At 37.2% G+C, this 117,372-nt stretch overlaps 2 protein-coding genes across 2 annotated transcripts; both read right to left on the bottom strand.

Annotated features, from left to right (window-relative positions):
• Nucleotides 1-27,235: 27,235 nt before the first annotated feature.
• Nucleotides 27,236-87,766, bottom strand: LOC121381587 (catenin beta-like). The gene is given in 17 exon segments (XM_041510921.1): nucleotides 27,236-27,435; nucleotides 28,896-29,028; nucleotides 31,007-31,131; nucleotides 34,714-34,864; nucleotides 43,095-43,256; nucleotides 43,663-43,917; nucleotides 49,394-49,641; nucleotides 50,503-50,552; nucleotides 59,266-59,426; nucleotides 60,208-60,412; nucleotides 61,967-62,271; nucleotides 66,344-66,531; nucleotides 79,185-79,197; nucleotides 79,199-79,319; nucleotides 80,245-80,280; nucleotides 86,939-87,091; nucleotides 87,762-87,766. Coding segments are annotated over 17 exon segments (2,511 nt in total).
• Nucleotides 87,767-95,103: 7,337 nt separating this feature from the next.
• LOC121381586 (uncharacterized protein K02A2.6-like) lies at nucleotides 95,104-96,951 on the bottom strand. The gene is made up of 2 exons (XM_041510920.1): nucleotides 96,004-96,951; nucleotides 95,104-95,451 (listed from the first exon to the last, which is right to left on the bottom strand). The coding sequence occupies exons 1-2, from the start codon at nucleotides 96,949-96,951 to the stop codon at nucleotides 95,104-95,106; spliced, it is 1,296 nt and encodes a 431-aa protein (XP_041366854.1).
• Nucleotides 96,952-117,372: the final 20,421 nt, after the last annotated feature.

Genomic DNA, 117,372 nt, shown 5'->3' with positions numbered 1-117,372 from the left:
GATGATGTTAGTTGAGCCAAGGCATCTCATAAATTATATTATGCTGTTGCCAAGAAAGTTGATGTGTTTGTGCAACTCATGTGTATTTGATGGTCCTCTATTGCTACTGAGTCAAGTTGTCAGATTTTGTGGATTTGCTGATTTCATTATATATATACTGAACACCACTGAAAACGCACCATGGTATTGTATTCAATGTTATACGTTTTAAATGAAAATGCACACAAATTGTTAACTGTAAATTCTGTAACTTATTAAAATAATGAACTTTTACAACAATGCACTTTTCAATAAATCATAAAACCGTACAATCTGGAGATAGTCACCAAAATGCAACACATGTCGCACTTCTGAAAAATAACGTGCAACAAGTGACTGTGCGTGCAAATTGTGATAGCTTAGATCACGGCCTATAAAAGCCACTGTAATTTTGTACTGTTAATTTATGTGACAAAACGTTATTACAATGCCCGTATTGACACCACACGAACACAAAAGAGCAGTTGGGATGTTATACTTACGTTATATAATAAAGAGTAAAGGTAGGACACTTCCAATTGAACCGATTTTTGAAATCTTCTCCAAAAATAAATAACATATTTAACAAAGAAGAGTTACACAATACTGTAATCGTAAATGATTATGTTTTCATTAAAACTTAGTATTTATGTAATTAACTTACATGTATTCGTTCAACAGAGACCGGCCTCGGTGGCGTCGTGCTAGGACATCGGTCTACAGGCTGGTAGGTACTGGGTTCGGATCCCAGTCGAGGCATGGGATTTTTAATCCAGATACCGACTCCAAACCCCGAGTGAGTGCTCCGCAAGGCTCAGTGGGTAGGTGTAAACCACTTGCACCGACCAGTGATCCATAACTGGTTCAACAAAGGCCATGGTTTGTGCTATCCTGCCTGTGGGAAGCGCAGATAAAAGATCCCTTGCTGCTAATCGGAAAGAGTAGCCCATGTAGTGGCGACAGCGGGTTTCCTCTAAAAATCTGTGTGGTCCTTAACCATATGTCTGACGCCATAGAACCGTAAATAAAATGTGTTGAGTGCGTCGTTAAATAAAACATTTCTTTCTTTCGACCACGACCTGGCCAACAGAGGGTTACAACACCAAGACAAGATCTTTACATCATCCGCACATATTTACGTGATCGCACACAACCAGCTGCCCGCACAGCACCTACGATTCAAGGGAGACGTGGTCCAGTTAGCGCAAATGCTGTACGACGACGCTTACTTGCAGCAGGATTGCACGCTAGATGCCCCTACGTTGGCCCAATTCTTACTCAACGTCACAGACAGGTACGTTTAAACTGGTGTAATCGTCATCGATACTGGAATAGACGGCAGTGGGAAGGTGTCTTGTTTTCAGACGAATCTCGATTTCATCTTAGACATGCTGATGGACGACTACGTGTTTGGCGTCATCGTGGAGAACGATATCAAGATGAGTGCGTTGTCCAAACTGACCGATGGGGATGCGGAAGTGTTATGATTTGGGGCAGAATCAGTTATCACCATAGAACACCTTTACATGTCTGCCATGGAAGTGTGACAGCCCAGTATTACATCGATAACGTCTTGAGAAGAATTGTCGCACCCCAGTTTGCTGCTCACCCAGAACTGCACACCTTTCAACAGGACAAAGCAAGAGTGCACACTGCGAGATTAACCATGCAGTTTTTAGCTAATGCAAACATCCCTGTCCTGGAATGGCCTGCACTATCCCCTGACCTTTCTCCAATCGAGCATTTGTGGGATGAGATGGGACGACGTCTCCACCAACGTCAGTTTCACAACGTTCGGCATCTTGAGCAGGCACTCTAAGATGAATGGCAGAGGTTACCCCAGAACCTCATCCAGAGGCTGATTCTGTCCATGCGTCGACGCTGCTTAGTGTGTGTGAATGCTAGAGGTGGCCACACAAATTACTGACTTTTCGTTTTTGACAGTCACTCTAGTTTTCATTACTGAATAAAATTCTACGAACTTTGATGTCGGCGTCTGTTGTTAATTAAACAGATAAACCCCTTTCGTTAAAAAAAAACCCCGAATAACCAAATAATTATAGTGCATTAATATACCAAAATATAAGTGTATTATCCCTGGTGCGTTTTCAGTGGTGTTCAGTATATATAATATTATGATGGTATAAGAAGGAAACTACTCATATTGGATGTGGGTTTTTTATACAAGGAGCAAGCAGATTGCAATTACAATATTCACAAGTTATTTATGCACAGATTGTGTGTGAGACTAAGAAATAAATAACTACATGTAAATAGTGAAATATGGCACCTGTACTGGACCTAATTTAATACTAATTAATATAATATACTAAAATGTTTTCAGGTAATTTTGTTGTGTGTGTATATGTGGGTGTGAGTTTGAAGTTTAAGAACATTAAGACAATACGATGAATTAAATAAACAATAAAAAAACAATTTAAAAAAACAAAACTTTAAAAGATAAAAATCATTATTTTCAAATAATGTATAAAGAAACAAATAACAAACAGTTGTATATGTAATTTATTGTTTGACAGTATAAATTACATTCATTACATGGTGAAAATACATGTTTATTTTTTAATATTTAACAAATACTTGCATAGGCCTTGAAAATTATTATCGCTTCTTTTAAATTTTTTTAATTTGTTTCATTATTCATAACATTACTTGCATTTTTGTAGGTTTAATTTAATTTTTGGTTGTTATTATAATTTTAATAGTCACTCGACAATCCTTTTGTTACGTTAATAATGCAATGTACTTCTCAGAATATTTTCACCAATAAAAATGTGAAAACAATTTATGCAACATAAATGAGGATGAAAAGGTAATGTGTTTACAACAAATGCATTTCACTTCACTGAACACCATAACTAAACTACTCTGTTAACTTACAATGATGAAAACATATTTACTGTCCGTGATTTCACAACAGTTCAAAAGCTCCACTTTCCTGTTGGTCATTTTGTTGGAATACATAAACAGCATTATCACCATCGTACACCATTTTGGAAACCCTGAAACCTGAAACAGCCCGTTTATATTTTCAGCACTGTATATGGTTTTATTCATTCAAAATTCAAATGAACTGCATTATATTGAATGCTGAGTATAAACTTTAAAGTTTATTTTTATCAACTTGGAGTTTGATTGAATGGGCTATCTTTAGCCTATTAGATAATTGTGGCTTTTTTTTCAGACACACACCCACACACACACACACACACAAAATTATATTAATTTCTTATATGAATATCTAATTATGATATGAATAAATTAATTAATTTGATTAAAAACTGTTTTAGGAAGTAAAAATAAATGGTAACAGTTACACACCACGATTAATTGCAGTTAATATAATTTTTATGTCAGAATATATTCTGTGAAAAATATAACACTGTCGAGAGTGCTCTCAACTGACATGTACCGTGTAAAAAATCAACATAGATTGACCACAAAATTGTTCAATTAATGGCCCCTATGCCCGACCACCATCTCGTGTTGCTGTTATATACAAGTAGCACCATACCACTTGCACAGCTGTTGTTAGTTAGTGCTATATATAACAAGTTACTTCAAACCAATGAGTTATTTAAATACTACTAGAGGTCAACCTAAGAGTAATCATCAAAGAAAGATTTCAAAAAGCATATAAGAATTTTGAAGTATTCTGTTTTTATGAGGAACTATTTCCTAAACCGGACTATTTTAAACTGCTACAGCAAGCAATGACACGGCAAATGGTGGTGTCTTGCCTAAATAAGATATGTTATTTATGATATTGACATTATAACATTAAAGATTATGTGTACTTAAAATGTTTAAGTTAGCTATACACATGTATTTGTTGTACCTGTGATATTATTTTTTCCAGAAAGCCACATTATTTTTTCCAGAAAGCCACATTTCAGTGCATGTATAATGTTCATCATCACTTATGTTAACCATGAATCTTATTCGAAATCTTCTTCCCATGTTGCTGATATTGTCCTTGTTTGATATGTGGCTAACAAGTGTCTTTAAATTATTTGATGATTCATCAATTTGTAATGGTCGCTTGTTGTTAGAAAAGCAGAACACATTTTTGTCTGTGGCTTCTTGGTGTAAGACTTCTTTTCTAAACCTAATTTGAGCCTTTAAGGCCTTCTCTTTTTAAAAATTTTTGTTTCCAAAGTTGCTAACATGTTTTCAATTTCTTGTACAGTTTGACATAATCCATAATAATTGATATCAGTTGTGTATTTCTCAAGAGATTGACGTTTTTTTTAGCTTTTGACTCTTCGCATTTTTTAATTTTGTCAGCGACTGCTTTTTGTCTAAGTTCCATTATATTTTCATGGCGTAACCTAAATTGTTTCTGTACATGTTTTCTTTCTTTCCTAGCTTCTGCTAGAAGTTTGCTCAAGTCATCGTCATCTTTGTTCTGAAGCCAGTTCAAAGTTTTGTTGTTTGAGAATGCGATATAAGCTTCACATGCTAATATGGATATGCTTGGTTTTGTTTTCATTAAGTGGTCAACATATACAAGTACACTTTCAGAGAATTTGTTATGTTTTGGAACTGAACAAGTTTTGTCAACAGCACTTTTTTCAGGACTGTAATATTTCCCACCAGGTAAATGGGGAGAGAGATGTTTCTGAAACAGTTTTGCTAAAGCAGGAATAATGACACCAAGGATGGTTTCAACTTTATCATCATGCACAAATTGAGCCAGTAATGAATTCAAAATCGCATCAACTTTTATAACTGTTTTTGTGCCAAACACATGCACATGGCCTTTCATGAAATCAGAAATATTCTTTGAAGCATAAGTTAAATTCATTAAAAATTTCTGGTACATTGATCCAGCATCCATGATGTGGATTTCTCAGTTTTCAATCGTTCTCCACAGAGGTGTTATATATTTTGAAACAAGTCCAAGGGCTTTTAACCCAGCTACAAATACATCTGTTTTTAAGTCAAATAAGACTGCGTTAAGAAGCCTGTTGCCGTTTCGATTTAAAAAAACTTACCATGTGTTCTCTCAAGAAGAAGATGTGTCCTGTATTTGAAAATAGTATGTTGAAGCGATTGTCTCTGAATGGAGTAAGTGGCAGACTATGCAAATTATTTTCTTTTAAAAAAGGCATTACATATGTTTTAAATCTACCATGGCACCCATTTTTCTCATCTGCACCTCTTGCAAATGCTTTGCATGTAGTTCTTACTAACCTCATTTTACCAGCTTCATTGGACTTTGACATCCGAGGATCAGCAGATGGCAGATCTGGACCAAAGAATCCCTTTTCTGCTTCACATATTGAGACAACTGCAGAAACTGCAACATGTACCAACATATGAAGTTCACATGCAAACTCCAACACCCCTGCTGCAGCATTCTGGTCATCAACATCCATGGCATCCCAACCCTCCATTGCCTGTGGTAAAATAGTTTTTCTTGTTTCTTCTAAAAGATCTCTAAATTTTAGCTCAGCCCTGTCTGACATTTGGGATGGAATATTTTTTTTTTTCGTGAAATAGCATTATCTGTCATCTTACCTCGTTCTTCTACATCTTTTAATACTTTCATAAATGTGTTCATTGTGTTCGTTGCAGATTTTGTTTCCAAACATTACCGTCAGAATCTGCAGCATGATAGTCTTCCATTGTTGCCCCATATTTATTTGTTTCATCACTTAAAAGACGTGTTGTGTTTGGCAGAAAATTCCTCATTGATTTGTTTCTGAGCTAAGATTAATCTTTGGATATTCATGTTATTGACAGTTGATGCAACTGGTACATGAGAAGGTCTTTTACCTGCCAAAAGTAAAACTGCATTAATGACATCGTGGATTTTTGCACAACTGACATGACATTCCAAAAGTTTGTAAATACATGTTTGCATGGCATTTGTGTAGAAACCATCCTTGGTTACAATGATATCAACCCCCTCCACCATTGCTCTTAAGGATTCATTTTGAGATAAATTATCTTTTGATTTATTTTCTGCATTTTCAAAGTCATTTTTAATTGTAGTTATTTCTGATTTCATTTGCACTTCATGTTTAATTAATGTCTGCATTTCATTAGTTAATTTTGAGTTTTGAGTTTTCTGTTTCAGTAATCTAAGTCTGTAATACTTTTCACTTACTCTTGCTCTTTTCAACTGACCGTTTTCCTTTTAAGTGTTTTCAATAAATGTTCTTTGTTTTTAACTACTGCTTTAGATAAATTTTTCAAATGTTGACACTGAGTTTGCATTCTTTTAATTTTTGCTGATAGCGTTTTTGAATTTTCTACTTACATTTCAATTGTCATGTTTGTTTCTGCATTAGCAATTCTCGACTTGTTTTTTATAAACTCAAAGTGGTAGCAGTTCTATATTCTATATTCTTGATGGTAGTGAATTAGTGGATGTCCTAGTATATATAGCCTGGAGTTGCCTCTTCAGGATCGACAGACTCCTTTCCCAAAAGCCACTAATGTGACGCATCCCCATCCTCCTACAGTAGAAGACATGTATGATTTATACTTCATCAGTCAAAGACTGCTGCAATCATAGAGCTGAATCATGAACCCTGTTCCAATTTTGTTTTTCAGTTCTGCAGTTGGAAATAAAAATAATTGTCTTTCTTTGAGCATTTGAAAAGCAAACTTCATTTTGATTACAAGTATTTTATCATTATTGGTTTCTTGAAAGAACACAAACTAGGTGACTTTCAGTGCATTTGCACTTAATGAATAAAATGTTGATGTATATGCTGAATTTTGGCAGGGTGCTTCACAATGAAAAAAACATGACAACCATTCTCTGCTGTTGCTATTGACCAGGAACATGAGGAGAATAATGCTTCTATGGAAGGTGGAAGTAGAGTTGGAGTCACCTATGAAGATTGGTCAAAAGTTGAAATACCTCAGGCACCATGAATAGACCAAATACATTCAGAAGGCATTTCTGAGAAATGTCAGATTGGGACATATGGAAAATATATTTAAAGAAAGCAGCAAATAGATGAGGCATTGAAGTACAAGCTTTCAATGATATGATGAACAGACTTATTAAGATGGGCAATGGTTTATTTATGAAGGAATGGCTTGTTTCTCGGATCGTTTCAAAATGAATAATCTTTTCTTCAAATGACTTATAGTTTATAATAAATCCAAAGAACAACAGTATCTGTCTTGAAGGAAGACTGTTCCAGGCTTTATTACATTTCTTGTCAAGTAAAGACATAGTTTGCTTTAAGTAGGTGATGCTGTCAGTAAAGGACATTCTAAAATCCACATACACACAATGGATAGTTTTCGTGGTTCTGCGTTGGAGTAACATAGAACTAGAAAGTTAAAGTTTGTTTTGTTCAATGACTGGCTAGTGGATGTCATACATTTGGTCATATAATCTAAGAGGAAACCGCTATAAGTTTTCGTTTTGGGTGCCAGGCGCGGGGCACTGGCTGAGGCAGGAAAACCCATTCGGAGCTTGGGTTCACCTAAGGGATCCTTCGACTCGAGCACCTCAGATGAACGCTCTACCGATTGAGTTAGATCCTGCCCCCAAGCAGAGATAGACGTCAGTGTGGACAATTCTACTGTAGGCCATTAATGCATGTCAAAAATTACATTTGTGTCGCAGCAAGAAATGGTGTTGAAATGTTTCAAGGCTTTTCTATTATGCAGAGACATTACACAAGCAGATCCTGGCAGTACAAGGGGTGTAACCACTTTTATGACATACTAGTATTTGCTGTGTTGTGACAGGCTGCATGGTCGAAAACTATTTGTTATTAACTCTTAAAAAAAAATATATATATATTTTGCCTTGCAACAATAGGGGCCATCTATAAAGTACATTTGCCCAGAAATAATGGGGATGGGGTACATACGCCAAAATGTATTATTTTATTGGTGTCGGATGGATGCAGTCCATGCTCCTAATTGTCTCTGATGTACTTTTCAGCGTCAGGGCTAAAAATTTGGCTTTTGTCACGAGAATCCATGTGGATTCCCGATTCTAAACATTTTCAGAGAAGAACTTTATCAACAGTGTTAGTTTATAGAATTCTGTCATATGCTACTAACTGTATATGGATTTAAAAAAACACACCAAAAAAACTTACTATTTACTGGAAAGAAAAACTAATTTGATAGTAACTGTCTATCCAATTTTAAAGTAAAAAACAAAAAACAACAACAAAAAACCCTGGGGTTTTTTGTTGTGTTTTTACAGGGGTTTTTAGTTGTTGGTTCCATTTTTTTCTTTATAGTCAAGTGGGTTTTTTTTCAATCTAATTAAAATTGGGTCCACTATTACATGTGGATCTAACAGCAGCCCGTTGCAGCTTATGTCCAGTTGACCTTTCATTCGACCAGTCAAAACCTTACTTGCAAAATCATGCCAGTGATTTGAAAAGAATTTGAAAACATTCGGGATTAGGCCGAGGGTATACGAAATGATACGAGTGAATTACGAAGTATGCCGGAAACTAATTGCAATATAAAATTTTATATAAAATTAGTTTCAAGACGAAAAAAAAACCCGTGATGGTATAGCCATAACATATATTTATGGGCAGTTTCACGGGAAAGGTTGCACTGCTCGTTGATTGTAATAAAATTTTCATAACTTTAAAATTTAAAGCTCTGTTCTGCTGAAATTTTATATGTACCTGTGTGAATGGTATAGCAACCTACAAAACAAATTTTATTGACAAACTTGATTTTTCATCAAGTAGTGCAGTTTTTGGCTTTTGAAAATTATAGACGAATGGAAAATCGCACACCTCAATATGCTAAGGCGAGTGAAAAATCACTCTCTAAAATAAATAAAATAGGCAGTGTAGCTCTTATTGGATTTTGACTGGTACGTCTAGAAAATTGTCTATTAAACCAGTATTTCCCGATTTGTTCAACAAAGAGAAATACCAGTTTAACGACTGCACGGAAGCCACTGCCATGTTTTTAATTTTTATTGTTTTAATAAAAGGACCTTCCTATCAGCTAAATGAGCTATGAAAACAGTTGAAATAAATATACCCATCTATTTTACGTGCGCCGTTTGTTGAGTGTAACGTGCGCTGTTTTTCACACTCGTCAGATTGAAATTACGTGCGCTGTACGAGCGCGATCGCACCCGCGCACCTTAAAAAGCAAGGTCTGTAGTATTTATATATCAAAATAACACATTTACGAGTCTTATTTGCATTTTTGCATTATTCCATCACTATTTTAATAATAATGTAATGTGCAATAGATACTTTCATCTTCATTTATTTGAATACCAGACTACTGTTAAAAAATGTTTACCAACCATATCAAAACTGGATGTTGTGTTATAAATTTACAGTATTTTAAAGAACTAATTCTGTTTTCTATTAAACAAATTTTGAAGATGTCCTGTCATGAACATTGACTTATAAATAATTCAAATAACATTTTACAACAATTATTTTGTATTACTATAATCTCAATAGACACCTACAGTTTTGTCAAAAACAAAAATCGATGTAACTTTGTAATTTACTTTGAGATATTTATTGTAACATAGAGCCTAAAAATTTCCGTTAAAAATGTCCCCTCCTAAACATGGGTCAAATAAATATATGCAGGCTGGTTACAAACTTTAATCATATAGTACATGCATAATAGCCTGCAAAAACTAATCTGTATAATTATTGTGTTTGTGTGAATTGTAGTTCTGTAAATACACAAGATTTTGCATGTTAAACAAAATGTCCCCATAACACAATTTTAACACGGATAATTAAACATCTTTTTGCAAAGTGCATTTATTACATTATCAATATATTTACTCGAATGAATACAAAATACAATTCTATAGCCTACCAATTTCATAATATACTAGTATATGAAGTTTGATAGATTTTTTGTAAAAGGGTTGTGAGATATGATGCATTATTGAGAATTACTGTATGTCTGAAATAAAACAAACATGCTTATATGTATGATTTAAATTCAATTAAAATTAACTATCCATTCACTGATGCAGCAGTAATTTTATGTCACAATGTTCAAGTTCCGGAAAGGATATTTTACAACATTAAAGTTGAGCAGATTTTATATTGACATGTCTGGGTGTTGCTATGTACGGTACATGTGACTTGTATGGAAGTCTGAGACATTTGTTGACAATCTGCAGGTGTTAGTGGGGTTTGACTGAGAGATGTCAGCTTTGTTTATTATTCTGTCACACTTGGAAAGTTGTCCAGTGATCAATTTTGGTTCTTTATTCTGCCATGTGTATATACAGTCAAACTGTGTTAAACATTCACCATAAGGAGGACATGTATGAAATTGGCCTTTAAAGGAAGGGACAATTAAGGCATTTGGCCTGGTATGCATAGTCAACGATATATAATGTACATTATTGCTTAATATCAACAAGTATAATCGTATAGTTAATTAATAAAACGGTTAAATATGACGGCTATTATAGATAACGGGCGCACCATTTTGTACCATCCCAGTGAATACACCCTCTGGCGAGCTGGTGGTTACGTAATACCTAACGTGTCACGTCAGGAATTAATCTTCGAACTGAAGAAACAAAACATAACTGATTTTTGCGGATGCATCGCAATGTTCTGTAGTAATATCCATCCCAGTAAGCCAGCAGCAAGTATATATTATTTTTCAATACAAAATAAAGCACCATAGTCAAAGTGTTGAAATAAATGTATTATGTTTTGCACATAAATTAACCGACGTACTGAAATAATAATCGGAGTGTTTTCTTGGTTAATTGGGTTTTTTTTGTTTGTTTCCGTGGCCTGTACCTGTGGTTCCTGATTGGCAGGTGTATCTTTAGACGGTCCCCAGACACTGTCTAGACACACTAAAAAGACGTGCCTCTTTTATTAAGATTACAGGGTATTGTGTGATAACCGCGCCGACACCCCTCAAATCGTAATTGTCATTATCAGCAGTCCTGCTTTATTACTTAAGTAATTCTGTAACACCCTTGATTAAGTAGACTTTCTCATCTAAAATCACAAAACTGACCAATTACGTAGTCCCAAAGAAAAGAAAATTATCACTAGGGCATCGTGAGTAGTCGTTTTTGCTCGAAAGTCCCCTATCAATAGGTCTAATAATATGCATTTTTTCTTTGCATCTTTTAAAAGAGAAAATTACTGTAACTCCATTTCGTTCTATTGATGCAAATTGAAATATATTTAGTTAAATAGTTTATTATACTATCAAGTCATTTATGTTGTTTTACAAGTCAGGCTGATGAAAGCGAAGCGCCTTGTCGTAAATTAGAGCGTTTGTTTACACTGTGCATAGAGGAGTTGGATGGAACTGACGTCACTTCGCCCCCACGCTATACCACCGGACATCGCAAAAACGAAACAAAATGGCTGCCCTCAGCAGGAATAAACATGGTTTTGTTTATGAACTCTTAAATTTACGCGTTTTTTCATTTTTTAAAGTGTCAGTATGTACATAAGGCTCTTTATTGAGTTGACTGTCCCTTTAACAGGTAGCTGTTTAATACAGGTGACTGCTTAATGCAGGTCAGTTCATATTACTACAGAATCTGATGTTTTTTAAGAATACTGTTTACTATGACGAGGGTTATTACATTGGACGAATAACCAATACACAATGCAAGTGTAAAGTGCTTGAAGGTGATCATATTTGTATGAAATTCCTTCATCGTGTAAGGTGACATCAACATTTAAATGGCCACGGTCAAGGTCCTCCCAGACTGTCGGAGTGAAGTGTTTAGAAAGTCGTTTCATCCTTCTTGGGCCTTTAAAGGCATATTGTCACAGACCACTGACCTATTTAATGGTCTAACAAAGTATTACCTGAACAAAAATAATTTGATTTGTCCCTAAATATACTTTATTCAATCATCTTCATAACCACCATACTCCATTTAGTAATGATATTTTGTAAAAAAAACAAACAAAAAACAAACAAACAAAAAAGTGAATTATGGCAATGGTCCATAATTCAAAAATTAAAATTGTTGAGAGGGATGACGTGAATCTCACTCTATCATGGTTCAGTTACGGTGGTGTGATAGCTAGATTTGGTTTCCAACGATTAGTGTAATTTTTATTTATTATCCTTTTTTTAGAGAAATAAGGTCCTTAAATCCGTGACAGTATGCTTTTAACGGTTGAAGGACATGAGCCTTTTATTCTGCCACAGTTGCAGGACGTAAAATCCAAATATTACAAAATAAAGTTGGCAAATAAGGACATTGCAAGCTAAGTAGATTGTGTGTCTTGTATGCAGCAGTGTACATATGAATGACAGGTAATCTTTCAAGGCTAATTATTTAATTACACCATTACATGCAGATTCATATTATTATTATTATTTTTTTTTTTTAAATTAAGAACAGTCTCAGTTTATTTAACTGAAATCAACATGTTAAAAAAAAAATGTCCCCTCCTAAACGAAATTGCCATTTTCACACTGCATTGTTTGAAAGCTTATATCACTGCTAATACTAATGCAATCAACATTAATATTTAACTAATATTCTAAAAAAAAAACATATTAAAATTTCATTTCTAATTCATTTATAAACATTCTGTTTGTAAGATTAGTATTTGATGGTTTCTGTTTAAAATCATTTTTAAATAGAAGAATATTGCTAAAATATTACCAAAAATCATCAGAAACCTCAACCACCTCAAACCTTTTGGAACTCTCGCAACAATTAAATCTCACTTGGCTCCCACACTATATAGTAAGCTGGCTCTGTATACTAGCATGGCGCACATACCAGTATGAATGCATTTTACTGTAGGGAATATAATTACTTGGTGTCATGACTACACTAATGTAGTAGTGTTGGTAGAAAGTGCTCCTACTAATTCTCTTGTAGTTGTTTTTTATGATATGTGCATGGAAACAAATAAAATATTGCAGTAAATTGTAACTTCATTATAGTGACCACAATGAATATTTTTCATAGAAGTTGTTAACATTTTAAGATACTAGTATTTTTAAGGTTTTATATTTTTAAAGGCCGTCCACTTACCCTTGAAACCCATAAAAAAAATTCTCACAATTTCCAGTTATACAGTACATGTTCCTTTAACAATTGGAACATCTCCCTTATGAACCTTGAAAATCTATAACACAATACTTTCAAAACTGGAGCAGACTTTTCATTCGCTGGAACATGACAGTGTGTTTAATACTGGAATATGTGTCTCTTTAAAACTTGGAATGCTGCCTGTTAGAAACCTGAGTCATGCCACGACCAGAAGAGGTCAGGCCCTTTCTAAAGGGCCCTACTGGCAACCTAGGGAGACACCACAGCATCTTAGAGGTCTAATTAACGAGCTACTCTCGATTCACTAATGTCAAAACCTATACTAGCTCTGCCATTTACTTTTTGACCGACCGTTCAAAATTGCGCCAAATTTCCTCAATCAAAATTGCGCACCTTTTCTCTTTGGCATATAATTGCTCCATTCAAAATTCCTTTCCAAAATTCTATTTCTTGTTCCAGCCAGTGCTCCACAAATGGTGTAATAAAGGTCATGGTATGTACTATCCTGTCTGTGGGATGGTGCATATGAAAAAAAACCTTGCTGCTAATCAAAAATAGTAACCCATAAAATGGCGACAGCAGGTTTCCTCTCTCAATATCTGTGTGGACCATAACCATATGTCCGATGCCATATAACAGTAGATAAAATGTGTTGAGTGCGTCGTTAAATAAACCATTTCCTTCCTTACTTTGTTCTCTGACTGGGTTTTCCCCATCCCAACCAGTGTCTCACAGCTGATATATCAAAGTGCATATAAAAGATCCCTTGCTGCTAATGGAAAATATAACCGGTTTTCTCTAGATATCTCTTTAGACTAGATGTCACAGGGACCACAAGTTTGACAGCCAACTGTCATTTAATCAATGTGTTGTAGTTAACGTTGTTTCTTTGATGAAAACTACACAAAATACTCCAGTTATTTAAAGGACCCTGCAAATTTTTCTTCCTTTTTTGGTCAATGTTAATTTTTGTCTCTGTCTAAAGACCATGATGTGTACTGTCCTTTGTGTGTAGAAAGAGTATATAAAAGATCACCTGCTGCTAATCAGAAGGAAAGAACAGAAAGAAATGTTTAGCGACGCTCTTTACACATTTTAATGGCATTAATTAATTATCACAGAGATAATTAGAACATCTGATTACCAAGAAGGGATCTTTTATATGCACCAACCCACAGGCAAGATAGTACATACCACAGCCTTTGTTACACCAGTTGCAGAGCACTGGCTGGAACAAGAAACAACCAAATCTAATGAGAAGGAATAACTTGTGTGCTGGTAGTGGTATATCAATGGCTGTTATAGTTGTTACTAACGTGTCTTGTGAGTTGGTGCATATAAAAGAACCCTTGCAGCTAATTGAAGAGTTGTGTATGAACTACATGTATGTATTTTTGCCCACTGGACTGATTTAGGCAGCTTTTACACAGTTTTAGATAACTGTTCAGCCCTCAACACACGCACACACACACACACACACACACACACACACACACACACACACACCGCCCCCCGAGGCCAGACAATTTATAAATACACCTGACATCATAACTCAGATGTTACGATTGACTTGACGTCATAATTAATGTTTTTCATAATTCTGTTGAATCATTTATTCCACAAGTTGCCATTTCACGTTGGATCATTGTTTTAAAAATATTGAAACAAATTAATAGAATGCTGATAGTTTCTATTAGTCTGTGGGATGGTGCATATAAAAGATTCCTGCTATGATCGAAAAGAGTAACAAACTGCATGGCTTTCAGTGGGTTTCTTCTCTAACTATCTGTTGTCCTTAACCTTATGTCAGATGCCATAAAACCGTAATTAAAATGTGTTAAGTGGTGTGTCGTTAAATAAAAAATTCTTCTTTCTTCCTTTCAACGGATTAGTGTAAAATGTTATTCGCCAAGTAAGCCTACGTTTCCTAACATGTTAGCCAGATTGTTTTTGAGTTAATTGTTCACCAAAGTGAGGCCATGATGTCATGTACTGTGGTTGAATGAAAACTGAAATTTAGAGATGAATATGAACAGAGGAGATGCAGTCTGTGTGTGTATGTGTGTGTGTGTGTGTGTGTGTGTGTGTGTGTGTGTGTGTGTGGTGTGTGTCACTGTGCACATCATTTATTTGTGGATGTGCACATTGGTATGAGTGCTTTAACTTTACTGTGGTAATGCAAGTTTACATTAATCGTTAATGTGGGAAGCTGCAGGATGTTTATAAGAAGGCGTCATTAGATTCCTTTTTAAACATTTTGAGCATAAATAAAATCACTCTTCTGGATGTTGGTTTAAACAATATTTATTAGCAAATCAAATTTGGGATTGGCCAACAGGCAAGTGCCTATATTAAGGTCTCTCGCTACATTTAACAAATATACATGTTATACATCAAGATGGCTAGAACAATATTACAATAAAGATAACACGGATAGTTGGGGGAATAGAAGAGAGGAGTGTAGAAGAAACAAAGAATAAATAGCAAACCGTTCGAATGGTTAAATGGTTAAGTGATCTCGAAACGCTTACTATTAATAAGAAAATTCTGAACAGATTTAAATATAGAGATATTTTCTTGGACACTTAAATTTGAATCTCCAAATAGCAAAGTATGACACTTGAGATTATAATAGTTTAGTAAATGGGTATTGCGAGCTGCAACATATATTGGGCAAAAACATGAAAAAAATTCTGCATCTTCAACTGGATGGCCACAAATACAAGAAGGGGTATCTGTTACATGTCGTACAAATTTGTGACCATTCAAATCACTGGTACCCAAACGGAGTTGGCTATGTAGAATCTGTTGCCATCTATCACCTTCATAAAAATAGGATGGAACAGCAGGGTCGTGTTTGTTCATTTGTATTTTAAACAATTTTAATGAAGAAGAATTTCTAATATCAGGCAACAGATTATTCCATAATTTTACTGCTGAAGGAAAGGAGTTTGAAAACAATTTTGTTCGACAAAAATATGTTTGTAGATTCTCCGCATTACGCATATAGTATTCATTACGCTCTGCAGCAGAGCGAGGTAGGTGTACGGTTAAACAAGTTGGTAACGTGTTATTTGAAAGTTTATATATCATACAAAGTTTATGTCGCTTCCTCCTTTCTAGTAAAGGTATGAAACCGGTTTCTCTATATAACAATTGGTGAGATGTTCCTCTTACAGTACCACAAATTGTACGAAGAGCATCTAATTGGAGATTGTCAAGGGTGTTTGCCTGATATATAGTACAGTTGTCCTAAATTATATCTGCATAGTCAAATATGGGAAGAATAAACGATCTATATATTTTTTCTAATGCCTTTCTAGATAATCTGAATTTGAATGAACGAAGACAATTTATCATTTTACTGGCCTTATCCACAATATCTTTTATATGACAGTCCCATTCTCCAGATTTTTAAAACGTTAAACCCAAATGTTTATGAATCTCAACCTCAGATATCTGAACATTGTCTAAGAATAACCTAGGATTATTAGTGTTTACATTTTTACGACTAAAAGTCATTGTTTTAGTTTTATTAGGACTAAATTTTACTAACCATTTTTTTGCCCATCTACTATTAAGACACTCTAAGTCTGTGTTTAAAACATGCATTAGGATTTTCAACAGTTATATATAGCGAAGTATCATCAGCAAACAGTCGTATATTTGAAGTGATATCACTTACAATATCATTTTTATATATCAAAAACAGAATAGGACTAAGGATGGAACCTTGTGGGACATCTGCAGGGACAGTCTTGATATGAGAAAAATAGTTATGCAACTACACGCTGTTCCCGACGGAATAGATAACTTTCGAACCATGCTAATAATTTTCCTTTTATACCAACATTTTCCAATTTGTGAATTAAACCCTTGTGCCAAACTCTATCAAAAGCTTTACTTATATAACAAAATACTGCTCTAACTTCCTTTCCTTCATCCACAAATAAAGTGATACAAATCCAAAATCTGGTTAACTTTTGAATCACCTGGAATAAACCCAGATTGAAATTTTGTTATAATATTGTTAGTTCTGAAGAAGTTAAAAATGTGTTTAAAAATGCATTTTTCAAAAAGTTTAGAAATATTACTTGTTAATGAAATTGGTCTATAATTTGAAAGTTCGTGAATACTACCTTTTTTTATGAATAGGATTTACATTAGCAAGTTTCCATACAGATGGAAAAAAAAGGAGTGGTACAATGATAAATTAAACAGTCGTGTAAGGGGATAGGAGAGTTCTTTAGCTAATAATGTCAGTAATCTATTGCTAATAAGGTCAGGACCCAATGATTTGGATACGTCAAGTGAATTTAGGATGTCCTCCACTTCAGTTTGCTCTAACACAATATCCGTAAGTGAATCATTAACCATACTAATTAGTATTGGAAGCTCTACTGGTGGAGAATCTAAAGTAGATTGTTTTATAAAAAAAAAACCCTCATTGAATGCATTAGCCAATTCTTTGGGGTCTTCAATGACAGTGCCATCAACAAACAAGGGTATCACTGAATTACTAGAACCACGATTTTTTAAGTACATATTAACAAGCTTCCACCAGTGTTTTGATCCAGTATCATCAGTGTTATTAATTGTGTTATCAAGTGTGTTAAAATAATCGGACTTGGATTTACGTACTTCCTTAATTACTAGATTTCTTATTTTCCTAAAGTTTGCCCAAGCTACTGGTGTGTTGAGAGTCTTAGCTTTATGGTGTAGCTTATGCCTTTGCCTGATTAATCTTCGAATGGTTCCATTCATAAAGGGTTTGTCATTTGGTCGTACTGTAACAGTTTTGTAAGGAATAAACGTTTTAGCTGCATTCAATAGAATGCTCGTTAAATTTGAAGTTATTGTATCAATCGACTCAGAATCAAAAATATTATCCCAGTCAAAGTCTAAAATAAATGTTTTTAGACGACAAATTTCGGCAGATGGGTAATCCCATAAAGTCCTCTGGAATGCCTTTCTTTCTTTTTTTTGTAATTTGGGACCAATATAAAGTGCAACTGGGGAATGGTCGCTACAGAAAGGAGTTAGAACTTCGACAGTTTCAACATATAATGGACAAGAGACAAATATTAAATCAAGAATACTTTTACTGTTTTGAGTAATTCGTGTAGGTTCTTTAATTAGTTGATACAACTGGAAGCGGGCACACAAATGATCAATTTTATGATGGTTGCGTTCGAAAATATTTGAATTAAAATCTCCGACAATAACAACCTTGTTTAATCGATCATCCATGCCACAACTAAATGATTCTTCAATTAGATTCCACGTGTGCATAGGACTAGATGGTGCACGTTAAAAGTTACCAATTAAAATTTTACAATTATTATGATTTAGTTCCACCCATAGAGCTTCGAGACCAGGGATATCCATATCATCCCTATGTTTTGATATGGATATTTTGTTTTACATAAATTGCTACACCGCCTCAAGTATTGTAAGTCCTGTCCTTACGGTATGGTTCTTTAAAGCCTTTAATTATAATTTCTTTCAAAATATTTGGGTTTAAGTGGGTTTCCGTAACAGCAATCGCGTCAAAATCACCCAATTCCATTTCAATAAGGTTCACTTTTGATACAAGACCATTTACATTCAGATGGACAACAGATAAACCAGCCAACACAGTAAGGCAAGGACCAGGATTTAGATGGACATCCCCTGACAAAAATATCAGCAAGAAAACCAATAGTACACCTCGTTGCCCCAGAAATATATAACTTAGGAAAAGGTACAAACACAAAAAGTCAATGATCTGTTTACCACATCTAGTACTGTAGTACAGTCCTACTCTTGTCCGATAAATCGCTAAGTCAGTCGACATCGAACACCAAAATATAAAACAATTTATTTGTGGGCAAGGTAGGAGGCACACAGAAACAAAATGGGGGAAATAAATATACAGTACAAAATACAACAGAATTAAACATATCAAAGATTTTGTTTGTTGTCCTATATCCAGCAGGTAAGCGACGCCCATTTTTTACCAATACATTTAAATTTGGAATGTTATTAAAGTCAGTATTGAACATGATTTTAAATTTTAACCATTCAGGTAAAGGAAAGACAGTAGAGTAGCAGATAGGACAGGAAAGAGAAACAATAAACAAAAGTAGAAAATCTAAGTGTGTAAACAAGGTCATGGAGAGGTACGGTTTGTAGCGTTTGATTATAATCGGAATAATAACAACAAAGCAGAACACATACAGGTATTACTCAAAACAACAGAAACAACAGCATATGCACACAAGTATTCAATTTCACCCAAGCAGCACCCACCCGCGCCCTCTCGGTCACATATGGGGACAAAGTTCAGGTATATAGGAGATACACTTTGAAAAAAAAAAAAAAACATTAGGAGATATACCAAAGCAGTATAACCATTACAAAATAATAGGTGGTGGGGTACTTAACTAAGTACTTAGTAGCGCACGCTTACGCTTTTTTTTTTGCTTTTTTTTTAAATACTACAAAAAAATTAGAAATACAAAAACAGTAGAGCTTTTAGTTTGCAATGTACCACAGTTTTTGTTTTGTCCCTGGTTAGACAGTCATTTCGTCAAAGACACTTTTAATTTCAGAAACTTTGTTAGAACGTTCAGTTCCCGGACTAGTTCGGGCTTTCCGTTCTCTTTTTCTTTTACAAAAACCTTCCCATCACTAGTCCAAACGAGAAACAGATTCCCGTCACGTTGTAATTTTAGACTTTCTAACAACAGGTGGTGTTTGAATTTTGTCATATCCTCGTTCACGTACACCTTCTTTCCATCGGGTGTGAGGTAGTTTTTCAAGGCTGACCGTGCTTCGTAGAACCGAACGATAATGGCGATCCGATCCGATGAGGAGGGGGGTCCCAATCGATGAGATCTATCTATTTCCCATTTGTCAAGTTCAATTTTAAGGGCGTTTTTTGCGAACTCAAGGACAAGTTCATCAGTGTTTTCAGTTGCACTTTCCTTAATGCCAGAAAGACGCAGGCTGTACCTACGGGTGTACTGCTCGAGGCCATCGATTCGAACTTTCAAGTTTTCATTTTCAGCGATTAATTCCGAATGTGCAGAAGACAGCTTTTCAAAATCTTCCTTCAGTGGCTTATGCATTTCCTCCAGTAAAGTACGGATATCAGGCATCAATATATTTCTTAGTTCTTTGGCAATACATATGATATCAGCTTTAGACAAAGTGGAAGTTTCTATGGCCTTGCTCTTCGAGGCAAGTCTAGATTCGTAGTCTGGATCCGACATAGTTACTGCCTTACGTTTTTCTTCCGATAAAACTTGTGTGGGACTAATATCTTTACGTTTTAATGGTCGATCAGGCGTGTCTTTTTCAGCCATAAAATAAACAAGATACTTTGACTAGATGTTGTAAACACCATGTCATTGCTATTGTTTAAAATGGGATGTGGTTCTTTTTTAATGAAATCCATAATTGATTACAAAATATAATGTTTTGTATGAATTCCAACATGAGTGTGATTACAATCAAACCTGTATTAAGAAGCCACCAAAGGGAGTATCAAAACATGGTCATTGTACACAGATGGCTGAATAACACAAGTCGGTTTGTATTACATTGGACGATCTTAACACGGGTGAGTGCTGTCTACAGGTGGATTCTGGAGTTTTGATTTTATTGTAATTTACCACTTTACATTGCAATGAATTTAAATTTACCAAGTCATATTTGTTTGTCTATGCTGTACAAGTGTTGAATTTTGGTTCTAAGAAGTAAACTGAAACAACAACCGTTTTCTATTTCTTTGTTTAGTGTTTTAATATTTACAGTAGTAAACAGAATGTAATAAATACTGAACTACATTTAACTTAAAACAAATTAAACATGAGAGATTATCAAAAAAGTGCAAAATATACATAAGGCCATAGGAAATATTAGGTGGGCACGACCCCAAGTTACTGTGAAAATATGTACTGAAAGGCAAATTAATACATAAATGCCCCACCCCCAAGTTGTCCGTTATAGAGAGGTAGAGAAGTGCCATAACAACCTTTGTTTTTGGAATAAGGGAAGTAATGTGTTCTCTATGGGACAATATCGTTTAAAACAGAAATATTTCAAATATTTTATGGCTTTAATTAAAAATTTAAAATGTACAACACATGTAACGACAAATAGAGATTCCTTTTCAATTATGGGTTATATGGAGTTGAATATTTAAACTTTTTTAGTACAGAGATAAATATCCATTGGTGCAACTATAAATCAAGTTTCATGGACCTAGAACTTAAGTTTGTGAGAAGCTGATTTATATGTGAAATGTTTACATTAAATTTACACAAGTTGTCACTGTCAATGCTTTTGGCAAAGTTAACACCTGTCTTACTTTTTCACTGCGTAAAGACGAGACGAAAAGAACACATGTACTGGATGCTACACATCACATACCCTAGCACAAACTCAAACAGATTTATTTTATGGGGAAATGGTGTATTTTAGTTCAGTAGAAGACTATTAGCTTGAGATGACAGGTCATACTGTGGATTTGGTACATTAAAGTTTGTTTTGTTTAACGACACCACTAGAGGACATTGATTAATTAATCATCGGCTATTGGATGTCGTACGTTTGATAATTCTGACAGTCATCAAGGAAAACCAACTACATTTTTCCTAATGCAGAAAGGGATCTTTTATATGCACTTTCCCAGACAAGAAAGCAGTTGAATGGATCCACAGAGGTGGTTCAATCCTGTTCAATCCTGTGATGCAAACACCTCAAGCAAGCACCCCAAGCAAGCACTCAACCGACTGAGCTAAATCCCATCCCTTGGTACATTAAATAGAGGATAATAAACGAGTTACCAGTTATCAAATGTATGTCCCTTGTGAAATAATTTTCAGTTGTCACGAGCTTTAGCGAGTGACAAATGAAAATTATTTCACGAGGGACATAACTTTTATAATAACTGGTAGTTTGTTATTCTATTTATTACCTCAGCTATTTTTTTTATCTAAAAACCTTTATGACGCACATGCACGATGGACAACCTGTATAGAAACGATGTAAACCACTTTATGCACTGTTCTGAGAATTGCAATAACTTTGTAATTTAATCACGTTCATGGATAATTTTCAAAAACAAAGTTCTTTTTATTCTGCTACAAAATCTATAATGAATTGCATTAAAATTAAACTTCCAAAAACTGAGGCATAAACGCAAACGTTTTAAACTACATGATGTTATTTTGTTTGCCAAATCGTGATGGCGTCATATTTAGTACCGACAAGGTCATTGGTTTGCAAGTGTCAAATTGTCCAATAGTATAGTTCATTAGACCAATGCAGAATATTTCTCACTGAGAAAATATTTTCCCTATTATGAGTGACCGCTTGGGTAATAAAGATGGTGGTATATACTGCCAGTCTTATGAGAAATTGCACATTAAAAAATTCCTCGTTTCAGTAGGAGTAGCCTGTGGTAACCGCGGTTTTCCCATCTTCCTCTAAACCAAGTTGAAATTACCATATGGTAGACATCAAACAGCTATGCTTTAACACATGTGGTTAAACAATTTTCCTTTCCCCATGTTCTCCCCTCAACTCCAAGAGTACTACAGCTGAGTTTTAGTTGTTTTTAAAAAGAACAACAAAGGGGCGGTAAATTCATCGATCCCAGTCAGTGGGTCCATTGAGCTGTTTCTCGTTTCTGCCTGTGCACCACAACTGGCATATCATAGGCCATGGTATGTGCTATCCTGTGTGGGCTGGTGCATATAAATTTCCCTTGATACTGATGGAAAAATGTAGCGGGTCATTAAAAAAAATAATTAAAAAATAACAACCATACACACCATTGGAATTTCTCTAAATTGTAAAACCGCACTGCACACTATGTTAGCAGAAATAACAATAAAAAAAACTCCAGTTCTTTATAAAACACCATCTTTTATTAACATTGAATGCATTACTACAAAACGTGGACTATATCTAGTGTTAACAGAGACAATACAAAATTACATACTTTATCAGTAGGAGGAAAGTGCTCTAAAATGGGTAAAACTATTTTTAAAAACCCAAAATACATCCAAAATATACTAATAGCCAGGTAAATGGTATACTGTCTTAAAGGTCCACAATCATGGCACATTATTAATAACAAACAAATACATAAACATTACAGTATTAAAAATAAAAAACAAAAATACCATCCTAGTTATTAATAAAGTGACTTTTTGTAAAACGCTTGGGGGAAAAACCCACTGCTCAGTCGATTTGACTCGCATCAGACCAGTAACGTAGCATCAGGTGTTCTGTTAGTAGGTCAACATGCCGACAGCAGAGAATGATTGTTCGAAAAACAGCTGATTCTTAACAGACGCTACTTTGGACATTTTGGTCTTAACACATTTGTACATCTACTCTAATGGTACCTCGATTGGTGAGGAAGTGGTATATAAGCATGTTGCCTACCTACCTGTGAAAAACAGGCCACAAGTTCAGTCCCGACTTTTGAAAGTGGGATGTTAACATTTGACTAACAAAAATATGTGTTCAGATCAGAACGCATTTAAAACAACAAGCAGAATAAATAACATTATTTTATTGATAAATATTACATAAAACAGGGATCTGATTTTGTCTTAGACAGATCGGTATGATGCAATGCAGGTATGAACACATACAAATAATAATACGATTTATCTTGCTACCTTCACCCGTTACTACAGGTGTTGTTCATTGTTTTCAAAGAGGCGCGATTATTTCACAACATTTTCTGTGGTGTCCTAAATACCGGGGACCTGCCGTCATTGTTAAAAGGTGATCACTGACAGACAGTAGGTATGATCATGGCCCGGGAAGTAGATAAACTTGTATAAATGGTCCTAAAATGAATTCCACGTCGCGGGACTTGTTGATGTGTACCAATTAGGATCCATCTACGTTCCGGTTCCCGGTACTCGTCAATTGCTTTCTTACCTGGTTGACGGTGTGTGCAGTCAAAAGGTAACAACGAACTAATCCTGTACCACAGTGCAGTTATTAGCACTAAGAATTCGTTTCAGTGGTTATGTTGTTGGTATTACAAATAAATAAAATTAAATTAAATTTTAAAATGATATACAACAATACCTAAGTTTTAACAGCTCTGGTGAAAATCTGTCTGTCCGTCCGTCGTCTGTCTGTGTGTCTGTCTCTCTGTATCTATGTCTGTCTGTTAATTTTTATATGTTAATACAACAAACTATCCAATTTAAAAGTAGCATAACATTTTTATTCAAACTTCAGTAATACATTAATTGTTTCCATAATTCAGTTCCACGATTCATTTTGAACGCAAAACATTTTCCCGTTGATTGATTGAAACATATTTTATTGCATATAATGTACAAGTGGATTGGGCACAAGTTATCCAACTTACGAGGCCCTCTCCTAATAACATACAATAATGACAATATGACAATAACGGCGACTACAACTATTACAAGATATACAAGAAATTAAATATTCAAAGAAAAATATATACACGAGAGAACAAAACACAACACAGAATAAATAAATAAATAAATAGATAACAAATAAATAAATAAATAAATAAATAAAACAAAATAGTAAATAAAAAAATAAAGAAAATTATACATGATGAAAAATTAAGAAGGAAAGCAAACGAAGAAAAAACAACACAAATATACCAAATTAGATTAAAATTGTTACTTCAACTGGTAGTAAAAAGCAATATTTAAAATAAATGCCAATTTTCCAATTGATTAATAAAAATATCTAGTTATTCACTTAGTGATTTTTTTTTTGTCGTCAAAGGAACTACTTCAATAATTTACCAAAACTCCTATGATTCTTCAACTGCTGTGATTTGACACCAATTTGCAGATGGCATAAACAAGAGGTCACGATTTGACTCCAATTAATAGCTGTGTATCACCCAAGATTATCATGAGCTGAGCTTTGCTTTTTACTAATTAAAAAAAAAAAATGAAAATATTTAGCACATTTGATTTTCATTTGGCAAAATAACTGCATATAATGATGCAACTAATCTTACTCATTGGTTGGAAATCTGATTGGTTACACATTCCCTAAATATTTCGACCCATATTATTACCTTGCCCTGTGCAGCAAACTTTATTGGCAAATTATTGTGTTTGTGCACTTTAAAAAATAAATACTACGAATAATGTTCTCTTCATCCAGAGCTAGCCGAGTTATTATTATTGTAAGGTTTGTTAGTGACAGGGACAAGGTAGAAAGCAGATGGTGTGTTAGAAAAATACACATATTTGTATACATACATGTATATTATGTGTTTGTCATCATTATTTTATACAGTAACACATGAAAGTGTAAGCAAATTGTTTCTAAGAAATGAATGAAAAGTTAAAGCTATTAAATTTAATTCCTAAATTATGTACACTGCCAAACGGCTTCTTCTTGAAGTATTGCTTATTTTGTTCTTTTTTGTTTCGCTACAATAAACTTGATTTAACTACACAATAAAATTATTCACAAAATACATTAACACCATTTTCTGGCCAGTTTCAACACTAATAACAAACAATAACTGCATCAGCCACAATTTTAATTGCACATGAAATGTAAATTAATCAGGCTACGAATTATAAAATTATTAAAATCTTTGAAGAAATGTTTAAAAATTGGAAGTTGAGATGAGTGGGACATTTCCATAATACAGACCCACAAACATTTTACTCAAATACATAGATAACGGAAAAACAACATCCATCATTGCAACCCTTCATCTTTCATGTCTGAACAAAACAAAATAAATTAAAAAACAAAAAAATATATATATATCATATTCAAGTAGCTGATTATGAAAATTAAAATAAAAATGTATTCAAGTAACTGTTTTTAACAAAGCAAAATTTTCAACTTCACTGTTTCATACTAAATACTGTTTAATGAAGTAACTACTTGGGTGCTTCAGTTTATCCCGTTTTTTCTTGAAATGTATAGTTTTTGTAAAGTATGACCCACGTCAATGGTCAAATGGGTATTGTGACCCTATGTGAAAACCTTTCTACAAGTCAGTTTCTCAGTCGGTGGGTCAACAACAACAGTAAACGAAGTGGTCTTTCAGCGACACTATGTTTGTTTACCACTATTTTCTTACGTGTGTGGTTGTTCTTTACCTAATCTTGATTGTCACTTGTTTATTTCAAGCTTGGGGTCTGATAATGGTGCGGTTAATTAAAACAAATCAATATTATAAATATATAGCGATACACAGCAACAGTTAAATTATAAATAAATTGCAACATTTCATAATAAATGACGAAATACCAACACAAAATCTGTACAGGCCACTTATGGGTCTTCGGGTAACTTCTGCTCAAATGTGACTCAAGACTTGAAAACAAAATGACTTTTTGCGAACATAATTAAACGATTTTCATGTTACATCTTCACGCGGTCAAGAATGGTGATGATACATACTGTAATGGCGATTGGAGTTCAATGAACGGATGAGTTAAGTGGTCCTATAAAATATATTCAGGGTTCGTACAGGTAGTCAGTTTATTTAGTCCAGAAACTTTACATTTCCCCCAAACACATTTTTAATGAAAGCAATGCAGAATATATATGGTTTGTAAAACATTCAAGTTGTTTATGAAGTATTTATATTTTAATAGATACCGGCAGCTTAGAATTATATATATATATATATATATATATATTTTTTTTTTTTTTTTTTTTTTTTTTTTTTAACATTAAGAACAGGAATATTGTTATAGTTTGTTTTAGGTTTTTTTGTTCATGTTCAAAAACACTTTAAAAAAAAATACATGGCAAATCTGATTAAACAATTAGTTTTTCATAACATTAAGGTGTAAATTATGAAGAAAATAAATTCAATTGTTTTTAATAATCATTTTAAAAATACAGAAACCTACATGCTCTTATTAGTCAAAACATGTCCCCCCCCCCCCCCCCCCCCCCCCCCCCCCCCCCCCCCCCCCCCCACCCCCCCCCCACCCCCCCCCAACCCCACCCCCACCCCCTACCCACACCCCCCCCCCCCCCCCCCCCCCCCCCCCCCCCCCATTGTTCCCCAAGCATAAACGTCTTTTTTCTGAAGTTTGGCAAGACAACAATCAATCAGATCTCGTCGCAATGTCAATTTGTTTTTAATACAGTACAACATGGGCACCTTCTTTAAAACCTCTCATCCAATCAATGAACAGCTTTTCAAAGGTCAGTGTCAAACCAGGTCATGCCTTGATTATCACCAGCACCACCTTGGTGCAGACTGGAATCGAGATTTTCAAAATTCAAATCACCTGACTCTGGACCCAAGTCCGGGATTGTTTAAATTGGTCCATAACCACTTCCTTGTTGGCTTCCAATCTCCAGGCCCTGCATCGAGTCGACTAGCACTTGGTCTAAATCTGCAAAATGACAAACCATTCTTGGTCAAGGTTTTTTTTATTCAATCAAAATGAAATATAATATTAAAAACAAATTCAGGCAGACGTGTCAAATGATCCACATTATTCTTTGTGTAAAGCAATCATTTTAATTTATTTTTAGGACGAAAGTGGTTTATTGTTATTTTGACTTTATTAGTTGATAGAGATTTGGGGGGGTGGGGCGGGGCTGGAGACAAGCCACTGCTACTTCTAAAAAGCACAAACAGGAAAGTACATACCTGGTCCTTTTATGAACTAGTTGTAAAGCCAATTTTACCAAATGTTATAAGCCTAGGTTTGTATGTAAATGTAAATCTACGACTAAACCAAAGTTTATATTAACAACAGTACAACTAATATAATTTGAAATACACATATTTTGTTTTTATTTTAAGAATTGACCTCAATTATTTTTTGGTTCATGCAAGTATGAACCGAAAAAACGATGTGCACATTGTATGACTCCGCATAGAACCGTTTAATTTTCGCCAACAGCTGCAGAACATCGCTTACAAGTAAGTTACAGGCGTGAAGTTTCCTACATGATTTCTTTGGCCACCGACCGGGTCTCATGTCATGATTACCGAAGATTTTTTTTTTTTTTTTTTTTATATATATAATCAATGCGTAAGAATCTACATGTCTACTCTGCTATAGCATTTTCCATTAATTTATCGTATACATTTTTTTTATTGCTTTTGTGGCTTTCAAGTGTGTTTTCTTCAAAATATCTAAATATGGTTGCTTGAATAATCCAGCTTGTTGCACAAAAGTAGTGCAAGTCAGTGAGGTGGGTGGGTAGGCGTCGCTTAAAATGTTTTGGTTCATCGAGATATGAACGAAAAAAGGTAAGCACCTCTGGACCAATCAGATTGCCGTAAAGTGTATAGATGCAAAGGAAATTTAATTATTTGTCCTTACAATGCTCCATCTTCCGAAATGATGTAATTTTCTTCGTCAAATACATCCCAAAAACATGTAAGCAGTATAAGTTCTGGTCGCAGAGGTAAACTTAGTGTTTTGTGAATGATTTGAGAAGAAAAATGCTGCCTTTGATAGAAAGTTTAAAGTTTGTTTTGTTTAACACCACCACTAGAGCACATTGATTTATTAATCATCGGCAATTAGATGTCAAACATTTGGTAATTTTGAGTCTTAGAGAGGAAACTCATTACATTTTTCCATTAGCAGCAAGGGATCTTTTATATGCACCATCCCTGACAGGATGCACCATCCCTGACAGGATGGCACATACCACAACCTTTGATATACCAGACATGGTGCACTGGCTGGAATGAAAAATAGCCCCACTGATGGCGATCGATCTGAAATTGACCACACATCAAGTGATCGCTTTACCACTGGGCTACATCCCGCCCCTACCTATGATAGAAGGGCTACAAGTTAAAGATTTTGTGACTGGATCAAGGCATACATACTGCCTGGAGTTGTCTGCATCTCATACCCGCCCATGTTGCCCTGACTACCGTGGTGAGGGGGAGGCTGGTACATCTGTTCTCGCGGCTCTTGTGTGGGAAGACTCATTGCACCGGCATCGTCAAACCCAGGAGGCTGTAAAAACAATCACATTCCATTTACAACAGATCAAAGTAAAGAAATGAAACTTGGCGTCGTCAAACCCGGGAGGCTGTAAGAAGAATCACATTTAATTTTTAACAGATTTAAATAGAGAAATAAAACCTGGCGTCGTCAAACCCGGGAGGCTGTAAGAAGAATCACATTTCATTGACAACAGATCAAAGTAGAGAAATAAAACCTGGCATCATCAAACCTAGAAGGCTGTAAAAACAATCACATTTCATTGACAACATGTAGAGCCATGTAGAGAAATAAAACCTGGCGTCGTCAAACCTAGAAGGCTGTAAAAACAATCACATTTCATTGAAGACAGATCAAAGTAGAGAAATAAAATCTGGCGTCGTCAAACCTAGAAGGCTGTAAAAACAATCACATTTCATTGACAACATGTAGAGCCATGTAGAGAAATAAAACCTGGCGTCGTCAAACCTAGAAGGCTGTAAAAACAATCACATTTCATTGAAGACAGATCAAAGTAGAGAAATAAAATCTGGCGTCGTCAAACCTAGAAGGCTGTAAAAACAATCACATTTCATTGACAACATGTAGAGCCATGTAGAGAAATAAAACTTGGCGTCGTCAAACCCGGGAGGCTGTAAGAAGAATCACATTTCATTGACAACAGATCAAAATAGAGAAATAAAACCTGGCGTCATCAAACCTAGAAGGCTGTAAAAAGAATCACATTTCATTGACAACATGTAGAGCCATGTAGAGAACTAAAACCTGGCGTCGTCAAACTCGGGAGGCTGTAAGAAGAATCACATTTCATTGACAACATGTAGAGCCATGTAGAGAAATAAAACCTGGCGTCGTCAAACCCGGGAGGCTGTAAGAAGAATCACATTTCATTGACAACATGTAGAGCCATGTAGAGAAATAAAACCTGGCGTCGTCAAACCCGGGAGGCTGTAAGAAGAATCACATTTCATTGACAACATGTAGAGCCATGTAGAGAAATAAAACCTGGCGTCGTCAAACACGGGAGGTTGTAAGAAGAATCGCATTTCATTGACAACATGTAGAGCCATGTAGAGAAATAAAACCTGGCGTCGTCAAACCCGGGAGGCTGTAAAAAGAATCACATTTCATTGACAACATGTAGTCATGTAGAGAAATAAAACCTGGCGTCGTCAAACCCGGGAGGTTGTAAAAAGAATCACATTTCATTTACAACAGATCAAACTAGAGAAATAAAACCTGGCGTCTTCAAACCCGGGAGGTTGTAAAAAGAATCACATTTCATTGACAACATGTAAAGCCATGTAGAGAAATAAAACCTGGCGTCGTCAAACCCGGGAGGCTGTAAAAAGAATCACATTTCATTGACAACATGTAGAGCCATGTAGAGAAATAAAACCTGGCGTCGTCAAACCCGGGAGGCTGTAAGAAGAATCACATTTCATTTACAACAGATAAAAGTAGAGAAATAAAACCTGGCGTCTTCAAACCCGGGAGGTTGTTAAGAAGAATCATATTTCATTTACAACAGATCAAAGTAGAGAAATAAAACCTGGCGTTGTCAAACCCGGGTAGACTGTAAGAAGAATCACATTTCATTTACAACAGATCAAAGTAGAGAAATAAAACCTCATATGATTTGAAAATCAATGGCCAACAATAAACGACTCATGAAATTATGTCGGTGGTGAGCAGTTGTTTTTGCTCAGGCAGAAATCGTTTTGCTATAGCAGGAGAAATAGCTTGTGTTAAACAATAAGGACTGAATAAATACATTCACTTTAAAGCTGCTAATCATAGCTTCTGAGGTATAAAACTGTAAGCTACAAAATAAAGCGACTAGAAACACCCTGGCATTAACAAATATTTAAGCAAATTAACTGCCTGATAAGTAAGGTTAAGGCTGTTACATAAATCTTGTACCACATCCAGAGTTCACTGATACAAAAATAGATAACCCTACCCACCAATTCGTCCCTTGAACACTAACCTCAGTCCAAGGCATGTTCTGGTCTCCACGATACAGAGAAGTGCTCGGCTTCATTGACAAGCGTTTCTTGTAGTCTTGTGGCTTGTCTTCCAACATTCGGAATAGAACCGCAGCAGCATACGTAGCTGTGAAATGAAACATGTTGCTAGTTAAAAGGGAACATATTTGGATTTGTTCAGTGTGGCACCCTCCTGATTAATGAACTACTGTAAAACACTGACTTACACCCTCCTTACTGGAGTGTAACAACTCTGTGAGGGGGGTGGTGGCACCATCCAACTTATAACTCATTGGCTGGTCGTGGGAGTGGCACCCTGCTATTTAAAGAACTACTGTATTATACTAACCTACCACTTGCTACAGGAATAACTCTGAGGGGGTGGTGGCACCCTCCTAACTTACAACTCTGTGGGGGTGGGTGGGGTGCCACCTTCTTGTTTAATGAACAACTGTATTATACTGACCTACACCCTCGTTACGGGAGTGTAAGAACTCGGTGAGGGGGGCAGTGGCACCCTCTTGTTCAGTAAACGACTGTCTTATACTGACCTACACCCTCGTTACGGGAGTGTAACAACTATGTGAAGGGGGCAGTGGCACGCCCTTGCTCAGTAAACTATTTATATCATTATCCGATTCATACAAAAAGCAAAACCTCTTTTGGGATATATACATGTACATGTACACGTATGTACCAGTCATGAGAAATAACTCAGTGGGCCCATCGACGGGGATTGACCCTAGACTGACCGCACATCAGACGAGCTCTTTACCACTGGACTACGGCCTGCCCTAAACATTAGCAGCATTTCACTATTTCATTAGTGAAACATACAAGACGTAAACTGAATAATTAGTACATTTTAAAAACAAAATCTTTTGACTGAAATGCCAAAATGTAATTGGCGAATACATGTATATTTAGATTGGTGAAAGAAATTGTCTTTTGTTCAGTAAACTACTGTAAAATACTGACCTACAACCTCGTTACGGGATTGTAACAATTCTGTGAGGGGGGCAGTGGCATCCTCTTGTTTAGTAAACTACTGTATTATACTGACCTACACCCTCGTTACGGGAGTGTAACAACTCTGTAGGGGGGAGTGGCACCCTCCTGTTTAGTAAACTACTGTATTATACTGACCTACACCTCATTACGGGAGTGTAACAACTCTGTGAGGGGGGAAGTGGCACCCTCTTGTTCAGTAAACTATTTATATCATTATCTGATTCATACAAAAAGTAAAACCTCTTTTGGGATATATACATGTACATGTACATGTACCAGTCATGAGAAATAACTCAATGGGCCCATCGACGGGGATTGACCCTAGACTGACCGCACATCAGACGAGCTCTTTACCACTGGACTATGGCCTTCCCTAAACATCAGCAGCATTTCACTATTTCATTAGTGAAACATACAAGACGTAAACTGAATATTAGTATATATTACCATATACTATATTATCATACAGAACAAGATTAAAAACAAAATCTTTTGACTGAAATGCCAAAATGTAATTGGCGAATATATATTTAGATTGACTAAAGAAATTGAAGATTGGCGAATTTTTGGGTGAATAAAAATAGCCACCCAGGGCTAGCTCTGCTCTTATTCAGTAAGCTACTGTAAAATACTGACCTACACCCTCATTACGGGAGTGTAACAACTCTGTGAGGTGGGCAGTGGCACCCTCCTGTTTAGTAAACAACTGTATTATACTGACCTACACCCTCGTTACGGGAGTGTAACAACTCTGTGAGGTGGGCAGTGGCACCCTCCTGTTTAGTAAACAACTGTATTATACTGACCTACACCCTCGTTACGGGAGTGTAACAACTCTGTGAGGTGGGCAGTGGCACCCTCCTGTTTTGTAAACAACTGCATTATACTGACCTACACCCTCGTTACGGGAGTGTAACAACTCTGTGAGGTGGGCAGTGGCACCCTCCTGTTTAGTAAACTACTGTATTATACTGACCTACACCCTCGTTATGGGAGTGTAACAACTGTGAGGTGGGCAGTGGCATCCTCCTGTTTAGCAAACAACTGTATTATACTGACCCACACCCTCGTTACGGGAGTGTAACAACTCTGTGGGGGGGGGGGGGCAGTGACACTCTCCTGTTTAGTAAACTACTGTAAAATACTGACCTACACCCTCGTTACGGGAGTGTAACAACTCTGAGGGGGGCAGTGACAGCCTCCTGTTTAGTAAACTACTGTATTATACTGATCTACACCCTTGTTTACGGGAGTGTAACAACTCTGTGAGGTGGGCAGTGGCACCCTCCTATTTAGTAAACTACTGTATTATACTGACCTACACCCTCGTTATGGGAGTGTAACAACTCTGTCAGGTGGGCAGTGGCACCCTCCTGTTTAGTAAACAACTGTATTATACTGACCTACACCCTCGTTACAGGAGTGTAACAACTCTGTGAGGTGGGCAGTGGCACCCTCCTGTTTTGTAAACAACTGTATTATACTGACCTACACCCTCGTTACGGGAGTGTAACAACTCTGTGAGGTGGGCAGTGGCACCCTCCTGTTTAGTAAACTACTGTATTATACTGACCTACACCCTCGTTATGGGAGTGTAACATCTCTGTGAGGTGGGCAGTGGCACCCTCCTGTTTAGCAAACAACTGTATTATACTGACCCACACCCTCGTTACGGGAGTGTAACAACTCTGTGTGTGGGGGGGGGGGGGGGCAGTGACACTCTCCTGTTTAGTAAACTACTGTAAAATACTGACCTACACCCTCATTACGGGAGTGTAACAACTCTGAGGGGGGCAGTGACAGCCTCCTGTTTAGTAAACTACTGTATTATACTGATCTACACCCTCGTTTACGGGAGTGTAACAACTCTGTGAGGGAGGCAGTGACATTCTCCTGTTTAGTAAACTACTGTATTATACTGACCTACACCCTCATTACGGGAGTGTAACAACTCTGTGAAGGGGACAGTGACACTCTCCTGTTTAGTAAACTACTGTATTATACTGACCTACACCCTCGTTACGGGAGTGTAACAACTCTGTGAGGGGGGCAGTGACACTCTCCTGTTTAGTAAACTACTGTAAAATACTTACCAACACTCTCGTTATGGGAGTGTAAGAACTCGGTTAGGGGGCAGTGGCACCCTCTTGTTCAGTAAACTACTGTATTATAGTGACCTACACTGTAGTTATGGGAGTGTAACAACTCTGTGGGGGGGGGGGGGGGCGGTGGCACCCTCTTGTTCAGTAAACTACTGTATTTTACTGACCTACACCCTCGTTATGGCAGTGTAAAAACTGTGTTAGGGGGGCGGTGGCACCCTCCTGTTTAGAAAACTACTGTATTATACTGACCTACACCCTCGTTACGGGAGTGTAACAACTCTGTGAGAGGGGCAGTGATACCCTCTTGTTCAGTAAACCACTGTATTATACTGACCTACACTGTAGTTATGGGAGTGTAACAACTCTGTGAGGGGGGGGGGGGCGGTGGCACCCTCTTGTTCAGTAAACTACTGTATTTTAGTGACCTACACCCTCGTTATGGCAGTGTAAAAACTGTGTTAGGGGGACGGTGGCACCCTCCTGTTTAGTAAACTACTGTATTATACTGACCTACCCCCTCGTTACGGGAATGTAACAACTGTGAGGGGGACAGTGGCACCCTCTTATTCAGTAAACTACTGTATTATACAGACCTACATCCTCGTTACGGCAGTGTAAAATCTCGGTGAGGGGGACAATGGCACCCTCATGTTCAATCATGTCTGCCCCTTCATTATCAGCAGCCAACTCGCACAAGACTCCGGCAGCCACTCGCTGGATGTTTTCAATGGGGGAATACAACAACTGTCAACAAAAGCAAAGATGTATTTCATACAACTGTCAACAAAAGCAAATATATGTATGTTAAAGTTTAAAAGGAAATTCTGAAGCTGCACTCTTTAAAAAAAAACGTTTGTTTAGCTATTGGATGTCTAACATTTGGTAATTTTGATACATGGTCTTTGAGGAAACCTGCAACATTTTTCCATTAGCAGTAAGGGATCTTTTATATATAGCCCAATGGCCTTTTATTTACGCACCATTCAAGACATGATAGCACATACCATCATGTCCTTTGAAATACCAGTCGTGGGGCATTGGTTGGAATGCAAAAATCCCTATCTGAGAATGCGTCAACTGAGGTGATTTGATCCTACGATGTAAGCACATCAGGAGTGCTTTTCCAACTGAGCTAGACACCCAACCCCACCCCCGCCCCCAGTATGTTGTATGAAGGCAGCCAACAATAACTGAGGTTAATAAGATTATAAAAAGTTATATTTCCCTGCCATGCTTTATTTAAAATTCACTAGTAGAAGCAAGCATTTTTGATAGTACTTCTAAAGCAATTGCACCCCCCCCCCCCCCCAAAAAAAAAAAACAAAAAAAACACACCAACAAAACAAACTCATATCTAATTAATTTGTGGATCATAATTGTGAAAAGTGGACAAATCACCATGAAAGTCACACTTCGGAAAGTCTATATGATAAAGCTATATACAAAGTTTCAGCTCATTACTCATTACATGGTTCATACAGAAATTTCAAACCTAAATTTAGAGGCTTTTTAGGGACTTTTTAGGGTCAATGTAAGTAAAATTTAGGGACTAAAACTTTGCTGTCCGCCATTTGCAATGACCTTCGAACTCAACAAAATAATGGGAGTGTTCGAGCGGGCCATCGGAATCGACAGAGAACTGTCCTACACTTTTTCTTAAATATAAATAAGTAAAATGTCTGGTTCAGTTCAGATATTTTTTGAATATTCCATTTCATTTAGTTTGCACTGAGATTAAGACTCTTAATTAGTATTTTAGAAACGTGTTTCGTTTTAGAATGAACAATCAAGCGCTCCTCGAAAGTTACGAATGAATCCTTCTATGAACAATACCTAACATTGACGATGTTTTACAAATGAATCGTTGGTATCATTTTGGATTTGTTTAAACACTAACATTTGAGCGAACACAGAGATCAACAAACGAAAGTAGATATCAATGTATTTTTGGCAATTTATTTAATGTTTCCGGAAGAAGAAAAATGTCTATTGATTTCAGGGCTTATATGGCCCAATTTAGGGAGTATTTTGTGAACTTGCCTGTAAAATATAGGGCTTTTTAGGGCTAGATGATCAAAATAGGGACTTTTTAGGGCAACATTTCAAATTTAGGGCCTTTTCAAGCATATGCGAACCTTGCATTATCTTGAGACATTAAAAACAAAATAATAATAATAATAATAAAATAAATGTGTGACAGACTGACATATGGACTGATGATGGCTAGGAGACAGAAGCTATACTCCCCTCCAGTTGAACTAATAATATTGCATTTTTTAAAATGAAAGAACCATTTACCACGATTCACTTTATAGTACAAAATACATCTGTGTACTACTACTATTTACCGGTAAATTTTTATTTCACATAAACATTCAAGATTGTTTTGGGGAGAGATAGGATGGTTCGACTGCTGCAAAACCATTTTTGTTATTAAATTCAGATTGTGCTGTCCTCGGTCATCAAACCCGACAGGATGGACAAGCCTATGGGTACAAACTGTTTGACATGCTTAATGAGCTTATACATGTATATTGTGCAAACTGTTGCACATCTTTAACCATTGTTATACGTACACGTTATTAACAGCAGGGCACAATATTTTATGTGAATCGTTGTTCTGTGCGCACTCAACACATTTTATTTATGGTTATATGGCATCTGAAATATGGTTAAGGACAACACAGATATTGCGAGAGGAAACCCGCTGTCGCCACTTCATGGGATACTCTTGCTTATACAAATACTGATATCCTAAATAAGAAAATATCTTTAATATGTCATTTTAGTCATCAAAAAGGATCTGTTCATAGTTTTATCCTGCAATCACTGAATTCATTGGCAATATATGATGATCAGATAAATTTCCATCTTTTGAGTCACTGACCAAAAATATAGGTCACATGGCTTTGTAAGTCAGACTCAACTCAAGTATTTCAGACTACATTTTCAATACAGCCATTTAAATCATTCCTTTCAGTACAATACATACAAATAACATTTTGTATCATGATCAAGATACAACACTTGTATATTTATTTATATATACAAGTTGAAGTTTGTTTTTGTTTAACGACACCACTAAAGCACAAGCACATTGATTTATTAATCATCGGCGATTTATTAATCATTGGCTATTGGATGTCAAACACGGTCATTATAACACAGTCATAGAGATGAAACTCACTACATTTTTCTATTAGTAGCAAGGGATATTTTATATGCACCATCCCACAGACAGGATGGCACATACCATGGCCTTCGATATACCAGTCATGGTGCACTGGATAGAACGAGAAATAGTCAAATAGGCCCACCGACGGGGATCAATCCTAGACCAACCACACAAAGCAATAGTTTTACCACTGGGCTATGTCCCACCCTCATGAATAAAGAGTTTAGAAACGCTTTTTGAATGTGACATTGTAGCTAGCACCATACAAAGAATGATGTTGTGTATCTTGTATGCTCAGGTCGAAAGAAAGAAAGAAAGAAATGCTTTATTTAACGACGCACTCAACACATTTTATTTACGGTTATATGGCGTCAGACATATGGTTAAGGACCACACAGATTTTGAGAGGAAAACCGCTGTCGCCACTACATGGGCTACTCTTCCGATTAGCAGCAAGGGATCTTTTATTTGCACTTCCCACAGGCAGGATAGCACAAACCATGGCCTTTGTTGAACCAGTTATGGATCACTGGTCGGTGCAAGTGGTTTACGCCTACCCAATGAGCCTTGCGGGTCACTCACTCAGGGTTTGGAGTCGGTATCTGAATTAAAAATCCCATGCCTCGACTGGGATCCGAACCCAGTACCTACCAGCCTGTAGACCTTCAAAAGTGAAAGCTTTTTTTCAGATTTAGGCTGACAACACCTACTTCTAATACCTTTGAAGCACAAAATACAGGCATGGGAACAGGTCAGGGACTGAGCGGGGTCTGGTCACTATCAGCTACTATGTCTATTTGAATCACTGTAGATGGCTGTCAACGTTAGGTATATCATGATTGCAAATCTGTGTTCACCATCAGGGCCATAACCACCTGTCAAATTGGGGGATTGACTTTGAATCAGACGGAACTCGTGTGCAGGGTGTAGCCTGATGAGGCGAGTCCTAAAGGCGCGAAGCTCATGATGGAAGGAAAATGGAAGGAAAATTAATCAGTCAAACTTGATTTATAACTCTACTTCATACAGCTATATACAAAATTTCAGCTCAATATCTTGACACGGGGGGGGAGGGGGGGGTGCAGTTAAATATATATATGTGTGTATATATATATATATATATATATTTTTTTTTTTTTTTTTTTTTAATAATATTTAAATTGGTTGGGGTTTCTCCGCCTTGCCCCCCCCCCCCCCCGTTTTATTTGGGGGGCCGGGCGGGGTTTTATTTTTAGGCAATGACTTTTAATTTTTGTTTTGTTTTGTTGTGTAATGTATTAGATTGGTTGGGGTTTCTCCGCCTTGCCCCCCGTTTTGTCTGGGGGGGCTGGGCGGGGTTTTATCTTTAGCCGATTAGTTTTAATTTTTGTTGTCTTGTTTTGTTGTGTAATGTATATATGTTGTATGATTGAATGTGTGATTGTTGCTCGGATTATGGAGGGAGGCTTATCTGGCAGTAATCCCCTCCCCGTTCCGGAAACTGCACCTTATACATGTATATAGTTCGTCTTTTTTAATTTGTTTAATATCTATTTTAAAAATAAAATAAAATAAAATAAAATATAATGTAGGTTACTGGCATGCTCGCTCATTTAATCTGTTTTATATTTTTTATCATTATTTTAACTATGTTTTAGATTTTTAATTAAACAATTATATAATTCAACAGGGCAGGTAACTGGGTTGGGACACTTTCCTAGTGACCTTCTACTAAAGCTTTAGGTCACTCTACTAGTGACCTTCTACAAATGATTGCCATGACTGGATCGAGCTGCGGTTGGACACGGTGGGGTGGGGGGTGGGGGGTGTGGTTGTGGTGCCGGTGGTTAGGTTTTTTGGGTTTGGGTTTGGGTTTGGCCGTAGGTTTCTGTGAAAGTTCCGGCCCCCCTTCTCGCCCCCTCCCCCCCCCCCCCCCCCTTCCTCCTGGTCACACCAAGGCCCGAAATACGATTGGTAATCATTTTAAATAAATATTAAATTTAATATAACTTTTCTGTGGGCCGGGCTTACCCCTCTACCCTTTCCCTTGCCTCTGGGGACTAAATAATCTTTTTTTTTTTTTTTTTTTTTTTTTTTTTTTTTAAATAAATTATAATTTTTTTTTTTTTTACTTTTTGACTTCCCCATCTAAATTTGCGTTAATTTTAAATAATTATATAGGTGTAGAGTAGGGATTTCTGTATTTCTTTTGGGAACGCATTCAAAATTATTAATGTCGACATAATATATTTACTCTTTTTGGCCTCCAGTTTAAAATTTCATAATTTTATTATAGTTAGGTTTTTCCTGCCCCGAGTCAGACCACCGATTATATCGGAGGCCGGACTGGGGATAGGCGTGCTCGAAACCATAGAGGTATGTGAGCACGTTTAAAACATATCTAATCTAATCTAATCAGCTAAAAAAGAAGAAATACATGGGGTTTCCAATCAGTGGCTAGACTGGATGTGGCGCGTGCACGTGGTCCAGCTAAAAAGAAGAAATACATGGGGTTTCCAATCAGTGGCTAGACTGGGTGTGACGTGTGCGCGTGGTCCGGCTAAAAAGAAGAAATACATGGGGTTTCCAATTAGTGGCTAGACTGGATGTGTGCGTTGCATGCATCTGAAAAATGCATGCGGCCAGCGGCAAGGAAATAATCATATTTTGTATGCAGCCCTCTACATTAACTTTTCCATCTAGGAGCCAGATGGTGCCTACTTGTACTTTCATATAGCCTCAATTAGAAACATACTTATCTGCCCTTGATTTGCGTGTGCGCTAAGCGGCCTGAACATCCACTAAATTACTTCCAGTCTCTTGCAATAAAGGCCCTTTGTTACTACTGAATCATGGAGTATTCGTCGACTTGTTCTTTTATTTTTTGACGTTAATAAAGTTTCCTATTTCTATTATTGTTTGTCAGATTGTGTGCAAGTTCCTTCTTTTACAGAAAAGGAGACCAAGAAAAAGGGGCTCATTGATGACTGACTTGTTAAAACGGCATCTTAATAAAGTTTTGATATTTGCAATTAATATGCATGAGTTGTGAGTTGATTAGCTGCGATTTTCTACATACGGCTAGTTGTATTATTAACTACGACCTATGCAGTACTAATTAATAATGAAACTAACGATACAGAAATACACTTCCTCTCTGTAGTGTATGTTGTATATCACCACCTATAATGACATTATTGAAACCTGGTGTGAGACTGGACTATATTGTGTACTCTTATTATTATTACTGGTGTGAGACCCTATGTAACATTCATACAACGATTCTGATGACGTAACACACAATAAATGGAGCATGGCAGAAGACGCGGTGTTTGTGTCCTTTCAATGTACATGTACGTACTGTCCATGGTGTCAGAAGCACTTTAACTCATACCTGCAAGTAGTTAAAGCAAGAGTAAGTCATTAATGTCAAACGTTAATTGAACTGAATCATTGATGGCATTGTGTGAAGTGCGCCAGTTATGAATTGACATGCGAACGATCTTGCTGCAGCTTGGCAGGAATTCATTGACCACGTGACATTTAATTTTGAAGGACCTCTTAGTGACTAAACTGCAGCACAAAAATGCAATTACCTCATGCTTTGGGTCAGATCCAAAGGTTGTGAGATATATAAAACCTTCACTATGACTGAAGAACAAAACAAAGTTCTTGATCAGTATTATAGACGTTTCAAAGCACATGTCATTCCGAAGACAAACCGTATCTGTTTTTAGATATAAGTTTCAATCAAGAATACAAACAAATGGAACCTTTAAATGCTTTGTAACAGATTTAAAGCTGCTGTTTTGTATCTGTTCTACAAAAATACGAGAAAAGTTATTGAATGAAGGTTCAGACCTAACCTTACAGAGAGCTATAGAGATAGCACAAGCAACAAACTTTCACAATCATAGATAAAAACGATGACCCCACCGCAGGACTCAGAAGTTCATTCAGTAGGGCCTCGTAGATCTGTTAATTCTCCGAAACCCAACAATAAATTTCGTAATTGTGGCTATGATTGGAAACCCAGATACATTTTCCCCGCGAAAGGGAAGGAGTGTTCGAAATGTCATAAACTTAATCACTTCGCAAATGTCTGTCATTCACTTGTGTCAGTGGAAGAGAAAAGGCCATTTCCCACATGAAAAGAGAAAGTGCATCACATCCAGGAAGAAGAAAATGAAGAAGACAACAATTTCTTCACAAGTTGACTCTTCATGGATATCAGTACCATACATAAAAATGAATGGTTTGCAGACATTGAAATTCGAGATAACATTGTTCCATTCCAGCTAGACACAGGTGCCAAATGTAATACCCTCACATATAAACAATTCCAAAGTCTTGATCTCAATCAAAATCTCGAACAATCGTATTCCACTTTATGGTTCTATTCAAGACATCGTCTCAATGTTAAAGGTAAAATAACAGTACCATGCGCATACAGGGATAAAACAGTTTCTCTTGTGTTCTATATTGTCGATGTAGATACACACAGCGTTTTGAGTGGACAAGCTTGTCAGTCCTTAGAGCTCATTCAACGTATTCATACCTTCGACAAAACTGAATGTCCACCTGAATTATTCGAGGGTCTTGGATGATAACCAGGTAAATATTGTATCCAACTTGAAGCAAGTGTCACACTGGTTATAAACCCATAACGACGAGTCCCTGTAGCTCTGCAAAACCATGTAGCCCATGAGCTAGACCGGATTGTGAAGCAAAACGATCCAACTCCATGGGTCAACAGTATGGTTACTGTGATTAAGAGTAACAAGTTACGTATATGCCTTGATCCCAGTGATTTAAACCAAGTCATCAAACACGTTGGAGGAATACCTAATGCACATTATTTCTCCCGGTTCGAAGCGAAGACAGCATATTGGTAAATACAGTTGGATGAGCCCAGTCTTACCACATTCAATAAGGGAGATATCGCTTCACTCGTTTACCATTTGGTATTTCATCGGCAAGTGAGGTATTTCAGCGAGCAATGGAAGATGTGTTCCTGGTCTGGAAAGTGTTGAAACTGTACATGATGATATCTTAGTCTGTGGGAGTACACAAGAAGAACATGATCGTCACCTTGAAGCTATGATCAAACGTGCTGAAGAATCTGGTATCAAGTTCACACTTGATAAGGCTGAAATATGTGTTCAAAAAGTGACATTTATTGGACATGTACTTTCAGATACAGGTTTGCAGCCTACAACTGAACACATTACTGCCATTTTGGATATGCCTCCTCCAAAAAAAACAAAGACTTGCAAAGATATCTTGGACTGATTCAATATCTGTCTAAATTTATGCCAAATTTAGCATAACAAGCAGCACACTTAAGAGTTCTCCTGAAAAAAGATGGCGAAAGACAACACAGCTTCCTGTATCTATAGATTTAAGTTTTTCAAAGGAAAGTACCTTAAAACAGACCTTCGTTTTTGAAAAACCCAGGAGTGCTAAAAATCGCCAGAAAGCCACCGTTATTGGGAATAATGGACATAAATACTTGACAGCTGGCCACAAATGCTCGTAAATAAACACAACTTTTTAGATTTTTTACCAAATTTTAATTGACAATAACTGATCTAAAATATCATAAAAATTAGAAAAATACTCAAAAATAATACTTACTGATTCAGATATGCACTTTATTTTATGTATTTATAAAACATTTAAGTGAATATATGTGAGTAAAAATTATAAACTTGTACCCACTCAACATGGTTTTTGTAAAAATATTAATCCAGTAGTCTAAATGTTAAGACAAAAACAGGCCGATCAAGTTTTGCAAAAGCACTATTGAGCCGAGCGTACCTGTACGAAAAGCGGGATGCAGTTGAGATCTCGGATGACAGCCCTGTTGTGGGCTTCGCGTGCCAGGATGTGAAGAGCACCAACAGTTTCTTCCACGATTTCCTCCATACGCACGCCGTCAACATAGCTTGAGCCGCCGTTCTGAGAGTTGATGGACGTACACTAATAAATAAAGAGAGGTTATTTTTAATAGTCTGTATAGTCGTAATATTCTCCCCACAAAAGATAAACCAAGTCGAGATTTCTTTTTTCATCAATCTTCTTTCCAACTGTATACTGACTTGACAATATCACTAATATATCACACACATGCCTGTGCCAAAACACCAGTAAACATAAGTACCATAAATTTAATAAGATCTGACATCTATCTTACAGCATTTGCAATTAAAAAATATTATTCAGCTGTTCATAACATTTTTAAAACAAATTAATTATTATTACTTTATTCATTTTTTTTTTTTTTTTTTTTTTTTTGGGGGGGGGGGGGGGTATACAAGAATTATCTCATGACAATTTCCTTGCAGAATAAATAATTTGGAGGGGTTGTTACCATAGCAACACTTACCCTCTGAGTGTCTTGGTGAGCTCGGATGAGCAGATGTATGATCCTGGGCAGGGTGCCATGCTCTCTCAGCGGGGTATGATTGGCGGGGCAGAGGGCCAGGTTGTGAATCAGACCAACCACCGTCTTGATCAAGGACCAGTGGGTAGATGGGTGCAAGAACTTCACCAGAACGGGAAGACCGTAGTGAAGTCGAACTGCATTCTGGGCAGTCTCCGACTCGGTGTGTTGGGCAGTCAGATGACAAAGAGCACAAACCTGCAAGAGAGACACAAAAATGTTTATTTTAATTTATTTTGATTATTTTCACTTCAAGCTAAAAAATATGCCTACTTTAGCCTACTTTAAAATGTTTATGTTCATGCACAAATTTTTGTTGAATTATTTTATTCTGCAACCACTGTTTTTATTGGCAGATTTAGTGGGGAGGATAAACCCCAAATATGACATGAATACTTCCAATGGTGATACAAGCCTGGATTTTTGCATGTGTAATCCTTACATGGTTAATAATAAAAAAAAAAAAAAAAACGATAGACATTTGAAAAATCCATTATTGCGCTCATAATCCAAGATGGCCACCATTTCACATTCAACGTTTTATAACAAGAATGAAATGGGATATCCTCATGAAATTTAAAACATCTATTAAATATCATAAGGGGCTTGCTTCAGATAATATATTATGGAGTCCATTTGAAATAAAATATGTCCGCCATGTGGCCACCTTGGATTTTTTATCTCACTGTTTTGGTAGGATCGTGTTTGAAAAAGATATACACAGTTCAGGTAACATAGTCTGCTCACCATGCATCCAGAGTCGGGAATTGTGAATGTGAAATCAGCCAGTCTTCACTTTTACCTCTTCTAGGAGATGAAGCCCATGGTGTAGCTACAATAAAGCATGCATTGGACAAAGTGAAAGAAGCAATTTCCTACCTTAATCCTTGACAGACACCTGTACTTAACGCCGATCAACCATTGTTTGCTTTGGCCAAACAAATCCAGTGGCACTGGCCAAACGAACATGGCGGTTTTGTGATAATGACTGGTGCATTACACATCGAGATGGCAGCCCTATGATTGATTGGAAAGTTCTTAAAACCAGCAGATGGATCAGTGTCACTGAAGAATCAAGAGTAGCGTCTGCAGGTACAGCTGAGTTGTTCCTGTCAGCTGCAAGTGTCACTAAAACACGAAGTGCACACCAGATCACAGCCTGTAGTTTCTATGAACTCATGAAAGCTGCATACGATGAATATGTAACAACTGGTGATGTTGGGCATATAGTCAATGATGAACTTCGATTTCAAGAGTGGTGCACTGAATGAAGCACACAAAAGCCACAGTTCAAATACTGGTACGATGTGCTGAAAATGGAACTAAGTATTCTGGTGTTCATTCGATCAATCCCAGAGGCCAATTTCCAAGCATATAAAGATGCATTAGCTGCTCTAATACCGTATTTCTTTAGTAGTGATAGAGTGCACTACTCTAGATGAGTCACCATACACCTGCATCATATGATCTCATTGCAAGACACACATCCTGATGTGCATGAAGTTTCAAAACGGCAAATTTGTAGTTTGTAAAACAGAGCGATTGTTTTCAGGCATGGAGATAGATGAGACGCACGAGCCAAACAATGCAGTGATAAAAGAAGACGGAGGAGCGGTTGGCATAAGAGAAAACGAGGTCGCACTGCTAAAATGGATGGTTGCTGGACCTGAAGTATGCAGATTAGCTCAGCAGTACGAAGCATTTTCCAGTACAAGAGAAAATGTTAAAACTAAGCACCATGAAAATACACCATTTGCACAAAAAAAATTTCTCCAGGATATGCACAATTTCTCTGGAGTTCTGCAAGAAATGGGTAAACTTTTCCTTGAAGAATCTAATGATTTATTGTCGCTAAATACAAAGGATGTCATGGATGTGTGTGCCATAGATATGCTAAACAAATATGCAAAAAGGGGAATTCAGCAGTTTGAAGAATTCAGAACTCAGCTAACATCCAGTTTCTACTCTTCAATTAAAAAGAACAATTTCACCCTGTTTGCAACTCCCAAGAAAAGACCACAGAGCAAGGGGAAACATCTGCAGCAGGATTGCAACTTGTTTTTAAATCTCTTTATATCATGCCAAACACGTCATGTGGATCTTGATGAGTTCTTCAAATTCGAAAACCAGTCATTACCCGCATCTCGAAGCGCCAATGGAGAAATGTACAAGACCCAAAAAGCTGATCTGATGACTGCTCTAGAAAAGATTGCTCCAACTCGGACAGAACCAGAGGTTGATGCCATTGCCATTGATGGGTCATGCCTTGCACACTCATGCAATCCTACACAGCAACCATTTGAGGCATATGCTGAGAAGGATTTTGCAGGAAAGATCTGTTGGTATGCCAAAAATCACAGGAGGACTGACGTTGTCTTTTATGAATACCACCTAACAATTTGAAAGCCTACACGAGATTGACAAGACGCAAGGGCAACCAACGTAAGGTAACCAGAAATGGAAAACTACCAAAGAACTGGCCAAACTTTCTGCACAATGAGAACAAACGGGAGCTATACTCTCTACTGGCTGACAGTCTTACACAAGTAAATGTCAGTTTGGTATAAATCAAAAGGAGATCAAGCTGTGAGTAACTTTGGTACTGACACAGACACAACCATGAAGAAGCGGACACCAAGTTATTTGTTCATATTCAACATGCTGTGAAATACAATGAAGCTACAATAGCAGTTATCTTGTCAAACGACATTGATATCATAGTGATGTCTACATCAGTTTTCCCTCAACTACAAAGTGACGGATTGCTATAGCTCTGGGTTTCATATGGTCCACCAAGAAAAACAAAGCGGATGCCAATTCATACCTTGGTATCAAAACTGGGTACAGAGAGAAGCAAAGGGCTAGTATTCTTCCATGTATTCAGTGGTTGTGAGGCTTCAGAGGAAAGGGAAAGAAAGCAGTCTTTCATACATGGAACATATCTTGAGGCAACAGCAACATTCACATTGCTAAGCCAATGTCCAGATACCGTTGGAAGCAACGATCTATCTATTTTGGAAACGTTTATTGTACTCCTCTATGACAGATCAAACTGTAGACCAAGTAAGGCGTTCTCTGTTTACGCATACAAATTATGGTTATGATAGCATTTCACCTAACAGGGCTGCACTGGAACAGCATGTGTTTCGAGCAACATATCAAGCGGGTTTTGTATGGGGACAGGCCCTTGCAGACCTGTCAACTTTTCGTCAAGAGAAAGCAGGAGGTGTGTGTTGAAAAAGCAGGAGATTTTGTAAAAAGGCAGGAGACTCTTTAAATTAACACAATTTAACTCAAAATCGCAAGATTTAAAAAATATCTATATTACAATAAGTTATATGAACACTACATCATGTCATATATACTTATTAACCTTAGATCTTGGCATTTAAAACTTTTTTCTTTTTTTTTAAATATTCAAGGGCCGCCCTTGTACCACATGTTTCCATCTCCAATCAACTGGGGTTGGAGAAGAAATGCTGACAGACCTTTTCACGTGAACTGGAGCAACCAAACTCCAATAGCCGATGTTTGCACAGCATTGAAAAGTGTTCCTGCAAGACGATATGCTGTGGATGTAGCACATGTACACGATCTAAACTGCCATGCACTTCTCTTTGCCTATGCCCTTGTCCATATGAATAAACATACATACTGTAGCAGTTTCGTCAGGCATTCTACTCAGGTTTGCCAGTATATCATTTTGTATAAGTATACATTATAAACAGCTACGCGATCATATTACACTGTTTCCGTTGATCGTGTATAAATTGGCAGCCATATTGTTTTAAATATCTGACTATTATCATCTTTTTCTTGAACTTATCAATTATATTTAGGTGGTTTATGACTCATGATCTTCAGACATGCTCTTAATTTCTTTTCGCCTGTGGCGATATTAATTTGTTTTAGAAGGCCGTGTGCAGTTCCAATTGCACTTAAGCCCAGGTGGGCAACTTGTTACGTAATACCCCTGCGCGACGGTGGTCTTGCTCTGTGCTTAATACACACCCCGCCAGGTGCGGAGGCCATGTGGCTAGTAGTTACGTAATATCTCTTGTAGTGCTGTTTATGGCCAGGGGATTGCTCGCGGTTGGCGACAGCCAGTCTGACGATCAGAGAAAAATATACCGACTCTGGGAGAGGTGGAATATCAGATGATAGGTGAGGTACCGCGTTGTACCCCCAGGCGATATTCGCTGTCTCTGAGAGTTTGAATAAATAGCTAGGGTTTAGAGATATCTAGGAGAACCATAGGAAAGTATCCCGGGGGAACGTTGTCCGTCCGGACTAAGGTAAATATATTATTTCTGCTCTGTTGTATAACCTTGATGTGATTGATGTGACTTTAAATATTTTAATACTGTATTATACCAATATTCTTTAGACAGTGTCTTCGGTCATCTGACGAAGTAAATTGTAGACTTTTTGTTCTAACATTATACGAGTATTTGGTAATATAAAGCTTAGCCAGTCATCCTAGAAGACCTAGGTAAACTGTAGGTTATTGTCTTTATTGTGATAGGTACCAGTATTAATTCTGTGTTACAAGGTTACTGAATGAGTAGTTAGGGTTAATTAAAAATTAACCAGTTAGGAATAGAGCTGTAATTAAGTTCCCCTGGAAGCGTTTCTCAATTATCACACGTGTGGGTGTTGTGTCACGGTGAAGTGATCAGCATATTGTGTAAACTAGACACCTAGAGATTAGCTAATTAAGTGATCAGTTCTGGGTTGTTATTATTGTTGTTATTAATTAACTACTGCGGCAGTACATTTGTCAGCGTAGGTTAATACAGATTCCAAAGTGTATTGTGTTTTGTTGTGTTTTCTAGTGAACTAAACGTGCTATAATAATATATACTTTATATAAGATCTTATCTCTGACCATACCTAGAGACGAGCCACAGCGGGTATAACTGCCTGTTACAGAGAGATCTAATAAATATACAGTTAGGAGAGATATTTGGACAATCGTGTTTTATTCAGTTACGGGTATTATAGAATCCCCGTGACAGAACCACACATCCTATGATGTAGTTAAGACAGTAAAAATAGGCCAAATAATCAAAGATGGCCACCTGGCGGCCATGTTAGATTTCAAATGGACTCCATATATAATCTGAAGCAAGACTCTTATGATGCTATATTGATGTATTAAATTTGAGGAACGTATCACATTCCATTCTTGAGTTATACAACATTTAATATAATTGGCGGCCATCTTGGATTCTGAGCGCCATATTGGATTTTTCAAATGTCTATCGATTTTTTTATATTATTTACCGTGTAAGGATCATACATACCAAAATTCATGCTTGTATCACCATTTGAAGTATTGTTCCAGTTATCCACCCCACTAATTATGACGGGTTAAAGCAAAATCATAAACATATACTAGCAGATTATGATTTTTGATGTCGTTTACATGTAACGTCAAATGCATTACAAAATTATTCATTTGACTTCTAGGGCATTGTACAATATAACTGAAATAAGAGAAATAATAGCTTATCCCCGTAACTTTTATTAATCGCAGGATAAACCTACATGTAGTTAAATAAAAATTTCCCATTCTTATCTTCACAAAATAAAGAGTTTGTTTGTTTAACGACACCACTAGAGCACACCGACTGAGCTAAATCCTGACCTATGTTAAGCAAAATGTACTCACAGCTGGTTCGGTAATCTCATCCCTATCACCGGCCTGCATAATGGTGCGCACCAGGGCCTCAATCCCACCCACTTGACACACGGTCACCTTGTTACGTTGGTTGTTACATGTCAAGTTGGAGAGAATTCCAGCCGCGCAGGTTACGATGTTGATGTCGTTGGAGGTCAGTAGCTGTACCAGCATCTGAAGCAGGCCTTCTATCGATTCCTGAAAGTAGTCATTAATATTTAAAATAGTCTGCACAGATACTGAAACATTGGGCGTGATGGATCTATAATACAAGGCCTTTTTAACAGTTTCCCATTGTTCTAACGGCTTCTCTTTTGAGGTCAGAAGCTGTACCAGCATCTGAAGCAGGCCTTCTATCGATTCCTGAAAGTAGTCATTAATATTTAAAATAGTCTGCACAGATACTGAAACATTGGGCGTGATGGATCTATAATACAAGGCCTTTTTAACAGTTTCCCATTGTTCTAACGGCTTCTCTTTTGAGGTCAGAAGCTGTACCAGCATCTGAAGCAGGCCTTCTATCAATTCCTGAAAGTAGTCATTAATATTTAAAATAGTCTGCACAGATACTGAAACATTGTGTGTGATGGATCTATAAAACAAGGCCTTTTTAACAGTTTCCCATTGTTCTGACAGCTTCTCTTTTGATCTGCACTTCCGATGTCACACTTCGCAAGAATGTTTTTGCACTCAGGTCATCGCCTACCATTGTGCTAAATATTAAATACAAAATTGAATTCCATAAATCTAATGTTTGTAACTTAACACAGAAGTGCCTATATACACGGTGGCTATTTATATATCCTCGGCTAATGAGGCCTGGCTATCTACACGGCGGTCGTATTTTGTAGGAAATTTCGAGTGTAAGGCCATCACACCCCATCTAAACGTTCCCGGCTAAGTATGGGTTACATCTAGTAGTACAATAACCTGTAGCAGTATTGAATATAAACACTTGTCCGTTTGTTCTGACAAATGAAAATCTGTTTGAACAGGCAAAATGTGCATCAATGATTATCTAGTTAACAACTAAAACTTTACAAAGCAGTTTTCTTTTGAGCAATCGAAAAAAACCTATCAACCCTGTGCATAAATAACACAAACCAATCGCTGACTTTGATGACCAAGATGCATTGCAAGACTTGCCATGCTAGTTGTAAATAATAACAATCACGTATCAGACAAATATTAATAGGTTCAACTTGCACACTTGTAGTTCAATCAAGTTCAGGAATATTTGCAAACAATTCTAGGATCATCACTAGACATGGATTTACAGTGGATCACAACAATAAAATCATAATAATAATAAACAAGTAAATAAGTAAGTTTGTTATTGTTAATGAATCAGTTTTTGTTGTTTTTTCATTTCATCAAGCTTTGCTTCAATACTGTACATAAAAAATTAATGCAATTATATATTCCAATTTGCATGATATCCCAAAACAAAAGTCATATAATCGCTAATTTTGAGTACTGGGGGGGGGGGGGGGGGGGGGAAATTCAATAATTTTCAAGAAATCATTGCATATAAGTCTGTTGGAGATCAATGAAACGGACGTTCCCAGGGCTCGAACTTAAGAATTTATCACCCACGGCAATTAATAAACTTATCTGAAAGGTTATCTTTCTGTATGTACATGTACATAGTCAAATTTCATCAATGTATGTCAATAAACTTCAATAAACAAGAATTTATTATAAATGGAATCATGGACTACTAGTATAAGCTAACATTTAACGGAACCTGGTGTTTCTGACACGAAGTTGCTCAAGTTTTTGGTGAATATGACATGAAAATTGTTCTGTGGATGACATTAAATTTTATATATTGTTCTGGCTGGGTGAAAATTAAAGGATGGTCCCCTCTCCAGATATCGTAAGACTTAGCAAAATTATTGGTTTTAAGGGTTTGTAACGTTTTGTATTGAGACACTTACTTGTCTGAACTTTATTGTTACTGAAAATGTTCACGAACTGTGAAGAAAAATCTCACAAATGAACAACAACAAATCGGATGTTGATTGCGCGAACCGTGCACGAGAAAACAAACCGAACCAAAATGATAACGGTCACGTGATATACCAACGTCTGTGACATTGAAATGGAAATATCCCCTCTAAAAATAGATTGGACCTCGCTTGCTTAATTTTTTTTTTTTGTCGACAACACGTCTTGTGAGAAAATGCAAAAAATGCATTTCGTAGTTTTATAAACATTAGGATTACCAAAAAGCACTTCAGGTGAATGGAAATGTGTATTCTAAATAATAAAATGTAAGTAAAGTGCAATTTTATTTGTGAAAAATGGGGTTTAATAGCGAAAAACAACGCCGTAATTGTTAACAAATAAACGTAACTAGGGTGTGCCCCTTTAAGATATCTGAAATATAATAAAGATATTTTTTAAGCGCTCCCCTACCTTGGGATAACATTTTTCTGTTTGTTTTATTTCCATCTTCATCGAGTGAATCAATCGCATTGATATTGCCAGCTGATAAAAAGTAGTTTCGTTTTTGTAAAGGCAGTGTATATATTATTTGGCATCCAAGATAAATTATTTTAATAATGAACACTACCATTTCCGTGTTTATAAGCGGTGATATCACCCACCCACCCCACCCCCACCCCAAAAAAAAATAAAATAATAATAATAATAATAATAATAATAAATAAAATAATATTAATGATAATAATAATAATAATAATAATAATAAACGTTTCTAATATTTTATTTCGAATTGCTGAATAAACAAATGACAGTAAAAATCATCAGTTACGACCAATTAAATCTGCAACTGAGGTTAAAATATCAGACACGAATTAGTGGACACAAAAGACAGAATGGCCGTTCTGATCATGTGACAAAGTTAGCGCCATATAAATGGATTTGTTTTCAGTCAGAGTTTGCCGAAACAATAAAAATAAAATGGTTTCATTGCTAAAATAAAATATAACTTTTATTGTGGGCGTCAAACATACAAATTGATACTGGTATGGGACAAAACAGATAAGGATGTTAAAAAATAGTGTTAAATTACATTACATTAATTGCCGTAAGCTACTGAAGTTTTTCGTCAGTTGAGCTTACGTACACAACACGGCTTGTTTCCTTTGATGTCCAGTGTTCAGACTGATCGAGGTTTTTCAGTGTGAAAAAAAATGTGCATCGGAGCTGGGTGCTGTAAATTATAACAGGATGCCGAAAAATAAAGAGGGGCGCAGAAATAACAAATGGGGCTGCCAAACGTGAAAAGGGACGGCATAACACGAAAGTGACGAGGCAAAATGCAGTGAGAACGTATATTATACAACAACACATGGTACGCTCATGACTAAATATAGTTCCATCGCATGTTACTAACTAAACGCCCATTAACTCCAACCAGCACCCAAACATCCCTGTTAAATACTGGCAGATAATGTTCATATGATACATGTCAACTGTCACGCATTTGGCGAGTCTCACACATTTGTGAGAAAGATCACGTTCTCACGCAACGCTACTACAATATCACGCTTTTCAAAAATAAAACTATTTTATAACTGATTTGTATTTTGGTGCTGAATGAAATTATGTGCAGGGTCTCTGTATTAGTTACCTACCACAGCATATGAAGCCCGCCCTCTGTTCTGTACCAACAATTACTACCGATAACCGACTTATATGGTTTAACATTAAGCGTAATAATTACTAAATCCTGCACTCACTCGATTTTTAAATATCTTCATTTTGGACTTCAACAAACAAAAGCCCCGTTTTACCCAGAGTGATTAGCCCAATGGAACCCTTGATCAGGGCTTGGGACCTGGACCTGACCAAGAGCCTGCAGTCCCTGGCCCCTGACTTAATTTTCTCACGCCTAAAAAATGCCACAGATTGACAGCTCTGTCATACATATTTATACATTTTGCCGTTGGTCAGGAGCTTTATCGACGGCGGTAATTTGTATCCGACGGCACAAAAGTGCCATCGGTGACGCCATCAACCGATGGTAGTTTATATGTTACCGACGGCAATTGCCGTCGTTGCCGCCGTTAAGTTCGAGCCCTGCGTTCCACATTACTCATACTGTTTGTGGAGGGAGGCATTTTTGTGAATACTATCAGGAGTCGAATGTCTCGTACGCCCCACCCAAAGCCGCATTTTATATATCTTTAAAACTAATCAATTGTCGGTCGGTGTGACTGCCGCCTAGAGGGGGTGGGAGTGTGGGGGGGGGGGGGGTTCAGCCGGTCTGGTCCACGCCGCGAGTAGCCCTACTGAGAACTCTCTTACCAAGTATGCACTCACGGCTGGGCAGGACTGAGGCAGAACACTCGCCCTTGGGGGGGGGGGGGGGGCTCCAGTGGGATCGTTAGATTGATACTAGCAGGGAAAGGACTTCCGACAATTGCGTTTAAAGCTTAACATGTTTTTCTTCTGGAAATGTTGACATTTTATGCATGTATGCACTAACTTTGCTTACTATTACAGCCTATTAACAACATTGGAGGCAACATGCCAATCAAGCAACCAGATATCGGTTACCTGTAAGAGGAATCCAAACTCTTGGCCCTTCCATTGGTCATTTAACCGACCAATTAATTGGCACTCGAGAATACCAGCTTAAACATGTTGATTTCTTCCCTGAGATAGGAATCCAGAACTACAATCATTCATTGGATCTAACAACGGACCAATCAGAGACCTCTGGGAACTATACACTGTCTATGCGAGTTGCATTCTTATGTAAATAAAATTCAATTCCTTTTATTTTATATTTTATGACAGTTGCCTTTTTTGCAACTGCAACTGCATCACAGTCAACCGCTAAAAACACGCAATCTTTTTATATATGTCGCATTGCCATTGAATCCACACTTACTAACATCAAGTCTGCTTAATTTTGTCAGACACCATGAAATCAAGTGGCAAACTATTTACAGTAATGACTGTGTTGATTTTGTATCTCTCATTCATCCCGTCAATGATCAGGCTACAGGTTCAAATATCACAATGCAAGCTAATGGGTTTGGGTTGACTACACGTGCCAAAATTATGAAATTGCAAAATATATATCAATGGAATCAAGCATATGATATTTTTGTTTCAATACATTCCAAGAAATACCCGGAAAAAATATCAGGACTCCTTAAATATGGGCATACTATCTGTTTGATAGACATGAGCATACTATCTGTTTGATAGACCAGATGGTCTCCCAGCTGCTCTCTTTTACGATGAAAACTTCCGTAAGTTAAGGACAATTCAACCACTGGATTGGGCTCCCATACATGACGAATTATGGAGAATGTGCTCTCTACAGGCACTTTCTTCAGTTGGTACCCGGCAAAATCAACCCAGACCCACTTTTGGCATGCATTCCTTTCGATCTCGAGGTCAGCCAAAAATCCCATTTGGGTTTTGCTGGTCTTATGGACGTCTCGGCAAATGCACCAAAGCAGCATGCCGATACAAACACGATTGCGCAAAAATGCCATAAAAAGCACACAACAAAAGACTGCCGCTCTTCCCCAAGCCAAACAATCGGTAACACTCCCAACTCCAGTTAAGGTAAATAAATTTGAACACTTTCTTAAAAATTACGATGTTAAACTTAAGGATATGTTAATTACAGGTTTTACTCAAGGTTTTAAGTTGGGTATTCATGGAGACTTGTCATCCACCGAATCACCTAATCATATATCAGCCAAACAACCCCTCGGTAGTGACATCAAAACTTGAAAAAGAAATTAAACTAGGCCGCATAGCAGGACCATTTCAATGTCCACCGATACATAACTTGATTATCTCACCATTAGGTTTGGTCCCCAAGAAAGAGGCAGGAAAATTCCGCTTGATACACGATTTGTCATATCCAGAAGGACAGTGTGTTAACGATTTGATACCTAACGAATATTCATGCGTTCATTATGATACTATAGAGGACGCCATAGTCCTATTAAAGAGGTTTGGTACAAAATGTTTGATAGCAAAGGCAGACACTGAAGATGCTTTTCGCATACTACCAATACACCCATCTGATCAAAGATATTTGGGTTTTAAATGGGCGGGACTATATTACTTTGACAAATGTTTGCCGATGGGCTGTTCTTCATCGTGTAAACTCTTTGAAATTCTAAGTTCGACATTACAGTGGATTATGACGCATGTCTATAAAGCACCCGGTATGTCCCATCTACTCTATGATTTTTTTTTCGTGGGCCCTGCGCAATCTGATTCGTGCCTCATAGATCTGCAAAATGTCTTCCAATTAACCGAGGAATTGGGTATCCCAATCAAACAGGAAAAAACTCAATGGCCGTCAACATGTATCACAATATATGACATAGAATTAAATTCTATAACTATGACAGCTAGTCTGCCGCAGGACAAATTACAAAAAGCGATATCGATATAGAATTCAGTTAAAGGAATTACAGGCAGTTATACGTTTGCTTAATTTTGCATGCACAGTTATTGTTCCAGGCAGGGCTTTCTTGAGACGTCTAATTGATCTCACAAGGGGGGTTACGTTACCTCACCACCATTTGCGCTTAAACAAAGAAGGACGAACTGATACTGAAGCATGGCTAAACTTTTTGGAAAACCATAATGGCAAATCATGTTTTCTATTTAATAACTGGATGTCATCGGACAGTATAAAATTGTATACCGATGCAGCAGGCATCCACGGCGGTTGCGCGGCAGTCTTGGGATCGGAATGGTTTGTCGAAGAGTGGACACAAAATTTAAAAACACTTCACATCACTGTAAAAGAATTGTTTCCAATAGTTATGGCAATCGAAATTTGGGGAGCAAAATTAGCAAATCATAAGATATTGTTCATGTGCGACAACCATGCAGTAGTTGAAATTTTGAACAAAACATCCTCTAAAGATGCTCAAATCATGAAATTAGTTCGTCGTTTAGTATTAGCGACACTTAATCATAACATATATTTTAAAGCCAAACATATACCAGGCTACACAAATGTGGTTGCTGACAAATTGTCACGTTTCAAATTACAGGAGGCGTTTCAAGTCGCACCCTGGTTGAAAAGGCAGCCACTCAAAGTCAAGCCTTAACAGATGAAGTTGTAATGTATCAACTGTTGACAAATTCACTTGCTCCATCGACAGTAAACTTGTACTATCTCATTTTACCCAATTTCACACTCGAGAACAACCTAATTGTAACATCTTTCCTGTTTCACAAATGTTTCTGGCAAAATATATCACACATTTGTTCTTAAGTAATTTGAGCTCGGCTACTATTTATAGTTACGTATCTGCTATCAGCTTCGTACATAAGCTCGAAAACATGCAGGATCCGACACAGAATTACTTCATTAAACGGCTCTTAAAGGGTGTTCACAATATGAATGGCCACACTGATTGCAGAATGCCTATCACATTGGAGATTTTGGAAAAGATCATTACATCTACAGACATGGTAATAACATCATGGTATAAAGCCCTAATGTGTCGTGCAATGTTTTTACTTGCATTTCATGCATTTCTCCGAATCGGGGAATTCACAGTCAACAAACAAAATTCTGTTGACAAAGTCTTTCAAATATCAGACATTACATTTCAATGGAATCAAAACAAAAAAGAACTCTTATCCATGACAGTTACCATAACAAATTATAAAAATAGTGATCTGCGTCCATTCGTCATTGAGATTCCAACATCAAGGCAAGAACTGTACTGCCCAGTTAGATGCTTACATAAGTATGTAAATGTAAGCAAACACATTCGCGGGCCGTTATTCCAATTTGCAGATGGCTCTCCCGTACCGTACACTTACTTTTGTGCAAGCGTAAGATCAATATTAAGGTTTCTAAAGCTGGATACCAACAGCTATAAAGGTCACAGCTTCAGAATTGGAGCAGCAACTGCTGCTGCAGCAAGAGGTGTACATACATTAATCCAAAAAATGGGAAGGTGGAAATCCGATGCAGTGAAAGGTTATATACGAATGGATAGATTCTAAATAATAACTGTCCACTCTTTGACAGTTCACATTACTACACACGCAAGGTTCACTGTGAGGGTCAGTACTGCCTGCCTCAATAACAAACATTTTTCTTTGTTCTTGTATGATTAATGGACGTTGCTCTAGAATGCTAAGAACACAATCGGAACATATAACACGGTGAACGTCAGTACTGCCGGGTTCACTGTCATAATTGCATAAAACATTTATGGTAGTATATCGGGTAACTGATAGTGTATGTTAGTAGCGAACAATTCATTATCAGCATTGACGAGGTCTCCGTTCGAACATGTCAGTATGATGTATTGTGTAAGGGATGGTGAATGTCAGTATTGCCTGGTTCACTGTCGGATTTACTTAAAACATAAGAACACATGAGTAGTCTTTAAGTTGGTAACAGTAAGCGAGTGTCAAGATTGCCTGGTTCACTGTTTGAAATGCCCAAGTCGTTATCAGAAATTGTAATGGTTTAGGTACTATATAATCGATGGTGAATGTCAGTATTTCCTGGTTCACCATTAGAACTGCAATTAATTAATATCAGCACATGTTAGGTCTAAACTGATTGTAAACATTGTATAATTGACAGTGTATGTCAGTATTGCCTGGTTCACTGTCAGAATTTTATGAGTCATTGTTAGAACATGTCAGTTTTCCGTTTTTGCCTGGTTCATTGTTAAAAACTGTATTTAATCATACTATTGGTGCTTAAAATATTGAGTAAGTGACAGTGTATGTCGGTACAGCCTGATGCACTGTCAAAAATGACACTGGTTAAGTTTGACAATGTGTATGTGTCTTGTAACGGAACGTGAATGTCAGGCATCTCCAGTTCAATCTTTATTATTATTATTGTTTTTTGCTTGGAACATGCCAAGATGTCCGTATTATGTAACTGATAGTGAACATCAGTATTGCCTGGTTCACTGTCGGAATTGCTTTCTCGATTAGCGAGCTACAGTAGTGAAAGTCAGCATTGCCTGGTTCACGGTTATAACAAACAGCATTATGTAAAATGATGTACCTCATATAATAACAGTAACTGAACTTATCGGATAGTGTATGACTGCATTCTCGAGTAAATACAGTACTACCTCTTAGTTTAGTCATGATCAGAGACTTTGGATGGGCGGATGACATGTTTTCAAATTGAATACTTGTCATCTGTGCCAGTATTTGTTACCCATCTTTGCTGCCATACAATGTATAGTATGTATGTATGCAAACTTTATACTTGACAGTAGTATCAAACATACTGTTGAACTGTTTGTCATTAATAAATGACCTTTACAACAATCATGTTGTGTATTTATTTTAACTTGCATGATTAGCAGCAAACAAGCTGCAGTCTCTGATCATTGGTTGGGCTTGCATAAATGACATTTATTATGACAATAAATATATTTATGTAAGTCAGCCTAATAAGGTTATGTTAAATTTAATAATGCTTTCTCTTGCTTCGCCGCTGCCATGCGTAAGTCTAGACGGCTGTGTGGAGTTTACAGTCTTGGCAATTTGATAGGACGGATGCGTTAGTCCCTGGATATTAACGGACCAATGAAAAGTGTCACGCGAACAGTGCATGCATCTGTTGAATCGATAGACATCTCGGTGTGCAGTCTATAAATCAACAGTAGCTCAGCGACGACGAGGATGGCTAGTATTCACCAAAGTCTGTGCAGCCACCACAGGTCCCAGAAGATGGAAGCCCTCAACATCCTTGGTATAGACATCTCGCAAGTATTAGTTAGCGAAGATGGAGTCGGTCGCCCCAAAACAACCAGTAAGCATGTGCTGAATGGGTGTGTTACACTGCAGGGGCATGGTGGCGGCCAGTGCATGCAATTCATGCGGATTGGAAGCTGAAGGTGCAGGCAAACCTTCCTTCTAGTAAGCAGACAGGATCATAGACCAGATCCAAGTAGAGACCGTATTCTTGATAATGTCTTTCAGGTGACTTTGGTGACAGGAAAGGAACAACCTCGAACGGCGTTGACGGAACAAGCAAGTCCTCTCGATGTAATGATGCAAAGCTACAGAACTACAGGGAACATACAGTGAAGACTTTTAGACCATCCCATTGGCTGTTGGAATGTTCGGACCAAAGTAAAGTTTGTTTTATTTAACAACGCCACTAGAGCACATTGATTTTTTATCTTATCATCGGCTACTGGACGTCAAACATATGGTCATTCTGACACTGTTTTTTAGAGGAAACTCACTGTCGCCACATAGGCTACTCTTTTACAGATAGCACAAACCACGGCCTTTGTTGAACCAGTTATGGATCACTGGTCGGTGCAAGTGGTTTACACCTACCCATTGAGCTTTGTGGAGCACTCACTCAGGGTTTGGAAAGAAAAAAAAGAAAGAAATGTTTTATTTAACGACGCACTCAACACATTTTATTTTCGGTCATATGGCGTCAGACATGGTTAAGGACCACACAGATTTTGAGAGGAAACCCGCTGTCGCCACTACATGGGCTACTCTTTCCGATTAGCAGCAAGGGATCTTTTATTTGCGCTTCCCACAGGCAGGATTGCACAATCCATGGCCTTTGTTGAACCAGTTACACCTACCCATTGAGCCTTGCGGAGCACTCACTCAGGATTTGGAGTCGGTATCTGGATTAAAAATCCCATGCCTCGACTGTAGACCGATGGCCTAACCACGACGCCGCCGAGGTCGGTTGTTTGGACCAGACCACTCGCGTGGTGGGTAGGTGCACTTGTGAGGACAGGTAATGTGAAAAGAACAGATTAAACCGTTACACAATTTTATTATTTAAAAAAAAAAACTGTGTGTGTAAATGTTCATACCTTGCTCTCCTGATTTCCGTAAGCCAGAATCTGCAGACAGTCCATTGTTATTGTCAGGAACTTGACATTGTTGTTTCTTTGTAGCAGAGCCACCATCTTCTGTAATCCACCTGTCAATCGTACGGCCATCTTGGATCCTTCTTGGTGCAGTAGTAAGTTGTGCAAAGTGGTTACTGCATAAAAGAGGACGGACTCCACTGGTGAGCTAAAACGAATTCCATAACATTAAAGGTGCATTCTAATAGTTGCAAGTGTCATATTTTACTACTTGACATGTATTTATGATAAATAAGGTTTGTTTTTATTTAACAACACCACTAGAGCACATTGATTTATTAATCAACGGCTATTGGATGTCAAACATTTGGTAATTCTGACTCGTAGTCAATAGAGGAATCCCGCTACATTTTCTTAATGCAGCAAGGGATCTTTTATATGCATTTTCCCACAGACAAGAAAACACATACTACGGCCTTTGACCAATTGTGGTGCACTGTAAAGCATGTATGAAGCGGCAGACATGTATACCGGTGAGGTACATGATACGCCCATCAGGAGTTTTATAGAAAATCAGATATTAATGACGATATTACTGTATGAAGGAAGGAAGGAAATGTTTTATTTAACGACGCACTCAACACATTTTATTTACGGTCATATGGCGTCAGGCATATGGTTGAGAACCACACAGATATTGAGAGAGGAAACCCGCTGTCGCCGCTTCATGGGCTACTCTTTTCAATTACCAGCAAGGGATCTTTTATATGCACCATCCCACAGACAGGACAGTACATACCACAGCCTTTGTTACACTAGTTGTGGTGCACTGGCTGGGACGAGAAATAGCCCAATGGGTCTACCGACGGGGATCGATCCTAGACCAACCGCGCATCAAGCGAATGCTTTACAACTGAGCTACATCCCGCCACGTTTACGGGTATGATTCAATTCTTAATTTTGTGAACGTTTTGCAATGGGATGTTAACCATCCCTGGATTTTTTGCGCCACTCCCCTAGTGGCACCAGCGATTAAATTCTTATAACCCTTTTGCGTCACTCTTCAAGTGACGCCGGTTTAGGAAGTTATAATAACTTCCTAAACAACTAGTAGGCTGCCAGGATTGGACTGAACTGCGGTTGGACACGGTGAGGGGGTGGGGGTGATGGGATGCCGAGAGTTAGGGCATTCTTTGGGGCTACAAGCGTAGGCGGTTCGGCCTTAGGTTTTGTGTAGGGCCGGCTTTCCCTCCCTCCCGACCCTCACCTGGTCACACCAATGTTTAAAATATGATTGGCAGCCCCTTTCCTCTTAACCTCCCATGGGCTTAATGAATATTGTTTAAGAATTATTATTAAATTTAGACCAGCCCATCTAAATTTGCGCCGAAATTATATTATATTAATAATTTATATAGGTTAGGAATGTTAATATTTTTCTTTAAGGACGCAGCGACACACTGCCAAACCAAGTTGTTCCTACATATGAGGTTTGATGGTCCTGTATGCATCTGTATGCAAGATATGGTCTGGACAAGAAAAAGTTAACAGACGTACGTACGTACAGATGGATGGACGGACAGACAACACCATACCATAATACGACCCATCATAGACGGGCATATAAAAACTACGTCTCTTACACCATCCGACCACATTCTTGAATAGGTGTCACCTTTTTGGGGGCAAGGGGTGTGGATAGGGTGGGGTGGGGTGGGGGAAGAGAGATTGAAAATAAGAACCCGATTATAGTGTTGCATACCTTAGAAGTTTGACCAGAGCTGGAATTCCCCCCGATTTGAAGATTGCCAGGAGGCCCTGTCTGTGATGCGACAGGTTGTGCAGTGTGCCCGCCACACACCGGGTGGTCTCCAGGTTGTCAGTGTTGTTCACTGCTCGGACAAGAGCAGCCACCATCTGTGGCGAGTTCATGATGGCGTGGCGGCTCGCCTCCTTCTTCGACAGCTGGTGCACCATCATCGCGGCCTGGCTCACGACCACCTGGTCCTCGTCGTTCAGTAGTTTGATCAACTCTGTGATGGTTCGCGTAGCAAGATCGGCATCATCCTACAAATCAAAGGAACACAGTTTTTATTGGTATCGCTGCACATTATAAATTATGATTATTCAGATCTCTGAAAATTGTGAGAATTATTGTTTTGTTCGTATATTGATCACGCAAATCTAATTTACATGGACGGACAGAGAGACGGAGATGAAACCTATTGTACCCTCCGGTTGGACCGATAGGGGATTTACTATATGTGGGATGGATGGAAAGACAGAGGGACTTGAAACCTATAGTACCCTCCGGTTGGACCGATAAAGGATTAACTATATGTGGGATAGATTGACAGATGGATGGACAGACAGAGGTAAAACCTATAGTACCCTCCAGTTGGACCGATAGGGGATTAACTATATGTGGGATAGATGGACGGAGATGAAACCTATATTACCCTCCGGATGGACTGACAGGGGATTAACTATATGTGAGATAGATGGACGGACAGAGGGACAGAGATGAAACCAGTCCTTGGTTTTTGAAAATTATAGGCGAGTGGAAAATCGACCGATAGGGGATTACCTCAATATGGCCAAGGAGAGTGAAAAATCACTCTCTAAAACTATATGGGATAAATAGGGACATGTATAGCTCCTATTGGATTTTAACTGGTACATCTACAAAATTGTCTATTGAAACCAGTATTTCCCGATTTGTTCAACAAAGAGAAATACCAGTTCCGGTTGGACTGCATGGAAGCCACTGCAATGTTTTTAATTTTGGACAGACAGAGGGACGGATTGTTTTAATAAAAGGACCTTCCTATCAGCAAAATGAGTTAGAAAAACTGTTGATTTTTGTAAACAGTCGAAATAGATATACCCATCTATTTTACGTGCGCCGTTTGTTGAGTGTAACGTGCGCTGCATTTCACACTCGTCAGATTGAAATTATGTGCGCTGTACAAGCGCGATCGCACCCACGCACCGTAAAAAGCAAGGTCTGTAAAACCTATAGTACCCTCCGGTTGGACCGATAGGCGATTAACTATATGTGGGATAGATGGATGGACAGAGGGACGGAGATGAAACCTATAGTACCCTCCGGTTGGATCGATAGGGGATTAACTATATGTGGGATACATGGACGGACAGACGGAGATGAAACCTATAGTACCCTCCGGTTGGACCGATAGGGGATTAACTATATGTGGGATAGATGGATGGACAGAGGGACGGAGATGAAACCTATAGTACCCTCCGGTTGGACCGATAGGGGATTAACTATATGTGGGATAAATGGACGGACAGAGGGACGGAGATGAAACCTATAGTACCCTCCGGTTGGACCGATAGGGGATTAACTATATGTGGGATAGATGGACGGACAGAGGGACGGAGATGAAACCTATAGTACCCTCCGGTTGGACCGACAGGGGATTAACTATATGTGGGATAGATGGACGAACAGAGGGACGGAGATGAAACCTATAGTACCCTCCGGTTGGACCGATAGGGGATTAACTATATGTGGGATAGATGGATGGACAGAGGGACGGAGATGAAACCTATAGTACCCTCCGGTTGGACCGATAGGGGATTAACTGTATGTGGGATAGATGGATGGACAGAGGGATGGAGATGAAACCTATAGTACCCTCCGGTTGGACCGACAGGGGATTAACTATATGTGGGATAGATGGACGGACAGAGGGACGGAGATGAAACCTATAGTACCCTCCGGTTGGACCGATAGGGGATTAACTGTATGTGGGATAGATGGACGAACAGACGGAGATGAAACCTATAGTACCCTCCGGTTGGACCGATAGGGGATTAACTATATGTGGGATAGATGGATGGACAGAGGGACGGAGATGAAACCTATAGTACCCTCCGGTTGGACCGACAGGGGATTAACTATATGTGGGATAGATGGACGAACAGACGGAGATGAAACCTATAGTACCCTCCGGTTGGACTGATAGGGGATTAACTATATGTGGGATAGATGGATGGACAGAGGGACGGAGATGAAACCTATAGTACCCTCCGGTTGGACCGATAGGGGATTAACTATATGTGGGATAAATGGACGGACAGAGGGACGGAGATGAAACCTATAGTACCCTCCGGTTGGACCGATAGGGGATTAACTATATGTGGGATAGATGGACGGACAGACGGAGATGAAACCTATAGTACCCTCCGGTTGGACCGACAGGGGATTAACTATATGTGGGATAGATGGACGAACAGACGGAGATGAAACCTATAGTACCCTCCGGTTGGACCGATAGGGGATTAACTATATGTGGGATAGATGGATGGACAGAGGGACGGAGATGAAACCTATTGTACCCTCCGGTTGGACCGATAGGGGATTAACTGTATGTGGGATAGATGGATGGACAGAGGGATGGAGATGAAACCTATAGTACCCTCCGGTTGGACCGAACGGGGATTAACTATATGTGGGATAGATGGACGGACAGAGGGACGGAGATGAAACCTATAGTACCCTCCGGTTGGACCGATAGGGGATTAACTGTATGTGGGATAGATGGACGAACAGACGGAGATGAAACCTATAGTACCCTCCGGTTGGACCGATAGGGGATTAACTATATGTGGGATAGATGGACGGACAGAGGGACGGAGATGAAACCTATAGTACCCTCCGGTTGGACCGATAGGGGATTAACTGTATGTGGGATAGATGGATGGACAGAGGGACGGAGATGAAACCTATAGTACCCTCCGGTTGGACCGACAGGGGATTAACTATATGTGGGATAGATGGATGGACAGAGGGACGGAGATGAAACCTATAGTACCCTCCGGTTGGACCGACAGGGGATTAACTATATGTGGGATAGATGGACGAACAGACGGAGATGAAACCTATAGTACCCTCCGGTTGGACTGATAGGGGATTAACTATATGTGGGATAGATGGATGGACAGAGGGACGGAGATGAAACCTATAGTACCCTCCGGTTGGACCGATAGGGGATTAACTGTATGTGGGATAGATGGATGGACAGAGGGACGGAGATGAAACCTATAGTACCCTCCGGTTGGACCGACAGGGGATTAACTATATGTGGGATAGATGGACGGACAGAGGGACGGAGATGAAACCTATAGTACCCTCCGGTTGGACCGATAGGGGATTAACTGTATGTGGGATACATGGACAGACAGAGGGACGGAGATGAAACCTATAGTACCCTCCGGTTGGACCGATTGGGGATTAACTATATGTGGGATAGATGGATGAACAGAGGGGCAGAGATGAAACCTATAGTACCCTCCAGTTGGACCAATAAGGGATTAACTATATGTGGGATAGATGGAAAGACAGAGGGAGGTGAAACTTATAGTATCCTTCGGTTGAACTGATAGGGGATTAACTCTATGTGGGATAGATGGATGGATAGAGGGACGGAGATGAAACCTATAGTACCCTCCGGTTGGACCGATAGGGATTAACTATATGTGGGATAGATGGACGGAGATGAAACCTATAGTACCCTCCGGTTGGACCGATAGGGGATTAACTATATGTGGGATAGATGGACGGAGATGAAATCTATAGTACCCTCCGGTTGGACTGATAGGGGATTAATTATATGTGGGATAGATGGACGGACAGAGGGACGGAGATGAAACCTATAGTACCCTCCGGTTGGACCGATAGGGGATTAACTATATGTGGGATAGATGGACGGACAGAGGGACGGAGATGAAACCTATAGTACCCTCCGGTTGGACCGATAGGGGATTAACTATATGTGGGATAGATGGACGGACAGAGGGACGGAGATGAAACCTATAGTACCCTCCGGTTGGACCGATAGGGGATTAACTATATGTGGGATAGATGGACGGACAGAGGGACGGAGATGAAACCTATAGTACCCTCCGGTTGGACCGATAGGGGATTAACTATATGTGGGATAGATGGACGGACAGAGGGACGGAGATGAAACCTATAGTACCCTCCGGTTGGACTGATAGGGGATTAACTGTATGTGGGATAGATGGGCAGACAGACGGAGATGAAACCTATAGTACCCTCCGGTTGGACCAATAAGGGACTAATAAACAAGAAAGAAACAGTGTTCCATACCTGGTAATTGATGAGGTTGACGGTGGCTTGATTCAACATCTGCGAGGGCTCACCGAGGCCGTGTATGGCAGTGGGCTGGTAGGGGTGCAGGTTCATCTGGGGGATATGTACCCCCTCCGGCAGCCTCTCGGGAAACATGGCTGCCCGCACACGCTGGGACCGGGTGTGACTCGGCTGGGCACTGATGTCTGAAATAACAAGTGTCCCATTTGATGTTTAGTGTAATTCACCAGTAGCGACTAAAAGTCTTCATACATCTTCAATAAAGCCAGGATACCATACCAAAGAGAATAAAACTGGTTATCCCAAAATGTTTTTGCAGAATTTTTTATTTTGAAGTTAACCGTTTGACAAAATTAATTACTGTTATTATTATTGCATGATTTTCTTAACCCTAACCCATTTTGTTTCTGTGGGAGGCTCCCCATACCCAGATGACTGTGTTTGCATTCAGACACATTGTAAATATTCAAATCCATAGCGCCATACCCAAAACTTTCTTTCTGGCAGAATAGTTCGTGAGCTGAAGGCATCACCCCTCACCCCACCCACCCACCCACAAATTGACTAAACTGTTTTTCTAACATTTTCGGACCTATATTTTAGGATTATGAATGTTAACATTGGATAAACAGGGACGCACTATGGTCTTGGAGGGGTTAAAGTGAACCATACACCCAAACCAGATATTCCTGAACCCACAAACAATAATGGGTGGATTGCTGCTGGTGGTGTGGTGGGGAAATCCTGCCACCTACACTGGCTGATATCCTACAGGATTCAGGAAGTCCAATAAACACATTTAACATATTATAATGTATATTGTCTGTTTCCGTAAAAACGGAAACGAACAATTGGCATGTAACTTCATAAAGAATGAAAATAAAGTTTAAACCCATACCAACCCCAAAAACAAACTTTTTTGAAAAAGAAATCCATTATAAATAAAAGTGTTTCTTTACAAATTACTATTAAATGATACAGATTAAATATGTTTAATATAGGGGCAAAGAAAAATGCTAGAACAGACAATTTATGCAGCTTGACGTACATTGTCTCTAAAGTAATCGATAATGCAGTATACAGAGACTAAAACCTTAAAAGCGACTGCTTTAGTAAATTATTCTGAGAGTGGCAGTGCTCTATATGGCGATGTAAGAGGGATGAACTCTTTAAGTAATGGATTTCCTAGGGAGTGGCTGTCTGTTATTCACGCCAGTGTCAGTGTGTTTCTTTTTTAACCAAGTTCATGTACCATGTTCGCCACTCTAAAATCGACTGTCGCCAACGGACTACCTTTGTAAAATTCTTAGTCGCCTTTAGCCAATAAAGGTCACCCCGCTAATTTTCAACCCTGAGTTCTCTCAAAGCATGACAGGTTTTTGATTTTTTTTGCTGTCGTGCAAACCAACGTTAAAAACATTAATGAACACTGATGTCTTGCACGTGCTGTAAGGTATCTATCTTACAGTTTTTAAGTTGTTAGCATAAAAATAATTGATCATCAATAAAGTACTAATCAAATACTTGAGTAGGTGTAAGATTTTGAGTATCGCCTGAAATCCGTGACCTTTTGACCTCTGATGACCTACCTATTGACCCCAATTGAATATTTCACTGGTGTGTGTGTACCTCTCACCAATATCAATATGTGGAATGTCAGCTTGCTAGAATACACTGATCTGGTTTAGTGATATGACCATTTTTATTTCACATTTGCTACAGCTAGATTTTTGTCAACGTTAAAGATACGACTTTTTTCCATTTGTCACGCAAACACTACTTTGTAAAATAAATTAACACTAACACTTCGGATTTGTTGCAAGATATGTCCCCTACAGTGTCAAGTTGTTAAGCAAAAAAAACAAATTGAATATTAAGAGAGTACTAATCAAATAAATGCTTATATGTTAGATTTTAAGCATTGCCTGAAATCTGTGACCTTTTGACCTTTGGTGATCTACATGTACATAATGACACAAAGATTATAATATATACACCAACGAACAGAGGCCGCCAATATCAATATTTTGAGTGGGCACAGTGTATTCTCTGTTAATTTAAACTTAAGTAATGTCCATTTTTGTTATCCCTACCACATAATTCTAATTCCAAAAATATTGCGTTATGGTTCACTTTAACCCCTCCAAGACCATAGTGCGTCCCTGTTTATCCAATGTTAACATTCATAATCCTAAAATATAGGTCCGAAACTGTTAGAAAAACATAGTTTAGTCAATTCGTGGGTGGGGTGCAAGGTGGGCCCCTTCAGCCCACGGACTAGAAACACTGCATACATAATACTGTAAAACGTTGTTATTCGTGGGAGTAAATTTTCAACATATTCAAAATACAGCCATCTCGCGGTTTTTAATTTTCACAGGAGGTAAAAATAATGTTAAACTATTTGCCACATGTAGATAATTCTATTTTGGTACAGAAGAAATAAAGACAAACACTTGTGCTATTTGTTAAAACATGTCTATTCAAAACAATGATTCTAAACTCAGAACATACAGTCTATTTAAATCAGAATTTAAATTAGAAAACTACCTGCTCTGTACACCAAACTCCGAACAACGCAGACAATTTACTAAAATGAGAATCAGTGGGCACAATCTTCATATTGAAGATGAAAAACATTTTATTTTAGACTGCCCTATTTATTATGTTGAAAGGCAACAACTATTTGATACGTTTAACTCCTTTTTCGACTTCTCTACTCTAAATAGCAATTTACAATTTATATTATTATGTCATACAATAATGGTGACATTGAAATTCTTAACCATGTATTAACATTTATTGAAAGCTGTATTTCTAAACGTAAAGTTCTTGTTCCAGATATTAGTGGGGCAGTAATTTAATTTAACTCTTTCCAAGTACTTTATTTATTTTTATAATATACTTTATTCCTACAAATATAATACAAAGTTTGTTTCTCCGTCTAGCATGTACATTAATATTGTTATTATTATTATACTTAAAATCCTAAGTCTCCTCATACTGTAACAGTTATGATAAAAGTAGATATATTGGTGTATAGCTATGGTATTTAGAGATCTTTATATGATGAGAGTTTTGAAATTGTACAATTAATACATTTTTTGGTTATCAAAATAGTCGTTTACTCGCATTACGGTTACTCGCGATACAGTTTGCCCTCTATTTGGTAATGGCTAAAAAAATTGATAGTGGAAAGCACAAACCCACTTTTTAGAAATTGTTGTCACTGGCAATGTCCAAAATTATTGGGCTTTGTTTTCTCTTTCAGCTTAATTTAAAACTTCAGTTTATAATGCTGCAACTTACCTGGTACATGACGTATCTGCGACATCACAATTTAGCATTACCAACTGATTTACAATTTTAAAAATGGAATAAGTATGAAGCAACACTATTCTTTAAGAATTGCGAACGCACTCTTTGAACTCCAAGTAGATACTTAAGTAAAATGTGTGCTTACCTAGCTGGCATGTGTATTTCCCTCACAAGCTGTTAATTTAAATAGTTGGATTGTCAAAAGAAACCAAGACTGGTTGTTACGGTTACCTGGAAAGTATCATATGTCAAGAAAGCCGAGAATTAAAGGCACACATAATGGCGAATATGATACATATCATGAACAGTGGTATAAATTAGGAAATATTTTCATTGGCCCGGGGGACAAGTAGCTGAGGAAAGTTACTAGTCCCCAGGAAAAACCACTAGCCTCCATTATTGAAGCAGTTTGAGAAGACGAAACCTATATTGGATCTAGCAAGTTGTTCAAGAATTGAACACACATTATTATGTTGCTTGTACTTCATCTTTAATGGTGCAAATATAATGGACATCCATAATAAAAGTGAAGTTTCAAATGTGTTGTCATTTGTGGTTAGTTTTCGTATTTGTTTAATGGAGATTCCTTATTTAGAAGCCATTATCAGAAGTTTCTGGCTAACAATACTTTTTAAAAGATCATAATTACATATGATAAACATTACAGTAAAGTACACTCAGTCATTCAGTAATTATTTTTATTTTTTTAATTACCCCCCCCCCACCCACCCCCCACCCCCCCCCCCCCCCCCCCACCCCAAAAAAAAAACAGGCGGCAGCAAAGGGTGGTGTGTTTAGAAACAATAATAGCAATTATAATATTAAATTAATTTAAGTAATACAACTCAAAAATTATCTTTACTGTTACTGTATTATTTTATTCTGTCCTAATACACTCAGATGTCCACTGGTAAACTCGAGACGTTTGGAAGCAGCTATTATCCTGTTCAATTATTTAGACCCAAAGTTTTTAGCAAATGTTACGTTTATTTCCTATTCGATATTTGTTTTCTTTGCATTTACATGAAAACAAACCCAAACCCCGACAGGTTTTATATACAAATCATCATGTAAAATGCACGAAGTTGACTTAATTCCACTTTTTAAAAATCTCTGTGTCGTTTGAATGCACGTTATTTCGCCTATAAATAACTAAGGTCATTTGCATATCAAAACATTGGGATCTGAGGCTACGTGAAGGCCATTATAGCTTGTTTCACTAAATCAAGGTTATTATTGTTTTGCAGTGTGTAACAGCATTGTCTAATCTTTCCGTTAAACATAGATGTAAACAAACAGAACATGTAACCCTTTCTTGTAGGTGCATTATATTTAATCAATTTAGCTAATGTATTATGTATTTTTATTTTATTATATCAATTATATATTAGCATATCATACCTAACCTAACACAACTGAGGTGTAGCACAGTAATAAACACAAATCACCTCACACACCGCAGGAATGCGCTTTCCAAATTTATAAATAAATTTAATGCAGGGCCGGACTCAGAAGACCGGGGGAGGGGGATAAAATGTCAAAGGCCACCAACATCAAATAATAATAAAAATGTTATTTAATTTGCCTCTAAATTGGGAACTCATACGTATATACATTTGTAATGCGAAAAACCAAAGGGCTATTGTTCGGACTCGTATGGGTTCAACCACTTTTTCATCCCGCAGACACAGCCCTGAATGTTCAAAATACGATAGCATTGCTTGGTCAATAACATCATTATTTCGATCTATGACTGCACGTGCTATTGTAGCAATGTGTAAACCACGTAAAATACAAGTTAGGTAGGGTATATAAATTCATTGAAAATGTATTAGTCGACATTCTTGTTATTGTTATTTGAGGAAAAATATGGGTAAATCGAAAAACACTTCAGTTGATGTAAAATCGTGTATTAAGAACGTTTTCGATTATTTTCAAGATGAATATCAGCGCGGTAGACCTAGGTATGCTTCTTATCGAATTGTCGATCGAGTTTCCGCTGCACTTAAAGTTTCGGTTTCAACAGTAAAAATAACTGTGAAAAATCTAAGCTCTACGAATCCAAGCACAGAAATCACTGTTAAAAAACGCGACCGAAAACAGAAAGATGTTATTAGACGACGAGTATACAGATTTTATAGAGAGAGCGAATTACCTACATTACATAAGATTAACGTGGCTTTAAGGAAGGAATGTGGAATCAACATATCCATATCAACTTTACGAAGAACACTCCATGACCTCGATTTTAAATACCAACATGTCTACAACCGGAAAAGTGATTTTTGAGGACGCCAATATATCAGAAAGGAGACTGTCCTATCTCCATGAAATATCCAGTTTACGAGAACAGGGGTATTTAATAGTGTATCAAGATGAGACCTGGGTGAATGTCAACCACACAACATCCCACCACTGGACAGATATCCACCCGGGCACAAGTACCGCCAATCACCTGCCGAAATCAGACGCTGCTGATCGAGTTCCTAAACTCTGTTCGGGGACTGGGAAGGGAAAAAGACTTATTATTTGTCATGCTGGCTGTGATAAATATGGATTGATAGATGGCTGTGAATTGATCTTTGAGGCTAAAAATAATATGCAAGTGGTTTACACCTACCCATTGAGCCTTGCGGAGCACTCACTCAGGGTTTGGAGTCGGTATCTGGATTAAAAATGCCATGCCTCGACTGGGATCCGAACCCAGTACCTACCAGCCTGTAGACCGATGACCTGCCACGACGCCACCTAGGCCGGTTTGTGTCTAAGACTGCCGCCAAGACATTCTGAACTCAATCCGATAGAACTGATCTGGAGTCAAGTCAAAGGGCACATAGCTCGTCATAATGATGGTAAAATGACCACGGTGCGGAGAGAACTTGCACATGCATTGAACTCTGTCACACCTACACACTTCTCTGACGCAGTTAAACATGTAATAAAGATCGAAGAAGATTTTAGAAAACAAAATAGTTTTATAAGAAATAAAATACCCCCTGTGATAGCCCCCCTTAACGAAGATAGTGATGAAGAAATGAGTTCGTCGACTGATTAAGTTATTTCTCCATACCCATCAGGAGTATTACTTTAATGTATGCATGAACTCTTTAACACCAAAAACAATTTATTTCCATATCATTCACTATCAAACAACCTAACAACCTATAAACTAATCGACTAGAAATGCATATAGACTACACATACATACGAGAGAAATGTTTATTTAACGACACACTCAACGCATTTGATATACGTTTATGTGGCGTCAGACAAAACGGTTAAATAGCATTATGACAGTGAGAAAGAAACTCGCTACCGCCACATGGGCCACTGTTTCCAATAAGCAATTTTGATAAGCAATAAGGGACGTTTTATATGCACCATCCCATAGACAGGATAGCACATACCACAGCCTTTATACATCAGTTGTGGTGCACAGGCTGGAACTAGACACAACCCAATGGGTCCACCATGTGGGATCGATCAGTCGACCTACCATGAGCGAACGCTTTACCTCTGAGCTACGTCCCGCTCCATATACAAAAGAAGCCTTAAGTGGGGTTGGGGTTGTGCAGAGGGTCACACCTCCACCAATCGCATGCATACCATATTCTTCTCTCTCTCTCCCTATAACCATATAACCATAGATTAAAATATGTTGAGTGCGTCGTTACATAAATGATCTCTCTCTCTCTCTCTCTCTCTCTCTCTCTCTCTCTCTCTCTCTCTCTCTCTCTCTCTCTCTCTCTCTCTCTCTCTCTCTCTCTGTCTGTCTGTCTCTCCCTTCAGCGCGCGCGCTTGTGTATTCACAATATAATTATAATATTTGATACATATTTTTTTTTCAAACGGAGGTTTTGTCACTTGAACTACCCACCTGAATCCGCGCCTGCTTCATGTTTACAGATATTTTCTTAAATATAGGTCATACTACGATTTGTGCGGATAGGACGATAGAACCGAACATTAGTTTGAAACGCACTATAGAATGATGCTTTTGATATGCAAATGACCTTAGTTATTTATAGGCGAAATAACGTGCATTCAAACGACACAGAGATTTTTAAAAAGTGGAATTAAGTCAACTTCGTGCATTTTATATGATGATTTGTATATAAAACCTGTCGGGGTTTGGGTTTGTTTTCATGTAAATGCAAAGAAAACAAATATCGAATAGGAAATAAACGTAACATTTGCAAAAAACTTTGGGTCTAAATAATTGAACAGGATAATAGTTAAAATCGATCGATGCTAACATGATCTATTACGATGCGTTTATTTATTACCGACGAAACGAACACAAAGCACCAACACACACAGTGTTCGAAATAAGCATTGATCGAAATTATAAAAAACATTCACTTGTCCATCGGACAAGTATACCACAAAAACTACTTGTTCGCCAACATTTCCACTTGTCCATCTACATAGGACAGGAAGTTGATGCAGAAGGAAACGTTAAAGCCCTGGGCTTTTCTTTTTAAACCAATTTGCTTGTTACTCTTCACTTCAGACTGCATGTAATTTCGTGACTCAGGTGACTACAACAAATTGTATAATTTGTTACCGTCGAGATAGTTTCAGCGTAAAAACTAAGTTATAAAAAATTAGTGTTTTTGCTTAGGATTCAATGAAAACCAGTTAAATTGTTCTTGAGCACATTCCGTTCAGAACACGTCACTGGTTTTCAACTTTCACTTTCAGCTGAAGACCTGGAAATAATTGTTTGGTGGTGCCTGTTGAAATGACCTGTCATAAATGAAAATGTGTGTCACTAAATGTTAAAATAATGTTACTGTTGTCCTTTATTAAATATGTATTGTTACATATACTAGTACGTACAAGTTTACATGATGCAGTGAATCTCCTCTAAACAGTACCCAGTGGGCCCAAGTAAGTTCGATCCATGGGATCCCGTTTACATAGGGGATTGAGGTAAAAGTCTTTGTTGTATTCTGTTCACTACTAAATTCTGAAAAAGTAATAAAAAACTGTTAAATAACAACTACATTCAAATGTGGATAAAATGATGCAATTTAGGTGAGGTGAGTGTGCGTTTTCATCATCAAACAATTTGACATTTTGTCGGATTTTTGACATATAGCAAATTTCATTTGAAAATGAAATACAGTCGATATCTTTCCACGAATCAAAGCCGAAAAATATATTTTGCAAAATACACGTTAAAAACTTAACAACTAAAAACTAAAATTCATGATTGTCCGGTCACTGCGGAAAAGGCCTATGAGATGTAAACGATCTCAACTCAAATAACTTTACAGTAACAAAGCTAGTGATAAACATAATGAATAAGGTGTACTTTACTTACTTCAAAATAAACGTTTCCATTTCACTTTGGTTGCTTACTTGACATTTGTCAAAAACGTAACACAACCTGAAGTGAAGGTACCGTAGTGACAACTAACCCAAGGTAATATTCTGCCATAAATGATGACTGCTACCTACGGGACCATGTGGATTCGGAGGTACAATTTACACTAAATAAACACAATGGAACTGATGATTCAGTTTAGAAGGATAGGCCAAAACATTAATTTAAAGGATGCATTGTCATAGAGCCATTCGCAATGCATAGGGTGTCTTCGGGTCTATTAATAGATATGGGAAACTCTTTTTCATGGAAAACGCCAAGGCGTTCTAAGCTTAGTAACAGTTCAAGATATGGACAAGTAAAAATGTTAATTTAAAAAACAAAAACAGTAGGCCTATCATAACTTACTTGGGCCTAATTTGGCACATGGGTTTAGGCTACTGTTTAGAAGAGATTCACAGCATCATGTAAACTTGTACATAGGGCCTACTAGTATATGTAAAAGTGCATGAATAATAAAGGACAACAGTAACATTGTTTTAACATTTAGTGACAGGCGCATTTTCATTTATGACAGGTAATTTTTTGACATTTTAAAATGTTATGGTACAAATTAATCCGATTTAATTAGCTTGTTAGTATTTTATTCTGAAAGAAAATCCAAATTTATCTTGTAGTTTTAACTCACACTAACAATGAAATTTTCCATTACTACAGGGACATATAAACATAAAATTCATATAAAAACAATATTAATTTATTAAATTGTGAACCCATACCATTTGAAATAACTTCTTTTTTTTGAAGTCGAGTATAAATAAAAATATATAAATTTACAAAACTGTATAGGTTAAATCTTTTCTGATACGAGGCGGGACGTAGCCCAGTGGTAAAGCGCTTGCTTGATGTGTGGTCGGTTTGGGATCGATCCCCGTTGGTGGACCCATTAGGTTATTTCTCGTCACAGCCAGTGCACCACGACTGGTATGTGATATCCTGTCTGTGGGATGGTGCATATAAAAGATCACTTGCTACTAATGGAAAAGTGTAGCGGGTTTCTTCTGAGTAAAACATGACCGTATGTTTGAAATCCAATAGCCGATGATTAATAAATCAATGTGCTCTAGTGGTGTCGTTAAACAAACTAACCTTTTTTTTACTTTTCTGATACAGGTTTTAAGATGGAACATCTAAGGTAATCTGAACTACGAAACTGTAATACGAGATCGGGATCGTATCTCTGCACAATGCGGAGTCGAATGGGTATCTGGCAAAAGAGTGGATGATTCCACCAATCTTTATCTTATGCCGTGTCTATAGGAAGACAGCCACTCCCGAGAAAATCCTTTACTGGAGATTTCATCCCTCTTGCATAGCCACAAAGAGGACTGCAACTTGCATACTAATTTACTAAAACGCGCAGTTCTACCTTTTAATTTATATTTAGTCTCTTTGTACTGCATTATCGATTACTTCATAGAAAATACAAGTGAAGCAGCATAAATTGGCTATTTTAGCATTTTTCTTTACTCCTGTATTAAAAATTATATTTAATCTGTATCATTTAATGGTATTTTGTAAAGAACCATTTTTATTTATAATGGATTTCTTTTCTTAAAGGGACATTCCTGAGTTTCCTGCAGTTTTTAAGATGTTATCGACTAACAGACACTTTTTAACGATTGTAATTACATATCAAATATATTTTCCTGCATAACATATTAGTGGCTGTATATTAAACGTGTTTCTGATCGTTCTAATATATGTACTAGCGTAAATTTCATTTTATTTCCGACCTCTTTTTTTTCGTGAAGACAAAATCCAGTTTGGGCCTCTTACAAATGTTAAGACGACCAGAAAGACATTAAATATATAGACACTGATATTCTAAACAAAAAATTATATTTAATATGTAAGTTTAATCGTTGAAATATTTTATTAGTCGGAAACATTTTACAATGCAGCAAACTCAGGAATGTCCCTTTAAAATTTTTGATTCGGGTTGGTATGGGTTTAAAACTTAATCATATGGTTTTTAATATGAATGTTAACTTTATTCATTATGAAGTTACATGGCAATTCATCATTTTCCTTTTGATGCAAAATACTATATACATGGTTATTATTATACATGGTTATAGAAAATTCTAGTTTTGATTTTCGCTGTGCAGTTAAATTGGAGGGCTAGTTGAATTTAAGAAGGGCCAGTAAGATTTTACTTCAACTGGCCCTGCTGGCGACCATGGTTTTCACGTTAATGTTCAACCCTGCTCATCTATAATTGGAATATTACGGCAATTTTCGGAATTCGGAAACAAAAACCGAAACTGATAAAAACTGATTGATAATGGGTGGGGTTTTTTAACAAAGCGAAATCAAGGTACATGTAGGGTATCAGTCCAATGGGTGGAATAAAAAAGGATTGGTTGATCTAATACAAGACCGATTCAGACATCAACAAAACAATTGAATCAGTATTGTGTTTTTGGTTAGTGTGAAGTAGACACCTTTCACGTTCTCCGCCCTCCTTTATTTTTCTGCGCCCCTCTTTATTTTCCAGCACCCTACTATATTTTCCAGCACCTATCTCCGCTATTTCCAAATGCACACTTTTTTCCACACATAAAAAAAACCCACAACGATCAGTCTGCACACTGGACATCAAAGGAAACAAGCCGCATTGTGTACGAAAAAGCAACTGACGAAACATTTACGACAGTTATCGTAACGTAATTTAATAGTATTTTTTCATATATCTTGAAATCTTTATTAAAATAATAATATTAAAACTTTGATCGATTCAGCAAAACCGGAACTGCCAGTGAATATCAGACCGATAACATCTTCGGTTCAATTAAAAGAATGAATGAATGTTTAACGACACCCCAGCACGAAAAATACATCGGCTATTGGGTGTCAAACTATGGTAATGAGGAAAATAAAGTGAATATCAACATCAATATAAAAATTCAAAATTTAAATAAAAACATTTTAAAGAACTGCAAAAATACAAATATTACAGATAGATACTGACTTTTACTTAAAATTTCAATTATATCTAAAAAAAAAAAACGGGATTTGTGCTGTATTGGCCATTCTCAAAGAGAATGTTACACCCCTGCACCACGGTGAGGTTACAGCACGCGCAGGGGCAATTAAAAGACGAGTCTGTTTGTATTTCGTATAAACTTTTTGTAATCAAAATAAGGAGTATGTCTTTCCACAAAGTCTATCAACACACAACAACATGGTAACCACCAAGCTCTCCCACTCCCCACCCCTCACAAATCCCCCCACACCACCACCACCACCACCCCACCCCCACCACCCCACTCCATCCTATTTTTTATATATATTTTTTTGAAGGGTGTGGTGCTGCGCGGCCGCCCTCCTTTAATTTTCACCCAGCGAGAACACTGAGTAGAGACATAAACTGTACAGTTAGCATTACATATATATATATTCGTGATTCGGTTCGGCTAGCGATGAATACGAATGCAAATACGATATCGATAGCTCTTCGGTGCACAGTATATTCAAGTATATTGTCATAACCCTAGGCACATAATTTGTGGTAACCTGTAACCAGGTAATATGTTTATACTGATGCAAGTTTTTCACAGATTAGCCGACACTTCCCAACACAAATTTATAAAGTTTGGTTTATTGATTTTTCTCGAGACTTCGAACGTCAGTTAGGAATATTAAAAAAAAAGATGGCATAGTGCAGACATATAAACAAATTCAAAACCTGTAAATAAATTGTGAACAAACTACAAGAGTATTACACATTTTTATTTCCTAATAAGTGTGTAGTGTAAAAGATCAAATGTATAAATGTTATTACTTTAGTTTTTGTAGTTTTAGTGTAATAAGGTTTTGTGGAGTACGAAGTATCATGCTCCACTTTCTTGACTTGAAGTAACCTTGGTAACCTGAACAGTGATAGAAATAAGCAAAATGTTTTACTACTCCACCGGACAAATACATCTAGAAATCTATTTGTTTCTTTTATTCAAGTACCAGGATGATGTTTGTGATTGCTCAAAATGAAACTGCACTAACATTTTTACTGAAGCACATTTTGCTTGTCCGAAAAGATTTTCACTTTTCGGGAAAAACAGACTAGTGCTTATTTCAAACACTGCTGAATGAAAACTATAAAAATAAACAAATCTATAAGGGTACCATCAACTTGCTTTTATGGTGTATCCCTCCCCGAATCTTCCTGGCCCCCTGTCGAACATCATCTTGGAGGGGTCCATGCTCTCATCCTCCAGCTCCTCTGCAAAGCCTCCTTTGCTGCTCATAGACGGGGCCTGAAAAAACCCATTACACTTTACAATGCAACCTCTGCAATTGCCCACGGATGGTAGGCTTGTGGAATTATCGTTGAAAGTAAAATTCGATTCGATTAAAGATTCGCAATCTGTACTAAAATCAACTCAAAAGGATTTGGCAACAAATTATGGCATTAGCATTTCCACTGTGTCGGACATATTAATGAAAAAGATTGTTTATCTGCAAGAATATGAAAATAACTCTAGCGCCAACAAAACGCGATTCTGTACAGGCTGCAAATATGACGAACTGAATGAACTGACATGGAAATGGTTTCAATATGCACGAGCAAAGAATATTCCCATATCCGGACCGATCATTCAAGAAAAAGCTTTGAAATGTTCATCTGATCTGCTGATTCAGGATCGTAAGGCTTCTAACGGATGGTTAGAAAGGTGGAAGTCACGCTTTTCTGTTCGACATTTCAAGATCAGCGGTGAAAGTGCCGGTTTAGATAACTTGCAACGTAATTGACGATTACATAGACTGTCATTTTGCAACCTTAATTGTGGTAAAAACTGAATTACATTAAAATCTGTTTGTTGTTTTTATTTATGTTTTAATGTCAGTTAATAAATAAGAAATATACATAACAAAATTGGGATATAGCGACATTATTATGAGTCGTCGCTTCGACAGTCACATTCATTCGGCAATTCTCGGACATGTTCGTTCGCAGTTACAAATTCGATGTCAAGGGAAATAACTTTATAGTCTAAAACATGACTCTCTAAACACCAGATTCTCTCCAAACCGGATAAATATTAGGTCCCTAGCATGATCCGGTTTAGACAGTTTTCACTGTAGTATATATCTTGGGTGTCAAATAATATTTACACCGCCTTTATAGAAACAAAACTACTTTTATCAGCCAGCGATATTTATTAAAATAATTATGTTAAAACTAGTCGATTCACCAAAATGAATGCCTGTGAATGACAGACTGACATTACCTCCGGTTCAGTTACATAAAATACATCTTACCAATCTTTTTTGTACCAGATACTGAGGGGCTAAATAAGGGGTAGGCTATCCATAGTCAACTAACACGCAACGATATACGGTAACCAAGCTTTCAAATTTCTTTTGTGGATTTTTTTTCTGATTTACTTGGAAGAACGAGAGAGGATTGGGGGGAGGAAGGGGAGTGTCGGAGTCGCTCAGCCGCCCACCTTTAATTTTCACCCAACGAGAACACTGCCGGATTTCAACAGAATGCTGACATAATAAACATATAATAATAATAATAATAATAATAAAAAAAAAAAAAAAATAATAATAATAATAATAATAATAATAATAATAATAATAAAATAAAAGAAATAATATAATAATTTTAATTTAAAAATAAAATAAAACATGATTAGCTGGATTGAAGGCAAACACTTAACTGTTTTCAACCCACTACCCCACTTATTTTTGCTGAATTTGTGTAAATACTGATGCTGAAAATGTAATCGTCTCAGAAAAATCCTGGGGAAAGGCCTGTTCACGGGCAGTTCCGGTTTTGCTGAACCAATCAAAGTTTTAATATCATTATTTTAATAAAGATTTCAAGATATACGAAAAACCATAAAGATGTTTGTAAAGTGATCCCCATTTTTTATTATTTCCATCTTCATCGAATGAATTGACCGCTGTAAAAAAATATTATTGCCAGCTGATAAAAAGTCGTTTCGTTTTTGTAAAGGTGGTGTATATATTATTTGGCACCCAAGATAAATGATTTTAATGATAAACACTACCACTTCCGTGGTTTTTATAAGCGGTGATATCCCCCCAAAATGAAAAATTTGCAACATTTTATAAAGAACTGCTGAATAAACAGAATGACAGAAATGACAAAGCAAAAATCATCAACTGGTTACAACCAATTATATCTGCAATTGAGGACAAAATATCAGACGATAGTTAGTGGAAACAAAAGAAAGAATGACTGTTCTGATCACGTGACAAATCTGGCGCCAAATAAGTGGGAGGTTTCAATCGGAGATTGCCGAATCTGTAAAAAAAATAATTAATGTTTTCATTGCTCAAATAAAATATAACTTTTATTGTGTGTATTAAACATACAAATGGAAACGGGTATGGGACAAAATAGAGGCTGTTAAAAATACTGTTAAATTATGTTACAGTAATTGTCGTAAATGTTTTGTCAATTGCTTTACCATAAACAACGTGGGTTGTTTCCTTTGATGTCCAGTGTGCAGACTGATCGTTGTGTTTTTTTGTGTGTGGAAAAAGTGTGCATTAACTGGGTCATGTTGTTAAAAATATGATAACTTGGCTCCAGATTAAGCTAGGAAGGTCATTGAACTATTAGTTTAAAGCTTTTTAGAAGACGAACAAATTCCAATGACATCAAAAGCTCTAAAAAAAATAATACATATTTTCAGATTGACCTTGACCTCCCTGAAATGAGTAATCGCAGATTTTTTCAAAAAGTTCATAAAACAGATACATATGTGTAGAAAAGTCCCTATGAAGCTCAGGATATGCACTTAAAGGGTTTCTGAGATAGAGCCAGTTATGTACACATGGATGCTCTGCACTTAACTGAAACACAGTGAGTGCTTCACACAACAGCTTGTTTAGCCAATTGTTAATAGTTCAAGTAAGCTGTAGGCCACCCTGAAAACACTGTTTCCAGTATTCATTTCAACTTTCATGTATTTTCATGCTTATATCCAATGTTATGTTACATACACAATCTTGGAGTCTTTGCTTTCTTAAAACTAGTAAAACAATAATGACTAATTTAAGATAATTTAATATTTCTGCTAACCAAACCACACTTTGCAATCTGTAGTGGAGGGACACAAGTTATATTTTAAACCGGATTTATATAACACATAAGTTTTATTTATAAGAGATTAAACTAGCCGACAACTTGATAATATGGCTATAAACTCAGGATGGTTCCTTTATTATAAACTCAAGAGGGTTTATTATGCGTAGTCAAACGGTACTTCGTTTGAATGTTGGAAGCAAACATATTAAGTATCATGCCTTGGACGACAGACAATCAACAAAAGTAAACGTGCCAAACCTGAATTTAAGCCAAAATAATTAGTCTGAGATTATATGATAGATAGATTATTACCCTCGTGTTTTTCGGTATCGTCAATATCATTTATTAGGAATAAACATAATGTATTATGCTCTGCAGAGGCTCGCATAATATAATTTCTATTCATATTCATAACATATGATATTGACGATATCGAAATACAATCTGGTAATAAACTCTGTATATTTTTTAAAACTTCGTAAGAACCAGCTATTTCAAATGAACTTATATGTGTCTCATATAAATGATAGTGAAAAGTGAATACAAGAAGAAAAGTAAATAAATAAATAAATATATATAATAATAAAAATAAAAAAATACATGTATATTTAAAACTTCGTAAATACCAGATATTTCAAATGAAATTGTACCTGTATGTGTCTTATAAAATATAGTGAAGAGTAAATGAAAGAAAGAAAGAAAGAAAGAAAGAAAGAAAGAAAAAAAATAAAGAAATAATAAGATAAGATAAAAAAAAAAAAAAAAAATTAACTTCATAAATACCATATATTTCAAATGAAGTTGTATGTGTCTGATATAAATGACAGTGATTAGTAAATAAAACAAATAAATAAATAAATAATAGCAGGGTTGAAAATTAGCATGAAAACCATGGTCGACAGCAGGGCCGGTTGAAGAAAAATCTTACTGGCCCTTCTCAAATTCAACTAGCCCTCCAATTTAACAGCACAGCGAAAATCAAAACTATCATTTTCTTTGTTGAATAATAACCATGTTTGCGCCAAAAGGAAAATGATGAATTGGCATGTAACTTCATAATGAATAAAGTTAAAATTCATATTAAAAAAAATAGTATTAAGTTTTAAACCCATATCAACCCAAATAACATTTTTGAAAAAAGAAATCCATTATAAATAAAAATGTTTCTTTACAAATTACCATTAAATAATACAGATTATATATAATTTTTAATACAGGTGTAAAGAAAAATGCTAGAACAGCCAATTTATGCACTTTCATTGCATTGTCTCTGAAGTAATCGATAATACTGGTATAATAGATCAAACACTCAGAATAGTTCTTGACAGTTTTGCTCAAAAGTTACTTAGAAATGTCTACAAATATTTTGTTTTTGAGAGGGATAGGGGTAAACCATCATCAGAGACAGTCCCTCACATATTGCAACAGCAATGAAATTGACACATGTCGATTTTGTTTTATAGTCTGTTCCAATAAAGAGCACAAATCACCTGTTTACTGACATCTTTCTTTTAATTTCAAGAGTAAACACCGCCTTGTACATCAATAAGAACCCAAACAAGTAAATACTAAATTAGGTAGAGTATTATTAAATATATATTTACAAAATATTTACTTGTCAGTTTAATATGAAAGACAAAATCGACGAAAATCAGTTTTATTCTATTTCCGACAGTACTATAGTAAACGAATAAAACATTAATTAAAGGTAAACTAAACAATTATGTACAGAATAAAACACATTAGTGAAAGGTGTATGTTATGGTATTTACATGGACCTCGCACATTTCACTCACTGTTACATAATAATAATACCAAATATTAACAGGGATCTCACGACTGGTATTGAGAAGCGGTGTCATCAAGAATTCAGCATAACAATGTTTGCTTATTTTAATAATCACAGTTACTAATTTTAACGGCAACATGTATGAAAGAAAAGTCTGAAAAATCTGTAGTGTGTTATTTTAACTTTGTAAAGTCTTTGAACCAAAGTAATAAAAACGGACCGAAATTGCGTGTCAGTTTCAATACACATGCTAGTTCAGGGCCAAAGACAAGTAGGCTAGGGCCGTGTTCAGCTAGACCGAACAAAACAAAAACATCCGCTAAACTGGTTTATGCGCTTCACGTTAACTCCAATGTCCACATCGGGAACCAATCAAATAGTTCGCGAACGTTAGGAAAACGTTCGTTGGCTGTTCTCAGTGTGCATATAGCCTATGGGTCACGCTTGACAGTCAGCCGAGACTGTTGCACGTGTGGAAAGACATCGTTGCGGACATTAAACAATACAATTATACGCAAGTAAATCTTGATGTAAATCTGTGAGAAAAAAAACCCACCACCACCAAATAGTTGTTCGCATTGCTGTTTCCTTTGTTTATTTGCGTTGTCTTTGTTAATTTCGCACTCATGCATTTCGCAATCGCGGGAAAGGAACATGCAGTATTTATACAAATTGCGGTTAAACGTACACGGAATACAATTAGTTAAATATAATCATGATATTAGTTAGATAAAATATTATATAAATTTGTTGACTGTGAGGTGACATCTCAAAAGTTAGCTAGATTTTAAAAAGACCGTAAATTTGAATTCATATCTTTTCAATCAAAACCTTTTGACGTAAATGGATAGTTGTCATAACGTGATGTCAGCATTCTTAGCAAGGGGTCCAACCTAAACTGTATGACATGTGCTTGAACTTCGTATACCACTACCAAAATGGCGGATAAAGTTCGCTTCGATACACGACGATGAGTACATTTTGACTTACAGCTGCATGCTGAATGCCTTTCTGATTAAAATAATATTGCGATACGGCTCTAGAATGAATGCTCTATCCATCTGTTTACATAATTCTCGATTTTGTTCAACCAAAAAAAAGCTATTGAAGAAAAACCTCGTTGTTTTGAAGGTCAAAACAAACATGATCAAAATATTTGGTGTTATTTTAATGAAACAAGTTATATTTATATACTTTGAAAGTGTCATGATGAAAGCTTGTACACCATGGGAGCTAAATTATGCAAATATGTTTTGGAAAGTCATTTTATAATTGTTCATCCAAGACATTTCTTATAGTTTAGGCACATCTTCGTCTGCTCCCCCTGGTTTAAGCCAAGATTTCGTTTACTTCAAAAAATTATATTTGAATTTGTACCCCTAAAATATCGTGATTATATTTTTCAACTGAAGGTGTGTGTGTGGGTATTTTTTTTAGTAATGGGGAGATACAAAAAGAGGCCAGTTAAGCCTTTACCAATAACGAAAGAGGAAAGTTGTTTCCCGTCTTGACACCTAGAAGATCCAGTTCTGGCAAAAGGCTGTGTAATCGTCGTACCTCAGACTTTACAAATTGCACGAATAAATGTTTCCTCAATCCATTTAAGAAAGCATCTTCCATATCAACACCTATAGATGTAAATCCTACATCCAATAAGAAATTTCCAACACCACCACAGCAGAGATCATCACAGAAAAAAGGAGAAAAGCGATTTAGGAAGACGTTGTCATTCGCACCTCAGAGTGTAAATGACAGTGATGATAATCATACATTTCAAGTGTTAGATAAACCGTCCCTTGACGCAGACATGTATACTGATGATATAACAGAAACAATGTCACTCTTCAGAAGCAGTGTTAAAAATAGCTTTTTTTCCGACAAAAAAAAACCCCAAAGAAAACAAAACATTTCATATGTATTATTTAAAGATACGCTAAAATGGCACTGTCACGGTAATTCATCCTGCGTGAGGTATTCTGACGCCAATAAGGACTTGTTTTGGACAGGAATTCTTTTGGAGGTCAGTTTATCAGATTCATGAAAGGGTTTTTGTCGCCGGGATATATCCTGGACCACCTCAAGGAGTTCAACCTGCCAACTACAAGGTGGATGAAGGAAAGATACTTCCTTCATTATGACTTGGAATCAAGAACAAATGTTCATGTGTTCAGATGTTACATGCAATTAAATTGTACACATAAACTAAGTTTCAACTATTCAAATGCGTTCTTATTTCTAAAATAAAACCTAAAAAAAACCCACCCAAGTATTGTTCGAGACCTGTGAATGCTTATATATAATTGATTTATGATTTGATTACATGTACATTTATATTCAAAGGCAGCCTGAATAGTCTATTTATCCTGAAACTGCTCGTGTTACATTACTGATACTATGTGATACCACTGGCAGCAGTAATGAAACATTTAGCTTATCACACTCCAGATCTAGCGTCCAATGGAAATACCTAGTAATTCACATTTTGCAAAAACAATTAGTTACGGTCAAAATGGGACTTACTAGGTTTGTTCCAAAGTAAATTCATTACATTCATTTGAAAAATGTTCACCAGTGCTTCCGTGTTACAGAGGGAAAATATAGCAAGTCCACCACCTTGACAGACATCCAAAGGTAAAACCCAATAAGAGCACTTGCTAGCTTTTTCCATTGTGCATTCCACGGGCATCTTGTGAGTTGCTAGGTTTTTAGATATTGCCTCTGCCTATATAAAATGTGTCGTCTTGTGTGGGTCCAAGAAGGTTCTATTCTGGGTTGATAACTGCGCGGGACAGAACAAAACCTGGACACTTTTTACAGTTCTTGTGTCATGCGTAAATTCTGAATGGGGCCCAGACATGATAAAAATCAAATATCTTGTAAAGGGTCATACATACATGGCTGCTGATAATGTGCACGGTAGTATTGGGATGAAAATGCGGAAGGCACATGAGATCCACACCTTTGATGATTTCGTTGATCTGGTTGACAAATCTGCCAAAAATATTAAGCCAGTAGTTTTACAGGTCACTGATTTCTATGATTTCCAGGCAGGAAATAAATCTCAGAATTCCAAATCGGTCACAATGCCTCTCCTGGGCAATATTGTTGAGGTTGAATTTAGGAAGTCCTCTACATCCTTGTATTTCAAAGAATCCAACCAAGGAAGTCGCATTTCTGAAGCAGAATTTTGTTGCTGAAATGCCAAGCAAACACATCACCCCTCGAGGTATTCCTGCCGCGGGTATCGTCAACTTGTTGCAGTCAGGTGTACTTCCAGCAAAGAAGACATTTTGGCATGAGACTGCTCCGAACTGTGACTTACTATGTTTTACATTTGCATGAATGCCAAGGTAAAACATAGTAAATCACACTAAATCATTTTATGTAAAATATTTTGGACTGCCTCTAAAAGGTATTTCAGAACAATTGATAAATAGTGTTTTCAACCATTAAACTCCTCGAAAGTATCTCAGTGAATCTTTATGTAAGGGTTAGTCACATATACCCATTTTTCTCTAAAGTGAGAAAATGTGACTTACTAGGTATTTCCAATGGACGCTAGAGATGACAAACATCCTAATTCCTAATTTTTCTCTGTTCAGCTTGAAAAAATTAAAAACAAAATTTAGTAGAATGGCAACAGAAATGTAATGCAAATCCCCTCATTTATGAAATAAGTTTCTCAGTTCATGAAGGTTGACCATCTTACTTATGTCACTCACGTTAGTCAATTTTTAAAATGTCACCTAAGACTAAATCCCATGTCTTAACTAACGAGAGTGAAATAAATACAATTAATCAACCGTCACTCTTGCGGAACTTTTATGTACACAATACAACTTACGTCATATTGTCATTAAATTTTGTCTAAACACATCTGAAAACCCCCAGATGTAGGTCAAGGGTCAGTCAAGGTCACAGTAACCTATTCGAGATACACGGCATGCATCCGTATACTCGGATTGCTGTGTTAGGTGTACAGTGGGGGACTAACAACAAACTAATACTACATTGCATTATAATGTTGATTTATTAAACAATATATAAAAACTAGATCATTCATTCCAATGAATCTGGAAACGCGGTGTCCTTGGAGATGATTCCTAGTTAACAACACTCGTCCACAGTCAGTGCCTGGTCTGCCGTGATGGACAACCACATGTCTGCGGACGGCAGACCTTCCACAGTATAGTTGGCCGCAGTCTTCACAAACTGTTCTGAAAAACAAAATTTGGAACATACGATTAGGTGTCCTAAACCCAGGGGAGCAGACTAAGATATGCCTAAACTATAAGAAAATTCTTGGATGGATAATTATATAATGACTTTTCAAAACGTATTTGCTTAATTTAGCTTCCAGGGTATACAAACTTTCATCAAGACACTTTTTAAGTGTATAAATATAACTCGTTTCCTTAAATTAACACCAAAAACTTTGATCATGTTTGTTTTGGCCGTCAAAACAACGAGTTTTTCTTCAATAGCTTTTTTGTGGTTGAACAAAATCGGGAATTAAGTAAACAAATGGATAGAATATTCATTCTAGAGCCGTATCGCAATATTATTTTAATCAGAAATGGCATCCAGCATGTAGCTATAAGACAAAATGTACTCACCGTCGTGTATCGAAGCGAGCTTTATCCGCCATTTTGGTAGTGGTATACGAAGTTCAAGCATGTGTCATACGGTTTAGGTTGGACCCCTTGCTTAGGCTACGTATTTTACAAGCTGAAATTAACAACAAGCATTTAACACGACGCGGAAATCAACAAAATGGCGCATATTACGAAATTGTTGGGGTGTGGAATAGAATTAAAAGCAGTTCAAACCAAAATAATGATTGCTATTTTACAGAAATAATTAGCTCTGTTTAAAAAAAGAAGAGTACCAGGGCCGTAGCTAGGATTTTTTGTTGGGGGGGGGGGGGGGGGGGCAACTGAGTAGTTAATAGTCTAAAACTCCTTAAACTTTTAAAGGGACATTCCTGAGTTTGCTGCATTGTAAAATGTTTCCGACTAATAGGCCTGAAATATTTCTACGATTAAACTTACATATTAAATATATTTTCTTATTTAGAATATTAGTGTCTGTATATTCAATGAGTTTCTGGTCTACTTAATATTTGAAGAAAGCCCAAACCGGATTTTGTCTTCAAATAGGCCTAATTTCGTACGTACGAAAAAATTATATTTTAGGAAATAAAATGAAATTTAACCTAGTACAAGTATTAGAACGATCAGAAACACGTTTAATATACAGCCACTGATATTTTATGCCGAAAAATATATTTGATATGTAATTACAATCGTTAAAAAGTCTCTTTAAACGGTTAAGAAGAAAAGTTTCTTTGACTTTCTATAATGCTTTCAGAATTTTTTTCTTGGGGGGGGGGGGGGGCAACCGCCCCCATTGCCCCCTGCTAGCTACGGCCCTGAGTACTGGCTCTCAAATTTGTATTAATGCCAAAGGCCTTAGAATTTGGGGTGTCTGCAGAGGGCATTGGCTTCCAACTCTGCATATCTCCCCTCACCCACTGAAAAATCAAAGTAATAACTAACTGCCCCTACCCCCATTGCTGACTTTGATTTTGATCTGGGGATAATTTTGTTATTCAGATGTATTCCAATTTATACATAATTAGCTGAAAAAAGATGCATTTTGATATTCATATATAAATACTCTTACTACACAAAACAATTTTGGCTAAAACATTTTCATTTTGTCTAATAAAAATTCCATTTGGCAATTTGTTTTGGCTACAGGTATTTTTAATCCAATGATTAATTAATCAATGTGCTCCAGCGAAGATGAGCTGTAGATAAATGTGACGGTACATGCTCTTAATTTCTTTTCGCCTGTGGCGATATTAATTGTTTTAGAAGGCTGTGTGCAGTTCCAAATGCACTTAGCCCAGATGGGCAATTTGTTACGTAATACCTTCGCGCGATCGGGCATTCCAATATGCACTTAGTCCAGCTGTGGAGGCCATGTGGCTAGTAGTTACATAATATCTCCGGTAGTGCTGTTTATGGCCAGGGGATTGCTCGCGGAATGGCGACAGCCAGTCTGACGATCAGAGAAAAATATGCCGGCGTGGTGGTTGTGGAAAAGACACATGATACGTGAGGTACCGCTTTGTACCCCCAGGCGATTTTCGCTGTCTCTGAGAGTTTTGAATAAATAGCTAGGATTTAGAGATATCGAGGAGAAACATTTGGAGGTATCCGAGGGGAACGGTCGTCGTCCACTGAACGATCTATATTAGTTCAGACGGGACTTTGGTAAATATATTATTTCTGCTCTGTTGTATAACCTTGATGTGATTGATGTGACTGTAAATATTTTAATACTGTATTATACCAATATTCTTTAGACAGTGTCTTCGGTCATCTGACGAAGTAAATCGTAGACTTATTGTTCTAACATTATATGAGTATTTGGTAATATAAAGCTTAGCCAGTCATCCTAGAGGACCTAGGTAAACTGTAGGTTATTGTCTTTATTGTGATAGGTACCAGTATTAATTCTGTGTTACAAGGTTACTGAATGCGTAGTTAGTGTTAATTAAAAATTAACCAGTTAGGAATAGTGTTGTAATTCCTTTATTAATTAAGTTCCCCTGGAAGCGTTTCTCCATTATCACACGTGTGTGTGTTAGCGTTTTTCAATTATCACACATTATTGAACGAGTAGTAAGGGTTAATTAAAAATTAACCAGTTAGGAATAGTGTTGTAATTCCTTTATTAATTAAGTTCCCCTGGAAGCGTTTCTCCATTATCACACGTGTGTGTGTTAGCGTTTCTCAATTATCACACGTGCGGGTGTTGTGTCACGGTGAAGTCATTAGCATATTGTGTAAACTAGACACCTATAGATTAACTAATTAAGTGATAAGTTCTGGGTTGTTACTATTGTTGTTATTAATTAACTACCGCGGCAGTACATTTGTCAGCGTAGGTTTATACAGATTCCAAAGTGTATTGTGTTTTGTTGTGTTTTCTAGGGAACTAAACGTGCTATAATAATATATACTTTATATAAGATCGTATCTCTGATCATACCTAGAGACGAGCCACTCGGGTAAATACTGCTCGATACAGAGAGATCTAATAGATATACAGTTAGGAGAGATATTTGGACAATCGTGTTTCATTCAGTTACGGGTATTATAGGATCCCCGTGACAATAAATAATGTTAACAAAGAAATAAAACTAAACTGATAAGTAATGATAATAATAAAAACATTTTAAATTTCAGTTTCATTTTAACGACAGTTCAAAATTATATTCATAAAACCTTTTTATGAAATATGTGGGCAACCAAGAGATGATGTTGGGCAACCAAACTTCAGCTACTGGTTGCCCACCGGGCAACCTTCACAATTTCACATTTGTGCACCCCTGGACGAGTACTTTTGGCCAGCCCTATAATAAATGGAACATAACATATATTGTTAAATGATGTAATCTGAGATAAAAAGTTGATTGAAACATGCGATAAAATGGGGAAAATGGCATCTTTAACTCCGTAAAAATTAATATGCATGTACCGGTGAAAAATTAACGCACGGAAACTGAATCGAATGTGACAAAATACACTTATATTGTGCTGGCGCTAACTACAGATCTGGCAACAGACAACATTATAGAACATGTTCTATATTTTGACAACGCCAGACTTACCAGACTCAGCCTAAGCTTCTGAGATTTTGGTCTAAGGCTTTAAAAAAACATAGCTCAAATCATATTGCAAACACATCATGTTTGGGGGGGTTTTTGAAGTCGGATTAATGGGCTGGATATGCAATAATTATAGACCTACTTTTTGACATTATTCAGTGTATTAATTGTATTTAATTAGCTTATATTATTCTGGGACAAAATCAAATTTTAACATGTTCTTTTAACTCACACTAACAATGAAAATTTCCATTACTACATGGATTATTTCAAGTCAGTTAACTGGCATGTAGGCCTAAAGATAAAATTCATATAAAAACATATTAATTAATTAAATTGTAAACCCATATCATCTGAAATAACATTTTTGGGGGTAAAACATTCAGTGTAAATAAAAACAATATATATTTATAACACTGCATAGGATGAATCCAACGTAATCTGAACGATAAAAACCGTAATATGAGACCAGGGCCGTATCTCTGCACAATGATGAGTCGATTGGGTATTTGGCAAAATAGTGGATGATTCCATGAATCTTTTATCTAGTGCCTCGACTTTAGGAGGACAGTCACTCCCAAGGAGATCCTTTACTGGAGAGTTATCCCTATTGAACCACCTCTCACAGGTGCACAAAGAAGACTGTCATTCCTAGACTAATATACGCAGATCTACCTTTAGTCTCTTTGTATTTCATTATCGATTACTTCAGAGACAATGCAAGTGAAGCTGCATACCTTGACTGTTCTAGCATTTTATTTTGTTTTTGATTCCCTGTATTAAAAGTTTTATTTAATCTGTATCATTTAATGGTAACTTTTAAAGTAACTTTTATTAATACTATGAATTTTAACTTTATTCGTTATGAAGTTACATGCCAATTCATCGGTTTCCATTCGACGCAAATGGACTATTTTTAATTTAGGCTGTGCAGTTAAAGTGGAGGGCTAGTTGAATTTGAGAAGGCCCCCTGCGTGTGCTGTAACCTCACCGTGGTGCAGGGGTGTAACATTCTCTTTGAGAATGGCCAATACAGCACAAAATTGAAGTTTTGAGTAAAATTCAGTATCCGTAAAATTCTGTGATATTTGTGTTTTTGCACAGTTCTTTACACTGTTTTTGTTTGTCTTGAATTTTTATATTGATGTTGATCATCACTTTATTTATTTGCATTACCATACTTTGACACCCAATAGCAGATGTATTTTTCGTGCTGGGGTGTCGTTAAACATTCATTCATTCATTCATTCATTGAGAAGGGCCAGTAAGATTTTTCGTCAACTGGCCCTGCTGGCGACCGTGGTTTTCATGTTAATTTTCAACCCTGAACAAATATATATGTCAAGGCTTGCCAGCAGTCCATGCCGGTATCCAGGATACTTTTGAAAGTTGGTGCACATGCAAAGCATCTTCTGAATTTCTGACAGGCTGGCTGCCTTTCACTATGAATATAACTGAGTAACATTTTATTCAATGGCATTTTGGCAAAGCAATTGAATCAAATATAGGAAATGAATCTCAAGGAGTTTTATAGGATCCTATAAAAAATATAGAAATATAGGAGGTCTGGGAGGCCTGTACTGTCACTCTTATATAGATATAATGGCAACAATGAAAATGTTCCACTGAATACATTCTTTTATTCTTAAAAAACAAAAAAACCAGTTTCTTGAAATAGTGAAATGATTTTGTTTTTACAAATTGTAATATTATCTCATGATGTTGGCCTTCCTTGCCGGCTGAAAGAAAGAAAGAAATGTGTTATTTAACGACGCACTCAACACATTTTATTTACGGTTATATGGCGTCAGACATATGGTTAAGGATCACACAGATTTTGAGAGGAAACCCGCTGTCGCCACTACATGGGCTACTCTTCCGATTAGCAGCAAGGGATCTTTTATTTGCGCTTCCCACAGGCAGGATAGCACAAACCATGGCCTTTGTTGAACCAGTTATGGATCACTGGTCGGTGCAAGTGGTTTACACCTACCCATTGAGCCTTGCGGAGCACTCACTCAGGGTTTGGAGTCGGTATCTGGATTAAAAATCCCATGCCTCGACTGGGATCCGAACCCAGTACCTACCAGCCTGTAGACCGATGGCCTAACCACTACGCCACCGAGGCCGGTCCTTCTTGCCGGCTGAATGCAGGCAAAAAGAAAATAGCAATAATAACATATAACCAACCTCAGACCTTGTCATCTCAGGGGACCTATATCTCTCTCCAGCTACCCATCACTGCCCTGAGATTAGTTTAAGGAGAATAAAATATAGCTCTTTTTGGCATGTGCATATTAATAAGTTTGGGGAGCAATTAGTAACTCCCCTCAGTTATTTTCATGTCACGGTCTACAACCTACTGAAGTTGTTTTAAATACATACACCAGGGCTTCTAGAATTTTTATAAAATTGACTAGCCATGGGATCAGTAGTAATATAAGAAATTTACTATTGCGGCGATTAAAAATCCACTAGCCCTCTTTTAAGTAAATAAAATGTTACTAATTAATAGAAATAATCTGATGTCACCTAAAGAGGGAGATGGTGCTTAAAAACATTAAGATTGTGTGTGTGTGTGTGTGTGTGTGTGTGTGTGTGAGAGAGGGGGGGGGGGGGTTTACAGGATATTCATATTTACAAAATAAGACTAAAATGCAGCATTTGACAACTTTTGTTTTCACTAGCCTTTGGGCATGATAATATTAGTTATTTACTAGCCCAACACTGAATATCACTAGCCATGGGAATGGGGCAACCATAATCTAGAAGCCCTGCATACACATACATGTACATACTGTACACTTGTTTTCTTTTATTATATAATTATATATTCTGATACAAAGGAGTTGGGGAGGGGTCAAAATCTCTATTATCTACATTATTTTTTATTTTTCATAATTCTGGACAAAATATTAATTTTAAGTTTCAAAAGATGAAAGAAATAAAAAGTACCTTTTGTCAGATATATTATATCAAAAAATTACCGTTGGATATGTTTTTTTACTGTGTACGAAGCCAAAACAAGGGTGCGAAAACAAGGGTGCGAATGACCGTTTCGTTCGTGCATCGGTTATGCCATTTTATTTGGCATAACCGATTTACCGTTCGTGTAAATTTTACTGAATGATTAGCCCCGCCACAGGTATCCCCAAACAACAACGTCAGATATATCATAGTAACGTTATGTAATAAAGAGTACTCTTTATATTTTAACTATTATCTATAGCATTTGTATTATGGGTTCCTGTTAGGGGATACCTGTGGTCCCGGTAACGTACCAACATATTTTTATCGCGAGTACAAACATTAGACTTGTTCCCGACGCAGTGCTTTTTCGTAGCGCATAACGTAACCAGTCAAGTTTGTATAAATATCTTGCGAAGTAGGTGCATTCTCATTGGTTGTCAGAAGGCGTTATAGCCGAATTTAACCAATCGAACATGGCGATATTTTGATGGTCATTACAATCTCGAACTGGATCAGCAATCAGGGTAAACCAGAGTCACAGTGACCCTATTATTAACTGTAATTCCTTCTTCTTCTTCTGCGATCCAGGCCATGTTAGATGGGTAGTCCGGTATTGTGGACGAAGTCCGCAGTCAGCCTTAGCGACGTCGCCGGTCCCCACAGCTTCTCCCTTGGGTCCATTGCACTTAGATACGATAACGTAGCGCTGACATCGACACGTAACCGAGACGTAGGCGAAAGTTTCCGTTACAATACCGTAACTACACTGCACTGGGCCACGTTTGCTGTCGCAGAGTGTCGAAGGTGGGATAGGATTGGAGAATGTGGGGTGGTGTCTGGACCAGTGCCACATGGGCACTCGTCCGTGTGAGAGATTTTCAGCCTGAAGAGATGCGAGAGGAGCTGACAATGTCCTGTTCTCAGCCTAAAGATGGTGACCTGTTGTGACCTGTTCAGCTGGTAGATGCCATTCCCTTCAGGCCCTATCTACTGTAATTCCGAATCGGATAGTGACAGTGACGACAACGACAGTGTCAGTGATATGACAGTATCTGTAATGTCTGTAGATGACGTGTCATGTCCGCTAGTGTTAAAGATGTCCTTGACACAGAGCTGCTTTCGCTTTCTCGTTTTGTGTTGTTTCCTCCATGTGCGAGACAGTCCATATATATATAAACGTCACATCCTTTCCCCAATATTTTTAAAACATCCTTAATTAGAATAATCAAACAAAACTGTTAGCTGACGATGAATTGTGTCTGAAACGTAACTATTAAATGAAACTATCTAATGAACGAATGAAGTCTGAATAAATATATACATACGTTTCTACAAATCCAGTCGCTTTGGTGGGCAAATAGAACGGCCAGACCTTGTACAGAGAGTCTCATCAGGTTTTTTCTTCTATCGGAAGAGTAGATGGAGAAGGCATTACTTCGGTCCGATTCGACTTCAGTGGCGAGGATTCATGGGAATTTGTGTAATTGTTGGGCCCGGTTTCAAGAGGCTCATATGCCATGTTTTCTTCTGCCCATAAAGGCACTTTGTTTGCCTCTGCAGTTGAACTGTGTAGATGTTTTCTGTTACGTCGAAATATCTGGTTTCCTGATTGTAATATGTACGATCTTGGCAGGGAATGGCACTTCAGTACCACAGCTGCATGCCATTCTTTTGAACTCGGTAGTGGAGCCATGCGTACCTGGTCTCCTGGTTGGAATGGAGCATGATTTGTAATATTTGGTTTGTCATGATAGTATTTCTGTCTCTCCTTTTCAAGGTTAAAACGCTGTTTGATGACTTCTTGATTGTAAGATGAAGGAGTCAAAAGGCCTCGGGATGATGGTAGTTTATTTCTAGGGCGACGTCCCATCAGAAGCTGTTCCGGAGAAAGATTGATTCCTTCTAATGGAGTTGTTCGGTAGTCGAGAAGTGCAGGATATTGGTCGGTGTTCTTTCTCCACAGTTTCTTTACCGTTTGAATGGCACGTTCTGCTTCCCCATTGGAACTTTGGAAGTGTGGACTTGATGTGTTGTGATTGATGCCATAGTCTTTACAAAACTGCTGGAACTGTTTGCTTGTGAACTGTGGTCCGCAATCACTCCATAGTTTTTCAGATATTCTATGACGACAAAACTGACTTTTTAGTTTTTCAATAACATGTTCACTAGTGAGATTTCTAAGTTCATCCACCACAATATATTTGGAAAAATAATCAACCGTAATGAGATGGTTCTTTCCCTCGAAGTCAAAAATATCTGTTGAGACTTCTGCAAATGGATAGTTGGGTACTGAAGTAGGCATGAGAGGTTCTGCTGAATTCTTTCTTGGGAATTCTGCACATTTAGTGCAGTTCTTGACTGTATCTTCTATCTCTGCATTCATTGATGGCCAATACATTACTTCTCTTCCTCGTTGTTTACATTTTACGATTCCAAGGTGAGACTCGTGAATGATTTTTAGCATGTATTTTTGTAGACTCGGAAGTATAACAATTCGCATGCCTTTGTATATGATTCCATCAGATACTGTTAGTTCAGCATGCGAGTCCCAATAAGGTCGGAGAGTTGTTGGTAGGTCAGATCTTAAATCTGGTCATCCATCTAGAATAACTCTTTGTAGATGATTCAACTCTTGTTGTTTTTTCTCTTTGATTTCTTCATATTTATCTTATATTTATCTTTTGTAACAGAAATGAAATCCAGAGTGCTGACTGATTCTAGATATGGAATGTCTGGTGTTTGATCAGATAGATGTGCTCGTGACAGAGTATCTGGGAGATTCATGAGTGTGCCTTTTTTGTAGATAACATGAAGATCATACCACTGAAGGTTTAGCAGCATTCTTTGTAGTCGCATCAGAGCTGAGTGAAGAGTTTTTTTTAAAGATTTGCTCCAGAGGATTGTGGTCGTTAACAACAGTGACCGTTTTCCCCAGTATGTAACAGTGAAACTTGGCACAGGCAAACACAATTGAGAGCATCTCCTTTTCTATTTGAGCGTAATTCTTTTCGGTGTCTGCCAATGCTCTGGAAGCGTATGCAACTGGTTTCTCCTTCTTGGAGTAGAACTGCTCCAAGACCATGCTGACTAGCATCGCATTGAATTTCTACTGGTTTGTTAACATCATAGTAAGTGAGAACTGGAGGACTGCAACAGAGACTCTTAAGTATGTGGAATGCTTCTTCTTGAGGTTGTTGCCATTCTTCCCTCAACAGTGTTCTCAAAGGGCTGGTTTCTTCACTGAGATTTGGAATGAACTTTCCAAGATATGTGATGAAGCCTAGAAATCGCTTCAGATCTTCTGTGTTATTTGGCGTGGGCATGTCATGAAGTGATTTTATTTTGGAAGGGTCAGGTTTCAGACCTTCTGCTGTTAGCAAGTGGCCAAGATATGGTACACTGCTTTGTCTTATGTTCAGCTTCTCGGGATTCAGTTTCAGATTGTAGCTTATGGTTCTCTCAACAACTTGTTTCAAAATTTGGTCATGATGTTCAATATCACGGCCGGCCACGAGAATATCATCCATTGCTGCGTATGCCCCTTTTATTCCTTCTAGCATTTGATCCATTATTCTCTGGAATACTTCGGGTGCACAGGAAATTCCGAATGGAAGACGTAACCATCTGTACCTTCCTATGGGTGTGTTGAATGTTGTTAGGAGGAAGGTTCGTCAAGTTTGATCTTGAGAATACATTAGCTTCAGGAATTTCTGCTATTATGTCTTCTATAGTACGCATAGGGTAATGTTCTCTCTTGATAGCAGCATTGAGATCTCACGGGTCTATGCAAATGCGAATTTTGTCATTTCGCAAAGAAACTGTCATAGAACTTACCCACTCTGTTGGTTCTTCCACTTTTGTGATGTGTCCATTAGTTTCCATTTCCTTGAGTTTCTTAATTATTTTCTCACGTAGTGCTGCTGGCAGACGTCGTGCAGCATGCACTACACCCTTTATTCCTGGTTTTATTTTTATTGAATACTCGCCCGGAAGTGTTCCAGTTGTCTTGCCGAGCTCTGGAAATTCTGCCCAAATGTCATCAGGTCCATGAGATGGTGGTCTGTTTTGCATTTCTTTATCAATAGTTGCAAGTCGTGTTATCAATCCTAATGTCTCTGCAGTATGTCCAGATATGACATTTTTTTTATCAAGGTTAACTATCTCAAATTATGTTGTTGTCATTTTCTGATTACACTTGATGGGCAGGCTTGTAGTGCCAACTGGATAGACATAATGGTTGGAGTATGAACGTAATACTCGCTTTGATGTGTAGATATCACTAAGATGAGACAGCTTTTGGTAGTCTTTTAGCTTTATGGTGTTACACTTTGCTCCAGTATCAGTTTTGAAGTTGATGTGTTTTCCGTGTATAACTGCTATTTGGTTCCACTTGTCATTTTTAGAGTTAGGATCAGATGCCATGTGAATATTCAAAACTTCAGACTCTGACTCTGGATCAGAAGAATATTGGACTGAATGTATATTATCTTTCTTGCGTTTTAGACACATTGTCATCCAATGATTTGGTTTAGAACAGTAGGAACATGTTGTTCTCATGGCAGGGCATTTACCACTAGTTTTGTTGTGTTTGGGGTCTTTTCCACAGCGCATACAGTTCCCTTTGTTGTGTTGTTGTGTTCCACGTTTGTGTTCAGACAGATTCTGATTAATTCTCTTTTCTTTGTGTTTGTGATAGATTGTACTCACAGTTGTGTCTTCGTCTCTGACGATTCGAATTTGCTGTCCAATCTCGATGGCTTTTGGAAGTGTCAGATTTTCTCCTCCGTCAAGCAATCTTTCTTGTATCTTTTTGTCGTACACACCATCAATGATATAATCAATCAGGATATCATCTGGCTGATCATATTCACAATCCATCAGTATTAATCTTACAAAATTGTCGAAAGACTCCCCCGCTGCTTGTTTCCTTTGTTTTAATTTGTGCCTAGCGACACGTTTGTTTTTTCTTGGTCTAATATACGCTTCAAATTTATCTAGTACATCTTCTGGATTATCTTTTTGACCTTCTTCCCAAGAAAGAGTTTTGTATACGTCTCTGCCATGAGCGCCGATCCATGTGCCTAACCAGCCTGCTTTTTGTTTGTCCGTGAGTGTCGATAATGGACCGTCAAATACAAACCCTACGTGACTTTTGAATCTTTGGAATTCTTGATATAACTCTGATGCGTTCAATAACCGAGAAATACACTGTCCAGGACTTACTCCGCCTCTGCCAGACGACGACGTGGTGCAGCCGGAAGACAAAATGGCGGACAGTGCAAGGTTTATGTTTTAGGAAAGTACAAATTACTAATTAGCTAGCCAAATGCAGGTATAAAAATTGCAAAGACTAGTTAAACAACATAACCACCAGTCAAAGAGGCGACATCGTTATTCTGATTTACTGTAGTGTGTAAGTTAAAGCGTTTATTTTATGTTTAATAACTGAAACGATCGAATGCTTGACCACACCAATAGAGGCAGCCATGTTGTTGAAGTAACTTCCTGTTCTAAAATCGTTCCTTTCGCTGTCCAGGACAGAACAGTTGGAACATGTCCAGGAGAGGTGAAAGAAGCGCACCCCATTTAATGTCTGTAGATGACGTGTCATGTCCGCTAGCGTTAAAGATGTCCTTGACACAGAGCTGCTTCCGCTTTCTCGTTTTGTGTTGTTTCCTCCATGTGCGAGACAGTCCACATATATATAAACGTCACAGTATCAGTATCCACTGTTCCTCAGACGAGGAGGATGGCATCGAGTCTCCCACTCAGGACTGAATGTCATGACATTATTTACACATAAAAGACTAATATTAATAAATTATCCCATGTCTTTGAATAAGCCCTCCTCTGTTTTCATAGAATTTAAGAAATTAGGCCCTTATTCGTAAATAAGCCCACCCCAACTTCGTTACCATATCACAGTAATTTATTGAATAACACGAAAATGCAAGTTTGCTCAAAGTTCATTTAAAAAGTCTTATACCCTCACCCTGATGAGTCGTTATCTCTAATAAGTCGTGCTATTTGGGAGTTTACCCCCCTTTTTAAAGTAATACACCACCTACTGTTTGTTTACGTTCCAAGTCTCACAGTAAGATGTGTAGACGGTCAAATAGCTAAGAAATTTTAAGTATATTCAGTTATTTGCTACAGTTTACCTTAAAAACTATTTTTTGTACACATGAACCAAAATAGGTCAAAATCACATGACCCGTATGCCAATTAAAACATTTGTACCCTCGTGTACCGAGTTTTCGTGGCATTAGCGAAGAATTGGTTACTATTATAAACGAAGCATACAGCTAATATTTTTTCACTAAGTTAAAATTCACTTACCCTACTATGCTTTGCTACATAAAATCAATTCATCCCCGATGGAAATTGCCGACACAAGATCACCGTCGAGACCTCTGGAAAATCCGTCTACATAATGACGTACCTATCAATTCGTGGTACATGTATACACTGTAGGGGAACGGATGTGTATATAAAATATTTGCATCGGATGTGGAATTACTGTCAAGCGAGACATCGGGTTGTACGTTCGGAACACGTCAAATGTAGGTAGTATGAATATTGCTTTTACAATGGTTTCCTTAATATTTGATGCTAAAGTACTGTCGGAAATAGAATAAAATTGATTTTCGTCGATTATTTCTTTCATATTAAACTGACAAGTAAATATTCTGTAAATACCTATTTAATGATACTCTACCTAATTTAGTATTTACTTGTTTGGGTTCTCATTGATGGACAAGGTGGTGTTTACTCTTAAAATTAAAAGAAAGATGTCAGTAAACAGGTGATTTGTGCACTTTATTGGAACAGACTATAACAAATTTTGATCGACATGTGTCAGTTTCATTTGCCCCTAAACAAACTTTTAATTTAAAACTGCAAGTTAACTGAGTATTTTGAATTGCAGCATAAATTATTAATTATGGTCAGCATATTTAGTGAATATAAATTCAATATAAGTACATTAGAAATTTACCCAGTCTTGCAATCACTTAAAGGTGCAATATCATAGTTATATGTGAGCATCTGTTTGTGATAAAGATCCTCCAATAAAAATATATTTTCTACTAGTAGATAAAATTATATTGTTAGAATCATTTATGGGCATATAGTTGAAGGTGTAGTCTTTAAATTTTAAACCGGCCTCGGTGGCGTCGTGGCAGGCCATCGGTCTACAGGCTGGTAGGTACTGGGTTCGGATCCCAGTCGAGGCATGGGATTTTTAATCGAGATACCGACTCCAAACCCTGAGTGAGTGCTCCGCAAGGCTCAATGGGTAGGTGTAAACCATTTGCACCGACCAGTGAGCCATAACTGGTTCAACAAAGGCCATGGTTTGTGCTATCCTGCCTGTGGGAAGCGCAAATAAAAGATCCCTTGCTGCCTGTCGTAAAAAGAGTAGCCTATGTGGCGACAGCGGGTTTCCTCTAAAAACAGTGTCAGAATGACCATATGTTTGACGTCCAATAGCCGATGATAAGATAAAAAATCAATGTGCTCTAGCGGCGTCGTTAAATAAAACAAACTTTACTTTACTTTAAATTTTAAAGCAAAATTTAATTTTAAAAAAATATTTGCAATAGCCGTGATTATGCAACCTGAAGATAGCACCTTTAATGCATGTATATAGCACCTTTAATACTGGTATAATAGATCAAACACTCAGAATGGTTCTTGACAGTTTTGCTCAAAAGTTACTTAGAAATGTCTACAAATATTTTGTTTTTGAGAGGGATAGGGGTAAACCATCATCTGTTTACTGACATCTTTCTTTTAATTTCAAGAGTAAACACCGCCTTGTACATCAATAAGAACCCAAACAAGTAAATACTAAATTAGGTAGAGTACATTAAAATAGATATTTACAAAATATTCACTTGTCAGTTTAATATGAAAGACAAAATCGACGAAAATCAGTTTTATTCTATTTCCGACAGTACTATAGTTACGATTTCTTGATTAGGTCTATACTTTGACAAATGATTTTATCAACGTATTGCATAAATACAGCTGTTATTTATTGTATTTGTATGTGTTCAATCATTAAGACTACATCAAGAAGACCCAAACATTGCGATTGAAATCAAGATAAACTTATTTATTTTTTGCTAAATCTTTTTCAAACGTGTACAGAAACAAACTCAATTGTGTTTAGTGTCAAAAACATTTACACAAACCCTACAATAAACATGAAACATATTTTTAATTAATTAAATTCTACGTTGTTTAACAATCGACGTCTGTATAGGTTGTTATAATAATGTTGTATAGGTTGTTTTGATATTAGGCAAAAAAATGTGTATAGGTTGTTAGATTTTGAATTTATTATGACCAGCTTTAAAATATCAAAATATCTTTTGTAAAAATATATTATAGAATGACATGAATACAATCTAATTAAAATTAGCTCCACTATTACATGTGGATCTAACTGCAGCCCGTTGGAGCTTATGTCCAGCTGACCTTTCATTCGACCAATCAAAACCTTACTTGCAAAATCATGCCAGTGATTTGAAAAGAATTTGAAAACATTCGGGTTTATGCCGAGGGTATACGAAATGATTTTGGGTGAATTACGAAGTATGCCGGAAACTAATTTCAATATAAAATTTTATATAAAATTCGTTTCAAGACAACAACAAAAAACGTGATGGTATAGCCATAAAATCTGTTTATACTAGTATACAATACAGAGTTTATTACTGCACTTTGCTCCCTGTTTTTTCAATGTTGAAATAGTCTCGTCCGATATTTTTAGAATTTGTATGCTCCCGAATAACGTTATAAAAGGCGAAGTGTAATTGGTCAATATTTAAATTTATATTTATAGATCAAATGTCACCTGGACATGGGAGTCCATGCAATGCTGTTAGATCTACTGGCGAGACCAGTAGAGCTAATTTTAATCAGATTGACATGAATATATACTGTGATAATTATATTATTTATATTTAATTTATATGAGACATCATTTTTGTTTGTATTTTGCAAGAGTACAATGGCGGACACTCAATATATATGCTACTACTGTCCAGTGCAGTCGGGTGATTTTGAGAAGATTATTTACCATGGCATAATGGAACATGGAAAGTTAGAATTAAAGTTAAAGGTAGCCACAATTTCAGACATGAACAATGTTTTTCAAACTAAAAATTACAAAATTATCCCTGAACAATTTGCTATGGAAGGAAAAATTATAATTCCACAAAAAGCAACTCTGAATGTAAAATTGTCACGACAAAAAGAACTAACCTCCCCAACACAGCCAATTAAGAAAATTAAATGGCACTAAATGTCTTGTTAACACCTTTGGGTTGTTCATTCTTAGAGTGAATGGAAGTATGCCTCCTGAGGTTGTGTTTGTATTTACTTGAATACTGGCAAACGTTGCATTGGTATATATGTGTGGTTGTTTTGCTCGGTGTTGATCATTGCTTGGACACGGTTCCTCAGTTAAAGATTCATCAATGGCATGTGAAAACTTCACAGAATTAAAAATAAAATACACTTTTGTTCATAAACAATTGATTATGTCGTGTGGTACAGTGAATGACAGTCTGGAAGTTATTTATGCGATTATTGTGTATGGGTTTGTGTAACTATTTTTGTTAATAAGATATGCAACAATATTTTGCATCTTTAAGTGAATGACATACCTCCCCCCCCACACACACACACCACACCCACACCAACGAAATAATAAATAAATACTTGTTAGCATCTACTGATACACGTGGAAATTAATTAACCTCTCCCTAGTTTTGACCATATAAGACGTACTTAATAAATAAGTAGATGCAAAATTTATGTTCTATACGTACAGAAGATATTGAAAAAAGATGGACAGAATGTAACAGTGAAAATAAATATTTATATTCTAAGAAAAAAGACAGAAACCATAAATATGCATAAACTATATTATAACAAACTATGGAGCTGTAATTACACTGATGTGTTTGTCATAAATCGTTTTATTCATGCCATATCGATAAATACTAAGTATATACAGCATATGTTAAGACTCAATATTTGCATAAATCCCGTCGGCACAGACAGCTATTTCCAGGCGCCTTTTTTCGCTGCTACACAGGTGGTGTTTAATTAATTTTCAGGTGTAAATGGCTGGTTTTGATACATTCCATGGAATAATATAATACAGTGTAGTAGACAAGTCTAGTTTCAGTTAACTTTACTTTAATTTTGTATGAAATGACAGATGTTCGTTCCATAACAACCTATACAGTAAATCAGAACAATCTATACAGTTTACGGGGTTTTTTTTCACACAACCTATACAAAACGTGTTCGACGCGACATACAAAATGTTCTTATAAGCAATGGCCAGTAACGTTATGTATACACAGTGGTCGTTATTCTCATTTACGAATACATATTAACTCTCGGTTGTGTTCTATGTATCCATTAACTTCTTATTTTTTGTAAAATTTGAAAAAAAATCAAGAATAATTTGGTGTGTAAAGCAAAGTTATCGTATTTTCACCACCTACCTTTGACGTGTTCTAAACGAACAACCCGATGTCTCGCTTGACAGTTATTCCACATCCGATGCAAACAAATTTTATATACACATCCGTTCCCCTACAGTGGTATACGTCATTCAGTCGATCTATGGCAGGCCAGTGATGGCAACCAGTTTCTATTGTCGCGAACGTAAAGTTGGAATTTCCGTAAAGAATGAAAGCACAAAATATGTTAGTCATTGTTATAATATAACTTATATTTAACATGTATCCAAACACACACACGTCCAACGTAAATGTAACATATTTACAGGGCTGGTTTGTTCACAACTGCTCGAAGATACATGTATGTTTATTCTTCCTGCTTGCATGGCAAGCCATGACACGGGCAGAAAAATACGTCATGTCGTTGTAGACATCGTACATCACAGCAGTACTTTAAATGAACCCAGTGATTACAATTTTGGAACATGCACTGTCCCCACAGAGTAAACACCAGTGAAGTGCCTCTTTTTAATTCAACTGGTTGAAAAAGCCCACAAACACAACACTTTTCGTCATCGTCAGTTTCCGATTCTGAGAAATTGTCACTTGATATCAGCGCGTTATCAACTCCTGAGGGCCCTGGCTGCGGTGAATTTGACTTTTTGCTTGGTACTACAGTTTTTGTTTTTCTTGAAGAAACAACTTTGGGTTTTTTTTTAGAGGAAGAGACATATTCATACAGTTGGGATGATACATCTGGCTCTGTAATTGGTTTTCCACCAACAACCTTGTGAACTGAACGCCTGGGTTTAGACTGATGGGTTTATCGTGGTGTACAACTGGCAGGTGTCTTGAAAAGAAATTGTCAACAGTGTTTCCGTCTTGTGGTTGAGAAATATCGGTAGTTTCTGTAGATTGTTCAGCTCTTCTCTTTTTGGCATACTGGGCAGGTTTCAACAGAGATGAATCAATTGCTGTTGGGTTAGATGGATAAATCCCACTCTTCCTGAAAGCACTCTGAAGATTCCTGGGAGTCAGCGAGATGTCGTAAGCTCGACATGCAATTGAGCAGACATTGTAGCGGGTGAGAGTTCCATAATGAGAACGTTACCATTTTCGAGATTCATCACTGAAAACTTTAGAAAACGGTCCAAAACACCCCACATCCATCGGCTGAAGGATATGGCTTGTATGAGGTGGTAGAACAAAAAGGATGATTCCATTCCGCACTGCAAAGTCAACCAAATAAGGTGAAATATGGGATCTTCACCAACCTTTGCGTACTTCGCAAAATGATCTACAAGCCATGTTTGAAATATGTCTGAATTGGACCATCCTGACTTACTAACAGCGCCTTCGTACCAATGGTGGCTCCTTCTAATAGTTCTTGGCGCATTCGAGCCCCAGGAAAAATGAAATATGGTGGGATTTGTTGACCCAGTGCATTGCCACACCCTATCATAGTGACTGTAGATGATCTTTCTGGCGATATTTCAATTGGAACCTCCTCTGTGGCTCCTACAACATCTGGAGGTGCGTGAGTCATACTAATTCCCTTCTCATTTCCGTTATATATGTTTTCAGGAGATGATTTGAGGTCATACTTTTCAAGAATTGACCCCTCCGTACGGCGTGATTGACAACTGCTCTGGACCAATCATGTTTTACGGTTCAAAAACCGCGGGCCCAAATTTGCTTGGACGCCATTAGGTTAGACAACATAATTTTTTTCGATGTGTAACGTTTTTGTATAGTTAGCATTAAAATTAGTTAAAATAATTGTCTCCTCCAAGTGAATTATAATCATAGTAAACATATACTTCTGCTGACAAGTGGTAATAGCGATGACAACTATGCAGAGCCTACGATTGACGTAAAATCAGTGTTTTCCTGCGAAACCGTCACATGGTATTGAAAGTGAAGTTTTGCCGAAATCCATCAAAATTCAACTGATATATAAATTCTACGAAGGTAAGAGTTTAAGAATCACTTTCCCTCCAATGTAATGGAATTTACTAACTCATTTAATTAGTCTTCGATGTATATATTGTCGTTAAGAATCCGTCGTTAAACAATACACAGTCAGACGAATGGCCAAAATAAACGTTTTGGCAAGACTTCCGATCGTTCCAGCATTCAGTTAATTTAGGAGTAAGTTAGGTTTAGGGTTAGTGATAGGATTAACAAGCATGCTGGAACGTTTGAAAGTCTTAGCATTTTTTCCTTTTCTTTTTGTTTGCATGTGTGTATGTGCTTTTGTGTGGGGGGGGGGGGGGGGGGGTGAGGGAGTAACCTATATGGTTGTGAGCTTTAGGGGGATAAGGAAGTATTGTCTGGAAAGTTATAAATTAGGCAAATTTTATGTAGGGACCGGGGGTCACCCTGAAATGTTTTGAAGCCAAAAAAAAAAATAATAATAATAAAAACATCTTGGAAATTAATAGATATATATGATAGTAAAAGAACTGCTGTTTATAAATGGTCATGTGCTTGAAATATGTCCTAACCCTAATTTCAAAACATTTCAAACCCATAACCACCTAGATGAGGCACTTACATCTGTTTTGTTTTTATTACCTACCCTAAATATGATTTTCTTTTGGAGACAGTAGTTTTGTTTTTCATCATTATTTTATACCCCAAATTTTAGCAAAACATAGGCATTTTCCTTCTTCCACATGCCATCTTATATGTAGCTTTGTGCAACTTTCTAATAGAAATCAAATAACATCATCAACGTTAAATACATTGTTCACTACTTTTCTTAATTTACTGCTATACTTTTTAATTTTATACTTTGTTTAGTCACATTGATTTTGTTTTTCCTGTTAAAAAAAATGTTTTCCTAAAATTAAATTAAACTTTAAATTAATACAATGATATGTAATTAAGTTACAGACTAATGTACTTCTTCAAATGGATGTGAAATACTTAACATGTTTGTTTTTATATATTTCAGCAACTGGACTAATGGATGTGGAGTCATTGCTTAGATGTCGAAAATGAGATTCTGAAGACAAACTATTAAACAAATTACATTGCATCTTGATATTGAGAACAGAATGATAGAAATAATAGAACAGTTTCAACTGATATGTGAAAGAAAAACTGGGGCAGGGGTTGAAATTGCTGCTGAAAATGAAACACTTTTAACAATTTCTTTTAATACAACATTTAAAAAAAAAAAAAAGTGTTTGACATATTGCTGCTAAGGAGTAATTCAGACTTCCAAGACTTGGGATTCAGTTTGACACCACCCATCAAATGGTAATCCTTAATTGCTCAGTTTCGAGGATAATGATTTGGAGATGGATGCCACAGAAAGATACATTTTTGAATAGATATATTTACCTGTAACAGATTGCATGGGGATTAATACGTAAAGACCCTCTCTTTGAGAAAAAAGAAAATGTTAGGAAGTATTCTCATAATAAATATTAAACAAATTGTGCGAACTGCAATCTGTGGTTTAGTTTTATGTTATATATATACAGTGTTTCTGCCAGAATATTTTTTTTGTGTATGGCGCTATGTTATTGAATGCAACCACAGTCAACGGGCTATGGGGGGTCTCCTCCATAAATAAAATGGGTTACATTTAGGGTTAGGCTTAAGAAAATCATACAATAATGATAAGAGTCATTAATTTTGTCAGAATGTTAAATTAAAAAAATTAAAAATTTGGGTATGGCGCCATACCCATTTTACCCTCTGGCAGAAACCCTGCTCTCTCTCTCTCTCTCTCTCTCTCTCTCTCTCTCTCTCTCTCTCTCTCTCTCTCTCTAAAAATATAATTTTGCCTCTTTTTTAATATATATATATATATAAATGTTTTTAATTAAATTTTTATTTTGTATTATTATTATTGTTCTGTAGGCATGGGTTGTCTTATAATATTTATTACTATTTTTTATCTGCCTATGCCTCTAGAACAGATAAAGCTTTTTGAGTACATTTTGTGTGACAGTAGGATAACTAATGGGCGGGTTGTGTGAGATGGGGGGGGGGGGGGTGGGTGTGTGCAGAAGCTTCAAGTTTGATTCCCAACAGTTGTTGCCACAACACATGAGTTTATAATTTATTTAAGCACTGTTGTACTGGCTTAATTGGCAAATATGTTACAGACTGTCCAGCTACTTTTTAGTACTTTTTGGTTTTTGTCCTATTTTTCCTACTTTTTCTTCAGAATACTTAGTTTTTCGTACTTTTTTGTTTGAAAATGCCACGAATTGCTGTTAAAGTGTGCATATTCCTTGTAATATTATAAAAGTCATCAGTTACGGGAATTATTTTAATTGTTCTTGGCAGCAAGATACATCTCCCAATTTGTGGCACCATATAATCTCAACATATTAAAATTACACCCTCAAAGCCAACATATTTTCCAATGATTAATATGATTATAATGTACAATGTGTATGTATGACTTCAGAATCTATAATACATTATGGAAAACTTAAATTAATCATGTTAACTCTGTTTTACTGTGCATCAGCATTCCTATGCATGTAAATATGTATATTGATTAATATAGTGTACAGTAATTTAAAATAACTATAACATGACCGTTACATAAGATACACATTATTTTTGATAGAACACAAAATACATGTACAAACTAAGCACTACATAAAACGGTGTTTCGAGCATGAATAATGTCGCTAAGTACGGTTTCAGTCCTACTTTTGTTCTACTTTTGTCGTACATTTTCTATATTTTCATTCCTAATATTGTCCAACTTTTTCAAAAGGGTGTGCTGGACAGCCTGATTTTATAAAGAAGGGATGGGGCACCCAAACGTAAACAGCCCTAATATATCTTGTCAGAACGGAGACGGGCCAATATGTCAGTATACATAACTGGAGGGCCAAAGATGTGGTCCCCACCAACCCACCCTCTGGCTACGCCAGTTGTGAATTTTTTTTTTTTTTTTTTTTTTTTTTTTTTCGTGTATGGCTTTGGTTTCATAAATAGGGCAAGTGCCGTATATCGGTTGATTCAAGCAGTGCAGCTATGTAAGAATACCGGCCTCGGTGGCGTCGTGGCAGGCCATCGGTCTACAGGTTGGTAGGTACTGGGTTCGGATCCCAGTCGAGGCATGGGATTTTTAATCCAGATACCGACTCCAAACCCTGAGTGAGTGCTCCGCAAGGCTCAGTGGGTAGGTGTAACCACTTGCACCGACCAGTGATCCATAACTGGTTTAACAAAGGCCATGGTTTGTGCTATTCTGCCTGTGGGAAGCGCAAATAAAAGATCCCTTGCTGCCTGTCGTAAAAAGAGTAGCATATGTGGCGACAGCGGGTTTCCTCTAAAAACAGTGTCAGAATGACCATATGTTTGACGTCCAATAGCCGATGATAAGATAAAAAATTCAATGTGCTCTAGTGGCGTCGTTAAATAAAACAAACTTTACTATGTAAGAATACACCCCCATAAATATCGCAATCCCACAATTCGAACAACAACAACAACAAAAATTAAGATAGAAAAAGAAGAAGAAAAAAGAAACAAACAAGACATTTTAATTTATCAGTTCTGACAAGAAAAACGAGCATAGGATGTTTTAAATGTTCTTTTGGTTCGACGTTCACTTCCGGGTTCTTGTGCTTCGATAAAATTTACTGAAGTAAAAATGGTTTCGTCGATTTAAATCACGTTGTCATCGTAAATGTACCCTGTAGTGAAATACTTCAATGTCTCCTCTTGTCGGCTTTTTATTTAAACAACGATATTTGTAAATAAATTAAGGCAAAAACGTAATCGGTAGATCGGTTGATTTTGCTATCGACCTATGCGAATTGGCAGCCATTATTGAATGTTTGTCTAACCTTGCATCACGTGTCACGGGGGGCGTGGTTAACTCGTCATACGGAGGGGTCAATTGTCTCCAGTTCATCGAAATATTTCGTTATGCTTTCCTCTGAAGTAGCGTAGGCTCGAAGCTCTGACAAGGATTTGGGTCGTCTCAACTTTAATTCTGGCCATCTTCCCATGAACCCATAAAACCGCTGTAGAGAAAGAGAGTTGCAATCGTGTGGCCGTTTGTTTAAGTGGGTGGCATAGTCGGTTCCAAGATTTAAAACCTGCGCTCTTGTGTAGCCATAGCCAACAGACGCCATTAACTTCAAATGTTCTGCCAGTTTTTTTTCTTCTTCCAAGGACAACATTGGACCAGGTCCGGACCTTGTCGTGTCTGGGGAAATAATCCCGCATAGAAATAAAATATAGTCTTGATAAATGATACGATAATCGAATAGACCGACCTTTTCCTCTCCCCCTAGAGCGTTACATAATTATTGATACCCCCTTACTTGTAACGCGTATACCAACCGATGGCCACTGTTAAAATTTCAAGGCAAATCCCCCACCGACCCCTGGAAAGATGTTGTACCATACCTCTATGGATATAAATATCTTTTGGAGATATGAGACGACCCCTCAATCAAGGCAGTTAAATTTGTTCAAAATCACATGAGAAGCTCAGCGCCTGTGCAAATCACGTAAAGTCCCAGTTCTACTGGCGTCCCGATGCAGCTAGATGCGAATGTATGTCCAAAATTTTCCAATTTAAATATATAAATTTTCGGCCGAGCAGTCTCTTTTTTTCTTCTTTGTTTTTTGTTGGCTTTTTGTTGGGTTTTTTTTTTTTTGGAAGGACTTTTCTTTGGCACTGTCACTATCTGTGTGATCCTTAACCATAAGTCCAACGCCATATAACCGTAAAATAAAATGTGTTGAGTACGTCGTTAAATAAAACAGTTCCTTCCTTTTGTGTGTGTGGATTTTTGGTGTGGGTTTTTTTTGGGTTTTTTGTTTTGGGGGGGGGGCTTTGTGGGGGGGGAGGGGTCAGTTAACGTTATATTCAGGCCTTCACCGTCACAACGTGTTATTCCAAAGTGTCCATATTCCGCCATAAACAGCCCCTACACTCTCGTTTTGGGTTAAAACTGGCTATCCAATCTAATTAAAATTGGCTTCACTGGTTAATAACTATTATCTGAAGAGCTGATTTCAATCAGATTGAAAAGAGGATATACAAAATCAATTGTGAATAATTTTTGAAGGAAACAAGCTATAAAATCAGGTGCATTATCCACGACAACGTTTCTGCTCAACGCACCTCCCAAACGCAGCTAGCCGTTCATATAGGCTAAATGAAAATCACGTGAGCACATGCGGCACGTGATTGGTTTGCAACTCAACTTTAAAACTTAGTGTTTGCGTATGCTGCACGTACTGTGGCAGTGACCTAGTTGATACTCGCATAATGCTGGTAAGGGTTAGCGGGGGGGGGGGGGGGGGGATGCTGCAGAGAACGAAAAACTCCGCGGCGATATCCACGGCATGTTCGCCCCCAGCTCCCAATTATTTGTTACTTTTAAACAATTATTGTATTGTTTCTTTAGAGGCATGTTAAACCGTGTGTGTGTGTGTATGTGTGTGTGTGTTTCTTTTCTTAGAGGGGAGGGATTGTCGTCTTTCCACGATTTGGACGGATCATGAGTCAGTTCAGGCACATTTGACATAATCACCAGTTTAATGAATGAATTAGTTAATTAATTAATTAATATATATATATACATGTTTTATTATTATTGTAAACAACAGTGACAAGGTGCAGCAGATAAGCAATTTTCACACCTTCACGGATACTAGGACCCATTCAGTCTGACAACTCCACAGTGTATTAATTAAAGGAAACATGTCACGTAAACCATATTTGGCACCAACCATGTACAATTAATTATAAATTGAATCACCTAAAAAAAAAATTATAAAAAATAAATTACTTAAAATATCTCCATAAAAGAACCCCCGATACGAGCTCTTAGCGGAAATTGCCGATCTTTAATGAGCAGGGCAATCACGAGGTCCGTGACGTCAGAGACGCGTCGCTTGATCTGAAGCCTTACACTTAAAAGCATTAGTCCGTACCACTCGTAAAGAATCTAAGACTTGCACAGCTTACCAAAACAATGAGTGTTCGTTCGCAAAACGTTTTGCCGTATCAATATGAGCTGTTAGTAAATGAAGAAAGACACACATTTACTTACAACAGTGATACTGAAGACAAAACGGATAGCGAGTCGGAGGGTGGAGAAACTGATGGTGCCAGACCAGACCGGTCGACCAATTTACAGCCCGGAGCCCGAAAGTAACCCGGAGACAAAACCAAAACTCTGATGCTAATGCCGAGGTGTATACTGTTCATATTTAGCATAAAGATACACCTCGATATGATGTATTTAAATATGTAAAAAATATAAATGTAGGACAAACATTTTTTGGGTTTTTTTTTTAGAAAATATCGCATTTTTTATGTTCGGGCTGTACATAATAAAATCTGTATGCACAGTGTAAACAAACGCTCTAATTTACGACAAGGCGCTTCACTTTCATTAACCTGGCTTGTAAAACAACATAAATGACTTGAGAGTATAATCAACTTTTAAACTAAATATATTTCTATTTGCATCAATAGAACGAAATGGGGTTATAGTATTTTTCTCTCATAAAAAAAGTAGCATATTATTAGGCCTATTGGTAGGGTGCGTTAGAGTAAAAACGACCACTCACGATACCCAAGTGATCATTTTCTTTTCTTTGGTACTACGTAATTGGTCAGTTTTGTCATTTTAGATGGGGAAAGTCTACTTAATCAAGGGTTTTACAGCATTATTTACAGTAATGAAGCAGGGCGGCTGATAATGTCCATTAACATTGTACTATAGTCGCGACAGGTTACGCCACAATACCCTGTGATCTTAAAAAAAACTGGCACGTATTTTGTACGCATGTCTAGACCGTGATAATCACTTACCTGGTCGATACCCTGCAATATACACCTGCCAATCAGGAATCATATGTGCAGGCCACGGAAAGAAAGGACCAATTAACTAAAACAAAACTCCGATTCTCAAGTCAGCCCGTGGATGAAACATAATAGTTATTTCGACACCGACAGTAGTGGTTTATTTTGTATGAACTTCGTGTTGCTTTGGGGCTTCGGGCGATGAGGAACGTTTTTGTGACGTATTCCGCCCGAAGATTAAAAACATTATTTAAAATTATTATTGTTTTCTACACGTTTTTTAAAAACATATTTAAATACATCGTACTGAGATGTATCCTCATGCCAAATCCCATGTTTGTATATGCCATATTTAATTACTTATTGACGTTTCCTTCTTCGGACGGTGAATACAGATTTTGTTATGTAGGCCTACAGTCCTAACATGAAAAATCTGTTTTTTTCCAAAAAAATAAATAAATAAAAAATTCTACATTTTTGTTTTAACATATATAAATACATCATGCTGAGGTGTATCTTTGTGCCAAATATGTACAATGTACACCTCGGCATTCGCAACCGAGTACTGTTTTTGTCTCCGGGTAACGTTCGGGCTCCGGGCTGTAAATAGGCCGACACCAAAGTACTATGCGGTGTTGGTGTCCAATCTTTTCTTTTGCGATAAAATACACGCGTCTTTCTTCGGATACAATCCTTTGGAAAACCATAAAAAGACAATCCCGATCGTTTAAACTGTTTATTTTTACACCCAAAGGCCGCGCAGTACGGCACTGTTGGACCGAAAAGATCGTAAGCCCCTTACTCCATATATAAACAGTTAACAACAATGGAAGAGTACAGCGGCTCTGACGTCACTTCCCTTTTTTTCCGAACGCTCACGAAGAAATATGCATAAATCGTACTTTGATACTGATGAGCGTAATTTCTTCATTTTAAGTTAACTACACGTATTTTATTGTTATAAAGTTATTTGTATATTATTTTTATATCATTTTTCTTTTAAAATGAGCTATAATATGGTCTCGTGTCATGTTTCCTTTAAGTGGATGTGACCGTGGAACGCATTTAATTGCCTCTGAGTAATCTAAGCTGGACCGTGGTAGATTAATCTACTAGGACAGTACTCTGCATGGAGTAGGTATTAAATGAAATGAGAAGACGAAGACAAACTTGTAAGAGAATGAATTCTAAACGGTTAAATTAGTGCTTTTCAATTACATTTCATTATTTCTAAAGAAGGCGACATGTGGAAAGGTAATAGAGCACATATCCATCAATTAGAAGTATAGACGGAAAATAAAATAAAATAAAATAAAATAAAGTACAGATTGTAAAAGTTGCACCTGTATTAAGATAACATATTTTTGGGATTAAAAATTCAAGTCGCCCTGTTGTTAGAAACTTCGCCCTCTCTAAAGTTTGAGAGAGAAGTGACTTCGCTCTATGAATTTGACCTCGCGTGAGGCCTGATATATATATATATATATATATATATATATATATATATATATATATATATATATATATATATATATATATAGAACACTTTTACACACATAAACCACATCATCAACATTTATTAAAACATCCATTCCTGCCAGAGATAGGATCTGTTTTAGGAATAAAATAATAATTTGAGTAAAAAGAATTATCAGCATCTACAGACTATCACAAATAAAACGAAATAAACCTCCACCTTATTTGATTTTAAAACAATGGTTAATCAGCTACATAACTTCGATGTTGATTACGCATCTTCGGCTAACACATAAGAGGGCTTTGAACCGCAATGCCAATTCGATATAGCCTCTTCTGGTGAGCATTATTCTAATTGAGGGATTATCTTTATGGGGGCGAACTGGTACCTTTGTGGGGGCGAACTGGTTAAGCACGCGGGGGCGAACTGACATTCGATTTGGGGGTGAACTGGCTTCGGGGCGAAACGTCTGGTACCCCAGTTATGATTGCCAGAACTAGGATCTCCACGAGTAGGGGAGACCGGGGTTGGTTGTCACACGGGTTGGTAGTCACAGTGGCCATATCTCTTCCATTAAACGGCGTAAGCGTACTGGACTAACACAGGTATGTGGCTTGAAATGTTTGTATTCCGTCATATTTAAATTACAAAGAATTCACGGCATTTTTTTGAGATTTCAAAACTTGAAAAAATAAATTCCCTCTGTATGTATTTTTTTAATATTAATATTATATTCTAGTTTTTACCATTTGTACATTTTGTTTCAGATTAGTACAGTGTTAAACAGATATGAAAGTCTGCTTCTTATGAAGTGAACTTATAAGCAATAGACTAGTACATTGGTCTGACGGACAGTAATTATTGTGAATGGGTCGTGAGGGGGCAGGTTGTCACACGGTGTCGGGGGTTGGTTGTCACATACAATAACACGTGACAACCAACACCGGTAACGCAAAAGCATGGTGAATTGCAATGTACATACCTGCATGCATATAATACATACGTACATGCATGCGTACATGCATACAGTCATACATACATACATACATACCAAGGATGGTATATCAATTGCTGTGGTATGTACTATCCTGTCTATGGGATGGTGCATATGAAAGATCCCTTGCTACTAATGGATACATGTAGCGGGTTTCCTCTCTAAGACTAAGTCAGAATTACCAAATGTTTGACATCCAATAGCCGATTATTGATAAATCAATGTGCTCTAGTGGTGTCGCTAAACAAATCAAAGTTTAAAAGTGTATATACATACATACATACATACATACATACATACATACATACATACATACATACATACATACATCAATACATATGAGGCCAAAAATAATTTTATATACACGTCTGTAGGCTTCTTGTATATCCTCGGTTAATATTCTATTTATAACGTCTCGGTGACCAACCGGTAATCGTGGTGGTCAGGAAATGTGAGCGATTAGGTGCCATATGTTCGAGTCCAGGCAACGGCATGAGAGACAATCTGAGTCCAAAACAGATTTTTATCCCATGTGCTCGTCAAATGTATACAATATATAGATATTCATACATTTATAAATACATACATACATATACTTTTGAAAATTCAAGTATATCGTTATTGTTTAAAGTATGGCATATTAAATAAAAAAATTGTTGAAAATATTTTTTATTTTTTTTAATTAATAAAAGTCTTACATTTGACAACATTGAGTTGTGATATCCAATCACAAGAACTTCAACTTATTGTGTTTTACTGTATTTTAATACTGTAGATCTTGAAATGAACGCGTCCCTAAATTAATGCGAGTGACGGTGGGCAGACTAAAAGCGACATGAAATTAATGCGAGTGGCCTTCATTTGAAATATTACTTTACTAGCAACACACGTCCGTGTAGTTTTTTGTTCAATCCAAGTTACAGTTGTCTTCAATGAGATCAACTTACTAACATATCTGTGTACACATCAGTTAACCTGTTTAGTCCTTAGTGTTTTGGTGAGATCAACTCCATATTTTGCAGCGTTCATTT

The sequence above is a fragment of the Gigantopelta aegis genome, chromosome 9 (assembly GCF_016097555.1).
Source record: "Gigantopelta aegis isolate Gae_Host chromosome 9, Gae_host_genome, whole genome shotgun sequence".
NCBI classification, from domain to species: domain Eukaryota; kingdom Metazoa; phylum Mollusca; class Gastropoda; order Neomphalida; family Peltospiridae; genus Gigantopelta; species Gigantopelta aegis.
The sequence above is the reverse complement of the archived record's forward strand: the minus strand, read 5'-3'. Positions and strand labels throughout refer to the sequence as shown.

Coding starts and splice junctions, on each gene's coding strand:
- LOC121381586 (XM_041510920.1), bottom strand. CDS start 96,951: ATGAATGCAGAGATAGAAGATACAGTCAAGAACTGCACTAAATGTGCA. Junction 95,452..96,003: donor TGAAGTCGAATCGGACCGAA/GTAATGCCTTCT, acceptor GCATCTCTTCAG/GCTGAAAATCTCTCACACGG.